Genomic DNA, 144,179 nt, shown 5'->3' with positions numbered 1-144,179 from the left:
GGTGCTTTCTCCTGCAATGGCAGCTCTGCGGGGATAGATCTCTGGCCCCGAAAATTTGCCCTCTGAGCTGAATTCAAGTTTGTTTGGAAATGGAGTTGAGTTTTCCTTCACTGGCCGCCCTGGGGCGCATTCACTTTCAGGCGGATTGGGCTGACGGAGTGAAGGCAAGTCCGCCCGAGGCGTGTGCCTGGGGCATCTGCCAAGAGCCCTGGGTAGGGAAAGCCCCGGCACCGACTTGGATACGGAACCCTGCAGGCAGAAAGCTGTTCCGCGGGTCTCAGAGGGTAGAGGCTGCTGTAGGGTGACCTCTGAGCGCTCACAGGCATTGGCTGGACAGTTTCAGGGACTATTTGCTCTTGGGGATGCTAGTGTTTTTCTTTTTTTTGATGAGCCCTTTGGATCATCTAGCTGTGCCCTGTTGTGTCCCTTGTGTTTCACGTGGAGTTCTTCCTTTGTGGGAGCCACTGCCTTCAAATTGCCATTTTTTTTTTCAGATTAGAAACCCCTTTTTTGGTACTTTGAGAAAGGTTGTTGAGAACTTCATGATAACATCTCCATGGAAAGAATAATTTGGCCCCGCGGGAGAGGGGTGACCCCGTGATATGGGCAAGGAGTGAGTATACGCATTACTTCTGAATTTGCCGCAACAGTAATTGAGAAGTTTTGTGATTCTAAGTTGATATTTTTTATCACCTAAAACTGTTTAGACAAGTTCATTTCTGTTACATAATTTCACCGTGGATATGTCTCAATCATGATGAGCTGCTCACAGCTAGGAGACCCAGGCAGTTGCGGCTTCAAATGCGAGATCCACGTATATGCTTTGCCTATGATATGAGATCTTGAATAAAGTATATGCAGACTGATATCCCCTTTAAACTTCCTGGAATTTCCATTTATATTATGTCTTCCCTTAGAAACGGCAATACATGATGTAATTAATCATTATTCTTCGTATTGCATCCTTGAAGATATATCCAAGGATTTGTCAAATACCTGTTTGTTTATGTCCATGATTCATATCTCTGTAGTCCACAGTGTAAGTACTTTGGACTTTTTAGATTAGAAATTGTAGAATAGTCCAAGTGAACAATGCATACAACAGAGATGTAGTCCTCACCCTTGATGACAACTATTTTCAAAATAAATAATAATGAAAAAATGAATTCTTAATCTCCTGAAACACCTGGCAGCTACTCAGGAGTCCTGTGATAAACGTCCCACTCTCCAGCTTACTTGGACACCAAGGTTTAAGGGCACCATATCTTGTAAGAATTTTCAGGGCAAAATGGGTATTTCTGTAGGTAGTTTTGAGAGTTTGGATCAATGAAAGGTTCTCCTTTTCCCTCAGTATTATTGAGGAACATTTGACAAATATAATTGGATATATCTCAGAGATACTGCATGATGATTTGATGCATTATATGCTGAAAAATAAATACTAAGATCCAGATAATTAACACATTCACTCACCCACACAGTTAATTCATATGTGTGTGTGTGTGTTGAAAATTCTTAAAATCTCTCACCAGATTTCAAGTATACACTACTATATTAACTATATTCACCATGCTGTATATCAGATCCTCACTACTTTCTAAAAAGTTTGTATCCTTTCACCTACATCTTCCTAACTACCCCTCCCTCCATCCCCTGGCATTTTATTCTCTCTTTATATAAAACTGGCTTTTTAAAAGAGTCAACATATAAGTGATACCATACAGTATTTATCTGTCTCTGTCTGGTTTATTACATGTCCAACAGGTTCATCCATGTTGTCACAAATAGAAAAGTTTTCTTTTTCCCTATGGCTGAGTCATGTTTTATTATTTTATATATGTATACATTTTCTTTATCAATTCATCTATCATATGGGCAATGCTCCCATATCTTATCTGTTATGAATAATACCACAAGGAACATAGAACTTCAGACATTTCTTCGAGATACTGATTTCATTTCCTTTGGATAGATACCCAAGGATACAATTGTTGGATTATATAGTAGTCTATTTAAATTTTTTCTGAGAAAACTCCATACTGTTTTTCACAGTAGCGATATCTCATTGTGGGTTTGATTTGCAATTCCATGATGATTAGGAATAATGATTAGTGATTTCATTTGTTTGTCTTCTTTGGAAAAATATCTATTTAAATATTTTGCCCATTTTTAATGGGGTGATAATGAAGATAATGATTATGATTATTGCTGTTGAGTGGTAGGAGTTTCTTATATATTTAGATATTAATCATTTATTAGATATGTGGTTTGCAAATATTTTCTTCCATTTTGTAGGTTGTCTGTTCAATCCACTGGTTGTTTCCTTGGCTATGCAGAAGCTTTTTAATTAAATGTAGTCCCACTGGTTAATGTTTATTTTTGTTGTCTGTGCTCTTAGTATCATATGAAAAAAAGTTATGGCTAAAACCAACATCAAGAACCTTTTCCCCATGTTTTCTGCTAGGAGTTTTATGGTGTCAGGCCTTATGTTTCATTCTTTAATCCATTTGGTGTTAACATTTGTGAGTGGTATAAGGTAGGGTCCAGTATCATGCTTTTGCATGTGGTGATCCAGTTTTCCCAGCACCACTGGTTGAAGAGACTATTTTTCTATTGTGTATTCTTAGCTCTCTGTTGAAGGTCCATCGAAAATGTACATGTGGATTTATTTCTGGGCTTACTATTCTGTTCAATCGATCTATATATTTGTCTTTATGCCGGTAATACACTTCTTTAATTACTGTAGATTTTAATATATGTTATTTTTTATTGAAATACAGTTGATGCACAATATTGTTAGTATCAGGTGTACTAACAGTCATTTGACATTTATCACATACATTATGAAATAATCACTACAGTAAGTCTAGTAGGCATCTGTTCTCATATAGTTGTTACAACGTGATCAACCATATTCCTTACACTGTATATTACGTTTCCATGGCGTATTTATTTTATGACTGGAGATTGGTACCTCTTAATTCCCCTCACCTATTTTGCACCCTGGCCCCACTCTCCACCCTTCTGCAGCCACCCAGTTGTTCTCTGTATCTGAGTCTGTTTTTATTTTGGTTTTTTGTTTGATTTGTGAATATCGAAACATCCTTGCATTCCTGGAGTAAACCCAACTTGATTATGGTCAAGTGTGATTCTTTTGATGCATTGTTGAATTCGGTTTGCTAATATTTTGTTGGGGATTTTTGCATGTATGTTCATCAGTAATATTGGCCTATAATTCTCTTTTATGGAAGTGTTTTTGTCTGGTTTTTGTATCAAGGTGATGCTGGCCTTGTAGAATGGATGTGGTAGTATGCCCTCCTCTTCAATTTCTTGAAATAGTTTGAGAAGGATTGGCACTGACTTTTCTTTAAGTGCTTGGTAGCATTTACCTGTGGAGCCATCTGGACATTGACTTTTGTTTATTAGGGGTTTTTGAATCACTGATACTGGTAATTGTTGTTTATATTTTTTATTTCTTCCTAATTCAGTCTTCATGACTGAATGTTTCTAGGAATGTATGTGTTTCTTCTAGGCTTTCCATTTTATTGGTGCATAATTGTTCATAGTGATCTCTTATGATCCTTTCTATTTCTGCAGTGTTGGTTGTAACTTTCATTTTTATTACTGATTTTATTTATTTGGGTCTGCTCTCTTTTTTCTTGGTGATTCTTTCTTGATGGTTTTACGGATTTTTTCCTATGGTTTTTAATCTCTATTTTATTTATTTCTGCTCTTATCTTTTTTATTTCTTTTCTTTTAGTGATGTTTGAATTTGTCTGCTCTTTTTCTTGTTGCTTTAGGTAAAAGGTTATATTGTTTGAGATTTTGTTGGTTTGTTTGTTTCCTGAAGCAGGCTTGTATCACTATAAACTTCCCTCTTAGAGCTTCTTTTGCTGCGAAGATTTTGGAAAGTTGTGTTTACATTTTTGTCTCCAGGTATATTTTTATTACCTCTTTGGCTATTTAGTAGCACATTATTTTAGACTCGATGTGGGATTTTTCCATGTTTTATTGTAATTTATTTCTGGTATCATGTAATTATGATTGGAAAATATATTTGATCTGATTTCATTTTTTTTAATTTATTGAGACTTGTTTTGTGGCCTAGCATGTGATATATCCTGGAGAATGTGCCATGTGTATTTGAAACGAATGTGTATTCTGTTGCTTTTGGATTGAATATATCTATTCTATTCTACATATATCTATTAATTCTGCCTGATCTAATGTTTCGTTGAAGGCCAGTGTTTCCTTATTGATTTTCTGTCTGGATGATCTGTCCATTGAGGTTAATGTGGTGTTAAAGTTCCCTACTATTATTGTGTTGCTGTCAATTTCTTTCTTTGCGTTTGTTAATATTTGCTTTATGTATTTAATTACTCCTATGTTGGGTGCATAGACATTTACAATTGTTATATCTTAGTGTTGGATTTATCAATTTATCATTATACAATGTCCTTCTTTGTCACTTGTTATAACATTTGTTTTAGGGTCTATTTTATCTGATATGAGTGTTGCTACTGTGGCTTTCTTTTGTTTCCATTTGCATGAAATACCTTTTTTCATTCTTCTTTTTCAGTCTGGGTGTCTCTCTAGATCTGAAATGAGTCTTGTACGCAGCATATATATGAGTCTTGTTTTTCTATCTATTCAGTGCCATTCTATGTCTTAGGATTGCAACATTCAGCTCATTAAAATTAAAGTAATTACTGATAGTTATATACTTATTGCCATTTTGTTCATTGTTTCCTGGTTGTTTTGGAGGGTTTTTTATTTATGGTTTCAATATGAACATACACCTCTGTGGCTAGGGAGTGTGGATCAATTAGGTAGAAGGAGTATCACCTTTATACTATTGTTAGATAGATTCTAACATACTTTAATAATATTCTAAATGATATGACCCAAGTTCACAGTTAACTACTGGTTCTTTGTTTCTGTCATATTGCATTGAAAACTTCCCCACTGCAATATCACTTCTGAATCACTCTAGACAGAAGGATACTGGGAAGCTTCTGGTGTTGTCATTATAACCAGAGTTACTAAAACCAAGTCAAATGTCCAAATGTGCCATTTTCCACAATAAACTGAATGCAATTGGTAAATTTTCAAGAGCGTTAGTGTGGTGTAAGGACTGTTTATTTGTTGGTAGTGGTCCTATCTGGATAAAGGATGAGCGTTAAGTATTGGGGTTACTGAGATCCAGCTGAATGGCCTTCTAATAAATTGAGTAACACTTTCAGAACTGGCTTAATTAATATCCTTCTCAAAAAATCCCACAGTACCACTGCCATGTGACTTGATTTTTTACATCACAGGATAATGTTTACATCACAAGGTATTTATATAGTTTTTTATTGGATGGAATACAACTTTAGAATTTTCCATTTAAGAGACAGTTGCTGTGTCATTATTTGCATAGTTCAGCAGGGAGGATTATTGACTATTTGCAAAGTAAAGAACTCAGAGAGGAAACAAGTGGATAAATTAAATTGCAAGGGTGACAAGAGGATCAAGCGATGTGATGTTTGTAGCAAGGAATACCTATATGATTAATTAAAATGGAACCAATGTTATACCTTATTTTTAATTAAGTTAATGCATTGTATAATCTAATCTATTTGCTTTGTGATGTTTTGCTGCAGGTCAAAAACTAGAACAAGTTACTGTTTTTTCAAGTGAACACATTACATTCAGGGAAGAAAAGTGAGCAGCTATCACGGTACATTTGAAATTCTTTTGTGTTTTATGACTAGTAATGTCAGTAGTCAAAAATCTGTGAGTTCATTCTTTCAGAGACTCAAAAAGAATAAATATGATAAATATTTTTCCTGTGAATGTCCCTACATGGTTCAAGCAATCCTCATTATTTTTTCTTCTCTTTTAAAAACCTTTTTACAAGCAATAACCTGAATAATTTTGGAGAGTTATTGCCGCTGAGAAGACTTTGGAGAGTCTTTTCACCATTTTGTATTAGATGAAAATAATCTTGCAGCGAAATGCAAGTGTGCTAAAAATTGACATTTTTAATCTTTATCTGGAACATTCAGAACATAGATGTTTCTACTTACATTTGTAGTGTAATTATACTACATACTATTTTGGTAAATTATTTACTCTTCAAATTTTTAGTTGATTAAGTGTTTCATTTTCCCAATAGATTTCATCTTATTAGAACAATCCAAGGTCACATTTCCCCATTCTATATGTATGTATAACAATTCCATTATTCAGGTACTAAATAAAATGTCTGCTGTACCATGGACTGTTCTTTATTCATAATGCAGTAGATGAGCCTGAAGGCAATGAGCCTGGCTGTGGAGGTGCTTATTTGTTGGGAGGGTGCTTTTCTGGATCGATGATGAGCACAACTGTCTGAGGATGCTGAGGGACTCATTCCAGATGTCAATCTGAGGTCCAGATGAATAATCCTCTAATAGGACAAATAAGACTCTCAGAGCCTGGCTCTATTTAGTGACCCCTTAGTAATAATATGCCACTGTTTGCATGCTTTTTTTTTTCTTTTTCTAAGGAAAAAGCATTAGTGTACTATTTCGTAAGGCAGTATGCACCTTTATAATCAATGATCCATTTTGCTTCATTTTGCTCAACTTTGAAGAGAGTCATAAATTGATACCTGTATTTAGGAAATATGTTCTTGAGTGAAAAATGAGAAAATGGAAAAGATTGAATTAAGAAGGGGACAAGCAACTGAAAGTCTCATTAGTGTTGGACTAAAAGAAGGGAACATTGCATGCTTATATTAAGTAGTGGTAATGGAACCATATTTTAGTTCTTTACTTTTACTATTAAATATTTTCTGAGACTCTCTCTTTTTGTCTTTCTTTCTGTCATGTTTTGCTGATACAGAAGGACTGGAATCAGGTCTTCCACTTCAGAGGATGTGGGTGAGTAGCTCTTTGATATTCTTATATCATATGCTCTGTGCCAGGTCCTGAGGTCTCTGTGCTGGACTTTTTAGAGGCTTATTTGAGAATATTTTGATGTGTCCTTTTCCTCATTGAGATCCTCACCAACATCACTTACATTATTGAATCCTTATCATTCCTTCGATTATTTTTAACTCTTTTCTGCTTTGATGGAAAAAATGCACAATTTTAGAGAACTTTTTGGCAACTTAATATTGGATCAAAAAATTATTGTAGTAAAATCCAAATGTGTCCAAATATCAGATTTTGGTCATGTTAAAGTGTTGGGATTTCAGGATAGAGACTCCACGAGTCATAGGTCTTTGTGGTCACACTGCATGATATTTTTGTTCCTACTTTAATCTTTGTGGATTTGCATAAATTAGTTGTTTCTCATTTTTGCAGCATGGAACGCTGTATATAAAATTTTGTTAGATCTCTTCAAGACCATGAAGTTATTACACAATAGAATTTCAAAAGCAATATTGTTTTGAAACACAAAATAGTTCAATTTTTAATACTGTGTTGGGCTAAAGAAGGTATTATGTTAGAGGGATCAAATGGAGAATTATGGAATGTCATATATGTTATAATTATTTCTTACTAAAACTTGAAATGCATCACCAAAAAGAGTGGTTCACCAAGCTATGTCGAAGATTACCTTACCTGGGACTTTTGAGATTAATGCCCTAAGGATAGATAAACTTTTTTCTTGACAGAGTTCGGTCACAAATTCTATGAAGTAGTACTTATATTTGTGTTTATTATACATTATTTGTTTATTCATATTTATTCTCTAGAACCATAGAAGATAATTCTAAAGAGCTGAGTAATAAAAAATCAATCAGAAAGGAGATTGGCTTAGCCAGATATTTAAATAAACCACAGTCATTAACATATGAATAGCAGGAACAGTGGGGCATGTTTTTGCTTAAAAAGTGCATCCTCACAAACCCTTATTTGCATATTTGTTACTATTAGATTTACAAAGCCATGAAATCTGAGCATTGAAAGTCATGTGGGAAATAAGGCACCTGGGTTGTTTCTGTGCTTGTAATATTTGTATCTTTTCCCGTGCCTGGATTAGTTGCTGTGTTTGGGTGGCAAATTTATTAAGCTCTGCGATTATTGTGCATGCTTTTTTTTATTATGGAACCAGTTTTTATTTTTATTGCAATATAATTGACATATAACATTATATTAGTTTCAGGTACATAACGTAATGATTCAATATAATGCATATATTGTGAAATAATCACCACAGTAAGTCTAGTTAACATTCATCACCACACATAGTTATACATTTTTTTCTTGTGATGAGAACTTTTAAGATCTGCTCTGTTAGCAACTTTCAGATATACAGCATCCTCTTTTCTACACATATATTTCAATAGAAAGTTTAAAATTTCCCATCAAAATAGTCCAAATACCAGCTAGTACATTTTCTAGGAATATTGTCTAGCAAATAATGTATTACTTGAGGACTAATGATTGATGTCTTTAGGACAAGTCAAGAGGTTCTCTTTTAAACACAGACATTTCAGTAAATCAAACACTGCAGTAGCATTTAACACTGACAGCCATACCAAGATAGCTTTTGTTTTCAATCTCTTAAATACTATTATTATTTTCAAAGCAAAATTTGTAGACAAAGGTTCAGATGTTCAAAAAGACCCAGAGTTTAGATAAATTATACAAGGTTTTATTTATAATAATAGTTTATATTCTGATAATTAGTGTAAGAATGACAATGAGAGGGTAAAATTGATTACAATGATTTTAAAAGATTGTTAACATGAAATTAATCAAAGTAGCTTCCCTAGTAGGAATTTTTAAGATTCCGGTGCTGTGTTTCTTTCCAGATAATTTGAGCAAATCCATATTTGGTATATGGATTTTTTTTCTTTGCATTTCTTTGTCTTTAGTGCTGACAATGCATGCTTGAGAGTGAACAAATAAGAAAATAAAGCCATAAGTTATGGTGTCAGGTTTAAGTAGCAGATTAATGACAATTTTAATCTAGAGGCAGATCTTGAAAATTATTGTCATGTCATTGAAAGGTCAAATAACTACTGATACCCACACTTTTATTTTGCTCCAAACACCTTACGAACATTGTATGGCTTATTTAAATGAGAGTCTAGGCGTGTGTTTATGTAAGTGTAACTGTGTTTGTGAACTTGACACAGAGAAACCAGAACATCTGGTTGCCAGTGTTCTTCGCATATATATAAGGTTAGGGTCATGTTGACTCAGACTTACATATCAAACATGGCTCACCTAACTCTGGGATATGTCCCCAGGTCAAGCATTTCCAATAAACATAGCAAATTAAAGTCCCCTTGCAATTAATATTCACAATTAACTTATGTCAGTATTTTTTAAGTATACTGTCTGTGTGAAGATAAATCCAAAGTCATTTCTCCAGGCCAGACTTAGTATGCAGTAAACTCATTATTTACTTACATACTTAGAAAAAGTGATAAGCAGAGTGAGAGACTGTGGCCAAGTGGACATGATGGAGTAGAGGCCGGAGTATAAATTAATGATGCACTTGGTTTGGCTACGCATATCCAAGAGAAAATTGGGAAAACACATATAGCAGGAAAGCACTGATGTGACTCCTTTACCTAGAGAGTTTAGCTAACTTTTTGTGGAATAGAAATATGGGTTGTTGCCCCTGAATAGAAAATAATAATGGAGACAGAAAATTAAAGAAAAAATAAGTGCAGATTGAGTAAAACTGTAGATCTAGTGATGTACTCAGTAGATCGGCAATTGGCAGTGAATACTGTTACAATGTGGGAAATACTGCTGAGGAGAGTAAGGAAAGACAAAGTTGCTAAAAGCAGCTTTCTATAGGATGTTATTTTGGTGTTGAGTGCTTTTGCTCCAAAAAATCTAAGTGGTAAATCTTGAAAATTGATTTCTGCCACATTATTTGGTCCTAATTTTTACATGTGTTGACATTGCCATCGTCCAAACTGTGCCATCCCCATAGAGAGACGTGGTTGTGCAGAAGTTTATGCCGTTGCCATATTGCCGGCTTCAATAAATGAGCTGATGCATTTACTGTTTTGTCAATACAATAACACATCTGTAGGAATGTAACCCAGTTATAGAAATGCTAATTTGTCTAGAGTTGCCTTACCAAAATCAATGGTAAATATACTTATCTGAGGATTCCGGGAGATTATTTCCACATACTAATCATAGATTCAAGCTGAATGTCTTTTTTTAGGAGGCAAAGACTTTCAAAATTGGGTCAATGCAGTCACCTCCTCAGTAATTTCACAATGCCTCTATGCACATGGCTTTCCATTCTCTCATCAAATTGCACTTTCATAATAGCTTTGTTAGACAGACTTCACATTAAAGAGGGGTCTGGTGTTTCATTTCTTCTAAATTATTTGTTGTTAACCATGAACTAGTATTTAAGTAAAAACTTATATACAGAAACACATATAGAAATAACTTTAAAAAGTGGTCAAATAGCTATAAAGTGGATTATTAGTGTCAGTAACATTGGGAAATTATAAGGGAACATAGGACATTTAGATGTTACATAATGTCAATTGGACCAAATTGTGGTTTCATTATGATTACCATTTATGTGTTTTCTCAATTGATATTTACTTTTTTTGGACAGATTTTTTTTTTTTTTTTGCACATAAAATAGCTATCACTAGGAACAGCACAGCAAGAACAGAAATAAGAAGTTCCCTGTGTCTTCTGGAATTCTTAGTATGATGAGAGGGCCATACATTTGTCTTAATAAATTTAGAACAGTTAAATTAATATAAACCATGTTTATACAGTTTCCTGTGCTATACAGAAGAAATTTGTTTTTCGTCTATTTTTCTATATAATAGCTAATATTTGCAAATTTCTTACTCCCAGATCTATCCCTTCCCACCCCCACCCCCCAGTAACCATAAGATTGTTTACTATGTCTGCTAGTCTGTTTCTGTTTCATAGATGAGTTCTTTAGTCTTCTTTTTTCGTTTTTTAGATTCCACATATGAATGATATCATGTGGTATTTTTCTTTCTCTTTCTGGCTTACTTCACTTAGAGTGATGATCTCCATGTCCATCCATGTTGCTGCAAATGGCTGAGTAATATTCCATTGTATAAATACACCACAGCTTCTTTATCCAGTCATCTGTTGATGGACATTTAGGTTTGTTTCCATGTCTTGGCTATTGCATACAGTGCTGCTATGAACATTGGGGTGCTTGTATCTTTTCGAATTAGAGTTCCCTCTAGGTGTATGACCAGGAGTGGGATTGTTGGATCATATGATAAGTCTATTTTTAGTTTTGGAGGAATCTCCATACTGTTTTCCACAGTGACTGCACCAAACTACATTCCCATTGGCAGTGTAGGAGGATTCCCTTTTCTCCACAGCGTCTCCAGCATTTATCGTTTATGGACTTTTGAATGATGGTCATTCTGACCTCACTGAAGTTTTGATTTGCATTTCTCTGATAATTAGTGATATTGAGCACTTTTTCATGTGCCTATTGGCTATTTTGTATGCCTTCACTGCATAGTTGCTTATTTTAGGCCTTCTGCCCATTTTTAGATGGGGTTGTTCAATTTTTTGTTATTAGGCTGTATGAGCTGTTTATATATTCTGGAAATTAAACCTTTGTCAGTCGCATCACTTGAAAATGTTTTCACCCATTCTGTAAGCTGTCATTTTGTTTTGCTTATGGTTTCCTTTGCTGTACAAAAACTTGTAAGTTTAATTAGGTCCCATTTGTTAATTTTTGCTTTTATTTCTATTGCCTGGGAGACTGCCCTAGGAGAACATTGCTGAGATAAATACCTGCAGCTAGAAAGAGCTGTACAGGTACACTGAACAGAATGGATGTGGGTTTCCTAACTCAGGTCACGAGTGTGGAGCCCGCAGTGGACCTTGTAAGAGGAGAGCCTGGTCAGCAGTGACCTGTCGCTCTCGGCCTGCGCACAGCCATGGTTCCCACTTGGGGCCTCAGACACAGGGATTTCCTGTGTCTTTAAAATGGTTTAAAAATCATCTTTGACTTGGCTTTTGCTCTAAAAGTGGCTTGAGAGCAAGGAGGTTCCGTCCCACTTGTCCAGCAAGAGAGAGGATAGCAGGGGAAAAGGCCAGTCCTGTCCACAGTGGGAAGAGGAAGCGTCACCACTGTAATTACGGTGAGACAGGGCGACTGAGTGCTCTTCTGGAACTTGGTGTAGTTCCGTATTTTGCCGGTGTTGGCCGCCAGCAGAGGGCTTTCTGGACCTTTCCTCCCTTTTCCAACGTTAGCAAATCTATGCAAAGTGAATCTTCATATAACAGTGTTTTACACTGGTTGCTCTCTAAGATCCCTTATTGCTCTAAAGCTGTTCAATTGTGTGAGCACATTTATAGTTAAAGGCAGTCGTGTTCCAGGCGTGGGTGGGCTGTCAGCTGGCACCTGTTCCATTGGTTGGTGCCATGTTGTTAAATATTTGAAGATTATCCCTGGATGGGCTCTGCTGACTGTAAAACAGACTAGCACATCTGACCTGTGGGGGCATCGGCTAGGGGAGAAGGCGAAGGTAAAGATGGTCAACAAAGGAATAACTGGGTAAATTCAGCCCTTTCACCAGGTGCAATAAAACAGCCCAACCACCCAAACTGCTCTGCTCACTATTCTGCCATTTAAGGCCAGTGAGGTGAGAGAGGGACCTTCCTGCACAGTGTGCAATGGGTCAGCATCATTCCAACAAAGCCCCTTCCCCCTACTAAGGAATTCTGATACTTTGCTAAGAAGTAAACTTTTCTTATGTCAGTTAACATACTGTTAGTTGAAGACTTGTGGGATGATTTGATCAAATGGCTCAACCATGTGATTTAAAACCTGGGTTCTGTCCCCCCATACAACCATCCACGGGTCAGCAGCATCTCAAGGCTGGGTGCCCTTGGTAGCAGGAAGGCTGATGACAGCAACTGGAGTCAACATGATTTCTTGTTCAGGCAGCATGTTGAGTCCCCAAACCCATGTAAGAGGAAGCAAGCTCCTTTCCCCAAGCCACAGTAAACATCCTGTCATATCTTAAAGGCCCTTAGTGCTGGTGTCCAGCCCCAATCCAAGCCAATCACTGTGGCAAGGCTGGTGGCAGTATCCTGATTGGCTTAGATGGATCTGTCTACCCCTGTGGCCAAGCATAGTTCTGGAGTCAGCCCTCCAAGCTGCATGATAGCCACTGAGCGGGGAACGGTGGCCAGGACTACCACTCTTGGGGGACCGCCTGTATTCATGGACACTCCTTTAGATTTATATAATACTTTCTAATTTAGAAATAATTTTTATAGAAATTTAATTTCACTAATAAAAATACCACTCTTACCCTAAATGTAAGTAAAGGACAAGGATCTAGTTCGATGAAGGAGCTATCAAAACTTTGTGTTTTTACACTGCAGGGTCTGGCAAAGCAGTAACTGTTAATAAGGGGAACAAACACAGGGGAAGGCTAGGATTTTGAGGTTTGGTGGACTGATGGAAGGCTGAGCACTATTTCAGGAATACAGTATTTAGATAAAAGAGGTTGGGGTCTGCTGGTCTTGAAGAGCATTGAGGATGGACTGGGAAACAGGAGGAAGAGGGACAGAAGGAAGAGGAAAGGGACCGATAATTTACATACTGCATGGGCAACCCTAGAGAAGATTGTAGTTGTCAAAGTTCAGTCATTAAAAAAAAGAAACCCTAACGAGTAACATTCTGAGTTGCAAAGTGGCTAGATCACAAACACACTAAATTCCAGGCAAAACAAATGGCAGTGTATTTGAAGGTGTTTATGTAAATGGGGCTACGGTTTGAGGAATAACAGAGCCAGGATTAGGACTCTGGGTCTTCTGCAGGCTGGCACCAGCACCGTCCAGCAGGCTCTGTGACCCACCCTGCTGTCATCATGTCTGAGGCTGTTTAGAAAGGGTCTAATATCCAGTTAGGGCCACGTTTTTTGAGCTCAGGATCCAGGGACAGACTGTCAACAGCTGATGAACCCTCAGCAAAGCTATCATCAAGTTATTACCTTCTCTTCCTCCTCCTCTTCTACCTCTCCCCTGCCCACCCCCACTCCCTTTTTAACTTTTGGAAGGTCTCTTCTTTGAATAAAATTCTTATATAACACAATTAAAAGGAAGTCAACCAACTGACCAACTCCATCTTTGAGTTTCATACAATAAAACTCTAGAAAGTGTCTTCTTCAACCACCTACATATAAGTTCTCAGATTATACTTCTAAATCTCATGTCTTTGTTAATAACCTTACTAGAAACTTGTCCATTACCACTTGCCAGGGAGATAGAAGGGGCCACATTTAAGAAACTGCCAACATCCATAAATGACTGAAAAGCAAATGCAGGGAGCTTTGAGCCCCACCTCTGCCCATTCAGCTCTTATCATCCCTTTACATCGCCTTCCCCTTGGACTGGGGACAGTTCTCCGGTGGAAGCTGGGCCAGTGGTAAACAGGCCACTGAAGAAGGCTCCCAGGACCTCTGTCCTTGGGAGAAGCACTGGCCACCAGACTGCATGCCTTGATGATCCACAGTTCTTAACAACAAACACTGGGGCCTGGAATAGAACCCTGTGGTCATAGTGCCCACAGGTCACTAGGCAGCCTCACAGGTCTGCTGACAGAACGCTGGCCGCCAGCTCCTCAGGTGGGCAGAGGAATGTCAGATCCCCTGACCCAAGTGGGCATCTCATGGAAAAACCACCAGCAGAGCGACCGTCAGAGCTCGTTGGACAGCACCAAGAATCAGGGAAAGAGGCACTATTTGGTATCAAGAGAGAACATAAAGTTTATGGAAACAGAGAAGTCCTACTCAGTTCTGTCCTTCAACTGGAAAGAGGAGAATTTGCTGAAAAAGAAACTCAGTTTTCTGGACTCCATGAAGAAACATGAAGCTAACGCCCGGCTAATGGAGCAGAAAATCTTTTACAAACGATGCCACTCCAAGCTGCGCAGGGCAGAGCTGGCGCACGCTCGGTTGCTAGGCAACAAGGACCTGGTCCGCGGGCTCACCTCCAGGAACGCGCTGTCTAGCTACACCGCTACCTTGGCGGATGACAGCGAGGCAGCCGTGAAGGCGATCGTGCAGAACAGGAGAGAGTGGGAGAACAAGATGCTCTTCAGCCTCAGTCTGGACAAACACAGACCGCACCCGCCCACAGCTTCCAGGTCAACCTTAAAGGCAGACTCCAGGGATGAGGGCTGGAGAGCAACGGTGGGAAGAAGGGGGTCTCCCTCCAGAGGGGAGGGCAGATCAGTTCTGGTTTTATCTTTAGAGTCTCCAGATAATCCAGAGCAAGGAGGAAAGCAGAGACGGCTTCCTGTGGCCAGCAGGGTGCCACTGTGGGGAGAAGGGGTCCCCAGAGAGTCCCCCAGCCGGCCCCGAGGGCCTGCACAGAGTCAACTCCAAACTCCAGACATCGGCGGGAAATCGGAAGGCAAGCTTCTTAAATACATAGTCTATGGAGACAGAAGTGAGGAACATCCCAAGAAGAAAAGGCCAAGACCCAGGAAAAACTCGCGCGGCCCCGGGGGCGTGAAAACGGACCCGGCACTGCCAACCCAGGTCCCAGCCAGCCTAAAGCAAGAGTTCCTCGCCAGCGAAAGAGCTAAGTATCTGGACGACAGAAACCAAAGTCTGTCACAGCCCACACATTTTTCCTTTCAAGACTACTCCTTCCTACAGCCCCTGGCAGAAAGGCATGGAGGGGGTACTGCACGCTCCAGGAATCAGAACGCTTGGAGTAGGAAGAGGGCAGAAAGCCGTTCCTGAAGAGGTGGGAAAACAGATTGGAAGCAATTCCATCACTAAGAAGAGCAAACACCTTTTTTTTTTCCCCTAAGGCGCCCTTCCCCTTTCCACCCGTGTATCATTCAGCAACTCCTTCTTGATATTTACTGAGAGAAATCTTACCCCGACCCCAAGACTGCTCCTGATCTCAGGGAGAAAATGCTTTCCTCTTCTACTAGACCATGACAAGGCAGGATTTAACAGTAAGAAAGTGGACCTGGGTCATGACTCGCCCTGCTGCCCCTCAAATAGAGACACGGAGCCCAGCAGTGGGCATGCGCAGCAACGGGGGTGCGGGCTGGCTGGGGCCAGGGCGCCTGGGGCTTCCCACGTGGCCGTGGGTCCATCTCCACATCAAGGAGGAATATCTAAGAGGAACATGGTCCTGGGAGATGCTTTGCCTGTAATGCTCTTACTGTAAAAAGAGAGTGAAAGACAATAATGTGGGGAATGTTAGCAAATTGGTTTCTTCGGTGGCTTGGGGAGGGAACGGGAATAGGAACGTGGCTCTTATTTCTGACCTTTTACAATGAAGTCAAACAAATGAAAACCAGTTGACTTGAAAACTAGGAGAGCTCGCTCTCCCTCCCTCCCGTCCCCCTCCCATCCCACAGGCAAGCCCAATGGAGAGCCCCCTTACATTTCCTTAAGCAAAGAAATGCTGACGGAAGCAAGTTGAATTAAGTGGTCTGATGACGTGGTAAGAGCACCCCATGCGAGGCAGAGGCTCTGCTTTCCAGTTTTACATACATTTATATAAATGTAACAGCCAGCGTTGTCTTGGGCAAAGCGCTTCACAGCTGGAGACCAAAGTTTCCTTATCTATCAAATGAGGGTTGAGGAAGATGGCCTTTTAGGTCACCCCTCAAGCTCCCCAGTGCAATTACTTTAACTTGTCACAAAAGCAGATATTGGATGGCTGCCCTTGAGTAAAATAAAACATCTTCAGTCTTGTGTCCTTCCATTGGTCAGCCCAGTGGTCAGTTAGCATTTCTGACTCTTTTCTGAGATAGTATAAGGCAGTTAAAAATCCTTGTTATCAGTTAGATGGTCATAAGTACACAGAGAAGTGGCCCTTTTACCTTTAAATGAATAATGGCACGGCTCTCTTTAATTATTATTTCTGTATTTCCCAAATATGTAAGTCCCATGATGACAGCAAAATAACCTAAGAAAGTGGAATCCATGTTATAAAGCATATGGCTGCAGACGGAGGCCACTCCTGTCCACTGCCGTGGTCTGCACTGGTCTGTGTCCACTTCGTGTGGAGTCAGTGACAGTGTTGTTAATTTCCTCTCTGGGTTACTTGCAAAGACATATTGAAAGCACACAGGGGTTTGTGATGATCTACAAGAAGCTAGCCTGAAATAAACAACAGGATCACTGGTGTGATCTTAGAGTGGGGCGGGGAGGGGAGGGGCTGGGGTAGAGAGAAATAAAGAAGCACTACTAAGGCTAAAGTTACTTAGGACATGCGCGATTTACTCACCACCGTCTTAGGAATGTGCAGAAAACTGATTCCCCTTCTGCTGCTTTCCAAAAACCAGCTACATTCTTAAAGTGTAAGGCTGTGCTGTCCATGAGTAGTGGGAAGGGTGTGAGGGGCAGGAAAGCTCCATCGGATGCAGGAAAACGGATGTGGGCATGAGGAGCCCCTGGGACGTGCCCCACCAAGTGTGGGTCCTTGGCTTCACGCAGGAAAGAATTCAAGAGCGAGCCACAGTTGAGTAAAGGTAGATTTATTCAGATACATCAAAAGGCAAGAGAAAGGCCACGAGGTGTGGGGTTGGGTGCTCAGATTAGAGTAAAAGTAGGTACACACTCCATAGACAGAGGGCGGGCCGTCTCCGAAGAGGGAGAGAGACGGGGAGGCAGCTATGAGGCAGGCACTGTGCTGCCAGTTTTTATGGGTCCAGTAGCTTCATATGCTAATAAGTGAAAGGACCTGTCTAACTAGCTTGGGGAAGGGGGCTGGGATTCCCAGGGAGTTGGCCATTTCCCACTCTTTGACCTTTTGTGGCTAGTCTTGGGACTGTCATGGCACCTGTGGGCGTGTTATTCACCATGTTAATAGATTACAATGGGCGTATAATGAAGCTCAAGGTCCACTGGAAGTCAAATCTCCCACCATCTTGAGCCTCAAGGCCTACTGGGGGTTGAATCTTTTGCCATTATGGTGTTAATTGCTGTGTTATTCCCCAAATGGCTGTGCCCTGCCCCCTTCCTGTCTCACATCCAAGACCTTCCAGGAACAACTCTTACAGTGTTTTCACTGGTAGTTTCTGTGGGGATCTGGAAGTCCAGTTTGCAAATCAGACCTGTTTTGGTTTTAAAATCATAATTTTATTCATATGTTTATTCAACTAATATGTGCTGACCATTGGGGTGAAGAAAACAGACACACTCCTACTCTCATGGAGTATATAATTTAAGGAGAGAGGCAATCATGAAGTGAGAAAAAAATACATTGTGAAAGGTGCTTTGGAATAATGATAAGCATTTTGGAGACTACAATTTAAATTTGAAAAATATTTCAGTCCTATTAGCAAAACACATTGAAGGCAAATGGCATTTTCCCTGGGTTTGGGTGCAGGAAGCAAAAGCACATGGGGCAGTTCTGAAATGCATTTTTAGGAGCTGGGCTGACTCCCATGTGACAGGCCCAGTTGTGCGCTGCAGTCGTGGTGAGCTGCAATGCTCCTGCCCAGTCTCAGCTGGAAGCACTTGGAGGTCATTTTCCTGCCCTTGATTATGATCCCCAGAGCAAGGCTGCTTCCAGAAACAGATTTGATCTCACTACTGTGAGCTTTTTGACCAACTGATAAATGCGCCAAACCCAGCAGTGTAAGTAAGGCAGTGATGAGTCTTGAAAGGTGGACACGTCTGCTGTAACTGATGATTTTTTGAGTTAATATGCATAACATTTCAAGAGTTTTAAAATATTTTCACTCAGCTGACTTATCGTCATGCAATGAATATATATCTGTATCTATATCTCTGTCTATGCACGTCCCTCTTAAAAGCTGCAGTAGGAATGAGATGGGTGGGAGGAGGGTGTCAGCCAGTGGTGACAAAGGACAGCAGGGAAGAGGACAGGAAAGAGACACTGGTTGCTGTGCAGCCCCATAAAGCTTAAAAGTTTACATTCTGCCCTAAGTGCTGGAGGCACAGCCATGAGCAAGACAAGGTCTCTGCCCTCAAGAGGCTTGTTTGTAGAGGAGCACAGATAAAAAAGAGCAGATGTGTAAATTGCTTTTCATCTTCCTTTACCGCAAGCTCCTTGTGTTACCTCAAAGGCTAGCACTACCCAGGGACTCTGTGCACGTTCTCTTCTCCCTCCGTTATTACCTTCCCCTGGTGATTCCCTAGGGGTTCCTCTATGCTGCAGAACCATACATTTTAATCTGTGTAGGCTTTTCTTTAAACCTGTATTTTTTTTATGGGAATAGGAGTTTAGTAGGGTACGCTGCCATAGACAACAGTGGGCCATCCAGACAGGAGGTGCCTGTGTGAGCACCGAGGGCCAGTTGTTGGGGTCTCTATAAGGTCCGGTCACAAGGTGATCGGCTTGTGCACAAGGCTCTGATTTGTTGTAGGTGAGGTAAGAGGTTTAGGGTCCTTGAAGGGTGATGGGGCTTATGACTCTGATAAACAGGGCTGAAGCAAGCCAGGCTGAGCTATTGTGAGAGTAGGCATTACCTGGGACTATTAGTTTGTTCCCAGTAAAGAATGTACTTTATCTGTTGAGGGATCACGGGCAGACATCTGAGAGCCCAGGAATAGGGGTTGTTGGACTTTGAAGGACACCAGTTGGCCCAAGATCCCCCCCCGACCGATTGGCAGTGACAAATCTTTGGAACAGGGAGGGGCGAAGGTCTGAGAGAGGAAAGGACAGCAGAAGAGGGAAGACTGCCCTGATGACTCTAGCCTCCAGTTGGAGCTTCCTGTCAAGCCAGAGGGAGACTCCCGTAGGGAGGGGGAGAAAGAAGGAGGAGCCCAAGGGGCTCGCCGGGAGTCCTAGCCACGTACCGGCCACCAGATGTTGTGGGACACTACGGGGTGACCCGTACGGGGACATGGTGATGCGCAGGGGCTTGGTAAAAGAATTTACCACATACAGTATGAGAATAGAAAAGGAGTTTACTAGGAGTGCACTGCTGTAGGCAACATCGGGCCACACAGACGAGAGGCGCCTGTTGTGAGCGTAAACCCGTCCTTTTTTTAAAACTGCCTCTGAGTAGTTCCACTTGTCTATCTCTCAGACACTTCAACTAGAACATGACCCAACTGTATTTACATTCCCTCCAAAACCTGCTCCTCTTCCCTGTAGAGCACACACCACCACTTCCTACCCAGTGAGTCACCCAAACCAGAGACGTGGGAGTGGCCTTTGACGCCTCTCTCCCCCAAGAATACCTAATCAGTCACCCAGCCCCGGGCCCTAACGTGTCCTGGGTTATCCCCTCCCTTCTGTCCTCGGGCTCTAACATGCCTTTCTGGGATTATGGCAACAGTCTCCTAACTACAGAGACCACATGGTACGTATGCTCCTCCAGTTCACGCTATAAAACAAAAGATATAAAATGCAAAACTGACTTCTTCACATTTCAATATGCACAAAATAAAGTCCAAAGTCCTTGGTACAGTCTCCAGGGCCTCTCATGATCTGATCTGTCTTCCTTTTCAATCCTACCTTGAACCCTCGGAGCCCTGCTCCCTAGGAACACTGAACACCCTCCCCATATCTGCCTGGTACACACCTACCCATCTGTTAAGATTCAGCTAATCCTTCGCCTTCTATTTGAATTTTTTTTGGATCTGAATTCTCTGTCCAAATTGTCTCTTTACATACTTCTATTATTATCCTTCATGGTTTGCACCCATGTTCTGGACTGTTAAACCTGTGTCCCCATAAACGACTTCTTGATTGAACAAAGCCACTCAGAATCAGCAATTGGCATTCAGTTGGTAAACGGTAGATGTTAATGGACAGAAAAAACTTCATACTTCAGTTGGAATAGGGCTAGAGGCAGGCCGGAAACCTCCCTTAGACTTTCCTTATCACTATCCTAAGTGCACCTAAGTCCTTTCCACAGACTTGCTTTAGTGAACTTGTGTGTCAGGAAGGCAGAGGGTGGGGGGTGGTGCAGAACAAACGTTTTCTCTTCACAAGTCTGCTCTCTGGCTCTTGGCGTTGTTTTCCCAGGGGTGAAATCTCAGGTCAGGCAGTTTTTCTGGTCACTTTCAGACAGTAAACAAAGCATCTATTTTTCTGGGTATTAAGTCCATACATAGTGAAACATCAAAATGCCTCTCTCTCTCCTGATTGAAAACATGACACCTGCTCAGGCCTTCTCCTTCAGATAGAAGCCTGAAGACAGAGGTGGGGCACCCAGTTTTGTTTTGTTTTTTTCCCTCTTCCTCCCTTTCCCTTCTTTCTCACTCAAAAGCTGCTTCTGTCCTTTCTGGAGGGGAGGAAATTAGAGAAGAGGATCCTGTCTTATTTAGTCAGTGAGGTTGTGTATATAATGGGATACTTAGCCTTCAGGGAGAGATGGAGGTTAATGGCTTTCTTTCATGAAGTAGACTCTACTGGGAACTCCAACTGAGAATCTCTGGCTTGGCTGGTAGCTTCCAATTTCTCCTCCCTCACAGCTTCGACATTTGGTGGTACTCAGCTGTTGGGTGACTGGCTCCAGTGTAGGAAGCCCACTTGTACAGAGCCATTTTCAAGATGGCTTATGACCTGTCTCTTCCGACGACCACACGTGGCCTGTGGGAAACATGCACCTCAGCCTTATTGTTGCTAGATGTGCCCTTCACGCAGTTGTCACAGGCCCCTTCAGCCATATCTTACCCAAGGACACTTTCCAGAAGAGTCCCCGAGATCTAAGATCATGGGGTCAAAGTGTCTTAAGAAGATCACAGGATCAAGGTCACAGGTTCATTTGAAACTTGCCACATTAGGATGAAGGGAAGCCCCCACCCCTGCCCAAACTCATTCTATGAGGCCATAATTATCCTGCATCAAAAACAGACACAGATATAACAAGACGACTGCAGACTACTGTTTCTTATGAACACAGATACAATATTCTAAACAAAATACTAGCAAACCAAACCCAACAGCATATAAAAAGGCTTCTGTACCATGGGCATGCAGGGTTATGCCAGGAATGCAAGGCTGATACAATACAATACAAACAAAATCCCTCAATGTGTACACCTTGTTAAGAGGATAAAGGACAAAAGCCACATGACTATCTTAATAGATGTAGAAGAAGCACGTGAAAAATCCAATATCCTTTCTTGAGAAAAACACTCAACAAATTAGGAATAGAAGGAAATTTCCTCAGCCTGAAGCATCTATGAAAAACCCACTGCTAGTATCACACTTAGTGGTGAAAGACTGAATACTTTCCTCCAAAAATCAGGAGTAAGACAGAGATACCTTTTCTTGCCACTTCTGTTCAATACTGTACTAGAAGTACTGGCCAGAGTACTTAGAAAAGAAAAAGAATCCAGAGTGAAAAGGAAGAAGTAAAACTATTTCTATCTGTAGATGCATGATCTTGTATACAGAAAATCTGAAGGAATAAAAAAAATATTTTAAACTAATAAATTAATTCAGAAAACCTGCAAGATAAAAGATCAATACATAAAAATTGATTGTATTTTATGTACACCAGCAGTGAACAATCCAAAAATGAAACTGAGAAAACAATTGTTTATAATAGCATCAAAAAGAATAAAACACTTAGGAAAATATTTAACCAAAGAAATCAAGGCTTGTACACTGAAATCTATAAAACATCAATAAAAAAGAATTAAAGACCTACGTAAATGCAAAGACAGCATGTTGATTAATTGGAAACTTATATATAATCAAACTAGCAATATTCTCCAAATTGGTCTATAGATTCAACACAATCCCTATCAAAATCCTGAGCTGTCCGTTTTGTAGAAACTGATAAGCTGATCCTAAAATTCATATGGAACTGCAAGGGACCCAGAATAGCCAAAATGACCTTGAAAAAGAACAAAGTTGGAAGACGCACACATCCCAAATTCAAAACTTACTACGAAGCTATAGTAATCAAGACAATGCACTATTGGCATAAAGACTGACATAGAGATCAATGGAATGAAACTGAGAGTCCAGAAGAAAAGTCTTGTATTGCCAATTATTTCTGCCAACACCATTCATGGGGAAATAAGAGTCTTTGAACAACTGGTGCTTGGACAACTGAACACCCACATGTCAAAGAATGAAGTTGGACTCCTACAATGCACTATATGCAAAAATGATAATAAAGACCTAAACATAAGAGCCAAAATTACAAGACACTTAAAAAAAAAAACAGATATAAATCTTTGTGACTTGAATTAGGCAATGATTTTTTTTTTTTAAGATATGACACCAAAAGCACAAATAACCAAAAAAAAAAAAGGTATTTTGGACATCACCAAAATTAAAGTCTTTTGTACTTCAAAGAAGACCATTAATAAAGTGAAAATACTATTCAAAGAACGGGAGAGAAGATTTGCAAATAACTTATCTGGTAAGGGACTTACATCTAGAATAAAGAACTCAATAATAAAAAGACAATCCAATCCAAAAAATGGGGTAAGGTTCTGAATAGACATTTCTCTAAAGATGACCCAATGGGCAAAAGCACATGAAAAGATGCTCAACACCATTAGTTATTAGGAAAATGCAAATAAAAACCATGGGATACCACTTCACTCCCTCTAGGATGGCCAGAATCAAAGTCAGATAATAATGTGGGCCAGGATGTAGAGAAGTTAGAACTCATCCACTCTGCTGGCAGGGATATGAAATAGTGCAGCCCCTTTGGAAAACAGTTTGCCTGTTCCTCAGAAGGAGTAGGCATATGACCCAGCACAATTCCACCCCTATATATACAAGCAAGAGAAATAAAAACTCATGTCCACATACAAACTTGTACACAACATTCATCGCAGCAGTAGGCACAGTAGCCAGAAGTGAAAACATCACAAGTCACTGCCAAATGAATGAACAGAACTATGGTACACCAAACACAGTGAAGTACTACTCAGCCATAAAGGCAGCACTGACATAATGTAAATACACCTTGAAAACAGTGCTCTAAGTGAAAAAAGCCAGACACAAAAGGCCACATACTGTATGATTCTACTGATATGAAATCTCCCAATGTGCAAATCTATAGACAAAAAGTACCTAAATAGATTAGTGGTGAGGGCTTGGAGGGTGGGGAGAGAGAGTCACTTCTAATGGGTACAAGATTTTTTTTGTTTTGTTTCTTGGCAGTGATTTAAAAGCCTTGGAATTATACAATGGTGATGGCTGCACAATTTTGTGAATACTCTTAAAAGTCATTAACTGTATACTTTAAAGGGGTGAATTTTGTTATGATTATGCTAATTTAAAAAACAAAGATGAGAAAGCACCCCTCCCCCATTTTAAGGTGGACAAGGGTCAACTCCTGTAAAAGAAATCATTACAAACATCTCAAACCTCCCAATGGATTCCCTCTTCTGTCTTGCAATAGGCTGTCTAGCGTCTGTATCTCAACTTGACGGAGTCCTGGTGACTAGCAGTGAGGTAGGCCTGGATATGATAATGCATGCTGGGGAAGGGCAGGCCCAGGACAGAGACCCAGTCATCAGGGCACTGCGGACCAGACACATGCCCATCCCATTTTCTGTGGTTTCCTGGAGACTGGAAGATAGCTAGGATAATTATTCCAGGTCCTGTTCAGCTGAACCTAAGAATCCTGATTGAAGGGTCAATTTGTAGCAATGGTTATAAGGTTCTGGCAAAACAGACATTCCTCATGGCGAGTACTTCATTTAATATGAAAAGCACAGTATTTGGCAGAGCATTGCTCCTTGACACCAGGGGTTGGCAACAGCAGGATAGTGTGTGACACCTGCTTCCATCCCACTGGGAGAGGAGTGTAGCCACAGAGAGGCTAGCTGCAGACCCCTGGTTGCCAGAGCACATCCAAACAGCAGGACTGGGGAAGCCAAAAATCCTGCTTTCAAGGACTTTGTCCTTTCCATTCTTCCCTGGGAGTAATCTATCTTTTCACGGGCTGAAATGACAGAGCCAGTTATCCTGGGGAGCCACCTCCTCCAAAAGCAAGTCCTTTAGCCATGGAATATTCAAATATTTAAAAATAAAAATCTTTTAGGGGGAGGAGGGAGAAGAGACAGAAGACAGGGGCCATCTTTAGTGAAAAAAAGAAAAGCTTCATTTTACATTCTATTGCACGCTGAGTCATTTTCAATCATTCATCAGGTGGTGACTCTGACAAACTAGTGGAAAAAGAATCCTTTAACAAAAGTCATCATGCAACTATTATATGGGAGAGGCACAAAGATAAACAATCTTCACCACGAATCTTCTCACATGCCAGGCAGTGGTTATGGGGGGAAAAAACCCTAGTGCCTCCTCACTTTTCAAACAATGTGCCCCACCATGCTGTACCACCACAGAAGTGCAGGTTGTCATTTGGTTACAGAGACTGTGTGGGTCGATGAAGTCTTTATGGGTGAGGGGCATGGGGTCAGGACCTGAAAGGAAGTATGATGAAGGGGGAATGACTGGTGAGATCTGAAGGGGAAATAATTGATACAAGCTGTTGACAACTGAGGGATGGAGGATTCCCGTGACAGTTGAAAGTGATGCTTTTAAGGAAGAAACGATAAATAGTAGGTAGAGATACAAGAATTTCCTTTTAAGTGTACTGACTTGGAGGGATCAGAAAGATATCCTAGGGACAGAGACTGAGCAGAAGCATGGATTTGGGGAATAAGCTTTAGGAGTGGTTATGGCTGACCTGACAGAATTGGGCAAGTTCAGACCAGAACTTTTAAGTAGAATTATAGCAGTATCCATCCAGCTGAAAAAAAGGGCAATCAGGGTAGCAGCTGAATCAGGTTCACGGAGCTGCCAAGGTTAGAGCTCTTGCTGGCTGTGTCTTTGAGGAGTGTTTTCAGCGGTGCAGCAGTGGGTTAGCAGCATGTCACGGGGAGGCACCTGCACCAGTCTTCCTGCAGTGGTTTAACAAATGCCAACCTACTGGACTTGAACAGGGAAGGAGGAAGTCTCGGAACTCCACTTGTAACACTCTTCAGCCTCCCCAGGAAATTCTTCATAGACTAACACCGCAGGTAAAAGACAAGAGAGGTAGACGTTATGGTTTTGAGTTCTCAGGTGGCTCAGGGAAGGTAGAGATGGTCCTCAGAGGCTGGTAACAGGTCAAATAATGTATTTACGATAAACAGGTAAGGGAGGCATCACTACAGATAGAGGAGCCTTGGGAAGACACTCCTTCCCCTGACAGTTTGCATGAAATTCTAGAGGAAACCCTCTGAAGGGGTCTGAAATCCCAGCAGTCGTATTCTTGATGGGAACAGGGGGTGATGCTGCCAGTCGCAACCATCTGCCATTGCTAATAAGGTATCTGTGCCAATGGGGGAATCAACACCATCAGCAAGCTGTTTGAAGCCCGATTTCATTTATCTCCCTACACAGGTATGTTATCGCAAAATAAAGCTAGGGAAGCTAGTTGGATTTGTCAGCATAATTAAGCACAGCGCAGGCAAGTACGTAGGGCAGAAAATCCAACTCACTTGCTGAAGCTGCCAGGCCCAGAAAAGCTTGGCTCCGGGCCGTTTTTACATTGTTCAAGTTTGGAATTTGCTATAATAATGCTATGTAAGAGAAAGTTTGTATTTTATTTGGGAAACCAATTATTTTAGTTTATGGTCATTTTTCTTCCCCCAGGGCTTCCTGGAGATTGTGGGCTGAGTCACAGAAAACCAAAATATGTAAGAGAGTATCCAGGCAAAAAAAATACTTTATCCCGTGATGTTTGGGGTGGAGGGGAGTGAGTACTATACCCAAAATTCCTAGTTTTTCCCTCCTCCTGAAGACACTGTTCAGTGACAGTCTAGTAAGCAGCAGTGAAAAGGAGGCAATGAGAAGTGGTAACATATGCAGGATGATGGTTACTGAGCAAGTGAGGACAGTTAGTCTAGACAACCAATGAATTTTCGTCTTAAAATATTTTGAAGGGTAGGTTTATTTTCAACTGTTTATTTGATATGAATTCTATTATCTGATAACCTATACTCAATTCATTCAAAAACTTCACAGATGTTATTACAATTGCAGGACTTCAATACTGTAGTGATAATAAAACTTGAGAACCAAAGGACACAAATTTCTTCACGAATTTATTATATAAAACGCCCCCAGAGCATCTGATTTCTCTTCTTCTCACTTTCATTACACACAAGCAGCACAGGGATGAGAGGCCCTTTAAGATGACGCAGTAGCATGAGGGTCCCTTGCATCAAGGTAGTGTACGTATCTCAACAGTGTCCTAAAGGCTGGCCCAGAAAAACCCCATGTTACCTCACCACAATATGGAAAGCATTGTCTTCTTTTTCTACTAATTACGGTGAAAAATGTCACTGTTTTATTTAGCATTATGGTACATAACAGTTCTGTCTCAATTACTAAAAGAATTAAAATAATTGTGAAAGACATCCTCTTTCCTCCTCCAGTGATTTGAAAGCTGTATTTTGCCTGCCAATTTCAAACAAATCCGATTGATCTGTTGCAGTCAGTTAAAACAATCATCGAGGCACAAGCTCAGCACACTGGCTGCAGCTTGTAGTAAAAGGATATAGCAATATGTCTCTCCTTAGTTAAAAATACATAATCCTTTTATTTTATATTGCAATAAAAGAAATTAACATCACAGACACAGACGACTAGAAAGGGGAAACTACTTTCTTCTGAATGTCCACTAATTTAAACCTACTTGTACTTTTCCACAGTACATGAAAGTAATATTTAACACGTACTTTTTGAAATAAAATTTAATCTTTGGGGATAGACAATGTAATAAGACTTAAGAGTAATAGTTCCGTTCGTTTCCAGGTCTGCTTACTGTCTGATTAGGTAAAACAAGGCACAGAAGCCACCCTTTCCTTTATGTTCCAACACTGATCGAGTGCCTTGATAAAACGGCTGATTAGACGAGCTGATGGCAACGTGAAGGGAAGACTTTGGATTGTCTATTTAAAATGAGGGTAAGAAGCAATTATAGAAAATTTATTTTAAGTGCACTTTCACATGCTTTATGTTTATAATACACAAAAAACTTCCTAACTTTCTTGCAAAAGGCTTGACTATCATTTCTTTTGGCCAAATGCACTTTTCCCCAGTAAACTTAAAACAACAAGAACAAGAACAACAACAACAACAAATCCCTGTCCTTTCAGACACTAAGAAAGGGGATCGGCTACTCAGACAGCTCACTGCAAGACACATGAAGACGACACACTGCGGCATGAGTTGTTTCAACCTGTTGTGCTGTTACTAAAGGAAAGTTCTGAGGGCTGCAGTTAAACATTCCAAGTTCTCCCTTCCGTCTTTATTGATTTTAAGATTTTTGCACAGAAAACTCTTTGGGGACTAGAACAGCAGCAATTGCATCACACTGTTTTCAAGACTTCAAGTTTCAAAAGCAAATTGTTTAAAAAAAAATACAGCTCCTGATTTGAGTTAGATACAGGGACAAAAATAGCACATACTTGAAAGTTACATGGTCTACAAATGGTGGCAATATTTTCCTTGGGAGAGTAGTTTGTTGGTATATATTTTTTTAAATACGCAAAAAGGCTCAACCTCAAGCAGTAATAAACACAAGCAAAAGTGATTTAACCCTTAAAATAAATATTCAGAAAACCTCTCTGTACATACAAGTGAAAGAATAAGTAACACTTTCACGCAAAAAATAATAATAATAATAAAGGATTTGTTCATATAAGTAGCTGAAATCTGCTGTTCCAGCCCACATATCCCCAATAAAGAAGGGAGGCACAGACGTGGGTGACTACTGCGGTTCACTATGTTACAGCCTTTTTGTACTGGGACAACATCACCACCAATTTTATCCCTCTTGTTATATTTACTAAAATTTTGAGTTTCTTTTTTTCCTTTTTTCTTTTTTTCCCTTTTTTTTCTTTTTCTTCTTTTCTTTTCTTTCTTTCTTTCTTTCTTTTTTTTACAGCATGCCAAATCCTTTGGCATAAGTGATGGCCTTCAACAATCTCTCTTTAAGTTTTTCTTTGCTTGAGTATTCCGGAAGTAAAAGGACATTAAAGCAAGTATGAGATGTAGGTAACCTATACAGAGAGAAAGGGGGAAAACAGGAAAATAAGTCACGGGCATTAGGCTCAGTATTAGGTATTAAGTGACCCTGCTTTAGTCGGCGAGTGTCAAGATGGTTTGCGATGCAGACTACATTATGCAAGGCATGCAACCACCAAACACCAGTCTGTCTTTATCTGTAAGTCACTTAGTGCTAGTGATGAGGATGGTGACTGATGATGGCAACATCCTGCACCCACAGAGTTATTACTATACCCCAGGGAATGTTTTAGGTGCTCATTTAACTAAATTTTTTCACAATAAACCTACAGAGTGAGTATCAGCTTCCCCACTACAGAGTTGAAGTTACCGAGAAGTCAAGTAACTCACTCTAAAGTGGAGATAATGTTTAAACCTTGTTTTCAAAATTTCAAGGTCTGGTCTATATTTTTTAATGTTTATTAGAAATATTCCTGTATGACTATGTAAATGATCTGACAACAATTAAATTCACATTAATACCAAGTAATATCAAATAATGTGTATAGAAAACTAGCAGAAATGCTGCTATACATGCAAACCATCAGATACACTGCTGCTCACGGACGGTCCCCACGCACCCCATGTGCTAACCATACAATGGAGAGAAAACGCAGATACAAGGGTCATGAAACTGGAGATTCTAGCATAGTCTAGGGGTGAACAACCTTCTGCGCCTCAATCTGACTTTCTAAGTAGATTACATACTATGGCTTTCATATAAAAAATTCTCAACCAAAAACTGAATGAATCATACCAATTTGCAAAATTCCAAATCAAGTGAACTCCATGGTAATTTTTAACTAGGCCAGTGTTTAAAAATTTTCCTCAAACATTAGCAGCAAAATATTCTCTGAACTAACATTTTGTGTGATTGGAAATTTCTATAAAAAACTGCAAAAGTGTTCAGAAGCTTCTGCACAGTGCACATGTGTGATATGGAATGCAGGGTTTTCAGTCACAATTTAACAATTACCTTTCTGTGTCTGGGCCATTTTTGGCTATAATCATCTTTAATTTTCCTAGTCCACCCACAGGTGCCCTGTCCGTGCCCGTTGTAAACTGCAAGAAGAGTCTTTTCTGCTCATCTGTAAATGAATGAACGATTTCCCAGAACTCCCTAATGGGGAAAAAAAGATGTAATACTGATTTTAGTTTGGCATTCATTAAATAACCAGCACTAATATAAGTTGATAATTTACATTAAAATCATAGCAGGAAAACAACTTGGAAGTTAAGACCAGGTACTCTGAAGATTCACTCCTGGTGATCTAGGACCTAGGAATTCACTAATGCAAATTTATCATAAGGAAACAGTTTTTAAAAGTATAAAGGCTTATGTTCATCATTACATTATCTACAACAGTAAAATGGGTAAATCTTAGTGTCCAACAAAAGGAAATAATTATGTAAACTATGGCATATTCACAATACATAATCATATACAAAAAACAAAATCCAAAACCTATGAATTGAAGATGACTGAAAGGAAATATGTACTCTGAAAAATTAACTCTAAATGTCTTCAGGTATGCATATTTTATTTACCCCTCCTCTTTTATTGTCTCTGTCTATTCATACCTTACTCATCTTTGGGGGAAAAGGTGATACAGATTAAGGACAAAAGAAATGGGGGGAAAAAGAAAAAAAGCAAAGACAACCCACACACCTAGAGATAGTAATACAGAAGTATACAACTTTTGTATAAACTAGAACATTTTTATCCAGTTGTGTGCTGGGGGGGGGAGGGGGTGCTGTTAAGGATTATTGTATTTTTGCCATATGCAGTTATTTTAAGAGAATAATTTAATCCCTAGCATTCCTAAAATCTGTGTGATAAAAGTCTTGTTATAATGATGCTGGTTACATTTACTCTAAAAACAAAATACAAACACATTAAAAGCAATCTTGGCATGCTTATTTGAATAATAAAATACTAAATTTCATATATACACTAATTCTCACCTAAAATTTTCCAAGATTTTAGAAAACAATTAAAGACACTTTTAATTGATGAAAGAATAAATTTTAGGCTTATTATTTGAAAAATTCTTTCCAGAATCCTGGCAGAGAATGTCACTTCCTACAGAGAATGTCCACTTCCTACATCCCTAATTACAATTCTAATTTTTGATATTCTAGTATTCCAGTATATAATTTCTATTATCAAAATGCTGGTATTTTTGTCAGGGCAATGCCATTATTTCTGACATAGGTTTATTAGCTTTATTAGAATTCTTGGCTCTCTGCAATGTCTTGCTACTTCCCTTCCCTGACACTCTAATACCCTCCCCATCCTTCAGTTCTGCAAATCCCCCATACTCAGAGAAAATAATAAAAAAAACAAAAACAAACAAAAAAGGAAATGGGACATGGAACGTACAGGCACATCTCTCAGTAAGGAGAGAAATCGTACCACAGTTTATGTCATTGCTTTTGGGTATCTGGCAAGAAAAAGCAAGTCTGCTGTAGCCCAGAGCCCTTTGTCAGGGCAGAAAACCTCCTCACCCTGCAGGAGTGTTCTGAAGCCTAATGAATCAGCCACACCTGAAGGGGTGGACCAGCGGGTGCCACGGCAGACAGACCCTGAAGCAAGCAGCAGACCGTCAGTGCTCACTGTGACCAGTCCAGCTGTGACCAGACCAGTATACCATGTTATTAAAGTACTGTTTTCTTGGTTCTTTCTAAAAAATTAGAACTTAAAATACTGGGATTACTATCAGTTTATACAATGAAAACACTAAACAAAATTCTTCTCTTCCTGTAAGTGTTATGTTCTACATTAAAATTCTGAATTAAGGATGCAACTGGAAAACTGAAAATGAAAAAAAGAAGCTTCTGCATTTTTCCACTAAAGTGATAGCTGCATAGATCACATTGCATTCACATCTCTTAAAACCTACCCAGTACAAAAAGGAGAGAAAAATCCAGTAAATACACCCATAATCTATGCCTAAGTTAAAACCAGAAACACAGAGCAGCAAACTCCAACTGACAGGTGAAGTGGAGTTTTTATATACAGCTGAGCCCACACGGGCAGAGTCCAGCAGGAGCCGTGTGGAAGAGCAGGGTGTGCAGAGTAACACGGGCCAGGGGTCACTCCAAACGGGCACAGCCCCACTCCTGGGGCAGGTAGGAAGAGCACTGGCGGCTGGAAAGTACCCTGGACCAAAACTGGCAGTCTCACAAAGACACCATGCCCCAAGAGGGGACAGGGGACACCCTGGGAAGCAGAGGTGTCCCTTGAAAGTAGCTTCTGGTTGTAAAGGGATGAAAGCAGCTGATGAAACTGGCCCTATTTAGACAGGAGGTGCTGGGCCACACAAACATACATGAGACTCAGTGAGAGATGGACAAATCTGAAATACAAACGAGAATACCCAAAATATTCAAGAAATATGCAAAATAAACTTGGAAGCAAGGCTAATTTATATGGTGACCAAAGGAGAGGCAATATGACTTAAATTTCTACTATGGAGATAGAGGTCAGGAAAAAAAAAGTATGAAAAATATTGAAGAAATACACACCAGCATAGAATAACTTCTAATTGTAGACTCTATTTAATGAATTAATATTTTCCTATAACTTGACAAAACTAAGAAGTTGAATTTTATTTTAAAAGATTTTTTAGAATGTCATTAACTGTGAGAGTAAGTTAGAAGCCACTATATGCCTGTCATTTCACTAGTCTACCCTTCAAACCACATTCACATATGCTCTTAAGATGATTATGTGTCAAGTAGGATTATGATTATAAAAGAAGTAAAATTAAGACCTTAATTCAAAAAAATAATTTCTCCATAAAAAACAGTACAAGGTATCTTCAACTATTCTCACAGAAATACTAAGATGCAGCAAGGTCATAAGTGTCTGCAGTCAACCGTATCACTGACAGAGACGCTGATGTGGTAACACTGTGATTCACATCATCTCAACGCTGTTATGGATCACCTTTGAAACTTCAAGTAAGTAGCAGAACAGTGGTTGCTAAATATAAATAATTTCACAACTGCTACTAGAAATGACCAACGGTGTGCTAAAAAGAAGAAATACCCAGTAACCTCCTACAAACCAGAATAAAGAACAAAATAAAAGAAAAGAATTTAACAAAATAAAACAACAACGTATTATTTACTTCTAGGTACAACTGATACTCATTCTGGTTTTCACATGCTTGAGTCTTAGAGCAACTTCAGGGACAACCTCCAGAAACGCCTTCTCACCTCACTCCACCAGTGACTGCCAAAGGGCATCTTTCTGTACCATCTTAGCAGGGGAGGAAGAAGCCTATGTCTTTCAGGACCGAACAGTGCAGTACAGACAGTACAGGAGCAAGAACATTTGCTTGGAAGCAGGTAAGACTGGAACCTCTGCTTCTTTCTGTAAGAACATTTGGGGCTGTCTCCTCAGATGTAAGATATAAATTCTAGATGTACCCTGCCATGTTATAACGATTAAGTCAAAGAACGTACCATTTCACAAAAGGTGCTTCAAACAGGGTAGGTAAGTAACATTTCACAGAGTTCCAAAGAAAGGAAAAACATTCAGAAGTGGTAGTTCTATTTTCATCATCTTCTAGCCAGCAGTACACACATTCTAATCAGAATCACTAGAAATACTAGATAATGTATACTCCCAATGCAGAAAACATGCAACTTAGATAAAACACATCATTCAGGAAATAAATCACAAGATTAATACAAAACGGGTGATTATATTACAAATACGCTTCTAGTTTTACAAACTGAGAATTTGTGAGTTTACTTATTTGGGAATTAAAACCTAAAGACAAAGGTCTAAAACATACAGCACACAACCCTTCAGTGAATTAAATCTTCCTTTCAGGAATTTAAGCACCTCACCTAATCAGAACAGAGTCCCTGGTATAGCCACCGTCATATTCTGTAGTTTCTTCTAGTGCTTGAAAATCTAGATTCTGCAAATTCAAGAAAATATGTCTTAACATCTTCTACACCACACCATTACAAACAGTAAGTCAGCACATGACAGTTTTGCAGACTCATGCTTGCTTACCCGGCTTCCACATATGAGCAATTCAATTTCCTCTGGTCTGAATAAGTACTTCAAGGGAGATTCATTGGTCACCATGTGAAAACCTCTCCGAAAAGCCTTGAACTGTTTTTCTACTGATTTGTTGAGAATGTAGTCAGAATAAAGATTGACAAATTCCTGCAGAAAACAGTAACCAGAAGAACATCTTACAGTACGCCGCTCAAACAAACCACCACGCGTCCCGGGCTTGCGCTGCCCTGCCTTCTATTTCCCGAAGAGAAAACATTCAAGAATATGTTTAAAAATTCAAACTTTACACACACAAAGGAAAACACCTATTACAATTTCACAGCTCTCAATGAAAGACAACACTAAACTGTAAAAAGGCCATGTACGTAACTAATAATATACCCTAAGTTTCCATTTTGATACTGTATTAATGAACAAGACTGAATATAGAAGCTGGGCCTTGATAAAATCTTGAAGTTCCCTCAATTAGGTATGCAGGTATTACACCATCACTTTATAAAAGCTAACATTTTTAATAGAGTGCAATATACTGGACTTGAGCAAACCAGGAAGCCTCCTGTTTTCTAGAGTATCTGGGAAGCTGCCTACTGCAACCGGCTCAGCAGAAATGTTGGTGTTTCACTTGACGCATAGCTGCTACGCCAAACTGTAAATGGAAAATACCCCTGTATCCTAACTTAGTGAATACAATATTTTATCAACAATCGTATTAATATAAACACACACTTCCAAAAAGTTTACTATAGATATTTATCCTAGTTTTCCTTATGTTCTGTGTTAGTCCGGTTTCCGAATGCACACTTCTCCAGTCAATAGAAAACACAAAACTGATTTAAAGCGTACTTTTCACAAGGGTATTTAAGGCACACATATTAGTGTATACATTAAATGCAATTAACATTTGGTGATAAGAACCTTAGTTATGAGGTCCCTGTTCCCTTCCCCTCCACAGCCTAACATGAGAAACTCACTGCTTCTTGCTTTACGTACACCACCCTGGGCCGTGCACTATGGCCTCTTCCCCTAGAAGGTGTTTAGTGCCCAACCATGTGTTCTCATACCAGCTAATATCCAGGATTTTGAAAACTGTGGCTATTTCATTTATAAGAACTTGGTTACTTGATTTCTTGGGGTCTTTGTATGGATTATATTAGATACTTCTTTAAAAATTAATTAATAAAGAGACAGAGACAAGGATGACATGAAAACATTTATTACCTTCCTGTTTTCATTTGTAATTGGAATTTTATCACCATTTTCCTTTAGATCATACATCATTGGATTACCAAAAAGATCTGTCTGAGATATCTGGAAAGTGATCATCATATCGTCTTCCACATTCCCTTCATACTCCAATAAATCCTTTAAACTCTGATATAGAACCTAACAACCAGAAAAGAAAAAAATTAAAGCTACCACAGAACCACAAAATATGTTTGTATCACTCTTCTTGGGAAAAGATTAAAAAACAAACAAACCAACCTTTTGACAAAAAGAATTAAAGCACAGACAGTATCCCCCCTGTCCCCCAATAGTTCACAACACAGAAACCAAAGACAGACAGACTGTCCGTCAGCGGCGATGCCCTGTTCTCTGCTGAGAAGCCCCACACCACCTACTCAGCAGCACATTTCACACTGTGCTCTATGAGAACCTCAGAGGTGTCTCAAGGTTAGCGGGGACTGAGTAGAGACACACACACAGTACCTGTAGCCACCAAACCCTTTACTCAGTGCAGCTCTGATTTAACCTGGCAATCTCATGTGGTTTCATTAAAAAGCAAACAAAACATATTTTTAAGTATTCTTTCCAGTACAATCAATCTTTCAAAACCAGCTTGCTGACAGTAATATAAAAAATTTTGAGTTTTGAAGTGTTCATGGTATTTCAGACAGATTAAACAACTTTATCTTACCAGGTAAATATTAACAAAGATTCCAAATAAAAGCTTTAATTTTTTTATACAAATTAAACTCTGTCATTTGCTTTTAAATAAAATCTAAAAGAAAGAATAAAAAATGACAAAAGACTTACAGGGTGAGAGTCTCCCAAGTCACGAAAAGTTCCTTTTTTCCCCATTAGCTTCCTGTAGACAACCATGGGAAAATGTACATCCAGTATACAGTTATTGTAAATAGCCAGGCCCAGCACTATGCCAATCAGAGTGAACTGACCCTCAGTTTCAAAAGAGGATGGATTAAACCAAAACAATTTTGTAGATTCATCATATGTGAACATACCTATAAGAAATGATTTTTTAAAATACATTAATTTTATATTTTATTAGACCGATGAACAATAAAATATACACATAAAATATAAAAATAAATATAAAGTAATTACACACATAAACCTATAAGGACTAGATATACAAACTTTTTTTCTCTATTACATTAGCACCTGAATATACATGATTGTTACAAATTGTGGCAAATGTTAGCATATATTTTTAAGGAGCCAAAGAAATAAAGTAATGAGACATTTTGGTGGCATTTCCCAAGAAATTAGGGAAAATATTCATTAAAATCAAGTTTTCTAATCTTCTACTAACACAAATGAAAAGTTAATTTGGATTCATGTTTTATTCAATGAATGGTTGAAAACTAAATGCAAAACAAAAAGAAAAAAGCTATCATACTATGAAAATGTTTCACTTATAAAAACATATTTAATCCACATGGGTTGTTTTTAAAAAAACAATTTCATTAAGAAAAAGTTTGTGTTTTTCCAAAAGTGCACAATGGTGCCATGAAGTCTTTCTAGCACCTTCCTAACAAAATAAGATGACACCAAGTACTTAAACTCAGATAAACTTCATAAACTTAGATTATGTCCAAAACCCAAAGCTATTTAATACACACATTAACTGTGAGCCAGTAAGTAAAACAAGTAGCTTTGTACTGTAGTTTCTTTAAGTTTCACATGGTCTTCACTATGTAAAACCCAAGCTTGGAAACCTTTTTTATATCACAAATATGAATCTGAATAACCGTTACTAAGGCAGATTTATCTTCTTCCCTTTAAGGGAGTATCTAAGATAAAGGTTAAATGATATTTTAATTGAATTTACAACTTTTTAATGTTTTTTACTAAAATGTTTTCCAGTTGCTACTGTGAAACTGAATAGAAATATTTTAAGAGTTAGGTCTGGAAAAGAGGGGGGATTACCAATAGAACAAACTTTAGAAATCAATACAGCACATAAATCAACTTACAAGATTTTTAAAAGCTTTAAAAATGTTTCTTCATTTTCACATTTAGTTTAAGTTTAAGGAACTTTAAAATGTCCCTTTGAGCATAAGAACATGAACCGAGCTAGGAATTTTTCCTATTCAATTTAATGTTCATGAAATAACATTTTATAAATTATCCAACATATACTTCAATTTCTCAGTTTATATCCAACTGTTTTTACAGACCTAAGTTACAACATCCACTGAAGTGCTAAAAACTTCATTTAATTATAAGTATGGTATTAACAGCATCAAGAACAATTAAAAATAATTAATACATTTGAAGAAATATAATAAATGTATGTCCTTGGTCTCAAGAGCAATAAACTAAATTAATCAGAATGTAAATTAACAGGTCACTGCTTTCATCTCTGTGTATGAAAATGGTAATAATCTTCAAGTTCAAGGAGATTCCATTTTGAGCATTTTTTTTTTAGGTCCCTGGAAGAAAAGCACCACAAAAGATGGTTCTTCCAATGTAATTCTTTTTGATATTTCTACTGCCATCATTTCAACTGCCTTACTATCAAGTGAACTGTTTAATGTATATTTTTTCTTAAAACTATTTCTGCATATAATGTAATTATAATTTATATCTAATGTTCTGCATTTTTAGATACATCAGAACCTAGAGCTAAAGTTTAGCAAACTTACAAAGCTTCTAAATTAGTTTTCTTTTCTATCTCAAAAAGGACTTTTATGTATCTAGGTTTACTTTGAACAAACTACATACAAATTACATAGCCTTCTGATTATTAATACACATTAGCTAGAATATATAGTCTTAACTATATGTCATGAACTCAAAATTTCTACTTCCATTGTCTTTTTCCTTTTTTCTACTTTGCTGATATTGTCTATCAGTGAAATGCAAATTCTCCACTTTAGACTGACATTGTAGAATCAGTTTTTCCCAAACTGTGTTCAATGAAAACTCTTCTGGGAAGCAAATACGGTTAGATGTGGGATAGAAAAGGGGTTCTGGAGTTCAAAAAGCTTGGGAAAACATTAACAATATTCAGCCCAAGAAATCCTGCAGCAAATAAACCAAATTAATTTATTAACAGCCAAACCTTGAGCATAATACAATTGTGAGACACTCTCAACATTCTTCAGATCATTATTCTATGAAACTCTTATTTCAGAAATGCTATGAGTTTGAATATTTTAGACAAAAAGAGCAAAAAAAAAATCTTCAATTGTTTTAATGTACTGCTCTAAAATGATTTCAAGTTCATTTACCTGATACAATTTCCTATATAAAAATATTTGGCTAAGTAATCTAAATAAGAACTTGAATAAATGAGTGATGAAGATCCCCAAAAGCCCACAAATTAGTCATTATCTCTGGTTCTAGGTAATCCTTACCATAACCTCCTTGTGTTGCTCTTTATAACTGAAAATATTTATGAACCTAGGTAAACAAATTCTTAATTCAAAAAGATAATGACACCATGACCACATCACTAAAATATTTACCAATATCTGGATTGAAGATTTCCTCCACAACCAGCTGAAAAAATTCTTTGGAAACACCTCCCTCATCAACTCCTTGTTCTCCTTCAAATTCCACATACAATTGTTTCTTCAAGTCTGCAGGATTTTCCATAGCGATCATCTCTAGCTAGTGAGTGAAAAGATAAAGTGAAAAGATGAATGCCAGTATTAGGATGAAAGCAAAATAAAAATAAGGAGAAGCAAAACAAAAACGAGGAGGACGAGTAGGGAGCAAGTAAGAGATTTTGCTTTTGATTTGTTTTAAATGGAAACAGGAAGCAAACTGCTAAAAAATCAGTGAGGGCAAAGATTCAGCCTCACAGATAATGGAAAAACAGGACAGAAAAGAAAGTGACATAGAATTCTAAAAGGATTACTTTCTAACTACTGATTTGTTTGTGAAATTAACATATAGCAGAAAATGAGACTTAGAGTTTCTGTTACTTACATATATAACGAACCTGAGCGATAAGATTAGGACATGAGCGATAAGATTAGGACATGCAGAGAAGTCAAGAGGGCAAAAGTGCCTAAGTGACTACTCAAATTATTTCAGGAAAAACAATGGCATATAGTAGTAAAGTCTGACTTCAAAACGGTTCACTAGTTCTTTATGTTTATTAGATTAGAAACTCAAGAATACATTCCTAAATCTATTAATCAATAAAATAATCTCAATTAAGAAAAATATACTGGATAAACAGGGAAACAGTTTATGTTCTCATAACAATGCTTAGTATAAATTACCACTTTTTAACGGACTAGAATACATTTTATATTCATTTTTTTTGAAAGGAGATGAGACATAAACTTGCTCATATCCTTACTCTTAACTTCTTACTAAAAGTTATGAAACCCTAGTATCAACATTTCTTCAACTATAAATCTTTACCAAATACTTCTTTGTATCTGTAGAAAAGGCATAGTGATTGATCTCAGTTACTGTGAGATTAATCATAAAATTAACACTATATTCTAAAGTAAAATATTTATACCACAATTTGTTATCTTACATACCTGAAATTTACTAACAGCATGCCTAAATGATCACCCATGTTATTTGCTAAATTGATTCTAAATTTGCCAAAACAGAATATTTAAGGGTACTGAGGTTACTGCAACTGTTCCAACTAGAATTTTTTAAATGGTTTTGAAGCGATGCAAATATCATCAGAGTAAGAGTACTGCAGTCAGACTTAATTACTTAGGTAACAGGACTAGTTTGGAATTCTAGTGTGTCTTTAAGAAGCAAAATAAAATCTCATAAATTCATGATTCAGGCCAGCTGCCCTGGAGCAATGTTTTTCAAGCTGCCAACTGCAATTTATTAGCAGGTAGTGCAATCCACTTAGTGCAAACCATTGTTGCAGGGAAAAAATCAGAATGTATTCCATATAGTAATGGCATCAACTGTGAAATTTCTTCTTCAGTTATATGTGCAGGCGGATATGCACGTGAATACTGGAACACTACGTAAAATCTCTTACTAGGGGTTGCAATCAAAAAAAGTCTGAATAAAGGCCAAAATGATCTCCTGGCTATCTTCAACTTTTGGATTCTATGAACTTAGAATAGTTAGCTTTAAAGAATGTCTATCCTATACAACAGTGGTCTCTAACATTTACAAAATCATCTTTATGCCAAGTTGTATTAAGATCATTTATTTTTGAGACAGTGCTGTGGTAGGACTGAGTCAAATACTTTGTACTAGTCCCCAGCTGTCACTTAACATAATTTTTAACCTTTAAACTTCAGCAAGCAACTCACTTAAGCCTTAGTTTCCTTATCTGCAAAGACAAAAAAAAAAAAAAAAAGATGATAAAGGATAGTACTCTTCCTACTGCAAAGTTGTGAAGGCTTAATAAGAATTTATGAGAAAGAGTCCTAGGGTGGGTGACAGGTATTAAGGTAACACATCATGTTGTTACCTTTTAAAACAACTTTGCTCTGTGAACAAAGGATTCTCAATAGCCTAATCCCAAATTTTGAAAATAACCTTGAAAAAAAAAGTAGTTCCAGTTAGAAACCTGTTTCAAGCCTCAGGATGTAAAGAATTCTGAAAACTAAATTAGAATTACCATTTTTGCTCAAATGTGGTTTACCCATCAAGCCAACATCCCATATTGCCATGAAACCTGCTAGTTTCCTTTTCTCAGTTCTCCCCCTGCCTAGGTGCTACAGACGGTACGTCAATGTCTACATATGTCCTTACCACACCCTGCTTGTATCAAGTACAAGGTATTGCAAGGTGGGAAAAAGACGATTATCCATTACTTAATTATGTGTCCTAAAGCTCTTCTTCATTAACATTCATAACTGAGCATTGACTCCGTATCAATGTGACTGATAACATTTTAAAGGATCTGGTACAATTTCTGCAGGATTCAGAGGCCTTGTATTTGAGTCTTAGCTCCACCTAAGACACTTCATATGACAAGTGAAGTAAATTTACCTTTATTCTTAATAAATAAATTATTACATGTCTGCCCATTCCCACCAATCTTCACTCTCCATTCCCCATTTTGAATACCAAAAGAATTTAATCCAATATGCTCTATTATGATGATAATTGTAAACAAGTAACTTTATTTCTCTTTGCTTTAGTTTCATCTGTAAAATGAGTATAAAAACATATTAATAAGTTTATGTATATGAAGGACTTATATGAATTCCCTGCACAACAATTCTTTATTAAGTACTAGTTCTTCTTATTGTTACTTTTATTTTATTGGTTCTAAAATTTTTATCGGGCTTGGCTGATAACAACCCAGACATAGAACAAAAATATTCTGGTATTAACAAAACAATAGCACTTAATATGCCAGGGCACTTTGCATATATCAACTCATTAATTCTCACAACTTTATGAGGTTGGTAATATTATTAACCGCCTTTTACAGATGCAATACCTAGCGTAATGAGAGTAATGAAGTAATGAGAGATTCATAAACATGCTCAAGTCAGCCAGTGAGCAGCAGAACAGATTCTAATTCAAGCAGCAAGCTCTTAACTACTAAGCATTACGACCTCTCCTCAATGACTAGCAATAACCTTTTTAAAACCATTGAGTGATTTCCATTTTCTTCTTTATGCTATTTTGTATTTTTCAATCTTTTTTTATAATATATATTATTTTTAGAATCAGGATGTATTTCAATATAAGTATTTGTAAAAAGAATGATTAGCAAAATTACTGGCAACTGAATACTGTGGATGATAATTTCCCAATATTATTTATTTTAGATTATCATTCTCAGATACACTAAGTGGTTCTGTAAAATACTGTTATGTATGACATCGGTAGCCTATCTTTAAAAAAAAGTACTTTTGATTGTGGTGACAAACACTGTTTCATAAAATTTAACAATAATTATTCTGACTAAGGCCATTATTAAGGGGCTATATTTATTTTTGTTTTTCTTAAAAACAACCACTTCCATCCACTGTTCAATTACAGAATGAGTTAGGAACTAACAGTAAAGGTGCATCACTTTATGTAATAGACACCACATAAAACTGAATTTTTAAAATCAAAAGCTATCTTGAATACAGGAGGATATTTTGGAAATTGGAAGGCTATGTCAATGAACATTCTAAAAACGAGAATTTGTACGCTTCCTTGAATTGAATTCATTTAGTAAACAGACCTAGATTTTTCTACATAGGGTTTATAGACAGGTTATTAATTTAATATGGAGATTGGCAAAAGACAGATTATTGGGGTAAAAAAAAAAAACAAAAACAGGCTGGATGTACTGTCATCTACCTCTTCTTTACATGACTTCCTCTTCTTACTAAGACTCTTGATTTCATCGGTTGTTGGATAAAACGACTTTCAATTTCTGAACTTTTAATTGGCCATGATGAGTAAATACTACAAAGATCATTTTTTGAACTGATATCAAAGCATTCCCAGAATATCTAGATAGGATGACATTGCAATATGAAAGTATCACAATGCCATATTTACAAGAGTCAAAAGGAAAACCCCATCCTTAAAAAAATCTTACAGTATGCTGGGTATTATTTATGTCAAACCTACCTTATTCATAGCTGAAAAAAATTATTCAATGGTATGGGTATTTAAGTAGAAGCAGTATTCAGACAAAACAGATACTTAAGAATGCCTAGGATCCCTAAGAATGACTGGCTTAAACTACTCAGTCAACTTAGACTCTATGGTTAAACACTTTGCCATCAAGTACATTAAAACCACTGACTGGAACAGGACTTTTAGATTATCCAGATGTATTTAATCTTTTTATTTCTCTGCGCATCTATGTAGATCTACTTAATTCACTTGTTCCACTCTGAAGGACATAAATCAGGCATGATTTCATTTAAATTAGGATAAATCTTAAGAAACTATAATGATCATTGCATTAAGCACTACAGTGAATGTATAAATTACAATTAAATACACCTAAAGCAGCACAGAATAATCTTATTCATAAAGCACTAAATTGTTAAACAAAAGAATCAAGTTTTGTTTCAATAATAACTAAGATGTCCTCCAAGGAAAATGCTGGAGGTTGGGTCAGACAGTACTAGTAGAGCCCAGAAAAAATGGGTGACTTTTAGAAGAGACTGAGCACAACCTCTTGGTACAGTAGGGCTTGTCATTTGTACCTATCACCTTTAATCTTTCTAGTTCGTATTTTTGGACTTTCCTATCCAATTCTACGTCTCAGTCCTTTCTTTTGGTCTTTAGATCTCTACTCAAAATTCTAGGACTCCCTGATCAATCTGAATCAAGTCTCACACTACCATCAACCCCTACCCTAAGCCTGCTATCCTCATCATCCTTTTAAAGCCTGCCAGTTCCTGAGCATGTACTTGTATATAAAAATGGCCTCAATAAATATGTATACATAAGCTGTACCAACAGCCATCTCCCAAATGGTGATGTGCAGTCTATCTGGGGGTGTGGGGAGGGGTGGTACTACCAGAAATACAGATTCCTAGGCTACACACCAGACCTCTAGAAGTAGAACCTTGGATTTTTTTTTTTTTTTTTAAATAAACCTCCCATTCAGATGTGAAGGCAGTTTGGGGGACCTCACAGATGGCAACACTGTCTTCTAGGATACTTATACCCTCACTCAATCCCCTAACATAAAAAGTAATTTTAAAACAAATTTTATATCCTCTTCCCTCGGAGATGACTTGTCTAAGAAAAAATGAAAAATTATCTACTTTTAGAAGAACACACACATAGATAAATGTTATTAGCAAAATACTGTTAAAAAAAAAAAACTCATCACATTAGGGCTGTTTTCACTCAAATGGAAGCTGAGTTCTGAGCTCATTTAATCACTGCACTATTTCCCAAGGAACAACAAAAAATAGTGAAAAGAAGTCCTAGGGAGAAACAGTTCAGTTATTTAAAGGTGTGTGGGTAGTTCTGGGATATCTGTGGAAAGATAACTTACATTTTATTATATTTCACTGATTCTTAAAATTTACTTGTCTGTTTTTTTTAACATCTCTGAAGTCAGAATATGCCATAAAATTGATAGCACCTTAAAATGAAACGCAATATTCTTCCTTTTTAGTGGAAATAAAACAACTGTGTTCCTACAACCAGAGACTGGTATCTCAGGTTTGATAAAATCCTGGAAACACTGATTCTTCTATTGTCATCAAAGGCAGGTCCTCTAAAAACTCCAGGCAGGAAACAATTTGCTACTCTAGTTTGATTCACATGGTACATGAAAGGAATGAATATATTTTTACTTTATTTATTTATTTATTTATTTATTTATTTTATATTTTATTTTTCTTTAAAAATAAATCCATAATTATTAATTGAAGTTACCACCTCTTTCCCTCTCCCTCCAAGCTAGTCAGTCTTACATGAATAACTGAAAACCAAGACCCAATGGAAAACATACTCAGAGTGACCTGTACGTAGTCAGCATTTTCTGGGCCTCATTTATAAACCAACGAGTAGATGAGCACCAAGGCAACTTTCAGCTCTTGAAGTCTAAGACCCTAAAACCTTAATTATTTAATTATTAATATTGAGCTTGGTGCAAAGTTTCTCATTTCCTCTTCTCTTCCTGCCCCTACTCTGTAGCTGAAAATTAGCAGGTCGTAAGAAGTGGTCAACAGGTTTATTTTGTTTGTCAAACTGTGATATAAAAGGAAGAATGAAGCTTTAAAACAGCAAAGTAGATCCTTGGGGAATAAGATGTTGAAAATCCATCAGTACTTTAAAGAGTACACCTTACAGGATGACCTTAAACTACTTTTTGTTACTCAAATACTATGACCTTTTCATAATCATCATCTGCTATGAATACTTCCCCCGAAATAGGCAGATTATCACTATGACTTCTAAGACCTATTCTGATGTTTTTTTTTTTTTAACCACCTCACATTGCTATTATGAAAGAAGAAAGGAGGGAGGAGGAAAGGGAGGGAGGAGGAAGAAAGTTAAAAGTGAAGTCTGTTTAGTGTGTGCCCCTAAGAAGCTCCACAGTGGTCATGATTCATCTTTACAGCCCTAGTGCTTGGCAAAATGCCTCACACAAAGGATTTCTGAAGTGGTAATATTCAAGTACAGACAGTATATAGTGAATCCTCATTTATGATAGGTCAAATGATAATATTTAGCTTAGAGTTCCTAAGCTGAACTCCCTAAAAAATAATTTGTTAGCACAATTTAAAAGCTCGCTTATTAATTTTACTCTAACACTTGCTTAAAGGAAGTCCTCATAAAACAAAATGGTTGTTTCCTCAAAATTTTAGATGATAATTTTTAAAACAGAGTAAAGTAGGCATATAATAGGCATCTAAACTTTTGTTGCTTCTTGGCCTTACTTTCATTAGGGGGGAAAAATAGGATGGGATGGGTGGCAGGGGAAGGAACAAGGCTCAGTAGATTTCCGATAAAACAGGTAAGTAGGTAGACAATTTTTAAAAACTCTGTACTGAATCTTACAGAGTAATTTCACTGCTTTTAAAGGTCAGGTATAGCTTTTGCTGGAAACAGATGAAAGGATCCCAACCTAAGAAGCCAAATATAAAATGTGTAGTTTTGAGATTTGCAGTTCTGCTCTAACAATGGAATTCATAGACAGACCTCAACATGCTTTCCATAAAGCATCACCACGTCCACATAATTCCTCATCATTCTGCTGAACTATGGAAAGTAAGTTGCTGGCTGCCTGATGATCAGTTATATTAAGTACATTAATTATTCAGGAAGCTCAAAACTACAAAAGTAAAATAAAAAGGGCACCAGAAAGAAAGCAATAATTACCTCCTTCCGTCTCTGGTGAAAACTGCCTGTGTTGCTTAAATAATGTAGAATCTTTTTTTAACACTATAAACATATTTGGTATCTCAAAAACAAACAAACACCCCCCTCCACCCAAAAAAACAGTAACAAAAAAATTAAGCACAGAACCTCGGCAGCTTTTACATTTCTGAGATGTCAAGCTAGTTTACAGTTTTATAAATTCTCAGATTTAGACAAATTCACTCTAAAAACTAAAATATTTTGAAACAAGTATCACTACTTCCTAGTTATCTGTGTTGCTTTATTAGTACAGAAGACTGACTATATCTTAATTGTAGATGGCATTAAATTTTACTTGAGTTGATGAAAAAAGAACTAGCAATGCTGGGTATATCTAATATTATAAAGACAATAAAACCCTGTGATAAAGAATACTATGCAAATGTAACTGTTGGCATGATGTGATTGGTAACTGGTTTCTGTCTTCTGGTCAAGCTTACATTCTTAAGTAGGGGACACTAAAATTCTTATTTTCTGTGGAGGGAAGAAATGAACAAAAGGCAACCCATCTGGAGGAAGAGGGAGTTAGAAGGTGAGTCCTTGTGGTCCCAGTATTCTCCTAGCTTGATCTCCCTGGACTAGGTTGATGATACAAGCACCATTAATTACAAGATTCGTGTAAAAGTTTCTGTTTTCCCAGATGTTACAACCAACTCCAAGACCTGGAGTAATCCATATATTTAAATGAAAAGAAACTGTCCCAATCAGGCAGTGCCATTCAGGGACGTTCTGAGTGACATGGCAGGAACTCTTACTAGCAGCATGCACCAACCTGCCTGGTCACGTCATCAACCTCACAACTCTCAATGTCACACGATGGAATTTTTGGACACCACTTATTATTTTATGGCGTGGTTTTATTCTACCACTCCCCATTAAGACTTGACATTCATACTCATAACTGGGTGTCTCCACAGTCCCCTTGTTCCTGTGCTCTGGAACATCCATGCCTCTTCTGAAATAAGACATTTTGGGGGTTGGTTAGTTGTCAAGATTTAGAAAATCTATTCTTTTTCAAAGAGAGTGATCATTACACAAGACAACCAATATTTTTGTGGAACACATTTATAAACCTGTGCAGGAGCAACAAAAGTATAATACATTCACAATAAAAAAAAAGTCCATGTGTCTCTATGCTATATAATACCATATATATATTCCCCACCCTCCAAAGAGTCACTTAAAAAATGAATTCCCTGAAATGTATCGCTATCTCCCATCACTCAGATATCTGTTTAAACAGCAGCCCAACTTACCCGGACGAGCGCATCATCTATGATATGGTCACGTCTGACTTTGAGTCTCAAATATGGATTCAACTGCTGTCCTTGAACTAAGCTGTAGAGGACAGTGATTCTTCGTTCACTGTACATGCGAATTCTATTGTCATAATATAATCCCAAATTCTTTGTGACAGCATTCAATATAAAGGGACATGTCATAAAGGAGAATTTGTTCTCTGTTTCTACTTTGAAAAAAGTATAATCTTTATCCATTTCTAGAACATCATTCAGTGGTTCATTAATAAACTCTTCAAAAGGGATAAGTGGTTTTCGACAATCCAGAGTTTTAACACCAAGTTCAGTTTCCAGTGGGTCCACTCGAGGACCTTTCTTGTTCCTTCTTTCTTCTCCCAAAAGCTCCTGAAGTGTCAATTCACTGGACTCAGGAATGGGCTCTTCGTCATCTTCTTCGTTGTGATTTGTGTCCACTTCCCCTCCCACTACATTTGCATAGTAAACCATTTTCAAGCACTTGGAAGCAGCAACAATTGCATCATCATCATTCACGAGATTTCGATTGTTAAAGTCAGTGCTTATGACTTTGTATGTGATAAGCTGCTGAAACGTCTCCATCATTCTCCGAATCTGGTCTGCATTGTACTTAGACCACAGTCTAACCAGTTTTCCTTGGGCTGCAAGGGGCAGCTTACTCATTGCTTTGCAAAACAATGGCAAAGCCATTTCCAGATACTCAGGACTGTGGAGATTTCTATTCTCCATTACAATGATGAATAAATTCAGATAATTAGGATCTCGGGAGTATACATTGTGATATGTCAAGTCACATTCCACATTAGGTGACAAATATACAAGTGCATTGAGAAAGGCAGTTTCTATTTTTTCATTAGAGAGCAATCTGGTGTAGACCCTCCTAATGGCCTCAATATCCACAGACACATCTTCAGGGCCTAATTTTTGTAAGTTGTTGTCTCCTTGCGAGCTGTCACTTATCCTCGAGGAAGATGCTTCTGAATCTTCTTCCATAGCCGCAGCGGAACATGCAGCCTTTTCCTTCTCATCTTCATCTTTGTCTTCATCCTTTGCTTGAAGAGATTTCAGTTCTTCCTTGGTGTGTTGTTTGACTTTCCGAAAGCTCTGTACCAATGCTTCAGCACTAGAAAACACTCTTCCAATAACACGAATTAAAGGGGAATAATCCTCTCTCTCTCTACATAATTCAAGAATTTCATATACCGTCTCTTCTGTTAGGTAAGTCACATCTAGAAAATGGGGGAAAAAGAGAACATTTATTTTCATAATATATGTATGTTTGCTTTCTTTTAGTAAGTTCTAGTGAAAAATAAGATAGTCAAACATTTTGCACTCAATACCGTTTATGATTTACAACCCTGTAAAACTATCTAATCTTAGGTTCAGCCAACAAAATATGCTTACCCATTTTTTTATGAACTACTCCATAGTAACAGCTTTACTCATCCTTTTATATCCTTTCATTAATACACAGCTTTTAATGAGCTCAAACATGCAGCTTTAATTGTAAATATGAAACCAAGCTATCATGTCCTGACTTATCACAATAAATACCTCTTATAATCTCGCTTTAAGCAAAAACATTACTATTCCTCTGAGAGGTTTCTTCCTCATTTCACTACTCTGTTTTCAAATGACTAGGAAGGCAAAGTTTTAAGAAAGGTTTCTTGAGAGTCCTCTTTTGGAAACAGTTCTTGTCCTAAAATCAGACTAGTTCTTTTTGAGTTTTCCTTTTTAGCTTTTTCTAGGGTGGCCACTCTGGCTGAGAGGAATTAATGTACCATTTCCCATAAGCTCTGAAGTTGACAGACACTGCCATCTGCAGCCAAGTATCAGGTTGGAATAAACTTTACATAGTGACAGGAAATAGTTACAGAGCAATAAAAAATAAGAGTGGGAAGGAGGCAACTTACAAGCAGACAAGTGAAAAACACCACACTACGCAGGCACCAAAGCCCATCTCCTCTCCTTCCAGGGCACGGAATTAGATACATTCCCCCCATCTTTCCTAGCTTTTTGAGACATGTGGTACTTCCAGGCCAAGGCTTTTCTCCTTCTGGCTAATGGGATGATGTTCCCAGGATGATTCTGAAAACTGTACGTTGAAGATGACAGTACCTCTCTGAATGACTGCATGAACCGGAACTTTCTGCCAGTCCACAATATTATGCTGTTAGATGAGCTAGAAATAAATTCCCACTGTTTTTAATAAGCTAGTGTTCTTTCTGGTGCCTACTCAACACTGCAGTCTATCTGATCCTTACTAGTACAGAAGCCTTTCACTTTCCCATCTTGCCTCAGAGTCTCTTAAACACAAGTAATGACCATCTCCCCACAAGCTGAAATATTACCGTTTTTTTTCAGCTTGCAGTATTTAAATCCATGGGAGTTTTATTATGATTTTCTATCATATCCATTCTTCCCCATAAAGAAATAACACCATAAAAGGGAAAAATGACAGGAGGCAACGAAAGGCCAGACTGAATACCAATTTATTACATATTTTCAGAGTTATAATAATGTTGTTGAAATTCTAATGAAATCACAGAAGAAACAAAGAAAAAGAGAATACTTCAAGGATTTTTTGAGGTTAAAAATCTCTGGAACCGTGGATTATTGCAGGGGTGAAAGTCTGTTGCAGTTTGCTGGGATCCATCTTACTTCCCTCCCATGTGTCTTTAAATATCGCAGTTGAGCCCTCCCTTTGCCATTATTCTCTTTCAGACAAAACCAGGCAAACCCATGGCTCTCATTCTCTTTAACAACAAAATTTAAATCTATACATATACTACCTTGAGACGAATACACAGTAAGGTCAAGAGGTTATGGAATGACATGGAATGAAATACGTTAGAAAAAGAAAGAAAAACTGCATCTTTCTCTTACAACTTTCTTACCGAAATATAGAAAATATAAGAACACACACAAAAATGAATTTTAACATGCTGCTTTCTTAAACCCCAAGTTTTCATTTTACTCAAATTTTATTTTATTTCACGCAGGTTAATCTGAGCTTTCATGATCTTTGATTTCTTTCAAAGAAGGCAGTGAGTATAGCCACTGAAGTGGAAAACAATGTAAAATATTCAAAGAGTAGTAAATTTCAGTGCTTGGGGACATCATACAACAGACAATTCGTAGACTTAACAGCTCACACATAAAACTCTCTGGCACTTACCATGTGTTTCAATGAAAAAAAAAGAAAAAAAACCTAACAATTTTAAAATTAAAACTAGGTTAGCTACAATGCACTCCCTTCTCATGATCTATTATTAAAACAAAAACAAAAACAAAAATTCTCACCCCATTCTCTCACTTATTGTCTGAAATAAGCTTATATAATTTCACCTACCAAAGCTAAGAAATATATCTCAATGACACTATTTTTTCTGTTATGACCTCCACGAATATCAGATGACTGGGATAAAATAAAATGTTTCAACAGTTAACAATTTATTGCATACAATAAACAGCATACATGACTGTATTTTAAATGAAAATACAGAAATAAAAATATTTCAATCCTATAGTCAAATAACTTAAAAGGAGTAAGTAGAGATACCCTTTAAACAGTAGATATTCAAATTTCACTTTACAACTCAACCCTAATAGCTAAGGATAAATGCTCTGGGCAGAGAAAATTCAAAAATCTGAAAGCTCCATGTATTTGTGTATTGTGTATTTTTTGTGATCCCTAACAACTATCAAGCATGTCTGGCATTACTCAAAGCACTCAAATGTTTGACAGGTGAGACTAACCAATGACGCAAAGGGTATGAAACCTCTAATGACCAACAACAGGATCTCATTCTCAGCTAAAAGGGAGAAGGCTATGTTCAATGCTGGGTAATAGCCCAGAGAGTTCTGTGTCCTGCGATACTACATACCAGTTTAGTTTACATAGATATGGTAACTTAAATCTTCTAACTCCAAAAGAAGTGCTATAATCATTCTGTATCTAAAATGTGATCTTCTGAAATGGCTCTCTTCCCTCCAGCAGCCCTCTAATATATCTGGGCAGACACTTGAGGCTGGCTAACTCCACATCTATTCACCACCTTTACCCTGACATGTCACTATGATAGAAACTGCAAGAACTAAATACTAGGATTCCAATCCTCACTTGCACTTGGGGGATGGCATGTGACACAGGTCTGACAGTGACCTAAGAGGAAGCCTACTGGTGGAATTCTGAGGGTTTGTATTCCTCATAAATAAAGGCAAACATGACTAGCTCGTATTCTGAGTAGGAAAAAAAAAAACACTTAATTTTTATTAGTAGATATTCAAGAAGTTAACTAATTTCATCATTTTCAAATTACCCAAGCAAAGACCATATAGGTCTCTGCAAATCATAAAACTGTACTTCAATTAAAAAAAACATTTACTAATATTTCAAGCCCACTTTATTTTACAGGCCAGTAAAAACTATCAAACTATTAGAAGAAAAAAATGTGGCATCCCATATAAAAAGTTTCTGTCATTTTGAATAAACTATTCAGATATGTCATTTTACAGGAAAGAGAACAAATGATACATTTTGTCTAATAAAATTATATTGGTCAAACAATATTACTGACAGAAGTTTTAATCTATCTCTTTAATCAAAAGAGTAACAACCTTGTCATCAAATACTTAAGCAGAGGCTAATTTTAGAGTCATGTAGATAAATCCTATCTTCATTGTGACAAATGGACTCTTGTATTGTACAACATACAAAATTTCTTAACACAACTCCTACTTCTACTTTAATATATTTCCTTAAGAGTAAAACACATCATAAAATACAAGCGATCAATGAATGAACAGCTTCTAACAGTTGAACCACAAAAATAATAAATTTTACCATACCACAAATCTGATCTTTGGTCCTTGCTACCAGACTATCAACATCCTCTTTTACGGGCCATAACTCTTTTAAGAACACACCCTCAGGTTTTTTCTATTAAGGATATATAAGCATCTTCTGCTAAACATCAGTAATCTCTTCCTGAAAGTGTGAAACTGTTAATTGGAAGCATTTTCCCCATTATTTTAGATGGAAAAAAATTATACCTTTTTACATGACAATATTAAAAAAAAAAACAAAAAACAAGCCCTATCAAGCCCTATCTAATTTCTTAAAGTGTATCCAATACATAGTAAATATCTATTATAAATAATTATCCAGTTAGGACACAGAGCACCCTGCTTCCTAATCATCAAATCATGAAGTTGTTAACAAAGAATTATCATCTTAGTGGGTAAGATTCTAGACCTTCTGTTGACATGTCATCCTCTTCAGAACATCTTCAAGTGATTGTGACCTTCTACTAATTCTGTATAAAATGTACCAATACTTAATCCTCACAGTGTTTTGTTTAAAATGTTAAACTGAATTTTTCAGACATAAATACAACTTGTTAAAAAAATTTAGAAATATAAATATTCATAACATTTGAGTATCAATAAGAGGTGTTCTACTGAGAAAAACAAGAAATGAGACATTTTTGTATGATACACCTGTATATTCTGTGATATATGTGTACCTGAAAAATACTCAATCTATAAAAGTTTACACTTAAATAGAGCTTGGGGCAGACTATTCAATACCTACGAAACTTTGTACTAGAGCTAACAAATATATAACCCTCAAAATAAAAAAGTACTAGTGCACTTAATACATTCTTAATTCCCAACAGAAATATACTATAATAAATACATAATGTTGCAGGAAAAAGGGTGTGTTGTGGGTGGGAGGTAGCATATTGGAAGAAAGCATGAGGAACTGTTAAATTACACAGACTTGAGCTAGTACGCAGAGACTAAGGATACAACCATTCAGTAAGCATCTCTAAGATGAAGCACATAGCCAAAAGATGGGTACATCCATCCTGTGCTACAACCATCCCCAACAGCTTGCTGCATTCAACTGTGCCAGCACATCCTACGTTCACAGTAACTGGTGCTCTGTGGTGCACACTTGTTGGAGTCTATGCAACTTCCACATTATACATATGGACAATGTTCACCTTTTATCCACAGTACGGGAGCTAATTCGTGAAATAGAAATACCCGCATTGATGTAATAAGGTTGTATAAAGTTATGAAAACATCTTTATTGTGGAAACAGAGTAGAAGCTATTAACACAATTCCATTTCATTGATTAATTTAAACTTGATTCAAATGATATTACTGAAAATTTTAGAGGTATTCTCTAACATGTATGTCCTAAACAAAAAGCTTCCTCTTTTAAAATACAATTACCTCTCGTAGGGCTGGTCAGTCATTCAGAAATTCAATTACCTTTGTTTCTAATACTGACTTACCATCACTGAGAGAAAGCAAGCAAGCCTGGAGTTGATTTTTAAAAAGTTTTAACAATTTTAGAATACAGGATCATTTAGAAAACAAAATAAGGCTTGGGTGAAACTACCACGGTTAGGTGATGATTCTTGGCAATATGAGTGTGCCGAACGCCTGGGAGACTCAGGTAAGCGGGACACGCGAAGAATATATTAGAATGAAGAACTGAATTACTTCTCAGATAACTATTACAAAATGTTGCCTTGCCTTCAGAAATAGAAAAAGATCACCGATTCCTCTTTCAGGTTCTTTCACCGCTGAGTGCTTAGGTTCCAAAGTGCATGCCAGATATTTAGTTCAGCTCTTCAATAACTTAAATAGACTTTGTAGCCTAGTTTAGGTGATTAACTACCACTTAATACATTTTTTCTTAGTGGAAAATATTTAAGAGTTCCAATCCATCCATTAACAAAGGAACTTTTGGGAATATAACCTGCTTCTATATAAGTACTGCGTGCTAACCGATTGCGCCACTGGAGCGCCCATAACCTGCTTCTAATTAGGGACCATTCAAACAGTAAAATATAGTTAAATCATTAACTCAATTATTAGTTGTCTTTTACCATAATAAAAAATCATCTCCACTACACTATCTTGTCCTAAGGTCAAAAAGGCAAAACAAGCAAACAAACAAAAACAAACCTCACACATTTTTTTTTAAAGCTCCAATTTTTTTCAATCAGAAATTCTCAATTAAAAATAGAACATCTTACCTTTAAAATCATCTCTTGCTCCTTGTCCTTCTTTCTTGTTCATTTTTATGTCAGAGCAGTTGTTAGGGGCACCTTTAGAGTTTTCAAGGTAAGCTGAGCTTGCTCCTTTCTTGGAGGGATGAGGATCACAGAGTTTTGCATTAATCTTATAAAGCTCGAGGGCTTTAATAGCTGCTGCATTGTTATCCATACGAAGAAAAGTTGGACAGGAAGCACAAAACTCATTCGTGCAGGCCTCATTTCCACAGCCCTCAGTTAACTGGTGGTAGTAGCGTTCTATTAGATGCTTTGCAGCTGCTCGCTTCCTGTACCAAACATCATCAAACAGTAAGCACAGTGATTAGTGCAGCTCTCAGGTACAAAGCTCAACAGATCATCAGCAAAGCCAAAGTTAGCCAAGCACTGAAGTAATAAACTTGCATATTAATATGAGGTGTAGAAAACGGAGATACACCATTTACACAGAAGTTTTAACTAGGGAGATATTTGATTGTTATTTCCTAAGATGCCATGATAAAGAATACTGATGCCCGTCAAAATAGTTTGTTTTAATAGAACATGCTTTCCTTTAGTTTTAAAGGGGGGGAGGTTGTTGATGTGCTTAAACTGTTTAGCACAACAGCTACAAATCCCAAGTTTTATGGCTGAGTATTAGTATCTTACCACTTTAAAAATTAACATTAAGAAAATGAAAGTCTATTTAAATATCAATTCAGCTTTCCTTTACACAATTACCATTTTGTTTCAACAGTCTGTAAATACTTGATCTACAGTTAATACAGAACTTGTATGGGGAACAAAAAGTCTTCATCCCCCAACTGTCTACTATATGGGAGATCTAAAAAGAAACGTATTAATAAAATATCCAAAGTTTGTGTTATACCACAAGAAACTGGCTCCGAAAAGACAATCTTGAACCCAAAAGCGTCATTAAACTTCCTCATTAATATCAAGTCACAGGAACACAGAATACTCTAAACTCCCTTTAGAGCAAAATTTTATATTCTTACTTTGTGAATTTAAAGTATGTGGATTAATGCTCCATTATGGCTGGTCCAGCAGAGCTAGCCAGCAAGGACACTGAAGAAGGGATCATTTCACGAAGCAAGAAGCTGGACTACATGATCTATCTCTATGTTTATTCGGCTCTTAGTATCTGTACTTCTACTACTGAAGATATGAGATCACTGTAAGTAGTCTACTGGACCCAAAGAAACATAATTCATAGCTATTCCTTTTGGTTCCAAATACACATACAGGAATAAAAACTACAAATAATCAGAACTATTTAAAAAATAATTTACCTAATTTAATTCTCCATATATTCCTACAAGTATCTCACAAACATGTAGGACTAAATGGCAAATGGCATTAGTTTACATCTTGTCAACTGTGAGATACATCTTGTTAATCATGAGAAACTAAACAAGACAACAAATAAGGGACACACTAATCAGTCTAATTTTGTCTCAAAAGTAGGACTTTGTTTCTAAACTATCAAAGTAAGTGATAAAGAGTAATAACTCAAACACATTCAATTCACTGTGGTGCTGTTTTTCAAATGTTCCATGCAAATTTACCACTCACTGCATGCAGATAGAGAAAAAAGAAAACCCCACAAAACGCACTTAAAAATTGCATGAACATGACTTGATATATCTTATAAACAATTCAATGCCTGAAAATTAAAACGTATTATTTCAGATATGTCACTGTGCAAAGTACTAAAGTGACAACATGTAAAGAAAGAGAAATATAAAATCTAGAAGATTTATACCATATGTTGCTATTCCTCTTCCAAAATGCAGTAACTTTCCCTAGTAAGAATGTAAATAGGTATGAATTTCCTTTATGGAGGAAAATTATGAACACGTATCAAAAGTCTTAAAAATGAAACAGAGGATGAACCATACAAATCAAAGATGCCGTTTTGGGGAGATAATATGACAATTTTGTAAAAATGTTCTGTTTCTATAAAATCTGGAAAAAACTGACATGCCCAACAATAGGAGATTAAATGAACTGATAACCATTCACACAATGGAATAACTAAAAATTATCAAGCTCTGAATGTAGCAGACATCATTAATTGATCTTTTAATTGTAAGTCAGTTACAATGTAGTAAGTGTAGTTAGAAGCTGTTTTTATTTCAAAGTGTTAGTAGTCATTTTCTCTGAATAATGTGATTAAATAGGTTTTTAAAATTATTCTATCACTTTGCTTCTGATTTATTTTTCTATAATACATGACTTATATATTAAAATTAAGGAATATGAAAGAGGAAAATGTTAGTGGTTTTAAAACTTCATACACGTGATTTGAATAGCCTCAAGGTTACTAAACTGTCCTTATGATTTTTCAAAAATTAATTTTAAGAACCGAAATACTAAAACAGTCTAGCTGTTTTTCTTAATGTCAGGTTTTGTCCTAAAAACACCACCAAACAAACAAAACCAAAAAATTGCAGTCATATACATAATGCTTCTGGCATGTAATGCATAAAGAAGTGTGAACAGGAAAAACAGGACAAGACCAAGAAATCAAAGACCCGCTTTAAGCCTCAAAGCAGCTGTACAGTCTGAACCAGCAATTTCCCAGGGCTCAGCTTCCCATCTTGAAGCCTCCGTTCAGTTCTAAGTCTGCAACAAGGAGGTGAACAAGGAAGGAACTAGAATTTGCTGAATGTCTGGTAACACAGTGGACACATCTAGGCACTTTGACACAGGTCATCTCCTTTGAGTCCGATGACTTTGAGGATTATTCTTCACACAGCCCAAAAAGGAGACAGAACTGAGAGTCAAATCACATATCCAAGGTCACACAAAGGAAAGTAAGGAACTAGGGTAAGAGTAGGAGTCCAGAGAAGACCTCTGGACTCTGGTTTCAGAGTCTAAGTCGTTTCCATGACATTGTCTTACAGAAGGTGATACATTTCAAAATAATTCTTAACAAGGGTAGTACGAAAAAACTTCATGGAAAAAGTCCCATAAATAATGTGTATTGAGGAACAGGTAGCACTATACTCTGCAAAGTTAATACATCTATAATTTGTTGAGGACCTATGTGCTAGGCACTTTACAGACATTCTCCCTTTGGAAGGTGGTAAACCCTTCTAACGATTACAAGTTAAAAGCTCACACTCTGAGGCCAGACTGCCCAAGTTCACGTGCTGGTTCTGCCACGGAGTAACTATGTGACCTTGGATGAGTTTACTTAAATCTCCCTGTGTCTGTTTCCTCATCTTAAAAATGATGGTATATGTAAGAATGATTATGGCTGTGAGAGAGTTAAATGAGTTTTTATGTATATACACACACACACAGACACACAGACACACACACACACACAGTGCTTAGGACATAGGATGACACACAGTAAGCACGATGTGTTAGCCAGTATCATTACTGTTACAACTGTTATTACCATCCTCACAAGTCTATGAATTAGCTGCATTAATCCTCACTCTGCTGATGCTCAGAGCAGTCACATAACAAATCAGACATCTAGTTAGAGAGTTGAACCCAAGTTTGACTCCAAAACTTGGGCTTTTAATACCACTGAGGGTACATTTAATATAAGAGTAAGCCCTCTATTTGATCTGCTTCTCTGCACCAAGACTTAGATGTAGTAGCTAGACTGCTGAGACAGGACTGAAAGGAAGCCATTGCCAGAACCTCCATGTTACCAGTGCAATCACCCACGACCAGCAGTTTTCTTCTTTCCAATGACACCTTGGATTACCTGCGTACAATTCTGTATCCCCATCTAATTTAGAGCATATAAAAAAGCCTCTAAGTTGGGAATGTGTATACTAATAATGACATTCTAGTAAATGACTGGTACAAAATTAACCCCTATACACTAAAAGCTGCCAAATCATAGCTCATGGATCAAATCTAGCAAGGAAGCTGTTTTTTATAGCTTGCAAGCTAAGAATGATTTTTGCAATTTTAAATAGTTGAAAGAGTCTGTAAAAGAACAGTATTTGTGACACATAAAAATTTCACGAGACTTAAATTTCAGTGTCCACAAAGTCTTATTAGAACATAGCCAAGTCCATTCACTTACATACTGTCTACTGCTGTTTTCACACTACAACAGCAGAGTTGAGTAGTTTAACAGACGGTACAGCCTGCAGAGCCTAAAATAAATACCACCTGGCCTTTACAGAAAAAACTTCCCAACTCTTAATTTAGACTGTGCTTTCTGCCCTCCAGTGACACTTTCATCCAATCACATGGCCTTCTCACTCTTTCTTTTCCCTCAGCAAATCAGTGCAGTAAAATGTATAACTTTCCCCAAGTACGATTTTTTTTAAAAAGAAAGAGGAAAAAAGAAAGGTAAAGAAGGGATGAGGAGGAGAGAAGAAGAAAAGAAAATGAGATAGAAACATGGAAAGAAATGAAGGGAGGCCTTTTCCCTACTGGGTCCCTTTAGTGACACCTTACCTGCCATTCAAAACTATCAGAAGAGGGGCCGTGGCTTACTTTCTATAATTTCCTCACACCTCACTGACTTTTCTTCTATTCAAAAAACAAACCAAATACTTTATAATGTATTATTTTTTTAAAAGGAGGATCTTTCTCTTATCAAGGTCATGTCAAGCGAGACCTTCTAGTGAGAGAACTCTCAATGCCCTTCAGATTACTTACACATTTAAAATAGACAATAATACTTTCCACTGATTTCTTTTATTTCCATGACTGAATCGCTGAGACAGCCCTACAAATAAATGTTCTATGGGATAAATCAAATATGGAGGGCCAGGGTTACTCTAGAAAACCTGGCAGAAGTCTTTTAAAAAATGGCTTCACCTTAGGGGAAAGTGTACTGACGTCAGCAGTCAACTTGGAAACGTACAGGCAAAAAGACGGACTGATGAAGAGGAGGGCTATGTGATCAAGCAGTGTAAATACAAAAGGCAAAGTCTAGATGACAGGCCCACAGCATCAACTGTCGAAGTCTTCCAGCTTTCCTACATGTTTGGAAGTTTTCAAAATAAAACACTGTGGGGAAAACAGTTTCCACACTGTAACTTCCTAGAGAGTAGATCAGATGACAGAGGAAATGGTTTCAGCCACCAGTGACAGAAAAAGGAAAATCAATTCAGTATCATCAATGGCACTATTACCACATCTGTTGACTTTAAACCTGTTTTTGTAAGTCTAGTACTTAATTAAAATACAAACAAACAAAACCCTATAATGATAAAAACAAGAGTTATATGCTGACCATACTATAAACAGCAGCTTAATTTGTTCATCAAGGAAACAAATATTAGGAAAGTTTGTTTAATGTTCCTAAACCAATGGCAAACCACTGGAGTTAGAACCACTGAAATGGCTGCCAACAATGTAAGAGATGGAACTTGAAACAGATCTTAAACTGAACTTAACAGGCAGTTGGGAAATCAACAATGAACACAAGAACGAAGACGAAGAAATAAAAATAGCAACTGTCAGAAAGTGAAGATACATCAGTGAACAATGAGCAAATAAGACTGGAATGACTGGAATTAGAATTAAAAACAATAGAACACAGAAGAAAAAGTAACTGTGACATGCAACATAAAAACAGTAGATGAAGTACCAAATAATAAAAGGAGATAAAAAGGCAAAGATCAAAAGAACATGTGAATGTTAAGTAGAAGGACTTTAACTGAAAATGAAGATGTGAGGAATCAAGGAGCCACAATAAAACATAAAGGGCCCAAGACTTGTATGATCAGTCTGTGAAGCTTATAATCACTGCCTACCCGTCCTGCGGGTAAGCGGAAAGCCTTTGTTTCTTCTAGGATGTTGCCTTCGTAAACACTCCATTCCCCCTCCCCCAAAGTTTTATTTAATGTAAAAAAAATTGTAAGAATGATCAATGGTATATCCTAGATAGTATTAGGCCTTACAGAAATAGATCTCACAAAAAAAAAAAAAAAAAAAACCCTATGACACAGCTATGTTCAGATTTAAGGTTAGGTCTGTTACAATGGAACTGAGTGAATTATTAGATTATTTCAATTGCGAACTCATTACCATGATCCAATCAACAGACAATAACTATAAAACAGGAAAGTTTTTGTGAAAACTTTATTTAAATTGATATATTTTACTGTTAGAAATATGTTTACTGTAACAATAACCCAAGTATTCTTTTACTGACCTTTATAATCTCAATGCCCAGAGAGTTTGTTATATAGTGCACACAAAAATTGCAGATCTAAACATTTATATAAAATTATTCACCTTTAAAAAACTTTTTGTTTTTTAGAAATGTCACATTTTAGAGTGAAGTATAATAAACAAAAAACAAAACATAAACACCCACCTCCCTCCAATTAAGAACTGAAAGGGAAAGGAATACAAAGTACACATTAGCATTAATGTAGAGCAACTACCAATTCTCTGTGATGATCTTGAAATATGGTCTTTGATTTTTAATTCTGATTCAAAGATGGTCAAGACAGAACGTATTCCTTGACTAATTACACACTTGAGTGTCTACCATGAACCACGCAACAGACTGTAAATTCTGTGATAAAGAGGCAGCTGGCTGACCAGATTTTACATTCTAGATATTTGGATCACTCTTACAAAATCATCTTTTTTACAGGGTTTAGGAAGCTGAGAAAACTCTGGGGTTGCTAAAAAACTTAAGTTTTAATATATATTGTTGAGAAACACGTTGAGTTCTTTCTGTGTTTGGGTAAGAAAATCCTTAAAACTGATCTTTGAATTTATCTTAAAGATTATTTAATACACATCAGAATTAGCTTTTTATAGGTGATAAGTAAGCCTGTAGGTATATTTCTTCTAGCATATGGATTGTCGAATCACTAAATTTATCTGAACAAAGATTAAAAAGCTAACCCACTAACCAGAAGTAACTTCAGCAAGACGGAAGAACAAGAAGCACCAGAACTCAGTCCCCCACAGAAACACTGACGTACACGTGGTCCCAAAAGCCTTTATGAGGGTATCAAGACCAGTTAGAAAGCTGCAGTACCCCAGGTAAGCTGAAAGCCCAAACCAGCAAGGCACGCATAAGAAAGCTGTCTCCTGTCAATTGCTTCAGCCTCTCCCCAAATTGGCACAGTTCACAATAGTGATGAGAAGCCCAATTTGCAGCTTCACCCTTGGGAACAAGAGAGAAGAATAATGTCCAACATTTCAGTTTTTTGAGGGAGTTGCCCAAGGTACTAGTTTCTGTCTTGCCTAACTCAAGAGAACTGAAGGAACCAGCATACACTGGATGCCCAAGGGCTACAGAAAACAAAAAACAGTTCCCTGGTTTGCTGTAGCCCCAGAGAACTTTAAGTGCCACAGAAAGACAAAAGAGAGGGCAAAAGACTATAAGCTCTTGAAAAAGAAACCAATAAATCTCTTCAACTGGGAAATTAAAAGCCCAAGTGTCCAGACAAACCCTTAAAAGGTTTTAGAGGGACCAGAAATCTCTAGCTAGGTTGAATGATGGTGATCTTCCCCTCTATGAAGCTAGTCCCTAAAGACTGGGAGAGTAGCTGTTTTACAAATGGAAAATCCACAGCAACAAAACAAAGCACATGAAAAACAGGAATCACGACCCAGTCAAAGAACAAAATGAAGTTCTAGAAAATGACCTTAGGGAAACTGAGACCTATGAATTACCTGACAAAAGATTCAACTTAATTGCCTTAAGGAGACTTGACTTACTACAAGAAAACACAGAGAAAACTAGATGAAATCATGGTGCATGAACAGGATGAGAATACCCACAAAGAGAAATATTAAAAAAAGAAGCAAGAACTCTGGAGTTGAAGAATATAATAAGTGAATTGAAAAATTTACAAGAGGGGGTCAATAGGAGTCTTGATCAAGCAGAAAAAAAGAACGAATGAACTCAACAGGCGAGTCATTAGAAATTCCTGAGTCAGAGGAAAAAAAGAAAAAAAAAAAAAAAAAAGGAAAAGTGAAGAGAGCCTAAAAAGATTTATGGGACATCATCAAGCTGACCAGGGTATGCGTTAGGGGAATACGAGCAGAAGAAGAGAGAATGAGGCATATGCAGCTTATTTGAAAACCTAATGGCAACACTTACTTCCCAGATCTGAGGAAGAAACTGAACATCTAATTTTAAGAGGCTCAAAGGACTCCACCTAGGATGAACCCAAAGAGGCCCACACTAAGATGCATTATAATCAAACTGTCCAAAGTCAAAGACAGAAGAGATTCCTGAAAGCAACCAAAAGGGAAACAACTGGCCACGTCGAGGAAACTACCGTTAAACTAAGAGCAGATTTCTCACCAGAAACCTTATAGGCCAGAAAGGAGTGAGGTGACATATTCACAGTGCTGGAAAAAAAAATTACTGCCAACTGAAAACACTATTATCTGGCAAAACTGACTTTAAAAATGAAGGAGAAATAAAGACTTAGCATAAACAAAAGCTGAGATAGTTCACCATCACTGAAACTTCCTCAGAAGAAATGCAAAAAGGAGTCCTATAACTTCAGACGAAAGACGACAGACACCACCACAAAAGCATACAAACATGTACAGCTCCCTGGTAAAGATAAACTTACAGACAAGTACAGAATCCTGTAATACCGTAATGGTGGCAAGTAAGTCACTTTCAATTCACAGGGATTAAAAGATAAAAACATTTTTTAAAAACTCATCTACATGTTGATGGATACAAAATATAAAAAGGTGTGATTTGTCTCATCAATAACATAAAGAAGGGGAGAGATGTAAGGAAGTAAAATCTCTGTAACCGAAATTGTTATCAGTTAAAAATACATCATTACAACTATAAGATTTTATATAATTCCTATGGTAACCACAAAAAAAAAACCTATAGAAAGATGCACAAAAGAATCAACATACCACGACCAAAAAAAAAAAAAAAAAATCAACAAAACACAGTGGAAGACATCACGGGGGGCGGGGGGGGAACAAGGCATATTAAGCCCTTTCCTATCAGTCCTTACTTTAAATATAAATGGATTAAAAGCCCCCAATCAAAAGGCATAGAGTGGCTCAATGGATTAAAAAAAAAAAGGCTCAACTATACGCTGTCTATGAGAATTACTTTAGATATAAGGACATAAAACAAGCTGAAAGTGAAAGAATGGAAAAAGACATCCTGTGCAAATGATAACCAAACGAGAACAGGCATAGCCAAGTATGTATCAGAAAAAAATAGCCTTTAAGTCAAAAACTGTCGTAAGAAAAAAGCACACATTATATAATAACAAAAGCATCAATTCACCAGAAAGATATTACAATTATAAATATACATGCAGGTAACAGCACAGCACCAAAATATGTTAAGCAAACACTGACAGAACCAAAGGGAGAAATAGTAACATAATTACAGTAGGACATTTCAGTACCTCACTTTCAGTAATGTGTATCTCAATCAGACAGAAAAATCACTTAGGAAACAGAGGACTTGAACATCATACTAGGCCAAACGGACCTAAAAGACAAATAAACGACACCCCACACAACAGCAGAATACAGATTTTTCTCAAAATGTGTATTTTTTTCTTATTCTATTTAAATAGAATATAGGTTTATACGATGCTTTGTGATAGAAAAGTGGACAGGCTCATGTCACTTCTATGCCTGAACACCTTTCATTAGCTTCTATGTCTATCAGAAGAAAACCAAGGGCTTTTCAGCAGTGTCAAGGCCTTTCACTGTATGGTTCTGGCTTTTTGTTTCCAGATACATTTTTCAGCACATCTATTTCCCAATTCTGTATTCCAGTAATACTGAGCTTCCTACGGTTCAGAGGATTTGTTCTTCTGTCTTCCTTGGCTCTAGGTCTGAGAAGTTTCTCCTCCTGCCTAGAACGCTGTGATCTCTGTACTTTATACCCAATCATCCTCAAAGATTCAGCTTAGGTATCATTTCTAAGATCACGATGGCTGCTCCCACAGTATCCTGTACCTGCTCTCAGTACACCTTTTTATTACAGCCTATTAACTGCACAGTAAGCTCCCTGAGTCACATGATTTAATAACTTATTTAGTTATGTTCTCAGAACCCAGCAAATTTCAGAGCCTCAATGAAGATTCTTCAATTTCTCTCCCAATATTATTTAGATAAGAGTGTCAATTAATCTTACCTTTTTCTAGTACTTAACCATGAAAGGAAACAGATGTCAGGATACCTCTCAGTTTCTTAGCTATATCAGAAGCATACAAAAGAATATGCAAAGGCTCAATCTGGAGAACAAGAACATGGTATCAGAACCCGCAGGAGAGGATCTTGAAAAGAGAAGAGCTATCTTTATTTGACTGAAGATATTTGTACCTCTTACTTCAGAATGTATTTTGAGATGTTATTTAATCCTTAAATGCTTTTAAACACATGTAAATATATTTAAGTTGTAAGTCATATAGAAATATTTTCTCCCACTCCATACAGAAAATAGTATCCAAACTATATCTCAATTTCTAATTGCTGGTTCCACATGTAAGGAGCTGGGAAGTCACTACTCCAATCCAGTAAAACAAGTAAAAAGCTGAAGAGACTAAAAAATTAACAACTCTTCCTGGATCCCTAAGGGAGGAACATAAGCAAACTGTTGCCTCTAAGGTCGCTGCTTACTGAAGCAGTTTCACAAGCAGGAACCTGTGACAGGATGGAAAAACCCACACTGCACTGACAAATTCTTAGACGCTCAGCATAGGGAAGACTATAGAGTTAAAAACTCTAGGGGCACCCAGTCCTAGGGGAGCCCCCACAATTTTTATGAGACTTACCCCAAGAAAGTTGACCAGGTTCTCACAGCAAGTACTGGGAAAAATCCCCTCATGTTTCCACAGCAGCGAGGGGAAAAGGGAACCACGCTGAGACACACTAGAGTCCTTTGCTCCTCTTGACAAGGCCGTCCTCAGGTGAAACTAGTTTATCAGAGCCTAACCTACTGGGATATTATCAAATGCTTTCTTTCCCCCTTACATGTCACCATCACATCACTGAAGGCCTATTTACATCAATTCCAGCTATTACGTCCAGCTAATTAAGAAAAAATTATGAAGCATTCTAAAAGGCAAAAAGCACTATTATCAAAGACAGAGCAAGCCTAAGAACTAGACATGCCAGGGATATTGTAATTATCAAACCAGCAATTTAAACCACACTGATTAATATACTAAGAGTTTTAATGGATAAAGCAGATAGCATGTAAGAACAGATAAAAATGTGAGCAGAGAGATAGGTATCCTAAGAAAGAACCAAAAAAAAAAAAAAAAAAAAAAAAAGAGAGAGAGAAAGAGATCAAAAAGACTATAATAGAAAGAAAAAAATGTCTTTGATGGGCTTAACAACGAACTGGAAACAACTGAGGAAAGAATCCCTGAATCTGAAGCTGTTATCAACAGAAACATCAAAAACTGAAAAGCAAAGAGAACAAAGACTAACAACCATAGAACTGGCTATCCAAGGACTGAGGGACAACTATAAAAAGTGTAACACACATAATGGAAATACTAGAAAAAGAAAGGACCACCAGAAATATTTGAAACAAAACAGAAAGCACCACCACCAGACTGAGAAAATGTCCCCAAATTAATATCAGACTTAAACCACAGATCCAGGAAGCTCAGAAAACACCAAGCAGGATAAATACCCCCTCAAACCCTATACTTAGGCATATCATTTTCAAACTATGGATAATTAAAGATAAAAGAAAAAAATTCTAAAAAAAAATACCTCAGGAGGAAAACACCTTGTTTACAGAAGATCAAAAATAAGAAATGTATCTAACTTCTCAGAAACCACAAGGAGTAAAATGAAATACTTAAAGAGTACTGAGGAAAAAAAGAACAGAAAGAAAACCCAGCAACCTAGAATTCTGTATCCTGTGAAATTATTCAAGAGTGAAAGAGAAATACTCATTCAAACAAATAAAACTTGTCAGTAGGCCTGCCTTGTAAGAAGTGTTGAAGGTTTTTTAGAGAAGGGAAATGACAAAGATCAGAAACTCAAATTTACATAAAGAAAGGAAGAGCACTAAAAAGGAGTAAGTGAGAAGTAAAATAAAAATGTTTACTGTTCTTAATTGAAATAGCAGATAAGTTTGTTCAAAATAACAGCAACTATGTATTTGGTTACGAATACTTACATGTATGTGTACACATGCTTATATATAAGTAAAATGAATGACTGCAGCGGTAGGAGGGAGATACTAGGGTAATCTTGTTATAAACTACTCACACTCCCTGTGACTTGACATAGTCCCTCTGACGTGATACAGACTTATTTGAAAGTGGACTAGGATTAAATATAAATGCAAATTGCAAATTCTATATCCACTGAAAAAAGTTAAAATGTAGAATAACTGATATGCTAACAAAGGAGAAAAAAATGGCATCATATAATATACTCAAGTAAAACCACAAAAGGCAGAAAAAGAATAGAAGAACTAAATAGGAACAAAAAACAAAAGCAACACATAGAAAACAGTAGCAAACATGTTAAATACTAGCCCAACTATATCAATAATCAATTCAAACATCAATGGTCTCAATGCACCTATTAAAAGACAGAGATTGTCAGAGTGGATCAAAAATCTAGATCCAACTATACGTTGTCTACACTCTAAATATAAGTAGAAAAAAAACATAAATACAAAACAGAAACAGACTCATAGACACAAAATACAAACTTGTGGTTGCCAAGGGGGCGAGAGGTGGGAAAGGAAAGACTGGGATTTCAAAATGTAGATAAACAAGATTATACTGTATAGCACAGGGAAATATATACAAGATCTTATGGTAGCTCACAGAGAAAAAAATGTGACAATGAATATATGTATGTTCATGTATAACTGAAAAATTGCTCTACACTGGAAATTTGACACAACATTGTAAAATGATTATAACTCAATAAAAAATGTTAAAAATAAATAAATAAATATAGAAAAAATATGTACCATGCTAACAATAATCAAAAGAAAGCAAGAGTAGCTATATTAATTTCAGCCGGAGCAAACTTCAAAGCAAAGTCAGTTATCAGGGTTAAAAAAGGGCATTAGAAAATGATAAATGGGTCTACTCTCCAAGATACCACCATCCTTAATGTGCATGTCACTAACAACAGAGCATCAAATTACATGAGGCAAACAGTGACAGAACTGCAAGGAAAAATAGATGAATCCACTGTTACAGCTGGAGGCTTCAAAACCCCTCTATCAGGAATGGGCAGATCTAGCAGGCAGAAAATCATTAAGGACACAGAATCAATAGCACCATCACTCAACTGGATGTAACTGACATCTCTGGACTACTTCATCCAACAGCGGATTACACATTTTTCCCAAGCTCACATGGAACATTCACCAAGACAGACCCACACTTTGGGCCATAGAACACACCTTAACAAACTCAAAAGAATGTCTATACTCTCAGACTACAATGGAATTAAACAGTAACAGAAATATACCTGGAAATCTCAAAACATGTGGAGATTAAAAAACATTTCTAAATAATAAATCAAAGAAAAAAAATCGCAAAAGGAACTAAAAAATATTTTGAACTAATAAACACAACTTATCAAAATTTGTGGGATGCAGTGAGAAAGCAATGTTTAGAGGGAAACTTGTAACATTGAATGCATTCATTAGAAAAGATCTAAAATCAATCATCTAAGCCCCACCTAGAAAAAAAGCAAATTACATCCAGAGTAAGCAGAAGAAATAATAAAAGAGCAGAAATCAATAGAACTGAAGAAAAGGAAATCAACAGAGAAAAATCAACAAGTCAAAAGCTGGTTCTCCGAACAGATCAATAATAAAATCAGTAATCCTCTAGCCAGGCTGATTAAGGAAATGAGAAGGAACACAAATTACTAACATCAGAAATGAAAGAGGGCACATTGTTACAGATCACATGGGCATTAAAGGAATAATAAAGAAATTACTATAAACAAATCTATGCTCACAAATTTGATCACCTAAATGTATGGACCAATGCCTTGAAAGACAATTTGCCAAAATTCACAAGAAGAAATAGACAACCTGAATAGCCCTGTATCTATTAAAGATATTAAATCAATTTTAAAAATTCTAAAAAATAACCTTCCAAAACAGAAAGCACCACCACCAGATGCATTCACTGGTGAATTTCACCAAAAATGTAAGGATGAAATTACACCAATTCTCTACAATCTCTTTCAGAGGACATTAGCTATATTGCCAGTCTATGCTAATAAAAGGCTTACCTCTCCTATCAAATGATACAATGCATGTGCAGTACTAAACACAATGGCTTGTCATACAGTAGGTGCTCAAGATGTCAGGTATCATTACACAAGTTGTGTGTGTGTGTGTGTGTGTATATATATATATATAGAGAGAGAGAGCGAGAGAGAGAGATGTATATATATTTCATATATAAACAAACTGTTAAGTGTATCAGATCCAATATGATCCCAGAAAATTCTCCTACATTTCTGCAAGGGAACTGAAAGGTAAAAATAAACATTTTACATAAATGTAGTAATTTCATTCTTTCATACAATAGGTATTTACTGACTACCTTTTGTATGGCAGGCACTCTCATGAGGCTTCCATGCTAGTATTAAATAAGCCAGAAAACAAAGAAATAAATATGAAACCAGTAAAATGGTATTAAATCCCATGAAGTACAGTAAGGGGAATGGGGAAGACAGAATACACCCACCCTTTGATGAAAGTTGGTCAAGGAAGGCCTCCCTGATAAGGCATCATTTAAGAGCTCTGAAGCAACTGAGAAAAGAAGCCATGTGGATATCACAGAGGAGGGTCACCGAAAATAGGCACAAGTCTTAAGAACACCAAATGTAAGGGCAAGAGCATAAAGCCAACGTAGACAAAGATGGGCAAGACAAAATGGAAAGGTCACAGAAGTAAAAGGAAGCTCATAAAGGGCCTTGTAGACCTTTTGATTTTACTTTGAAAGAGATGGGAAGCCTTTGAAAGGTTTTGAGCATACATAACCCAGCTTAACTTCCATCTTAAAAAGATAACTCTGGCTGTTACATAGAAAACACATTGTAAGGGGTAAGGATGGAAGCAGCAAGACTACTGGGGAAAAATTTCTTTCTTTTGGCAAAAGATGATAGCTTTAATCAGCAATTGAGAAAGGAGTAGTAGAGGTGGAAATGGTGTCGTCTTTTTTTTTTTAAGTTGTTGAATTATCAGTATTTTAAAGGTAGAGTCAATAGGATTAGCTGCTAACATGACTGAGACAAAGAGAAATCAAGGATGCTTCCAAAGTTTTGGATAAACTACAAGATAAAAAAAGAGTTGCTACTGATTAAGATGGCAAAAAAAAAAGACTACAAGAGAAGTAGAGCTGAGAGGACGAAAAACAAGAGCTCCATTTTATTTTGGATTTACGTCTGAGACACAGACACACTGGATACCTGAGTGTACAATTCAGACTCATGCCGGAGTTGGAGATGAAACTGAACAAGTGGTCACAGTATATGTGGTAAAGCTCTCACCAAGAAAGAACAGGCAATGGTTGCCTGAAGACTGCATCCTGGGTCATTCCAACATTCAGAAAAAACAGGCTCGCTAAATACTGAATCATAAATCACTTGATACATTTACCCTTGATTCCTTTATTTTAGTTACACACCTGAAAATGTAGTCTAAATGTTAGAGATAAGGTTGAGGAGTAACCATCAAAGCTAAGAAATCTGAAGTTACTAAAAACGGCTTTGAAATCACTAAGAAAATTAAAGAGTCTAAATTAGTATGTGCAAAAAGACTACTAAATGCTAGATATAAATTTAAACAAAGTCCAATACAGGTAATACATGTAATTGAATACAAAGATCTGGGCTATTGCGTTAGTTCTATTTCTAGGCTAATCTGTAAATTACCACGCAGCTGTTAAAAACTTTGTGTTTTTCTGCACTCTACATAATAAGTAACACTAAAAACTTCAAAAATCAAACAGGTATATTCTTTAATTTTATATAAATTACTATTTAAAATGTACTCAAGGTGTTCCCTAGTTAAAGGATGTCAAATGTAAATGTATCTCAAAGTGCTGGAAAAAAATTATGTTTTAATAAAAGATGTTGCCATTAATCAAATACCCTAGCTAATTCTTAGGTTAAAAACAAGAATCCTTCATTACCTATTTTATAAATCAAGACCCACAAGATCAAGGTAGAACAAATCTTACTAAAAGCACAGCCTGGTCACGATTTCCATAAGTATAGGAATTTGCGAAATTGTGGCAGACACGAAGATTCAGAACTATATTCTCACTACTATGAATAACACTTCAGACACCTCTGCCAAGACAACATGGTGGATCTAATTTTCTGTTTCCTTCTACCTTAACATGGGCAAGTTAAACATATGACAGCTTGCCAAATTCAACCCACGACGTAACACCAGAGTCTCACCTGGAATCTTGTGACAAATATCCTGTTGTGCCTCACATTCTTGCCATCCCTGGTTTTTACTACAGAAGGTAAGCCTCATCTATCCTTTTCCATTCTTTACTCTGGATTCACCCATCTAATTCACCCACCTATTCCACCGAGATTTCTACAAACACATTTATGATACAGGCTGTCCCCTGTCTTCAACTGCTGTCTTCAACTGCTTTATATAATGGTTCCTCAACCTCTCAGCCTTCTCTAAAGCTGACCTACCCTCTAAAGCATTTCTTATTTTGCAACCCTTTTATGCGAAGGTTTCACAGACAACTCAAACCATTATCCTTCTAGTTCCTTATATTAAAAATAAACAATGCCCATCCTCCCAAACAAAACAAAACACAACACAACAGAAACACAACTTATACTTGTAAAACTCATATTATCTATCTTCTACCTTTCCTCTCTGTACTGGCAAGTTATACCCATATAATAAAGGCCCTGTTATGCCCCAGTTATATTGTTGGCATGGTGACTTTAATGGCCGTGTGCATGATCTATCCCAACACTCTAGCCTCAAAATACTCGACTTTCTTTGCTTAGGAGTCCCTTATCTCCTCTCTATTTCAGCCAATCACTACCTTAGGCATATCAGACACCCAATCCACCTCTGATCATTATCATCTATCCTTTTAAGAGTTTCACTGAACTATCTATTTGACCCATCAGGCTTTCTGTAACCAACACAACACCTTCATCTGGCATCACAACCTTTCCAACAGTGACCATCACCAATGACACATAAATTCAACTACACCCTTGTTGACACTCTATGGACACGCCACTTCCCATCTGCTCTAATATCCAGCCCTGAAACAACATGCATCTTCAACTATTAAAAAGTCATTAAACTGCAAGTATGATAAGGTCTCTAACTTGAGCTAGCTACTCAAGCAGCATAAAACTCTCAATAATATTTGGTCCACTTCTTCATCCATTGACTCCAATAACTTTCCAAGTTTTCAGTCTTTTCAAATCCCCTAACCAAATTCTGTGTTCCACAAAAACATTAAAAAATGTTTCTTAAAAAGTTACATGGTCACAAAACTACAATGAAATATCACCTCATTCCCATTAGGATGGCTACTACAAAAAAAAAGGTAATTCCAAGTGTTGATGAAAATGTGGAGAAATTGTAACCGTTGTGCACTGTTGGTTAGAATGTTAAATGGCATAGCCACTGTAGAAAATAATATGGAGGGTCCTCAAAAAATTAAACAGAATTAGCATATGATCCAGCAATCCTACTTCTGGGTATATACCCAAAGAAATGAAAGCAGAGTCTCAAAGGTATTTGTACACTGCAGCATTACTCACAATAGCTCAAACAGTGAAGCAACCCAAGAGTCCATCAACAGATGAATGGATAAAAAAAATAAATGTTACATACATACATACAGATTATTCAGCCCTAAAAAGGAAGAAAATTCTGACACATGCTACAATGTGGATGAACCCTGACATCATGCTACTGAATGAAATAAGTAGCAAAGTAAGTGAAATAAACCAATCACAGAGACAAATACTGCATGGTTCTATTTAAATGAGGTAAGAGTAGTCAAAATCATAGACAGAATGGTGGTTGCCAGGGGGCCGGAGAGAAAGGTGAACGCGGAGTTACTGTTTAATGAGTGTAGTTTTGGTTCTGAAAGATGAAGAGTTATGAGGATGATGGTGGTAATGACTGCACAAAATCCGGATGTACTTGATACCACTAAATAGTACACTTAAAAATGGTAAAGATGGTAAATTTTGTCACCTGTATTTTACCCCAAAAAATAACTGAAAAGGTTACAGGGACACATCAATTTAAGAAACAGATTTTACAGTCATTTCATGGAGATGTACAATGTACATCAGCATTTTAAAGGATTTACACCATTTTCAGGAAAGAAGCTTACATTTCCCAAACTTACTTAATAATCAAACCACATTTTCAAGAACCTAGTATCATCTCAAAGGACACAGAAACAGTGGTGCGGCAGAACTAAATGACTGAGAAAATTGATAATCCAGGCACTAACGACTTTGACTTCCCCACTCTTAGCTACCAACACATTGAACATCGCATATCCATCTTTATCGCCTTCTAGTTTCAGATGAGGGTCTTTGCTCTTATTCAAAAGCAACTCCCTACACGTATATTCTTCATTCCAACCTTACTACCTCAAACAGCTTGCTTCAATAATTACCATCTCTCATATTATCTTAAACTTCTTAATATCTCACCACTAAGCACTGAAGTCTTCTCTATTTCACTTAATGAATATTTTTCTTTAATCCAGAAAACTTTACCTTGAATTCCTAATATACCACTGCCCTTGTTGTTAAGGCTCTCACTGACTGAAATACTGAAGCCCTGGTCACCACATGGTTTCTCTTCAATCATATCTCCCTCCTGCCAAAGTCATTAAAAATATACGTCTAACAAGGTTACTATCTTCTACTTAACAAATTCTTTACTGATTCCCAAATGCCTATGAGAGACAGGCCAAGGCCCTTCATATAGCATGCATGCACTGTGCTGCTTTATAATTTTGCTCATGCTTCTGCCTAGAAGTGCTACCTAACTCCCAGTCACACTTCAAGACTTGACTTAGCCTTCCTTGATCAGCCCTATTTCCCTGCCATCTAGACTGGTTCCTGTTGCATTGGGCACCTGAGTGCCCTGGTCCTCCATTACATTCACGTCCCATCCGAGTGTCCTTTTACCGTAACGACTGAAATGATTTGCTTCTGGGTCTTTCACACTGAGTAGACTGTAAATTTCTGTAGTTCAGAAACTAATCTTACGCATCTTTGTATCCACAATACAGCACCTTGTACACAGCAGGCACTTAATAAATGACTGTTACACTGAACTCTTTCCTCCTCTCTCTATTTCCCCAAAACTGCTAGGTGAGCAAAAATACTAAGAATCCAGGGGTATGCAGTTATCTTTCCAGACAGAAATCTAGTAATTTATTACCAAGATTTAGAGGTATTTATTTGGTATGGAAAATATTAGACATGTGTGTCCTTATCTCTCAGTTTACTTTTTAAAGTATTATTCTCTTTTAACTGGAAAGTATTTTCAAATCATGTGATACCACTTAAAGCATCTAGAGCAACTTACAAGACACCACAGCCTCAATCAAGTCACACTTACATTCGGCTAGCTTCAATGTCGTCAGACTGAGATTCTCCTGATGATCTGTAAAATGCAATTGAGAAAAGTTAAGCAACATATTCCACAGTCCCCAAAGGGGCAGACATGTTATTTCTGGAAGACAAATTTGAAAACGAGATTTAATCTTTAACAGTTTTAAAAGTAATCAAAGACTGACGTGAGAAAAAAGTGGTCAGATCAGATTGCTATACAATACATTTATTTTAAGGGCTAGACTAATAAAAACTCAGTTCATTTTTTTAAGGAAAGGAAACTATAAACACTCTATTTATATACCAACATACAAACCAGTATAATAAATCATAATTGTTCACAAAGTCAAATATTCATAATAAAAACTTACAACTACTGAAACTTTCTACAGCCAAGTATTGGTCATCCACAATATCAAAGGTATTCACTAGTATTCAGTCCCAAATTTTAGATGAGGCATCAGTAAACTACTGCCTGGAATGACAAACTAAGGCCTGGGTCTGCACCTGTTTTGGTAAAGTTGTACTGGCACAGAGCCATGCTCACTCATTTACATACCGTCTACTGAGAGCAGGGCTGAGAAACTCCAACAGAGGGTTGCAGCCCACATCTAAAGTATTTACTATCTGGCCCTTTAAGAAAAGCTTGCCAACCTCTGCTCTAGAATAATTCAAATTTAAATCTAATACCCTTAGTGAATTTTGAGACACGTAAATTAGATTTACCATTCTGACCACGATTATCTTGGTTCAATAATGAAATTAGCTTTCCCTGTAAACACACTGGTAGGAGGTACTACATATGTGTCAAAAACTGTACCATCCTGGGGTGTTAAACTTTTACTGTGGATAACCGTGAATTAACTTTAGTTATAAAATGTTGTCAGTTATTTTCTACTATTTTTTAAATATACTGAAGCTATATTAAAAATTCTAAATATGCCTTTTATTTTCATTTTGGAACATGAACTGATTTTGCCTACCCTACCACGCTGTTAAAAAATAAATTCCTGTTACTCTATTCACTTTTATAACCAGCATCAGTCAATATACATTAAGATGAATCAATATAATACTGATTTCTCACACTTTCAATTCACAAAATATTTTTAGAGGTCAAATGGTTAATTTTCAAAATGAAATTACAAGCACTTGATTTCTAAATTTATCACTGACTTGAGACTTCAAATTTTGAACAACTTTAACAAAAGAATCAAAATCAGAGCCACCAGGGGAAAAAAAATCTGTGTTCCATATTTCTAAGCTTTTAAAAAAACTCACTTCTTTATCAGACTTTCAAAATTACCCCTCATTGCAGTGGTCCAAGGACAAGAATGTAAAAAAAAAAAAAAAAAATTAAAAAGAGTCCAGCAGCTCAAATATTTATTTTGGATCTTCTCTGCAGTATATTTACATTTTCAATTTTGCACAAAATTATATTAGAACTAAAAATTGGGGCATGCTGGAGGTGGCAGTGACTTGGCAGTGACACAAATGCAAAAATTTCACTCCACCCTCTCCCCCAGGGAGCAAGCAAATCACCTTTGTGACACACCTGGTCTCCACCAGCCTTGTGGGTAAGTACCCCAAGATTGCTTCCAAACTTGTATCTCTCAGACAGAAGAGCTAAAAAGTGATGATAACCCCATGTACCAGCTGACTCATTTTTGAAAGTGCGACCCTCCAGCATCAGATGTCATACTGTAAAGGAGGCAGAGCAGGCTGGCAAAACAAAAAATAAACCTGCTGGCACTAAGGGAAGAGAGGCAGATTAGAAGCTTTCAAACACGTAGGCAGCAACTTTCAAAATTAACAGGGAAAGAGAGAGGGGGGAAAAAATGAGGACACAATGACAGGGAAATTAAAACACTACTGCAAAAAGGGAAGACACAAGCAAGAAGGGAAACCAGTCTGAGTCTCAGAAGCACAACATGTAACTACTGTAAAGTTTTGAGATTCTGAAATGGGACAGGTTAAACACATTAAATGGTGACTACATTCTATTTCCCAGTGTCTGTTCCCTAAACAAGAGGCTATGTAAACATTAGCATCAAAATGTCTTCAAATTACTGTAAATATACTATACTATCATTTAATAGTAACAATATTAAAATGAGCTACCAAAAACCACTTATGGTCAGACCAAGTAATTTAAACCAATTCAGTCAACAAGAACAGAAGAGTAAAAAAAGGATTAAAGAGGTATTCCCTTAAAACAATCTATCCTAAACCATGTCTCTAGAACATGGTTAGCTTAAGTTGTTTTCTACTCAAAACGGAAATTGTTTTTCAATCAAGAGAGAAGTGAGTATACACAGAACTAGTGGGAGCACTTACCCTGCAGTGAGTAATAAGTAATAGTACCTGCCAGAATAAATCTCTAGTCACTATGCTTATTGTATTTTGTCCAGAATACTCTAAATAATTTACCAAAGGTTGGTCAGGATTCAAATTCTCAAAATTTTAAAACATCTAACATCTAACAATAGTTTCTAAGCTTTATTTAGCCCCTGAAGAGTCTATTCTTTACTATCAAGCTCTTGAAAGAAAGGATTCAACATACTTGGTAATTTTACCAACTTCAGGACACACAATCAAAGGGGAAAAAACTGAAGAACTGTTAACATAGGGTAACCTAAAGTTTGTCAGAATAACAAACTGGAAAAGAAATTTTACAAATGAAATAATAGGCAAGTAACATTAGAAAATAAAGAATAAACTGTAGGCCTTGATTTAGATCACAGAAAATGTGATCACAAAATACCCACTAATCTGATTACTGCAGCAAGAGCTAGAAAATGAAAATGGAGGCTCACTTCCAGTAATACTAGGTGCAGCTTCTCTAGCCTGCAAGCCACTCCTTTCATCTCCACTCTAACTCTCCTGGACAGAAAAGTGTACTGGTTTTATTACCAAAGTTGTAAAAACTTCTAAAGGAGTGTTTAGTCAAAACTCTAACCACATAAGAGGCACACTTTTAAAGCATACTGACTTTTTTCATAGTTTTTATAAAATGTTCGCAATAAAATGTTTATTTTAAAACTTGAAAATTTTTAGAAATCCTTTCATGTTTATTCATACAGATAGGTCTGGGGGAAAGGCACGAAATACTTTAGGAAAAAGATTAAATGGAGAAACAGGTCAACTCTTAGGTCCACTATTCTTAGCAGTCAGTATTCCTGCCAACTATACATTTTCTTCAATTTTTTTTTTTTTACAGCACATATTTTACAATGACAGCCTTTTAAAGGCTGTAAAATAACATTCAAAATTACCTTTTACAAGCTGTGGCCATTCGGTGACATCAGGGTGATCACAGCTTTGAGTCACTGATTAAAAACAGGTTGTCACACCAGTCTAGCTGCTAACTTGATCTGAGCGTAGGTTTAATAACTCTAATAAATTAAACAAATCTTTAGTTAGAACACTTTAATATATTAACCCAATTCATTGTTCAAAAAATAATCTTCAAAGGTTCCAATTAAGTGTCAATGCAACGTTCATCAGGAGAGTTAATTACAGATACGCTTTTAAGGACTGTTTCCCAGCATTTTTTTTTCCTAAATGATTTCTTCACTTGAGAAAACATGGTAACGATCTCTTGTACTTTTAAGAAGTGTTAAAGTTTACAAAGCCCTTTGGTCAACAGTATCTTAAGTCTTATGACAACTTTGGCTCTACCTAATCAGGGCAGATACTACAAAAATAAATTTTTAAACAAGAAAAAGAAGTGAAAAAAACAAAACCAAACAAAAACTAAAAAACAAAAAACTAAGCAGCCTTAGAGTGATTAATTGACTTGCCCAAGATTTTAGTATTAGTGTTGAAGCCGGGACTAGGACTAAAACCCAGATCCACCAACTTCTAATCCAGAATGAGTATTTTGTAATTTTATTTAATTTTGCTACACAGTTTCATGATTTAAATACATGTAAATGAGCAAAGATTTAAAACATGGATTGAGACCCCACAATTATAGCAATAGTTCAAATGGGACAAACAGGGTTTTCCAAGTAGTCAAATGCTTGCTGGAATAGTTAAACACACACATCCCCCCAACACACACATACCCATATAAACACCAAGTCTAGTCCTATCTATTCCACATTTAAGTAGGGTGATCTAACATGAGTCAAAACCCCTTGGGTATGATGAAAACATGTTCTACTCTTTCTTAGTCATAAAATCACTAATGTCCAATTTCATAGAGAATGGTAAAATATGAAAACATTTCCTCCTCCCTCAACCTAGTATCTTTTGATCCCCTTACTTGGCCTTAGCTGAACTTTCCTGACTGCCATGGTGCACATTTATCAGGCATCCTAATCACACTGTAGTTCTGGCAAAGATACACATCTAAAATATCCCAGTATCAAGAGCTCATTTCCTGCAACTATTTTTTTCCCTTGATGATTTCCCTACCAAACTATATATAGGTCAAATCTGAAAAGCTAACTAAAGAAAGGTAAGAAAGTTAGGAGGCAGAAAAAAAGGACCCTTGATAGTTAACACCTTCCAGGTGGCAACAGACAACCACAGAAGGCGGTTAACAGCATGGATCCAGAACCCAATATAAAATAGCAACATATCCGAGAACCCCAAGTGAAAAGATGAAACATCAATGCTTGAGGCCATACCTCTGCAGCCTATGAACTTGGGCTTCAAATTCAAGTTAAGGGTGAGAGTTGGCCTAAGTATAACTTTAGGGGACTCCAATACAGGCACATTTCATTTTATTGTGCTTTGCAGATACTATGTTTTTTAGAAACTGAAGTTTTGTGGCAACCCTGCATCAAGTAAGGCTACTGACTGCATCTTTCCAGAAGCATCTGCTCACTTCATGTCTGTGTCACATTTTGGTAATTCTTGTAATATTTCAAACTTTTTCATCATTATCATATTTGTTACGGTGATCTGTGATCAGTGATTTTTGATGTTACTACTATAGTAACTTGTGAAGGCTCAGATGATGGTTACCATTTTTTAGCAATGAAGTATTTAAAGTATGTACACTGTTTTTGGACACACTTAATGGACTACAGGACAGTGGAAACATAACTTTTACATGCACTGAGAAACCAAGAAATTCATGTGACTAGCTTTATTGCATTATCTGCTTTATTGCAGGGGCCCAGAACCAAATCTGAAATACCTCCGAGGTACACCTGTAAGTGGGATTTATAATCCCTGGAAGAAATAACTCAATTTCCCAGATTTTCCTATCATAGGCACACGCTTCCTAATAAAAAGCTACAACATTCCTGAGGTCATATGGGGAAAAGGTAAGGCGCCCCTGAGATGAACAATGCTCCCTCTGGGGTTCTCATAAGACTAACAGTGTACATAGATTTTAAAAATCCAAACAAGTCTAACTTTCTAACCTAGAAACATAAAGTTAATGAGAAAGTTAAAATACCTTTTAATTAATTAATTGAGAGGAATTAATTCATTAAAGAGTTACATGTATTCTGAAAAGTACTGAGGCAAGTCCTCTCTTTAAGACCTCCTTCAAGACAAGACCTCCAGAGCAAACGGATTCCACAGCCGGTCTGGATTCAAGCCCCTGTTTGGTCACTTACTAGATGGAAAATCTTGGGCAAGTTACTTAACCTCTCTGAGCCTCAGTTTCCTCACAGGTAGAACTGAGGTAACAGTAGTATCTACTTCAGAGGGCTGTCATGAGGATGAACAAACATAAATTACTCACAACAGTGTCTGGCACACAGTAAGAGCCCAACAAGTGAAAGCTATAATTAACTCATAGCCTAACAGCCAAACGTGCCCCTCAATCCTCTTACACAATTATTTTCACTTCTTACGGCACACTATCCTCTTCCAAATTCTTTCAGAATCCCACTTAGATCCCTTGGTCTACTTGGTAGCACAGTGATTTAGCACCTAGCACAATGCTTTAAAAATGGCAGACACCCAAATCTGCTGACTACATTTGTCATTATTCTAACCAGGACATTAAGATACACATGCAATTTTGAATTCCAAAAAATAAAACAGAAACATACCATATTTCGCCAAACTTCTGAGGAGCTGGTGAATTCTAAAATCAGGCTCTTACAGATTTTTAACCTAAAATACAAAACACCTCACTCAATTTTTTTTCACAGACAACTGGATAAATGACTTTCAAAGATAAAATTTTTTTCTAAAATTTATTATAAAAGCAAATTCATTTGTAATATTTATAAATATCCAAAAACAAGCAACAAACACCCCTCCTGCTGTTGCCAGGATGCATGGGAAGATGGTTAGGCAGGCCCTGCGGCCTAAGCACTGTCAGCTGGCAGAACCACGTTTCCCACTCATCCACAGAGCTTACTGCTCGCTATTTCTTACTCTTCCCTCCCTCCAAAAGGGCTGAAAATATCTGAAAACTGTCTGACTACATGCTTCTAATTCCTTCAGATACCTACCATAATTGAGCTTTTAATTAAATTCCCTTTGCTGAGCATCTGCCATGTTAGGTACATACATGGGCAACTGCCCACTACTTCCTGAGCAGCAGCCTTGGACTCCTTTTGACCTGTGAATCTTAGGTGTCAGGTTGCTGTATTAAAGAAGATGTCTTCAAAGTATGTAGGACAATGCTGCCTGGAGTACCACAGGGCCTCAGTACATGGTGGGATTATTATTTCTTAAATCAAACATTTAATGTATCAAAACTTAACTGATCAAAAACCAAATTCTGAAGATTAAAGCATGCAAATAATCACTGTAAATTCTAACTTATTTGTACACTATGAGAGCATTTCTCAGTTGAACAGGAACTAAAGTCTTAATACATTTCTTTTTACTACATAGGAAGAAACCAAGTCCCCCAAATCAAAAAACCCTCCCAGCATCCTACAGGTTGATGGTAGAAAATGAATACACTGCACATCAGTATTTGTTTAAAAAGTTAACAAAGTTTTAAGACCCTAAAGGACTGACTCTCAAGCTCTGTCCTAACACAGGACTACCTGAGGAGGCTGTAAAACCAGGTACTTACCTGATATGAACCTCCAGAGACTGTGATCGGTACATAAAATGGGAGTTCATGAATCTGTAGTTTTTAACATACATTTCAGGTGATGTGCAAACCCCAAACTGAGAAACTCTGCCTCAGACTAGGAACACATCATCACAGAAGAAATATACCAAATCCATGAGGATACAGGGTAAGTAACAGAAACTGTAAGCATCAGAAACGTTAGCTGCACTCTGCAAATTTAGCCATCAGCACTCTTATACCAGACCTAGGGCCTTTGTTTTATTCATATCGATGTCCCTCTTCAACAGAAGGCTCAATCTAATAATCTAAGAAGTGTTAAACTAATCACAAGAAATGCCTATACCATCTACATCCACTTGTCCCTCTAACATTTTTCATTTATTCTTGAAGTAGTCCATCTGCCTACTCTCACTTTCTCTTCCCTCTCGACACACAAACATGCATGTATTTATTATTGCATCTGTTATGTCCTTTATCTCCTCTCCAATAGCCTACTTCCTTCACCTCCTTCTAACCATAAGTCAAACAATTTCACAGACTACCTTTTCTATCACTTTTTTATTGCGTCCACTCAGCAATCCTGTTCTCCTTTATGCCATGTTTACAGTGTCAAATTTATCTGAAAGCTACTCGCTAAAACTTGTCTTGTATATCTGTAAATTTCACAACTAACGACTATTTCAGTAACTTTCTTGCTTAAATTTTCCTGTCTTTAGGCTCTCCTCATTTTAGTCCATTTTGCAGTCAGACTAAAATTTTTAAATATTGCTTTCATACAGTATTCTCAGCATAATTCTCTCAACACCATTAACTCTTTACTGTGCCATTTCCTCATTCTCCTCCAACTACCAGAAAGACCTGAAAACCATTAGCTCAGATACTAACATACAAAACCTTTCATATACTGATATTTTCTTGCATAAGTCATCATTCCTGTACATTCCAAATCCTATGGCTCCTTAATCTACTTTATTTCTGCAGCATTTTACACCACCAACCTCTTCTCACCTCTCCTTGCTTCCATAATGCTGTACGTCCTTGTGTTCTACCTTTGACAGCAAGTAGGTCTTCTGCTAGTTCATCCTCCTACCCCTCATTCATGGCCACTCTCCAAGTTTCTATTACTAGCCCTTTTCCTAACCTAGAAATTTTCTGAGCAATGTCATCATTCATTCCTACAGCACCTCTCTATACTTAGGATCCCCAACTCCACATCATTAAGCTTCTATCTCTTAAGTTATAAGCCTGCTACTTTCAATTACCAATGGTACACCTGCACTTGGATGTTTCATTAACATCTAAGAATCAAACACAATTATTTCCCAAAATACTCCACCCTGAATGTGCCTAAATCTTGTTGTCCTAGTTACAGACTGAAAAAAAATGGTGCCATTCTTTATTTTCTCCCTCTTTATTTTTATTTAGCCTAACCACTGTTATGGGTTGATACCTGTTAACCTTCAAATTCTTAATAGTCATTCATTCAAAGAATGTCTACTAACTAAGACAAATACAGTGTTATATGTCAATTATCTCTCAAGTTTTTAAAAATGTCTACTAGATTTTGAATGCCTACTAAGTGGATGAAAACAGTGATAAAGAAACCAGACACTAATTACTTCCCTCCTCTAAAAAAGAGTAAAAAAAAAAAAAAAAAAAAAAAAGGTACCAACAACAACGAAAAGAAATTAGACAATCACTTATCTCCATATGATGGGAGAAATAGGCACAAATACTCAAAACCACAATAAATTAGATAACTGCAATTCACAGTTAAGTGCTGTGAAGAAGAATCAAGATAAGGTAAGTGCATACAGTATTCTGACTTAGCCTAGGAAAAAGGAAAAACATTCTTCATGAGATAACATAAACTGAGCGTTAAGGCATGAGCAAGGTTTAGCAGGCACACTGAGAAAACCCTTGTGAGGTAACGGTATCACTATTGGTCCAGTCACCCAAACTGAAAATTCTGAGTCATATTCTAAAGAGAACGCCCCCTCTCTTTCCAGTACAACAAACTGTTCACTCAGTGCTATTAATTCTACCTCAGAAATTCCCCCACACTCCAACACTTCCCCCAATAATTCCTTTGCTGGCTTTTAATTGCTTTCAGAGTAACATTTCAGATGAAACTGCACAATCTGGCCAAAACCTGCCAGTCCAGCCTCCTCTCAGATTAGACCACGCTTTTAGAGAACATATTTATCATTCATTTTCACACTTTCATTGCTTAAAAATGTTCACAGAATAAATTCACAGGATAAACATCCTACAAAAGAGGAACATTTTCTCTTAGGTGACTTGCTTTAGGTCAATTTAACTAGTAAATACAAGCTTAGGATTCAAACCCATCTTGTTAGATCGTAAAGGCCATCCTCCTTCCCAAACACTTCTTATACCCAAATCCTGTGAATTCTATCTCTGAAATATCTCTTGCATCCTTCCTCCCCCATGCAAACCAACAGTCATATTATAGATGTAATCTCATTTTCACCTAATTTCCCTTTAACTCTGCTGCCTTCCTAAAATCCCAAATTTGGCCATATCACTCTCATACTCAAAATCTTCTATGCTTTCCCAGTGCCCAAAGGATAAATTTCAAAGTCCTCATAGCACATGAAGCCCTTGCAACAGACCCCACCCATTCATACAAGCCCTACTGCCCACTATATGACATTATTACCAGGTACCTGATGATTTAGTCCCATCACTGGATTATAGGCTAACATATACTGGCCATCTGTATTTCTGACTTCAGTGCTTTTGTTTCTCAAGACACTTCACTCAGAAATACTTCTCTATCCTTTGCTAACCTTCATCTTGTGTTAAAAAATTTCACGCCCTGTTAAAAAACTCTACTCATTCTAGAGGCTGTATCTCACAGAGCTCTCTAACCTCCTCTATAAATAACCAGTCTTCTCTGTGTCGTACTGTATGTTCCTAATACTGTAAAATAATTCATTAGTTTCCACCCTTTATTATTTTATACCTTACATTGTAACTATCTGTATGCATTCCTCAGTGCTTTTAATTGTCAGCTGGTTCAGAGTAGAGCTCATTTTATCCATATTTTTATTTTCATAGTAACAGGGACTATGTTTTCTTGAAAAACTTTCTCTTTAAAAGAAGAAAAAAAAAAAAGGAATCAGTATCCATGGCCTGACAAAGGATTTTGAACTACCTCCAAATCATGGATGAACAAACAAAAGAATCCTTTACTTCCAAATTAACACAGATTTAACCCAATGTTAATTTAACAAAAGTTAATTTTGTTAAACATGTAAGATTAAACAAGAATATTTCATTTTCTAAAAGAACTATGTCTCTCTTCCAAGAAACTTCTTCTACCAGGCACTAAAGAATAGATCATTAAACAGTATAATTAAAATCAGTACAATCCCTTCAAAAAACTTCGACATTATCTACTAAAACTAATGTATGCATACCCTATGGCTGAAAAACTCCACTAAGGACACAAACAGAAACGAGTACATATATTCACTAGAAGACATTTAGTGGAATATCTGGAGTAGCAATATTCTTAGTAGCCCCAAACCAAAAATGACTAAAATGTCCATCAACAGCAGAATGAAAAACGAAATACAACTGACCCTTGAACAAAAGGTTTGAACTGTACAAGTTCACTTATATGTAGATTCTTTTTCAGTAAATACATTAATACAGTACCACACTATCTGCAGTTGGTTGAATTCACAGACGTAGATGTATAAAGTTCGAAGGGCCACCTATAAGATTACGTGCAAATTTTCAACTATGCAGGGGGTGGGCACCCCTGACCCCCCACACTGTTCAACGGTCAACTGTACTACACAGAAATTATAAGCAACCAAGTATAACAATGTGGATGAATCTCACAAATACATTATGTGAGAGAAGCCAGATACAACAAAATGTGATTGATTCTAATTATATAAAAATATAAAAATAGGAAAATCTAACCTATACTATTAGAAGTCAGGGCAGTGGTTACTCCTGGGGTAAGAGAGGCAGTGACAGAGAACACAGGGGCTTCAGAGGAGCTGGTCTTGTTTCCTGATCTGAATGCTCGCTAAACACATGTGCTCTGTCTGTGACAGTTCAACAAGCTATGTGCACACTTGTAAGTATTTAAGTGTGCCACTTGGGGGTCCTTTCAAGTTTGCTACAATATATATTGAACTGCACGTGAGTAAAGTGAAAAACTACCTGAAGCTGAGGAAAGATGCACTGTGAGCTGAAATATCCCCAGTGCTTATATAGGACTGGGAGATTCCTAAGCTCCTCCCAGCCAGAGTGAAGAGAATACGCTGACACTGGGGACACGTACTTGGTAGAGAACTAAGAAGGTTCATATCTTTGTACTAGCTACTAGCCTTAAAGTAAAGCCTTCTCCTGATACATCTAATACAGCCTTGAAGGGATCAAACTGACCAGCAAGTTACTTAAGTTGCTGCCAAAACAAAGTTCAACATTCTACAAGGCCACAAAATCCAGTCACCCAACAACAGACTATTACAATGTTCAGTATCCCAGAAGAAATTACTAAATACACAAACAGGAAAATACAACCCATGACCAATAGGAAAACCAATCAATAGACCCTGAAGTTAATGAATTGACGGAATCAGTAGACAAGAACTTTCAAATAGCTACTATAAATATGCTCAAGGATTCAAAGGAATACATGAACACAAATCAAATGAAACTTGTAGAAATACAAACTGAAATATCTCAAAGTATTTGACACTGCAGGGGAAAAAAAGAACAATGAAATACAAGACAGAGTAAACTGAAGCAAAGAGACAAAAAAAAAAAACCCTAAAAATTTGTTAACGACATGAAGATAATATCAAATAATCTAACATTATACATGTAATGGGAATCCCAGGAAAAGAGGGTAGGCATATAGGAGGAAGAGAAATGACTTAAAAAATACGCGTGAAGAAAGAATGGCTGATACTTTTCCAAATCTGATGAAAACAAACACACAGCTAAAAACACAAAACCAAAAACTCGATAAATCCTAAGCAGGATAATCACAAAGAAAACCTGTGACAAAGGGAAAAATCTTAAAAAGAAGCCAGAGGGGAAAAAAAGACTAAGTACAGAGAAAGAAAGGTAAGTATAATCAGACTTCTTCTCATCAGAAAAAAATGCTTAAAGAAAAATATGTCAACCTAGAATTATATACCAAGTGAAAATATCCTTCAAAATATGAAGATAAACCACTATACACCTACCATAATGACTATGTCAAAAAGACTGACGGCCCCAAATGCTGACAAGGATGTAGAGCAACTGGGAACTCTCCAAATTGTTGGTATGAGTATAAAACAAACCCACCAATTTGAGGAAGAGATCTGGCAACTATCCTATAACCTAAGTTGCATTCCTAGGTATTTACCCAACAGAAAAGAAACCACATATAGCCACACACAGATGTTCACACAATTGTTCACTGCAGCTTTTTTACAATGGCTAGGAACTGAAAATAGCTCAGGTGTAGAAGAATGAAGTTACAAACTACTGACATATGCAGTACCATGGGTGAACCTCAAAAAAGCACTATGCTGAGTAAAAGAAACTTCAAATAATTACTATAATACTATTTATATGAAATTCTACAGCAAACTATTCTAGGGTGGACGTGATCAGAGAACAATGATTGATTTGGGAGTGTAAGTAACGCTGGGGAAGTAAAAGACTTAAGAAGGGGTATAGGTTCCTATAACTTGATAGTACTCTGTGCTGCAAAGGTGTATGCATTTGTCAAAATTCATGGAATGGCATATGTGGCAAATCGTATTTTCTAAAGATGGCCAACCACAATATATCCCTTCCCACATGCTCTTCTTACAAAGTAACACTGGCATTCTCCCATCAGCTGGTGGGGTCTATGCCTTCCCCTTGAACCTGAGTAGCTTCTGTGACTTTCAATCAGGAGTATGGTGGTAAGACGTGCTCTGTGACTTCTGACGCAAGGTTACAAAAATGCCATGATGCACTTCTGCCTTGCTCTGAGATATCCATTCTTGGAATCTAGCCGCTATACAGTGAGGAAGCCAGCCATGTGGCAATGAAGTCAAGCAAACATATATAAAAGCAACACGTTAAGTGTTCTAGACCAGAGCTCCAGCTGAAGTCCTGACACCCAGCATCAACATCCAGACATGTGAACAAGCCTTCAGCTGATTCCAGCCTCTACTCATCCAATCAAGTCACTCCAGTCATCAAGCCTTCCAGCTGACAGGCTTGAAGCCAAGACAATCTATCCTTGTCAATCTCCACCCAAAGTACAGATTCATAAGCACAATAAATTAACCGCTATTGTTTTGGGGTGCACTAAGTTTGGGGAGATTTGTTATGCAGCAACAGATAATCACTACAATATACTAAATTGTGTTAAATGCAATATACTAAATTCAGTTGAAAATACGAAATTTCTTTTTTGTTTGTTTTATTGAAGCACAGTCAGTTATAATGTGTCAGTTTCTGGTGTACAGCACACTGTCCCAGTCAAGCATATATATACATATATTCACTTTCATATTCTTTTCCATTATAGGTTATTACAAGATATTGAATATAGTTCCCTGTACCATACAGAAGAAATTTGGTTTTTTAAAATCTATTTTTATATGTAGTGGCTAACATTTGCAACCCTCAAAACTCCCAAATTTATCTCTTCCCACCTCCTTTCCCCCTGGTAACCATAAGACTGTTTACTGTCTGTGAGTCTGTCTCTGTTTTGTAGATGAGTTCATTAGTGTCCTCTTTTCTTCTTCTTTTTTTTTTGATTGCACATATGAGTGATATATGGTAAATTTTTTTTTCTCTTTCTGGCTTACTTCACTTAGAATGACGATCTCTAGGTCCATTCATATTGCTGTAAGTGGCATTATTTTATTCTTTTTTATGGTGGAGTAGTAGAAAAATATTAAATTTCTAAGTTTTAGCTGACAATATGAAGTTAAGGATGAGATAAAAACATCTGCAACTTACTTTGAAAAGCATAAAAAATAAGACAAATTAATAGACATGAGACAAAGTAAATACAGCAAAATGTTAACTGTAGAATCACACTCTACATCATTTCACATCTGTAAGTTTGAAAATTTTCCTAATAAAATGTTGAAGAATGAAATAACGGCATGTTTACAAATAGAAGCTGAAAGTGTTTTCTGGCCAATAGACCTGGTGCTTTAGAAATTTTTTAATTCTTCAAGTAGAAGGAAAATAACACCAGACAGAATGCTGGGTCCACATAAAGAAAATCTACAAAGGAAAAGAAATGAAAATGGCAAATATGAGCATAAACATCAAAGAGTGTTGCTTCTGGTTTTTAAATTCCTTTATAAAACAATTGACTGTCTAAAGAAATCATTACAAGTTCTGTTGTGGAATGTATAACTTACATAGAAGTAAAATGTAAGACTACAATAGCAAAAAGGATGAGGGAAGGTAAATGAATTTACAATGCTCTAGAATTCTTACATTATATGCGAAGAAGAGGTCTAGTATTTTTGAAGGTAGTCTAAGGTAAACTAAGGTGCATATTATACATATGAATGCAACAACTGGAAAAAATAAAAATATAAGCTAAGAGCATAAATAAAACAGACTTCTAAAAAAAATGTTGAATCCAAATGGAAAAGAAAAAAAAGAAGTATAGATGTAACAACTAGAAGACAAATAGTAACTCCGTAGTCTTAAACCCAATCATATTGACAACTACAATAAATATAAATGGACTGAACACTCAAAAAGCAAAGACTGCAAAAAGATGCAACTACACACCATCTAAAAGACATATTAAACATATTGAGAAGTTGAAAGTAAACAGACAGCAAAAGATATAATATGCAAACTCAAATAATAAGAAAGGAGGAGTGACTATACTAATACCAGACAAACACAACTTTAGGATAAGGAACATTACCAGAGAACAAAGATATTTCTGTTGATAAAGAATCAGTTCACCAAGGAGATCTAACAGTTCTAAATGTGAATGTACCAATTAACAGAACTTGAAAATACATAAAGCAAAAATGAACAGAACTGAAAGAAAAGATAACAAGTTCACAATTATAGTTGAAAATTTCAACACTCTTCTCTCGTTAATAAGTACCAAAATAAAAAAAAAAGTCCGTAATGATACAGAAGAAACACGTATCTGTCTAAAAAAGGACTTGTATCCTGAAAAGAAAAATACATGAAAACCTCAACATCATTATTCATCAGGGAAGTGTAAATTAAAATCACAATGACAATTCACATTCATTATATGGCAATTAATTTTTAAAAATAATAAGATATTAGCAAGGTATTAGTAAGGATGTGAAGAAACTGGAACCTTTATGGGAAGGTAAAATGGTACAGCTGCTGTGGAAAATGGTATGTTGGTTCTTCAAAAAAAACTAAACATGGAATTCCTATATGACCTGGCAATTCCATCTTCAGGCATATACCCCAAAGAATTGAAAGCAGGGCTTGATGAGATCTATTTGTACACCCATGTTTATAGCAGCACTATTCACAACAGCCAAGGAAGGAAGCAACCCAAGTGTCCATCAATGAATGAATGGTTAAAATGTGCTGTATACACATAATGGAATATTATTCAGACTTAAAAAGGAAGGAAATTGTGATATATGCTGTAATATGGGTGAATCTTGAGGACATTATGCTAAGTGAATTAAGTCAGAAGCAAAAGGACATATCATATGATTCCACTTACATGAGTACCGAGAGTAGTCCAATTCATAGAGTCAGAAAGTAAAGTAGTGGTTAAAAGGGGCCAGAGAAAGGGGGATGAAATTGGGAGGTTACTGTTTATGGGTAATAGTTTCAGTTTAGGACAATGAACAAGTTTCAAAAATGGATGAGTAATGGCTGCACAATGTGAATGTACTTTATGCCACTGAACTGTATAATTAAAAATCATTAAAATAATAAATTTTATGTTATGTGTATTTCACTACAGTTAAAGAAAAAGAAATTGCAATGGGAAACTACTACACACTCATCAGAATGTCTGCAATTTATCTGAAAGTATCAAATGCTGAAAAGAATTTGGAAGAAATGGAACTCTCATACAGTGCTGGTGAGAAAGCAAAATGGTATAACCATTTGGAGAAGTTTGTCAGTTCCTTATAAATTTAAACATAAAATGACCACATCCAGTAATTCCAATTTAAGGCCTTTATCCCAGTGAAATGAAAATACATTCACACAAAGACACACATGCAAAGAGTACCTTTATTCACAACAACCGAAAACTGGAAAAAATCTAAATGTTTAACCAAAAAATAAATTAGTGATAAACACAAAAAGGAGGAATCTCAACTACATACTAAGTGAACAAAGCCAAACAAAGAAGAATATAGACTATATGATTCCATTTAAATGCAATGCTAGATAAATAAGTTGCTTCTGTATAGCAGAGAGAACTATGTTCAGTATCTTGTAGTAACCTATAGTGAAAAAGAACATGAAAACAAACATATGTATGTATATGTATGACTGAAACATTATACTGTACACCACAAATTGACACACTGTAAACTGACTATGCTTCAACAACAACAAAAATGCAATGCTAGAAGAGGCAAAACTAATAAACAAATCAGTGGTTGCCTGGAGCCAAGAGGGAGGAATGGGACATGAGGGGATTTTGCAGGGTAATTCAAATATTCTGTATTTTGATTATGGTGGTAGTTACAGTGTACACATGTGTCAAAATACATCAAACTGTACACTTAAAAAATGGGTGCGCTTTACTGGATATAAATTATCCTTCAATAAAAATGATTTTTTTCTTAGTTTATGAAAACTTAGTATATAAAAAGATGGCATTTTACATCAGTGGGGAAAGGATCCCTTAGGCGGTCTAGAGAATTGGCTGCCCAAGTAGAAAAAAATAAAAAGTAGGTATTTTTCACCATATCCAAAAATATGCCAAATGCAATCCAGATCAAAACCTAAATCATACAATATTCAAAAAAATGCCTAATGTACTGATCTAAATCTATAAATCTAAACCTATAAAGTAATCTCATAAAAGTGCTAGAAAATACGAGATTATTTTGGTATCTTTATAAGCATGCTAAAACTCAGAAGCCATAAGACAGATTCAACTATACCAAAAATTTTTAAATTCATGACTAGATACTATAAAATTAAAAGATGAGACCAATTTGCAAATTATAATAAATGATTAATGATATACAGGGTGCCTATAAATAAGAGTAAAAAAACAAAGAACATAACAGAAAATGAGCCCAAAAATCCTGGCAGTTTTATAAAGCTGTATTTAAACATTCAAATATTGGAAAAGACTATTTATACATAAAATAAATAAGCAATGAGGTAAATCGGCAGTCTCGTACACTGTGTTGGGAATGAAACTTGCTCAGAAAGATTTTTTAAAGAGTAATTAGCAATAGCTATCAAATTTTTAAGCTGATACAGCCTCATGATCTAACAATCATATTTACAGAAATCTACCTTACAGAAATAATATATACCATTATTTGTAATAGCAAAAATTGAAAACCACCTAAATTCCACAGTAAAGAATTTCATAATACATTATGAACTCTGAGTTAGTTCCTAGTTCAGCTCTAAAGACTGGCAGAACTCATAAGATTGATAGTCTTCCATCTCAAGTTTCTGTCAGGACATATGTTACATATTCAACATTCTTTTCCTTTCTTGAGGTTTTTTTTTCCCTCTTCCCCAGCCCCAGGCTGATATGGTAAAATTATCTGTAGTTATGTGGGCTGTGGTGTCATGCACACATTTAATGCAGTAATTAAAAAGTATTGTTTTGTATTGTTCAACTCCATTCTCTTAGTTTCTCTAGCCAAAATCTCAAAGTCATCTTTTACTCATCCCTTTACTTTACACTTATATCTGACCATTACCAAATCCTACGGACTATAACTTGAACACATACCAATAGTTCAACTACTTCTCATCAACCTCCTTGGCTCACCCTGTCCAACTCACCAGCATCACCTCCTATCTGTATTACTGTAGTAGCCTATCAACTGGTCTCCTGATTCTGCCCTTCACCTCTTTCAGCCTATGCTCAACATGGCAGCCAGAGTGATCTTGCTAAAATGAAACGTGACCTTCACTCCTCTGCTCAAAACCCTTAACAGCTTGCCATCTCACTAAGAGGTAAAAGGCAAACTTTTTATTATGACCAAATGATCTGTACCCTACATTTGCTCTCTGACTCGACTTCCATCATCTACTTTCCTAAGGCCACTCAGGCCACCTCACTTTTCCTCAAACACATCAGGCACTCTCCCACTTCAGGGATTCCATATTCACTACACCCTTTGCCTGAAATGCCCCCACCCCTCTTCATCCACATGGCTAACTCTCTTATCTCCTTCAGTTCTTTACTCAAGTTACCATCTCAGTGAGATTTTTGTTGGCCACTCAAATTTACACTCAGCTCCTCCACCTCCAAATACTTTATATCCCACTTCCTTTATTTTCTCTCCTGAAAAGCACTAAGTAACACAGTATCTTTTACATTATCTTGTTTACAGTCTTTTCCCTTACTAAATATAAGTTCCAAGAAAACAGGAGTTTTGGTGGATTTTCTACACTGCTGTCCCCACTAGCACCTAGAAAAATACCTATGGCACAGCAGGTGCTCAATAAACATTTGCTAAGTGAGTGAGGTAGACGCACATATAGCCATTCATATAGTGGAAAAGATTTCTGTAACTTATTGTTAAGAGGAAAAAAACAAGTTGTACAGAATACAAGTTCAGAACAAAAATCCATACACATGCAATGAATACTCTGAAAATAAAATTAAGAAAGAATGCCATTAGTAATAACATTAAAAAAATTAAATTCTTAAGAATATATAACAAAGTATATTTCTTTTGAACAAAAGAACCTCAAGACCTGTACAATGAAAACTACAAAACACACACACAAAATTAAAGATCTAAATAAAGGGAAAGACTTTCCATGTTCATGGATTGAAAGATATAATATTAAGGTAGCAATACTCCTTAAACAGATCTACAGATTCAACAGAAATCTTATCAAAATCCCAGCTGTCCTTTTTCAGAAATTGACAAGCTAACCCTAAAATTCACGCAGAAATTCAAGGAGTCCAGATAGCCCAAAAAGGAACAAGGTTTGAGTATTCACATTTCCCAATTTCAAAACTTACTGCAAATCTACAGTCATCAAGAATTTGTGTTACTGGCTGAAGAACAGACATACAGATCAATGGAAGAAAACTCAGAGTCCAGAAATAAATTCTTAAATTTATGGTCAACTGATTTTCAACAAGGGTGCCAAGACAATTCATAAGAAAGAACAGTCTTTTCAACAAATGGTGCCGGGACAACTAGATATCTACAGGTAGAAGAATAAAGTCAGACCCTTACCTCACATAACACCATACGTAAAAATCAACTCAAAACAGATGACAGACCTATAGGTAAGAGTTAAAACTACAAAACTCTTAAAGAAAACAGTTATAAATCTTTATGCCCTTGGTAAGGCAATGGTTTCTTAAATAATATCAAAAGCAACAAAAGAAAAACAGATAAACTGGACTTACCAAAATTTATACCTTGTGTGCTTCAGAGGAAACAATCATGAAATGGAAAAAAAAAAAAAAAAAACTTACAGAATGGGAGGAAATATTTAGAAATCATATTATCTGAAAAGGGATTTGTATCCAGAACATATAAAAACACTTAAAAGTCAACAATAAAAAGAAAAATGACAATTTAAAAGTCTCAAGGATTTGACTAGATCTCCAAAGACAGACAATCATCATTAGTCATTTAGCAAATGCAAACCAAAAAATCACAGAGATACCTTCACACTTACAAGACAGCTAAAATAAAGGACAGACAGTAAGTCTGGCAAGAAAGTAAAGAAAACAGAAGCTATCCTCATACACTGTGGATGCAATTTTAAAATGGTGCTGCCACTTTGGAAGACTTTGGCAGTTCCTCAAAATGTTAAACAGTTAGCTATGACCCCACAGTTTCACTCCTAGGTATGCCTCCAAGATAATGAATATGTATGTCCACACAGAAGCCTGTATATGACTGTTTACAACATAATTCACAATAACCAAAATAATGAAAACAATCCAAAGTTGTCAACTGATGACTGAATAAACAGTATGTGTATATTCATACAGTGTAATACGAATGAGTCTTGAAAATACTAGTTAAGTAAAAGAAGTCATACACAAAAGGGACACATTTTATGATGCCATTTATATGAAACATACAGAACAGGCAACCCACAGAGAAAGCAAGCAGATTAGTAGTTGCTAAGGGATAAAAAAAAAAAAGGAAAGAATGGTGAATGACTACTAACAGGTACAGGGTTTCTATTGGGGGATGATGAAAATGTCCTAAAATCAGATAATGGTGATGGCTACACAACTGAATATGCTAAAACCCACTTTTTAAAAGGGTGGATTTTTATGGTATGTGAATTGTATCTCAATAAAATTGGAACTTTTAAAAAAATATATGGCGTGATTTTTTTAAAACCCCAGACAGGAAAAAAGCTACAAGTATCTGTACTTATACAGATGTATTTGTTTGGTATCTGCCAGGCGTTTTTATGTCCTTCTACACACAAGTTTAGCAACTGTTAAGTTTTGGAATTGGCTAAAAAAGGAAAGAGGAAACTTTCAGTTCTTTTTATACTTCAAAAATACATCTTTTTTTTCTGTATTTCTTTATTCTCAAAAATAATTCTACATACCAACATTGAGGGAGCAACCAACCAACCACTAAATATAAGAGACTCTCTGAAATATAAAAGTGCTAGAATTTCTGGTTTTATGATTTATAGGAATAACCTAATATTTTAAATTGAGGCACATTTATACATAGGAGTAGAACTTTGGGATCACAGAGACTGTGTATTGGAAAAGAATCAAACTCGCTTTCTAACATGACCCTTGGCCTTCAGCTCCCTCAGGGTTCTGTGAACATTTCCAAAAGTAAATAAAAACTATGCTGACTCAGTACAGATCTCAAGCATAATCTATGGAGATCCTTTAGAAATTCCAAATTATGAGAATTATTTCAATTTCCAGGCTTTAATGATATATTACTTATTCTAGTCAACAATTCTATGATCTGAAAACAAGCAATTGTGCCTCATACATAGTCCCCACTGACTAATTTTCTGAAATTTTCCTGAGTTCTTTTTGCACAATAGCTAACTTGAGTTCAATCTTATACAAAGCTTAACCTAAAATTAAACCTAGAATTGTATTAGCATTCAGCACATACACACACAAAATACTTATAATGCAATATACTAAAAGAACTAAAGGTAGCTGGGTTTTCCTTGAAATAATCATGAACACATATTTTCAGTTTAATTTTATTGCACCTGTCTATCAAATGCAGAATCTAAACCCATAAAATAAAATCTGAGTTACTGGCTTCTAATTTAACTTCAAAACGCTTTTAAAAATTTTACAACATGTAATTTTAAGTGAACTAGACTGCACTGTTCAAATAGAGAACTGTTTTTCTAAAGACCAACCACAGTTGATCTTTAATGTCTAGTAAAATACTTCAAAGTAGCCTAATTATAAATTCTTTTGAGCAGTTATCAACTGGAATAATATTTCTCTAACTGGAAAATAAAATGCAATTCTGATCAATCAGTGTATGAACATTCTCCTCCAATACTCACAAATGTCTGAAACTACACATTAAAAAAATGAGACAGACAACAAACATTAACTTTTCTCACTGAGTAATTTTCAATTCAAAAGCAAAGAAATTATTTAATTTCAATTGAGGTTAAGTGCTAACTCAGGAAAAGCAGAATTCAGTAACCACATAATAAAAAGAAAGCCCTAATACTAGTGAGTACAAGGAGATTCTCAAGGAAGGCTTCCCTGAGTAACATACAGGCTGAACCCTAAAGGGTGGGTAAAATTTGTTGCCTAACTGTGTTCCAAGCAAATTGAAATGCACTGGGCAAAAGGCTTGGAACAAGGAGGTTGGGTATCTCAAAAAACTGAAAAAAGGCCAATACTGTTAGATGATTCTAAATGAAGGGGAGTGTGAAGGAAAATAAAGCTGAGGAAGTACAGAATCCAGATCATGTGGGACCTTGTAGACCAATTAAGCATTGTATTTTATCCTAAAAGCAACAGAAAGATAGAGAAAAAATTTAAACAGAAAGTACCAAGGTTAGACTTGCACTTTTAAAAGATCACTGGAAAAGAATAATTTGTTCACAATAATCTAAAACAATTATAAACTATTAGAAATGATAGGGAGTTCACCCAAGTTAATGAATACAAAATCAATATTAGCAATGATCAAATATAATAAAAAAGATCCTATTTACAAAGCAAATATACATATATATCAATCAAATATCTAGGAATAAATTTAATAAAGTATGTGTAAAAAGCATCTGAAAAGAAAACTGTAAAATATAAGAGAATTAAATAAATGGCAAGATAAACTATGTCAATTCTCAAGTTAATTTATATATTCAATGCAATTCCAATTAATACTCCTGGAACTTGATAAACTGGTTTTAAATTATTATGGAAGAATGAAAGTCTATGAAGAATCAAGACAATTCTGAAAATGAATAAAGGGGTAGGCTTTGACTCAGATTTCAAAGCTTATTTTAAAGCTATTTGAAATAAAACAATATAGTACTGGTGCTTAAAAAAAGGGAAAGAAAAAGAATAAAGAACCTAGAATCAAACCCAAGCATTTGGCAGATGATACAGGTGACTTTTTTTTTTTTTTTTAAGAAAAAAACTAACGTGGAAAGGATTCAATACTTAATGTTGGGACAACTAGTTTTTCATATGGAAAAAAAAATTAATTCCTAATTCCCTATCGGATGGACCTAAATGGGGGGGGGGACTATTAGCAGACAATATAAAAAGGGGATTTCTTCAATAAACAACACAAATCATAAAAGATTCATAATTTTGACATAAAAATTAAGATTCTATATCCCAAAAGGAATACCACAATGGGCAGTAAGTAGGATTTTCTTATATTTTATTCTTATTCAGATAATTTTCTTGGCTGCATTATAAAGAAGATTGATAAGAAGAACTCCAAGGTCCTTTATAACATAAATGCTGCATTTTTTAAATTTATGAAACATTTAAAACATACAGAAAATAGTAAAATTCATATCCATATATCCACCACCCAGAATAAATAACCAAGGAAATGCAAATTAAAATGAGATATTTCACACCGATCAAATTAGCAAAAGTTTTTAAATATGACTATCTCAAGTATAGGCTAGGAGGCTGGAAGAAGGTAAAGTATATACTGACACAACCATTTCAGAGAATTTAGTACTATCTAGCAAAGTTAAAGATATCTACAATCTGTTTCTCAGCAACTTCACTTCCATCAATCTTCCCAAAGAAATACATGCATTAACAAATGTGTAAAAATGACCACTGCAGCATTATAATACCAAAAAAGAAAAAAACTCAAAATCTATCTATAATGGGACACATACAGCTCACATAGGATACAATGGAGCACCAATACAGCAGTTAAACTACATAAACTAGAGCTACATGCAACAACATGCATATCTCAAAAAATACTGAGTGAAAAAGAAAGCAAGTTGATTAACGGTATGTGCAATACAATACCATTTTGTAAAAATTTTAGAACATAAAATCCAATACCATATATATCATTTATAGATACAAATACACACATACAGTAAAAGTATAAACAAGGATATGAAACCCAAGAACCTCAGGATAGTTATTACCTTGAGTAAAGAGAGACAGTAACAGGACTTAGAGGTGAGGTGGCTACAAGTGAACATTTAAGACAGAATCTGTTTCTCAAAGGATCAAATTGGCGTAATTTATAGTTCTGGGTGGTGGGCAAATGAGCATTTGCTATATCATTTACTGCATGTTTTAAATGTTTTGTGATTAAAATATATACATACATTTTAAAAAGGAAAAAAAACTGAGCAAATAGTATCCAAGCAGAAAATTACCTTGGAGATGATCTAATCCAAGCCACTCCCTTTATAAAAGAACTAAGGAAAGATATCAGAATTAGAATATGAAATAAATACTACTGCAGTCACGGCTATTTTAAACACATACTAGGTAGCTAAAATAGCACTTAAGGGAATTAGATTTTGATTGCTTTAAAGAAAATCCTGGTAGGCTAAATAGCGGTGAGCCCCAATTTCTCAAAATCTGGTGTTAGCTAGAAATATGGAAAATGAACACACACAAGCACACAAACACACGCAAGCACGCACACACACACTCTCCTTCCCTCCCCTCCTAGGAATTCCTTTTCAAAGGCAGCACAAACATAGGCAGTAAAGTAGGGCCACAGCAGGACTCTGGCTCACTGTCCCGGCTGACCCTAATCTATCTTTTCGTAAAATTACCTAAAGTTCTGAAGCCTAGAGGGTTGCTCCTGATCATACTTAAGAGTTCATTAGCCCACAGCAGATATCTAAAAGAATTCCTGACCTAACCAGAAAGTAGTTCATTCATCCAGCACTTACAAAACACCTAAAATGGCACATGAAAAAAAAAAATGAGACAGACAGCAAATACTTACTTACAGAATCTTCAATCCAGGAATAAACTGTTTTATTTCAGTTCAGATAAATGACTTACCTATTTTCCAACTGAGATCCATTTATTTCTAAGTTCACCCTCTACCTTTCCTCTACCCAAAAGATGGAAGACAAATTTCGGGCAGGAGGAAGTAAGGTGACTCTTTACTGAGTTAAATGAAACCCTAAGATTTTTACTTTTTCATTTTGAAGATAATTTGAAGTATATTTACACTGGGCAATAATTAAATTTAAAAAATACATAATTTTAAATGCGTAAATCTAGTTTTATGTATATAAAAGACTAAAGTTAGCTCAGTTTTTCTAATATACTATATTTGTGTTCTCATTTCAACATTATAATCAATTTTTAAGAAGCACTTCCATTCTGTCAAGCACAGTGCACCCCTACATTACATTAGCTACCAACCTTTATCCATTTAATTTTCTATTTTCCCTCTCTGTTCTTTAAACATGTTTAATATGTGTCCTAGTCCATTTAGGCTGCTAAAAACAAAATACCATAGACTGGGTGGTGTGTAACAAACAAATTTATTTCTCACAGTTCTGGAGCCTAGGAAGTCCAAGATCAAGGCACTGGCAGATTCGATGTCTGGCAGGAACAAGCTTCGTGGTTCCTAGATGGCTGTCTTCTGGCTGGATCCTCAAATGGCAGAAGAAGGGAGGGAGACCTCTGGAGTCTTTTAAAGGGCATTAATCCCACCACAAGGGCTCCATTCTCATGATCTAATCACCTTCCAAAGGCCCCATCATTACACGGCAGGGGAGGGGGGATGTTAGGATTTCAACATATAAACTTTGAGGTGGGGAGTGGGGATGACGTAAACATTCAGTCTACAGCAATGTTATAGACATCGCAAAACGTGTAAGAAATAGAATATGAATGAAGCAGCTTAAGTTATTAGGGAAGCTTTCCATTTCTTAGGACCTCTAGATTTGGATTATCTTAAACAGCATAGTTTTCTATCACTAACACAGAATACGACACATTATCAGCTCACTTCAAAAAACTAGAAAAATGTTACCTAGTTAATCTTCCTGTGAAATAGGATCCATCAATTAGTACACATCACAAACAATAAGTGCTCAGAAGATGTATTTTTTAATTCCCAAAATGAAACCTTTAACTATTTAATAAAGGCAAATAATTAATATTCTTATTCATGGTACATTGTAAGGTTATCAACATTGACACATACATGCACAGAGGTACAATAAACAGAATTCCTAGGAAAAAGTACCAAGATAATAAGCTGGAAACAACCCATATTTCATATTTCTCCCCATGACCCATTAGTTTTATATAGAAAACACTGCTGGGTATTTCATCCTTTCCCTTCCAAAGAACAGGATTATGCTTTACATATCGTGAGAGATAGGAAATCACTTGTCACCAGTATGAAGAAAGTCCTGTAGTGGTTACCTGCAGTGCTAGAGGTTATCATCTCAGAAGAAAATAAAGACCCATCAATTTTAGAGAGGGTGTTAAAGGGTGCAAGGAAGTGACAAAATGTGACATTTGTCCATACTGAGTGGTACATACATGGTCGTTATATTATTCTCTGTCCTGTCTGTATACTTAGTTTGGAAGGAAAATTCAAAATTTATTCTGCATCATAAAGAATATAAAAATAGGTGAGTTAGGATATTGGCTAGAATTCACAAGGGCAATTCTAAGACGACTTTCTCAACACTCAAGAGGAAGGCTGCTGAGGTAGAAGTCTATTAGAAACTTGAAATGGGTAAGTCATCCTTTTTGATACGAGGAGACAAGAGTTATCAAATGACAGATTATGTACTGGTAGCATCTTCATGTAGCCCCCAGCTATGAAATTTGTGTACTTGTCTCAAATGTAAAAGGAACATCCTGAATCACTTAAGTACAACGGGCACCTATTAAGAACTAAAAAAGAGCTAAAAGCCTGCATACCACAGAGACAGGTCAAAAAACGTTTCATGTTTTATTTCTGTAACATAAAGGGATCTGTGCTTGACTAATCTCAATTGATCCCAAAGGGTACAGAAGATCAACTTCTGGAACACACTGAGTGTTAAGTAAGAGTCACCACATTAGTCTCCACACTAGCCAGCCAAGAGTTTAATTTAAGGAAGACTTTACCCTACTCGTATGAGTGTTCAGGGCTCATATACCACCTCTTTGTTTTTATCCGCAGCACACATGCTGACTTCTAGTTAATGAAGTCTTCTATGATCCACATACGACATCTTATAGTAGATTCCTGCAGATTTCCTAGAATTGAACTTCTGGAATAATCTTGTCTATTAAGATTCTAAGCCTCCAAAACCCCTTTTCCTTTCAGGCCAACCTTCTGATTCACTCGCCATTTATCAAATTAACAGGAGAGATCAGAAGTAAATCAAATTACACAAGTGATTTGACTTTGGACTAATAATACTGAATAATGCATTACTAATTATTAAGATCTACTATTTATTTCAAATGTAGTTACCAAATGTAAAATAAACTCACACACTAAGTATTTCCCAAAATAATACTTCTATGGAAAGGTTAAGTGTCAATAGAGAAAACCATGAAAATATACCAAGGTTCCAATCACCTGTCTACCACTAACCAACTTGTTTTCCAGAGCAACTCACTAAATCGTTATAGTCACTTTATACAGTAGTATTAATCTCCTTTTTCGAGAATGATTCCATTTGAAAAACATAATCCTCTGAAACAAAGCAAGCAGCACCTTTATTTGACCGAAGGAAGGTACAGAGTCAAGGCTCAGAAAGCTAAATGACCTGCTCGTGCCCAGCTAGGAAGGTGTCAGAAGAAGGATGATCTTCTGACACCAAAGTTAGTGCTTCTTCCTCCACATCAATGGTTCTCAGTGGCTTTTGTTCACAGAACCTGTTGAGACTTTGAAGCACGTAAAATTTTAAATATAATTTTAGGGAGTTCACAAGTTACATAGCTTAGAATCAAACAGTAATAACTGTCAGCTAAATCTTATGAGCAACCAGCAGCATTCAAAAAGTACTAGCCTTATTTCATGTTCAGGTAAACCTTATACTTAATAATCTTCTTTTTGACTTACTATCCATAATGGTATTTACTCATTAAAGACAGCTGGATCAAAGCACTGTAAGTGGCATTTCTGGGATTAAATGAAAACAAAAAGTCAGCAAAGAAATTTACTATGTATTTAAATCATTTCATTAAAAAAAACTATATAGCATCTTTTAAGTATTTCAAACATCTCATGTTTTGGATATAGGATATAAGTTTGTAGATTAACACTATTTCTACTTAACTGTAATTTTACTTTATTTGCTTTATCAGAAGAAAAAGCCCCATTTCCTGCACTGCTATGATCAGAAAAGTCCCACTGATGGCATCTTGTGAAGGCTGCCTTCTACTAGTATCTTAGAAAACACGTAACTCCAAGAAGGTGAGTGGTTAATCCCAAAGTAAAGTAACCACTCCTCCCAACAGGTGGGATGGAACACATGCAGTTCTGAACCAGTCTAGAGGCTCAAATTGTGGCCCTGGCTCTGCCACCTGGTGACTTTTAGAAAATCATTTTAAAGCTCTGCACTTTAATTTCCTCATGTGTAAAATGAAAGGAGTAACTGACCTCAAGGATAGTCCTTCTCAGGCTTAAAACGTCTGAATTTTTAACAAGACAGAATGATAATTATCCCAGAAAAATATCCAAGTATTCACAGGCAATTGCCAAAATTAATTTATTTATTTTATACAATACATCCACACACACAAACACTAACATACTATGTGCCAGATACTGGGTGGTGGACTGGGATCAAGATATGAAGCGTCTAACATGTGCCAGACGGTATATAAAGCAAAGAGTTAAAGAGTATTCTTCAGAACAGGAGCTGGGAGTGGAGGGTGTTGAGTCCACAGAACTGCCCTAGGATTGGAAGGGCACTAGGAAAATGGGGCTCCATTATGCAACAGAGTTTCACAAAAAAAATGGTGTTATGTGGAGAAAGTCACTAAACTATACGCTTCCAAAAAACAGAGACATGAGTCTTCTCTTTGTAACCTAGAGTTCACAGTAGCCCCAGTAAGTACCTAATAAATGTTAGTCAGCCACTTACTAACAACCTAGTCATCCATACTCTGGTAACACACTCTGGTGAACGCCAGTCGTCCTTGCCCTTAAAGAGTGAACTAGTGAGCAAGAAAACAACGTGAAGAATAATATGCTAGAGTCCACTGTATGTATATAAGGTGTTTTTGAGCCCATTCAGGAAAACTGGGTAGGATAACTTTAAAGGTTAATACTTTTTAAGTGCCTATGTGTTAGGCATGTTATGTACGTGAATCTACAGTTCTGAGTTAGCCTCACCATCCCATTTTACAGATGACAAAATTTGCAGCTCAAGAATAAATAACTCGCCAAGGGTCAGACAACTCGGGAAAGATCAGAATTAAAAGCAGAATCTAGTTCCAAAGCTATTTCCACTATACGTAACACAATTTCTCTGACTTTTATACTTTACATTAGCAGTGGGGAGAGAGCAGGGACTGTCAAAATCACCCCAAAACTGGTGTCCTGAATCATCATGAAAAGAGCATCTAAGACTTTACCCAAGTATTTTACTTGAAAAAATCACTTTTGAAAATTTGTCTTCACTCTTAAAAACCAGAAACCTAATTTTTTACGTACTTAATGTTTCTACATCTTGACCTATACAAGTATAAATAAAAGGGTGCAACATGACTGAAGAACATAACCAGTAATCATTTAAGAAAATAGACACTTTATAAACACCATTTCAAGTGCTTGGGTTGAAAAACTTAGGTGTGATCCAGTTTTGGATTATTCCACCGACTTCATATTGAGACAAACAGCAAATGATTCCAAAAAAAATCTTTCAGGGGGATAAAGGACTGTTCTGGGAGGAGAGAGGAGGGTCATTTAGAAATGATCTATAGTTAAAGAAACAAAACTTGAGTAAATGTTTTATGTCAAAGACACTGCAGGTACCCAATAAATCTTGTTACATGGGCTGGGCAAGTGGGTTGAGAATGTGTCATCCTCTTGCTTCTGACCAGTATGTACTCTTATTTTTTAAGCCATGAAAAAAGTGTAAATTTCAGAAAGCTAAAATAAAAGCAGCTTACAAAACCTGTAAAAAGGGATCAAACTACTGTAATTTGTATCTCTGTGTAAAGTTAAACTCCTCAGTAACCCAGCAATGTCAGAGGACTGTGTACATACTACTCAGCATACTAAAACTAGTTAATAAATATTGACACAAGAAGACTTTCAGAGCTTACGTTCTAATTTTGTACAGAGACATTATTTGTTGAAGCTCCTTGTTTCTGTTTTCTTATGATTGCCTAGTTTCTTGAAAGGGCTTCTGGTCATTCCTTGGGCTTATCGGCACCATCATTCATACTGTATTCATTCCATTAAAAATGTGGTGAGTAACTCAGATTTACAAGCAGGATCCAATTTAAAAGTTATTTCCACTTCTTTTTAACTTCCTAAGTCAAAAGTGTGAGATAAACACTTCTCACCCCGCTTGTCCAATTCATTGCCCAAGATTTACTGGGTATTCAAAGGGTCTTTTCACAAGTAACTTTTTACAGTTGTACTTCTAAACTTCAGGTCATTTCAAACCCTCTTCCCTCCCTCGCAAAAAATATGGAATAATTTGCTGCTTCTTTCAATATTGCAGGTTGTGGAAAGATCCGAAATTATGGGTCATATCTGTATTACTTCGTGACTGATGGAGGGTAACTTCGGAATTATCTTTCGCGGATTCCAAGATTAACCAAACACCGTGTATATTAAAATTTTTAACAATTTTATGAACTAAAGCTTTTGCAGCATTCAATTCTGACTTTACCAACAAAAACCTCTATACCGTGACGAGTAAAGAGTTCATTTTCTCAACTGGGAAAAAAAAAAAAAAAGCCAACTGTTGGCAGATCTGCATTAAACAGAGTCTCCGGCGAGCCCAGCAGCACACGTTAATTTCAGAATCGCGATGAGTAATATGCGAACACAACCCTTGGGCTTGATTTACCACTTCATTAGCCCCCCCCCCCACCAGCCCACCCCACCAAAGCACACGTCTGAATAGGTCTTCACCAAGACGGCCAAAACCTCGAAAACACCGAGAAAGAGTTCCCCTTGGAAGGAAAAGGCCAGCCTTTCCCAGCCTGGGGCCCAGGCCGGCTCGGCGAGCTCCGCTTCAAGGAGGGCCACCTTCGGCGCCCCGCACGCCCCGCCCCGGGCCCGCTCGCGTCCCCTCGGGCGACAAAACCCTCCCTCCGGCGCCGGGCCAGGACTGACAGTTACGGCGGCAGCAGCCGCTGCTACCAGCGGCCTACTTCTGGCACCGGCCCCTCCGGACCACTCACCCCTAAACACTCGCCCCAGCGGGGGAGGGGGCGTCTCGGCCCTCGCCGGAGCCGGCCCGGAAGGGGGGGGCTCCAGCGGCAGAAGGGGCAATGAGAGGTGCCGCCCGGCCTCCCCGGCCCAGGCCCCGGCCCCGTCCTCAGCCACACTGACCTGTCGTCGCCCCCGCGCCTGTGCTGCGGCCCTCGCAGCAGCGGCCGCCTCACTGGTCGTCGTCGCCCTTGCCCACCGCCTCCGCCCGCCACCGCCTCGTTCCCTGTCGCTGCCGCCACCGCCGGCGCTCATGCGGGACCCGCGCTTCCTTCTCCGGAGACCGAGGCCGGGAAAGGGGGCGCAGGGGCCGCAGGAAACCCCGCGCTCGTCGCCCGCCGCCGCTCCGCCGCTGCCTGTCCGCGCCGGGGGGCTAGAGGCCCTCCTGGCCGGGGCGAGGTGTGAGCTGCTCCGAGCGCGGCCCCGATGAGGAGCCGAGGCAGGCGCCGCCGCCCGCGGCCGTGAGCGCCGGGTCGGCAGAGGTGAAGCGCAATTCGGCGGCAGCGGCGGAGGATGGCGGGCGCCTGAGAAGGCGGAAGGCTACGCGGTGACGGCGTGCGCGAGCGAGAGAAGGGCGGTGCGTCGAGGTTCTGGAGAAGCGGATTCAGGCTCTGTCGTCTCCTGCAGTCACCCCGAGCCCAGCGCCACCATCTTGGGAAAAACGCGGATCTCGCGGCCGCGGCGCAAGCTGGGAGGACTGGCTGGGCGGGCCGAGTATCCCGGCAGGCAGCGCGAGCCGCCGGGACGGGAGAGCGCTCCAGGCCTGGACGCAGAGACGCGGGGCGGGGCCGGCTTGCGCGCGGAAGGGCGCAGCGCTGTGCCCGCCCCCCCATCGCCGACTCCGGCCCCCTCCTGCTTGCCGTCGTCGCCAGAGCAGGGGCTGTTGGGAAGGGGAAGTGGCTCGCGGCTCCTCGCAGTCCCACCAGGGTAGGTCGCCATTTTGGGACTCTGAAGAGGGGCAATCCCTCTTTTGAGCCACCGCTGTCTGTGGCCGGACAGAAAGAAGGCAGTACCCTCCAGAAACCCCTTGGAGCTCTCTGGAGTGTTGGAGAGCCCCATAGTCTACCCAGCTGGGGAACGTGCCTGAACTTGGACGCTCTCGATTTTGTTGGGGGACGAATCGGCTCGGAAAGTCCGCCGAGGGGGCTTTGATAGCGGCCAGCCCGACTGTGAGGCGGAACCCTCCACGGACTGGGTCTCGGACCCCAACCCGTGTACGCCCCGAACTGCTTCTGTAAACATTGCAGAGGTGGCCCGAGCGTGCACACCAGCTCTTAGGGGGCCAAAGTCATCTGCTTAGGACTTCTGTCAACACGTGATGTGTCACTAGTTTACAGAAAGGTAAAAAGCCTACAGTTTTGACCGTTTGGTAGGTTGTCGATGAAGAGAAAGCGACCTTTTGGTTGACCCCAGCTGCATAAGGGCTAAATAGAAGCCATATGACGACTGAACCCATTTAAAGCCGCGCGTCTTCATATTTAGTACCAAGGTCACCATCTTATATTAAAGGGGTTTTTTTTTATGGCTCTGCAACGCTTACTAAGAAAGCTATAATGAGACCACTAACAATTCAGTCTTACTGTTTGCAACTTTGCTGATAAGCCCCTAGAATACTACATGAGGTCCCATTCATCTACTATTCAAACTTTTTATGTCAGCAATCATACATGGCAGTGAATTTAGATGTCATTCTTAGAACATCTTTTTTATGTAGTCAGATACATACTATGTTTCCCAACTATAAAAAATAAAGTAGTGGAATTTAAATTATTCTAGGACAAATGATGATAAGTGACTGTTAAGTCATGTCCAGTTTTAACTCAGTTTCTTTTTTCATTTCCCCCGATTACATATCTTCATTTGGAGACTATTTGCAGTTATGTTTTATGGAAAAGACTAGTTAATAAAATCAGTCTTTTAAGGATTTTTCTTTACATATTACCAAAATAGGTGGATAAAAATAAAGGTATTGTCAGAGTAATTAAAATGTTACTACAGTATCTAGCATATGAAGATACTTTTAGCTGCTCTACTTCCTCTTAAGTAAAAATTGAATAAATGAAATGTCATTTTACAATAACCTGGTGTGTCAGACGTGGGAAAAAAAAAAAGACTCTTGAGTTCCAAAAAAATTAAAGATTTAAGGGAAATAAACCTGCTGTTAGTTAAATGTCAGTTAGATGCCAGTTCCTTATTAAAATCAAGGAGGATCCTGATTCCTCCTTGGAATCTGGAGAAATTACCCAGACTTTTTAGTCCAATAATATTAAATAGGTATTCTTAACGTGTGACACTAGTGTCAAACTTGTTTCAAGAACTGTTTTTTGCCTAATTCATTTTCAAATTTCAAAATGTTTGCTGGTAAAAATTACCAGTATTAATATTGTCAGGAATCCTTACAATTCTAACAGTGTTCCATCTCTGTATTTACACCAGTTTTTATGAATAATTTTTTTTTCCAAGCCAGACCCATATTTCTCTTCAACCCAAAAAAATGGTTTAGTATCTATTAAGTAAGTAAAAATTTTAGACTATTCTAGTCAAAATGAGACCTGGTAGTTTCTAAGTTTCTCATTTCAAGTGTAAGTGAAAGGAACAGTTTAAATTTTTTCTTTTTTTTAGCATAGTGCATTAATTCCCTTGACAGACTTTGAACTTGTACTGTTTACCCAGAACTTGGCCAGGCTTTGGGAAAGGATAAAAGATCAACAATCCCTATCCTTGCCCTCAAGAACTCACAGTCCAAGAGGAAGTCACATCAGTAGAATGACATTTTTTTCAGACTAACCCAACACTTTAGTGATTATGGGAGTACTTACTAATACTATGTATCTTCTAATACTCCGAATCTTTTTTATTTAATGAACATTTTGCCCTAAATTGCTGATGAAGTTGGTTTTTCAACAGGACTCTTGATGCTCCAGATTTCCTTTTCATGTGAGTCACCACAGAGTAATCAAAATGCAAAAACACAATTTTTTGTTACCTAAACTGAAAGTATAGAACAAAAACCAGTCAGATTATGGTGGGATGAAACTTACTGTTGCTATTTTTAGGTTGCATCAAAATGATACAGAGTCAACTGTTGAAAGAGACTTTACGCTTTCAGTATATGAGTATCTCTCAGTATTTAAGAAATTCTGTTGAAGCAAAATTAATTCCAAGATGAACATTGCCTGACAGATGACTACTCAGTGAATGTTAGTGCTTAGTGTAGTAGTAGGAATATTAGCATTGTCTATATTGTTTAGTATTACACACTTTAAGCATTAACTCCTTCATACTTTCATCCATATTCCTACAGATTAGCCAGATTTGCACTCCCTCATCTCATGTCTTAAAGTATGAGCCATCCTTTCTTTCTACAGTTAACATATTTCTGAGGGAGGAGGGGGTCTCCTCAAGACTGCTGATCCCTGGCATTCCCTCTCCTGTTCATTAATTCTCTCGCTATTAACTTTGTTCTTTCTGTTCAGAATGGCTATCAGATTGCCATTTCCTTCCAAATTCCTCTTCAACTACTGAAATTTAGCATTTTCCCCCATTTTACTGTATACATTTCTTGTATTAATGTCAGTAATGGCATAACGGCCAAATTTAAAAGTTGCTTCTCAATTTTCATGGTATCTGCCCTGTTCAGCCTTCCACTGCTAACCACTATCTGCTGGAAACTGTTCCCTTGGTTCCTTCTGCCCGGAATTTTCCATCCTCCATCCTCTCCTCCTGTGTCTTGGGCCATTCTTCCTCAAGTCTTCTTTGCAGAATGCTCATTCTCTCCACTGTTGGTTCTCTACACCTGCCATATTACATAATCTCTGACAGAACTGTTCATACATACCCTTCCTCTATCACTTTTGTAAGTCAGGAATCAAGTCTGAATCTTGAACACATGATGAACACTGAACACTGAATCTTGACTTCAGACACATATCTTCAACCCCTTATTGGAAACTTGTGCTGGATGTCCTAAAGGCACCTAAAACTCAACACATCTGAAATGGAACTTGTGAATTTGCCCCATTTTCCATCATTAACTGAGCGGTAGATAATTGTGGGAGAAGCAGGTTTTGGAGGAACAAGCAGGAAATTAGGTTTTGTGAATGTTGAATGTTTTGAGATGGCTGAGTGTTTATAGTGGGTACCTGTAGCACAGACTGACTGGTAGTTGACCCCTGATATGCACTCTCCTCTTCATCCATGATAATGGAATATCCAGCCAGATACATGGTGACAAGTAATTAACTCTCTAAGTGTGGCCAGGTCTCTAAGTCCCAGCTCATGGGATGTGAGCAGGAATGACATGAGCAACTTCCAGATCATACACTAAAAGGAGTGAGATGCTCCTTTCTCTTTGTCCCTTCATGATGATTGGAATGTGTTGGCATTGTGAGCTATGGTGGAGGGATCCCAAAGCAATAAGATGGGTCCTTGAGGACTTCATGGATCAGAGCTCGTGTACCAGCTTGAACTTAGGTGTGAGACAGCTCCTACCTTCTGTAATCTGTCATGGTTACTTTAGATACCTTTTGTTGCAGCTGAGCTTGTATTCTAATGCCCAAAAGAAATCAAGGAGGCAGTTGGATGTAGGCGTCTGAGGTTAGGGGAGAATGAAACCAACTCATCCTACTTTCCTTGACTTGATTGATGTCTCTTCTGTCTGTGGCAGTCCCCAGTCATAATGTTAGTAATCCTAGATTTCTTCCTCTTCCTCACTCTCCTGGCAATTAGGAGGCAAGGTCATACATCCCTTAAAGAACTGGTTTTAGAATTAGGTAGCATAACAAAGTGGTTAAGAGTATAGGCTTCCAATTTATTAGCAAGTGCAAAAATGTGAGGCAAAATCATAAACTCCTCTTTGATTTGGTTTTCTCATCTATAAGATGGGGTTGTTGTGAGGATTAAATGTTAATATACATAAAGCACTTAAACTAATGCCAGGCACTTAGTACAAGTCCAGTAACGATGAGCTTTTTTATCCCATGTGAATCCCAGTTCTGCCACTTACCAGATATAGAAACATCAATTAAACTCTCAATTAATCTCTGTTTCCTCATCAGTGAAGTAGGAAAAATAATAGTGCTGATCTCACAGGTCTGCTGTGAAGAGTGAGCAGGGATAGCCCACAGGAAGTGTTTCATGCCTGGCGTATGGGAAGCCTTCAATAAATGGTAATAAGCACTGTTATTATTAGCAATTATTGTCATTATTATTAAAATACACATTTCCTTCTATGTAATCTCCCTGCTTCTACCTTAAGTTAGACCCTTAGTGTTTCTTACTTGAAGCAGAAGGACAGAGCCATATTGTCTTATTCATTATTGTATCCCCCACACCCAACACCATGCTGGTCCATCTTATAGTACTTTGCTACTGAAGCTCCTCATCATGGATTTTTTTTTTTTTTTAAAGAAACAAATACGATCTCACTGCTCACTTGCTTGAATCTATCAGTGGCTCTTTATAGCTTTCTAGAAAATGTTCAAACTCTAAGAACAATGCCCACTGAATGTGGGCCCTGCGCCCCAGCCCTTTCTTCCACTCCCCTCAGGGATCCATTGCTGGGGCCTTACTGACACACTTGAGAGTCCTTTGGAACCCCTTTGCCTGCAGTTTGTTCTGTCTTTTAGACAAGTTCAAGCACCTCCTCTGAGAAGCCCCTCTAATCTTTTAGCAGGGCTGTTGCTCATGCCTCTGTGTCACCCCTTCCTATCGCATGACTTCTCATATACTGTTGGTATATGTGCTATCCTTACAATTCCTTCTCCCCTTAAGTTCCTTGAGAGAGGAGAATGCTTTTGGCTTGCTTCGTGTTCCCCATATGTATCTCAGTGGTTAAACCCTGATAATTCCTTTAAAAGTGTTCAAATGAATGAGCTAATGTCTGGTAAACTAGTGAATCTTTGGATATTTCACTTTTCAGCTGTGTCAAGGAACCTGTACAATTCAGTGGGAATGGAAAAATCAGGCAAATTAATTTACTATAAGAAACTGCAACTTGTGAACTGCAGCAACTAAGTAAGCAACAATGTATAAGCCTTTTAATCTTTCAGGCCCTTCGTATTATGAAGTATAAAATTAAGACAGTGAACAAGATGACCTACAAAATCCTCTTAAATCTATGATTTATTCAACCACTAATTTTCACTAATTACACACTTATCCAAGACTATATAAGAAGCCATTCAAGCAAAACCCTGGAAGCCTTCAAATCCTGCTTTGACTGTGGTCATTTCAGTCTCTTTGTGCCTGCCTTACCCAATTGGAGAGTAGATGGAAAAGAGGAGTTTTACTGAACACCGGCTGCTGCTAATCTGAGCTGTTCTGAATAGAACCGTTACACTCAAATCAATGAAGCAACCCTTAGATATTTCATTTTCTGACAAGTGTATAATTTTGAGTTCTTTGAAATCATTCACACTGCCTTTGTATGTCTAATACCATTTTTAATACATGGTATTCTAACAGGAATTCTAACAATTTTTTAAATCTAAGTAAGTGCACTGGTTAAGTAAAATCTCAGTTATTAAAAGTGGTACAATGTAGGAGGGCTTCCTTTCCTCCACACCCTCTCCAGCACTTATCATTTGTGGACTGTTTTAATAATGGCCATTCTGACTGTAAATTGAATATACATCAATAAAAAATATACATATATAAAAAAATTTTAAAAAGCAAAAAAAAAATTTTTTTTAATGGTACAGACAATAGTACTGTTTTTCTTCAGGATATCTTAGCTAAAGAAAATACCTGGCAAGGGAAGAATCATGAATACACTCTGCAATTGATAAGCAGTATTTTTTACTCTTGCTTGACACTAACAACAATATAAAATTATCAAAATGATAAAATTTACTATTGTACTTTTTGAAATTGCTTCAGACAAAGCTTGCCTTCTTTTTGCTGCTGTTTTTATTTTTGCTTTTGTGACAGTTAACTATCATTATAGTATAAAAAGACAAAGGTATTTTTTAAAATAGTAATGTAGATATTATTCATGACATAAAATACTTTATATTGCTTCTTTTTTTAGTTCATACTAAGCATGATACTGATTGCAACTATATTTCAATACTTAATGCAAATTTCCACAAGTTGCATTTGTGCACGCATTAAGTGCTGGTTGCTTAAATAAATCTGATTAATTCTGACAACAATCTTTGGTATTATACGTTTTATGAATTAGGAAATTGATCTTAGAATAAGTAACTTGCTCATGTCCCACACTTACAGCCTAATAGAGCTAGGATTTAAATCCGGGGAGGGTGGTGTCACTGCTTTCCCAGAAAACAATGATAAATTTTTTAAATTTCAAAATTATGTTTCATTGAATTTTTGTCTTAATCATTCAGTCATACATTTTATTCATTGCTTCCTGAAAGTATTATAAGAACAATATTCTCAGATTGTTACCTGAAAATAAAGCTTTTTTTTCCATATTGTTCAGTTCAAAACTGGGCTTCTGAGAGCCTCGGCCAGCCTGATCTGCCACCACTCCCTCGCAGCACTCAGTCCTAATTATGTGAGTTGGGGCCAGCTGCTTATCTTCTTTGAGCCTCAATTTCTTCATCTATAAAGGGTGATGTGATGATCAAAGAGACAGTTTGTTGCTAGGGCCTTGGCTCAGTGTCTGGCACAATATAAATGCTCAATAAATGTTTATGAATGAATGGGTAAGTGGATGAAATTGTCTTAATTTAGGATTCCCCCAGAAACAGATCTTGAGAAAATGATTTGCATACAAGTAGTTTGTTTGGGAACTAATCCCCCAAAACATTGGTAGGCAAGTAAGTTAGAGAAAGGAGACAACCAGTCAAGGGCGGGTTATCAATCAAGCATCCACCTTGGCTAACTAGTGCTCAATTCTCCTGCGGAACTCTGGAAGCCAGGGAGGAACGCCCACTTCACAATTATCCCATCAGAAGGGACAGGAGGCTTTTAGATGCACTGTCCCAGTGACTGTCCTCACACTGTTGGTTCCCTGTGGTGGGGCCACAGAAGCTCCAGCTAGTCAGAGAAAGCCCAAAGGAAAGAAAGGCAGGTGCTGGCACTGGGGGCTGGGACTGACATGCACTCCACTGGTCAGGGCCAGGTCACCAACAGCTTCTACAACAGGAATGAAGGCTCAAACAAGCCAAACTTGATGAATTTACCGCAGTTGAGGTCTGGCCTTCACGGTTGCAGGCTGGGAAACCTATTCGCAGCCCGCCAATCAAACTCACATTAACCCAGCTTTGGAGATGGGATTATAAAATCAGAATGCCTGTTTATTGATTTAAATTGAGAGAGAACTATTACAAGGACTGGGAAATCGGAAGTGCCTAAGACCAGTGTTTTTCCCCATAAAAAGACACACACGGCCCCCACTAACAGAAGCTGTTTAGGAAGCTTGAAATCTAGACAATGGAAGTTGGAAGAAATGAATTTTGATGGCAATAAACTAAACATACTATATGATACATCCAACTTCCGTTAAGAATCATCTTGACCACGGAAAGGGTCTACTTGAAGCTCGCTGGCCAACGTCTCCCAGGAAGGTTGTACCCAGCATTTCCTAGTCTGACTCCAGCCAGTGTTACCACGGGGGACTGGTCTCCTTCTTCAGAAATGTCAGGTTTCGGTTATACCTTGCAGTTATGGAAGCTAATTCTCTTTTTTCAAAAGTGAGTTACACCAGCCTCTGCTCTCATCCATGTGGCTAATCCGAAAATGTAACCTCAAAAGGACCATCTGATTTTCCTTCATTTCTGTGTTTTTGTGGCACATCTCACTGTAGGCATCAAGTGCGAACAATCACATATGTTATTACCTGAGTGATTGTAATCTCTCATCTCAAAGTTTTTTCCTACTATGTGAGGGAAAACTTCTGAAATATACTAACTAGCTCTCGGTAGCTTTCCTCTTATTGCTCTTTCATGTCAAATATTTCTCATATGAAACATGATGTAGTTGTTTTACTCCCCATTTCCTAATCATTATTTAGCCCGAAAGAGAAGTTTAAAGACTAGTGCAATGAACACACGTGTTTTCTTCACCTAGATTTCACAATAGTTCATATTTTGCTCTATTTTCCCAATCATTTATCATCTCTAACTATGAAATCATTTGACACAAATCACAGACTTCCTAACACTACTGTTGTATGTTATTCCGAAAGACAAGGGCATTCTTGTATATTACCTCAATACCATACGATATTTAGCACTCATTTGATAATATCATCTAAAATACAGTCTATATTCAAGTTTCCTTAATTGTTCCGAGAATATTCTTAATAGATTTTTAAAATCCAAGATCCAATTAAATAGTGCACACCTTTAGTTGTCATGTTTCTTTAGTCCCCATTTATCTAGAAATGTCTCCAGAACTTTATTTTATGACTTTTTTTAACATTTTTTATTGATTTATAATCATTTTACAATGTTGTGTCAAATTCCAGTGTTCAGCACAATTTTTCAGTTATTCATGGACATATACACAATCATTGTCACATTTTTTTCTCTGTGAGTTATCATAACATTTTGTGTATATTTCCCTGTGCTATACAGTGTAGTCTATTCTACAATTTTGAAATCCCAGTCTATCCCTTCCCACCCTCCACCCCACTGGTAACCACAAGTCTGTATTCTCTGTCTGTGAGTCTATTTCTGTCCTTTATTTACGCTTTGTTTTTGTTTGTTTGTTTTTGTTTTTGTTTTTTAGATTCCACATATGAGCGATCTTATATGGTATTTTTCTTTCTCTTTCTGGCTTACTTCACTTAGAATGACATTCTCCAGGAGCATCCATGTTGCTGCAAATGGCATTATGTTGTCGGTTTTTATGGCTGAGTAGTATTCCATTGTATAAATATACCACATCTTCTTTATCCAGTCACCTGTTGATGGACATTTAGGCTGTTTCCATGTTTTGGCTATTGTAAATAGTGCTGCTATGAACATTGGGGTGCAGGTGTCATCCTGAAGTAGGGTTCCTTCTGGATACAAGCCCAGGAGTGGGATTCCTGGGTCATATGGTAAGTCTATTCCTAGTCTTTTGAGGAATCTCCACACTGTTTTCCATAGTGGCTGCACCAAACTGCATTCCCACCAGCAGTGTAGGAGGGTTCCCCTTTCTCCACAGCCTCTCCAGCATTTGTCATTTGTGGATTTTTGAATGACGGCCATTCTGACTGGTGTGAGGTGATACCTCATTGTAGTTTTGATTTGCATTTCTCTGATAATTAGTGATATTGAGCATTTTTTCATGTGCTTTTTGATCATTTGTATGTTTTCCTTGGAGAATTGCTTGTTTAGGTCTTCTGCCCATTTTTGGATTGGGTTGTTTATTTTTTTCTTATTGAGTCGTATGAGCTGCTTATATATTCTGGAGATCAAGCCTTTGTCGGTTTCACTTGCAAAAATTTTCTCCCATTCCGTAGGTTTTCTTCTTGTTTTATTTCTGGTTTCCTTTGCTGTGCAGAAGCTTGTAAGTTTCATTAGGTCCCATTTGTTTATTCTTGCTTTTATTTCTTCTAGGAGAAAATTTTTGAAAGGTATGTCAGATAATGTTTTGCCTATGTTTTCCTCTAGGAGGTTTATTGTATCTTGTCTTATGTTTAAGTCTTTAATCCATTTTGAGTTGATTTTTGTATATGGTGTAAGGGAGTGTTCTAGCTTCATTGTTTTACATGCTGCTGTCCAGTTTTCCCAACACCATTTGCTGAAGAGACTGTCTTTATTCCAATGTATATTCTTGCCTCCTTTGTCAAAGATGAGTTGACCAAAAGTTTGTGGGTTCATTTCTGGGCTCTCTATTCTGTTCCATTGGTTTATATGTCTGTTTTGGTACCAATACCACGCTGTCTTGATGACTGTAGCTCTATAGTATTGTCTGAAGTCTGGGAGAGTTATTCCTCCAGCCTCTTTCTTTCTCTTCAGTAATGCTTTGGCAATTCTAGGTCTTTAATGGTTCCATATGAATTTTATTATGATTTTTTCTAGTTCTGTGAAATATGTCCTTTATTTTATGACTTTTTTTTTTTTTAAAGATTCCAGGGCAGTAAGTAGTTTTATAGAAGTCCCCACAATCTGCTTCATCTGATTGCTTTCTCCTGATGAGGTTCACATTATATATTTTTGGAAATAACATATAGGTGATGTTGTGTACTCATTGCATTATGTAAGGAGGCACAGAGGGTAGATTGTTGTATTATTGGTGATGGTCAGTTTTATTACCCAGTTAGTGTAGTGTCTGCTAGATTTCTCATTATATAAGAAATATATGTGATTTCTCACCATATATATGTTGTACTTAATAAACTGAGTGGTGATACTTTAAGAACGTATTTAAGAGTAAATATGTCAATATTTTACCCATTAGTTGTAGCATCCATGGGTGACCATTGTCTGAATCCACTTTACATTGGTGGCTGCAGAATGATAATCTTTCTTTCATCCTTCCTACATTGATTAGTTGTGTTCTTCACTAAAAAAGAAGTGTTCCTCCTACCCACCACTTTCCATCCCTATGAATGTGGATTCATGGCTTCCCTTTTTATTCAAGATGGCATAATGCATCATGTTTATTTGCGGTGCTCAAATCGTCCCAAATTTGGCCAGTTGGGGCCCCTAAAACCAACTGTATATCCTTTTGACATGTCCCTGTCAGTCTGAGCATTTCCTTGCTCTTTGGCACAATGTGATGTTCAGGCTTATTGTGCCCCAGGCTCAGACTCAGGCATTTCTCAGAAACCTTATTCCTTTTAGTAACTCTGGGCACGAGTCATTGCATCAAACTTGTCATTGCTTTGATGGCCATACTTGTGGAATATATATGTATATTCATAGTGATATTTCATGTCCAACCCTGCTGGGTTCTTGCGCATCTCCTCTCATTCCATATTTATTTCTCTCTTCTCTCACAATGAGAACCCAATATATTGACCATAACTCTACCTTACAATACACATAAATTACCAATACAACTGTCAACAACACATCTACTATGTTCAAGATTTCTTTGCAGTTCTTTTAGTTCTTAGACTAAATTCCATGACAGATGTTCAGAATATTAGGTCCAAAAGTTTCTCGAATTAATTCTTATTAGTTTGATACATAGTTAGGTATGTTGCTTCTGTTGGTAGGATATTTAGGGCTTGATTCTTTCATCTACATGAGTTTAATTTTAGTTTTGAATATGTAAGACATTATGTTTCAAATATCAAAACTACATAAAAGATATATTCAGAGATGGTACACTCCAATTTCCATCCCTTCAACCCCTTTTCCACCCACTACCAACAAGTAGCCACTTTTATTTTTTTAATCTTTCTTAAGTTTCTTTTTACAGAAATAAACCTACAAACACACACACAAACACGTGCGCACACACATATATTTATGTGTATGTGTAATATACATGTATATATATTTATGATTATTGTTGTCCCCTTTTCCTTTATACTCTTTTCTATATCCTTTATAAGTTTATTTCTTTTGTTATTAAAGAAATGGAAATTACCATAGAGAAAGCTTTACACTAATACCTTATATATTCTTCTTGGTATCCTTTATTGAGATTTCTACTAGTTGGTTCAACAGTTATGCAACGTCCTTTTAACTCTCCCTGTTGTCTGTGCCACAATCAATAGGCATATTCTACTTTCCCTGTTCTCTCTCCCTTCTCTCCTTATTTTAAAAATGGGGGGAGGGTATAGCTCAGTGGTAGAGCACATGCTTAGCATGCATGAGGTCCTGAGTTCAATCCCCACTACCTCCATTAAAAATTTCAGTATCTTGTAATAACCTTTAATGAAAAAGAATCTGAAAACGAATATATGTATATGTATGTATGACTGCGACATTATGTTGTACATCAGGAATTGATTGACACACTGTAACTAACTATACTTCAATATAAAAAACAACAAATTTTTTTAAATAAAAGAGAAACAGTTTTAAATGGTGTTAGTTCTACTTTGCAATAACATATTTTTATGTGCTATTCTTACACCTAGTCAGCAGCTTGTTTTAGGGTTAGATCTATAATTAAATACATCTAAAGCTTATAATCAGTCATTTACTGATGTTTCCTCAGTTATATCTTGGTTTAATAAAGACTCTTAGTAACTTCCTCAGGAAGAGGTCAGGCATATAGTATTCCCTGCGTTTGTTCATGTTTAAAACTGTTTTCCTAAAGCCTTGATATTCTAAAGACAGCTTGGTTGGCTTAAAAAAAAAATTCCTTGGTTTACATTTTTATCTTTGATTTCACGTATATGTTGCTCCACTCTGTTTTTACTTTTGTTGCCTTTAAGAAATCTGATGGCAACTGGACTTTCCATCCTTTGTAAGAAATTTTGCCTTTTAGCATGGAGCCCAGATTTTTCTTAATTTTTAATGTCTAACAGTTTTACTAAGATATTATTTGGGGAGGGCCAGTTTTCCAAGTTCACAGTGAGGCCCTTTTTAGCAAAGAGATTCAGATCTTCCTTGATTTTCATAATGTTGACCTGAAACATAGCCCTAAGAGTAGGTAGAACTACATCAAATCACACAACAGTGGAAGTGGTACACCCAGGACCAAGCGTAAGCAGATCCAGACACCACAAATAAGCTGACAGAACACCTGTCTCTCACCCCTGTGTTTTTCTCCAGTGCTGCCCTGTGGCTTCTCCCTCAGCTCACACACCTGTGACCCGATGGAATGCTCCCTATGTCCAGCACAAAGGGGAAAACGACCTGAGCTTGATTTGCAATGGGTGGACTTGTGCTGTTGGTATGTGATCAGAAAACAGAAGGCAGTGATGTAGGGTAGGGGAATGTCTCTCCGTGGGTAGATCCTTGGGTGTTACGGCATCCACTTTAAGTGGAGAGAGAAAATATCCACACACAATGGGCACATGGGCAGTGGTGAATGACTTAGCTGACTGGTCATAGGCTATAGACGAAACTGTTCTAGGCGGCATGAGACCAGGAGCATTCCTTCAAGAGTATGATTAAGACAAAGAATTTCACTCTCATTATTTCCATTCAATGTTTTCCTGAAGGTCCTAGCCAGTGAAATAAGGCAAGACAAAGAAATAGAAAGTACAAACATGAGAAAGGAAGAAATAAAACTATTATTATCACAGGTGAGAAAATTATATACCCTGCTATATAAAGAGAATCCAAATGAACCTGTAAGTCAACTTTTAGAATTAGTGAGTAATTTAGCAAGACTGTTGGAAACAAAGCTAATGTATAAAAATCAATGTTCTTTGAATATGTTAGCAAGAAGAAGCTAGAAAATGAAAAAATTTTAAATGTTATTTTTCATAGCATTAAAAAAGCAACAGATACTTGGTGATAAGTGTGATAAGAAATTACAAAACATTTCTGGGAGAAATTAAAGACCTAAATAGAGATTTATTCCATCTTTATAGATTAGTTGACTCATTTTTAAGACATCAATTATCTTTAAATCCATGTACAGATGCAATGCAACTATAATTAAAATTATCTTGGCATTATTTTGTGGAAATTAGGAAGCTGATTTTAAAATTCACACAGAATAAAATATTTAGGATAAATTTAATAAAAAGCGTACAAGACTTGCATGCTGAAAACTACAAAGCATTGCTAAAAGAAATTAAACAAGAACTAAATAAATGGAGACATAGATCATGTTCATGGATTAGAAGATTCAATCTTCTTAAGATGTCCATTCTCTCCCAAGTTAATCTATGGAATTGATGAAGCTTTTTTTTTTTTGTAGAATTAACAAGATTATTCTAAAATTTATATGGAAATGCAAAGGATCTGTGATGGCCAAAACAATTTTTTCAAAAGTGGTTCTTCTGTTTGTTCTTTTGTGTACTACCTGATCTTAAATGTTATGATAAAGTTTAAAGTAATCAAGACAGTTTGGTACTAATATAAGGACAGATTTATGAATTGATGGATCAGAACAGACAGTCCAGAAATAAATTCACATTTTTATGGTCAACTGATTTTCAGCAAAAGTGCCAGAGCAATTCAATAGGGAAAGCATAGTCTTTTCAACTAATGATGCTGAGACAATTGGATATTCAAAGGCAAAATATGAGCTTACACTCTCACTTCATACCATATTCAAAAATTAACTCAAAATGAATCATAGACCTAAATGAAAGAATGAAAAGTATAAAACTTCTAGAAGAAAACATAGGAGAAAAAAATTCTGCCCCCAGTATGGGTAAAAATTTCTTTGATATGATTACACCAAAAGCACAATTCATAAAAGAACACAATAAATTAAACATCATCAAAATTTTATCAAAATTTACCATTAGTAAAATGAAATGTCAAGCTACAGACTGGAGACAATATTTGCAAATTATATATCTAATAAAGGACATATTCAGAACATACAAAAAACTCTTATGAGTCAATAAGAGGACAGACAATCCAACTTGAAATGGGCCAAATATTTGAATAGCCCTTTCAACAAATATTCAAATGGATCATTAACACAGGAGAGTCAACATCATTGGTTACTAGGGAAATTCAAATGAAAACCACAAAGAGGTACTATTTCACACCCACTAGAATGACTACAATCACAAAGGCTGATTCATATAAAGTGTTGTCCAGGATGTGGAAAATTTTCTGGTGAGTGTGTAAACTGGTGCAACCACTTTGGAAAGCAGTTTGGAACTTTCTTGAAAAGTTAAACATGTGCTTATCATATAACCCAGCAATTCTGCTCCTAGGTTTCCACCCACAAGAAAATAAAAGCATAGATCCCCACCAAGACTCATGTGTGAATGTTTATACAGCGTTATTCATGATAGCAAAAACTGGAAAGAACGCAAATCTCCGCCAACTGGTATATCTGTTCAGCAGAATGCTAAAAAATAAAAAGTATCAAAATGCTGGTACATGTGACATGGATGAATGTCAAAGCATTGTGCTCAAGTGGAAGGAGCCATACAGAAAGAAACTGTACATGGTAGAATTCCATTTATATAAAATTTCTAGAAAAGGTAAAGCTGAAGAAACAGAAAGATGATCAGAAGTTGCCTTGGGCTGGGAATGGGAGCAGGGATTGGTTGCAAATGGGCATGAGAGAGCCTTATGGAGTGATGGAATTGTTTTAACATTATATGGTGGTGATGTTTGCACAGTTGTATACATTTACTAAAAATTGCTTAAGTGTACACTTACAATGAGTGAATTTCATTGTATGTAAACTATACTTCATAGAAATGAAAACCAAAAGTATTGATGACAATCATTAGATTATATATCTTTTAACTAGGAGGCAAGGTCACTGTATGTTAAAAGTTGTTCCCCTCTCTGTGTGTACGTGTGTGTGTATGTGTGTCTCATTCCATGTGCCAGGGTGTATACATTCACTTGGGGATCCTCTGGGCTCCAGCCAGCTCTCTCTGCGTATATGCTTGCTTGTTTATAGCTTAACCAGGTGGCTGGCCTGAGGGCCATAGTCTGCAGGCAAATACAAAAAGGAATTATACTTAATTCAGTGATTATGAATAATACACACTCTTTAGAGATGGTGAAAATAAGCAGTTTTCTGACCAATCCAATGGACTAAGGTGAAAAAAAATGAACAAAATCACATCACAGCATATGCAAGGAAATGGTGGAAAAAGTCCATTTCTTGGTGGAAATCTTTTTTTACATTGCCTCCTCAGAGAGACCTTCCATGGCTTGTAAAAATCAACATAATATTTCCACCACATACTTTGACTTCTATCTGTTTTCCCTGGTACTTTTTTTCCTAGTACTAACTGTTACTTTGAATTATGTCAGTAATTTTTATCATTTGCCTTTTATCTTCCCATTTTACCTACTAAATTGCAAGTTCTGTGAAGGCTGGAACTTGTCTTTTCCACGTGCTGTATCTTTAGCACCCAGAAGTCTGCCTGGCATCAGGTAGGTGCTCATAACCATTAAATGCATCTGTGAATGAATGATGGGGAAGAGGAATTTAAGTCAGAAAGTCCCAAGTCCCAGAAGTGACATTAAGCTATGTGCAGGAATGACGAACAAGTCATAATTACTTTCAGTCATTTCCTCAGGAGGGGTGGGTATAGCTCAGTGGTAGAGTGTCTGCTTAGCATGCATGAGGTCTTGGGTTCATCCCCAGTATCTCCATTAAAAAGGAAAAAAAGAAAAAAAAAATCATTCCTTTGGAAACAGAAGTGGGGCGTGATAAGTAAATCAACCCTGGCAGATTTCTGAATGTTTACTTCAAACCTGTGCTTATACAAGGGAAGGAGGACTGGACTTCCCTTTCCAGTCAGTAGGACATTCACTGAGGAGGGTTGATTCAGCCCAAGCACCTCAGCTCCCTGGAGGGCATAAGCAGGCATGATCCCTGGCCAGGAAAGGCCAGTGGGGAGTGACAGACAAACCTGACGTTAACCCTTACTCTCTTCCCTAAAAACAGGAGACATTTATGGAGACAATTTCTTTGCAAGTCTTTCTCCTTTGGCCACTCATTATAATTCCCAAGCACTCGATGGAATCCTATCTGTCTTCTTGCGCTCAAAACTACGTCTGTGAGGTTCATGCATACCGTGGAATGAGTCTGTAGTAATTTTTCATTGTTATAGAAAATGCAAATATACTACATCTTGTTAATCCATCCTACTGTGGCATCTGAGTTCTTTCCTGTTTTTGGATATAATGAATAACTCTGTTAGGAAAATTCTTGAAGTGAACGTAGCCTGCCTCTGCTTGAATCATGAACAAAGGACTCTTCTACCGCAGAAACAGTGCCCCAGATTCACCCGGCTTTCTTATCACCATCCAGCTTTGTGATCTGCAATATATTTGATCAACTACGTTCTTCCACAAACAGCACGATTCATCAACACAACACAAGCTTTGTTTTCCTTACTGTTCTATTAATATGCTTGCCCACTAGAGAATATTATGAGACTTAATGAGATTTAAGATTCTGGAAGTCCTTGGAGCACCATGGGAGGAGTGCACTAGACTAACTCCCAGCTTGTTTATGCTAATGGGATCCAGACGTAAGGCAGATAACATGATATCAACACAGTAAATCCTCATTTCTGTCCTACAGTTTGGTCGTACTATAAGTTCTCCTCCAACTTTCTCAGTAAAGCTTCCGAGGGCAAAATTAATAGTCAGAACCAGCAATGACTTTGAATTGTCAACATCTGTAGTGTGCTACAGAGTCTGGATCGGTAAGTCTGAAGCAGAGACCAGGAGACACATTTTTAACAAACACCCAAAGGAGACGTCAGTACACGTGTTCTTTGGACTCTGCTGTGGCAAGGCTGTCAAGAAGCAGGGACAGGAGGAGAAGCAAGGGGTATGACTAGGGGAGTGAAGAGAAAGATTTAAAAAACGTAAGAAGATGACAAGAAAACCAACTGCACTCCTTGCTGGAGACAGTGGTAAAGATCTGACTGTGGCGAGTGCTTAGAACCCAGGACTTTCTCCTCTGGATTCATCTACCTCCCACACCAGCGCTGAGGCAAGTCGGGGTCTTGCCTTCCACATTGGCAGGCAGATTAGCGAAAACTTGAATGTTGCATGTACTCACACCAAAGTGAGAAGTCATTTGGGGAGCACAATGATTTCAAAATGAAAAATAGCATACTCAATTATAGATCGTGTCAGAAGTAGAAATATTAAAAGAGGACCAATAAATTAAATTATCCCCCACTGGGGATAACACGCTGGATGAGACAAAAGACAAAGTTAACAATGGGAAACAAGAACAATAAGAGTCTGACAACAACCAAGCAGAAAAATTAGGTGTCAAAAATAATACCTAAAATAAAGAATACAGTCATTGGGATGTGTCTGAGGAATGAGTTAATAAATTAGAGGACAGGATGAGGAAATCTCTTGGAAGAGAAAGCAAAAAAAAAAAAAATTTTTTTAATATATGGAGGAGAAAAATAGAAGTGCCAATATCCAGATAATAGGAGTCCCAGAAAGAGAAAATATAAATGGATATAAGGAAATATTTGAAGAAATAATGGAGATTAAATTTTCTCAAATTAAATAAAGATGAAAGACCTCTGTTTCAAAGGCCTCACAAGTGCCCTTGAAGACATAAAGGAAAGCTTACGTGCAGATGTGCTATAGTGAAACATAAGATATCGAAGACAAAGAGAAATTAGAAGGCTTTAGAGACAAAACAAATCACAAACGAGACCAAGAATCAGATTGACATCAGATTTAGTTTTCACAATCAACTAGAAACAAGAAGACACTGCAATAGGATAGTCAACATACTGAAGGCACACAACTTATAATCTGGAGTTTCATATCCAAATAAACTGTCATTCAAACTTGGAGACGGGATAAGATATTCTCTGGCACAGAAGTCCTTAGACGGTCTGTCAAACAAAGATCTGCACTGGAAACAAGGGTGAACTAGTTAAACAAGCGGAGACAAAATCTAGGAGATGCTGCAGGAGGTCTACAAAGGAACAAGAGAGCTCACATCTTGGTAGAGTTTATTGTTGAATTAAAAAATGAGATCAAAGAGAGATAAAAAATATACTCATAATAACTATGAATTTTTAATCTAGATATTACCAACATAAGGGGTGAGGAGTCTGAAATATTTGAAAATGTGATAAAAATTCTTTCACTTTGGGGGTAGAAGAAATTAAAACATCAATACCAGAAAAAAAAAGTTAAGACAGCAATTAAAATAATGGAAAAGTGCAAGAAAACTGAAATAATACACTGAGATTGTGAAAATAGATTTTGTTAGATCAGATGCCCCCCAAGCACACTCTGACATGAGAATGGCTCCATGCAGAGCACAGCACTGTCTGCCAGGCAGGTCCAAGTCCATCAGTAACGTCAATAAAGGTAAGTGAAATAAGCGTACAGGGAAAACCATGGACGTGTCAAAGTTGAAAACCTAGGAATGGAAAAAGACATATTATGCAGTGACCTTCTCCAACCCCACTAATATTTATGGTCTTAAATCCTATTCTTATATTATTAGACAAGAAAGGTCACTACATAGTGGTAAAAATTTCAACACACCAACCAAGTTGCTTTCTCGGTGTTAAACATGCATGCAGATAAAACAGCTTCAGACTATTTTAAGTTGATGATTCAACAATGTAGAATAACAAGTTAAACAGATCATTTGAACGTCAAATTTCAATAGGATGCATACAAATATGGAGGAACAGATACATATTTAGAGCAGAGATTTACCAGATACTTGAGATATTTAAGACAGTAAAACTATTGTAGAGAGGGTAGGATGCCTCTGGGAAAAAACTCTATGTCCAAAATGATTGAATATTAAATTTTTCCCTTCATGATATGAAACTATTATGTAAGTTTAAGCAGTGGAAATTAAGAAGAACATGTTTTTTGTTTGTTTGTTTGCTTTAATGGAGGTACTGGGGATTGAACATAGGACCTTGGGCAGGATAAGCAGGTGCTCTACCACTGAGCTATGCCCTTCCCTCCAGAAGCCCAGAGTTTTGAGTGGAGAAGGGGTGTGGGGAAAGCAGTAATAATGACCAGAGGTTAAAAGGAGAGCATTTTAATGGTTGACTAGGGGATGTTTGGAGAACGAGGAGGGAGAGAGTTGCAGGTCACATCAAAGCTTTGCATTGACTGACCAAGAGCATCAGCATGTCATTGGCAGGGGCCCTGGCTGGCGAGCACAGAGGGCCCATGTTATAACACTGTTCACACAGCCTCATGGAGACAGTACAGAGAACCTGTGTCAATTATGAACTATAAATTACTGTTACCCAATGCACATTCATGTGCCCAACACACTGTGAGGCAGAACAAACTGAAATATCAGGGTTTGAAACAGAAAAAGGTTTATTGCAGGACCGAGCAAGGACAGGTGGCTCGGGCCCAAGAAAACCCCGAATTCCCTGAAGGGTTTTAGCAAAACATATTTAAAAGCCAGGCGAGGGAGGGGGTTGCAGGGTACCTGATCAGCGCATGCACAGTCTTCTGATTGGCTGATGTGGAGGGAAGAAAGCATCCACACCATCCACTCCCAGGTGCCAGGTCTGGGAGCCAGGTGCTCTCGATCATCAAGTAGTTAATTTCTTCCAATTGGTGGTGGTTTTTAGCATCTGAAAAACCCAGGACTTACGCATGAGATACTATGATCTGGGTACTTCAGAGAGGAGCTACAGCAGAGGATACTGGGGGGGGGGGGAGGCGGGGTCTGTCCCAGGAAGGCCCCACAGCATCCTGCTTTCTTACACTAATGCCTGGAGGAGGCCTCTCCACAGGGCATGGCCCACAGTGGGGCAGCTGCCAGCATCTGTGAGAGGTTCACGAGTGGTACAAGACAGGAACTCTCGCTGTCAGCAGGGGACAGGACAGTTGCTTTGCATGAACAGGTGGAGAATGGGGAAGAAGAGAACGCCTGGGGCATGGGTTCCAGAAGACTGGTTAAAAAAGGCCCCAACATTTTTTCCAGTCTTATCCCAATAGGGGAACAAAAAAAGAAAAGTAAGCATAAAGTTTATATAATGTAAAATGTAAGGGTAATGCCAGTGGAAAAGGTCTTGAGGGAGTCAGTGAAGCTCAAAGTGTTGTCCAGATTAGTTTTGGGGGCCAAAATCCTGTGATATTGAATATTAATGTATGTATTCTTTAAGATTGTCAGCTAGGCCTTAGGAGTGTTTTATATTAGGTGGAATGTCCCTTTAACTGGACTTGACCCTGGTCCAGAATTGGATCTGGGTCCCATGCGTGTATTTTAGGAAGTAGCAGGTGAGGCCATTGAATTTGGCACGTTGCTGAAAACAGTGCCCAGGGAATGAACCCTGACATCACCCAGCCCTCTTAGCTTGCTAAGAATGCATCACACTTTCTTGATCTTCTGCCAAAGAACACAGCCAACCTCTGGCACAGAAACCAGGAGAGAAGCCTGGGTGTCTAATGTTCTCTCTACCCTCAGAAATAATTCCCAAACCACTCACTGGACCCGGCATGGAGCAGCTCACAGAGCAGACATGACCAGCCTGTAGGAAGGCACTTTCTCTGAGCTGTTACTACTGGCCTGGCCCTGCTGGCTTGTGCTGATGGTTACACTTTTTCCCAGATAAGGAGCAGGTGACAGCAGACTGGCCACTGGAGGATTTTGCAATAGAGGTCACGAGGTTAGTGATGTATAACGACTCTCGTGCTAAAATCTGTTTAGTAGGATTGTCAGAAACAGAATCCACTCTTCAGTGCCCAGCAACTTGTGGAGGTCAGACCAGCATAGAGCACACAGTGTGTCTAAACCAGTGACAGTGTCAAACAGTATTGGGAGCAATAGATCTCAGAGAAGGGAACTGAATCGAGGCAGTAAGGCTGCCATCCAAAGTGTCATTGCCCCGAGGCACATCATGGGGACGGCTTGGCAGGACCACCCTTGCCTGAGGACCTCACTGTGAAGGGCTGTGTCCACTAGTGGTAGCTTCTGCAGAACAGAACCACTGCAGTTCTTTCTCATCAGAATCCACTTGAAAGTCATCCTGTTCTTGAGTCAGCAGTGGAGTCGATCAGAGTGTGTTAGAAGACGATGTTGATGTCATTAAAGAAACTTATTTTAGAAATTCTAAGAAAGCGGTTAGCTGAGTTTAATAAACTGGAGTACAAAAAATTCCCCAGCAACATGCACCTTCTCAGAGCCCTTATTGAAAATGACTGCCCAGGATATGACTTGAACGTGTCATAATAAATGGAACAATAAAGAGAAGAGATGTGCTCAAAGAAAAAAGAATAGCTTTTGGAACAAAGGCCTTCATCCTCAGTGAAGACTATCAGGAAGTTTTTAGGTTAGAGAAGGTGGTTTTTATGAGTATGAGTTTAGACTGTGTCATGTAGCAACATTTAGTTATCATAATATTTTTATATTCTTGTTTTTAGAAAAATACACTTAGAAACATGAGTGTTACCACCACCACAAACCTTGAAATAATTGTCCAGTTTTTAGGACGCATTTTGTAAATGTTGAAACAATTATAGTGATTGGTTAATCTTTTAAAAATTTTATTTTAAAAATAATTTCTCTGATTAGAAAAGTGATACATACTTAACATTATTATGCTTTTCTGATTATAAAAGTAACGCAGTGAGAAATTCCAAAGAAGGAAGAAAAGGTCTTCAAAAAGACCTACTTCCCCAAGATAGAGAAAATCACATATCTGAGCATTCAGACATTCCACAAGTATTCATCGATCCTTGCCTGTAGGCTAGACGCACGTTTAGATGCTGGGGATACAAAATTTGAATGATGCCGTTGTCATGTCCCCGGAGGGTGCAGCTTACAAAGGAACATGGCTGGGACTGGGATGCTGTGGGAGCAGAGAGGAAGGTCAGATCAGAAGAGGGAGAGGTGAGGGGTGGCTTCTTGAGGCAGAGAGAATTTGAGTTACAAAGAAGAGGTGTGGTGGGAGGAGACCCCAGACAGAGGGTTAGGGTTAGCGGTCATTGTCCCCCGCTGGAGGAGGGACACTAGCATCTGATTAGGCTGGAGAAGCCAGTCAGGAGAGTCAGCTTGTGAAAGGCATGAATCTGACTTCAAACGTGAAGGGAGAGGCGCTCAGTGGTGGAGTGCATGCCTAGCATGCGCGAGGCCCTGGGTCCAGTCCCCAGTACCTCCCTCAAATAAACAAATAAAATAAAATAAAATAAAATAAAATAAAATAAAATAAAATAAACCCAAACAAATCTAATTACCTGCCCCCACTAAAGACATAAATAGAACGTGAAGGGAACTTCCTAATGTGTGGCTTTGACAACCTAGCCGTCCACCAAGATAGAGAACGTAGGTCTGCCCGAAATTTTGTTCCTAATCCCGTTGACTAAACTTGGTTTTGCGATGTGTGAGCTGCGGTGGCATCTGTGTCTGTCCCAACCCAAGGCAGTGTCATTGCCCCTGAAAGTGAGCATCCTTCCACCAAAAGAAACTTCAGCACAGAAAACAAGCCAGACAAACACGGAGCCTCAATGTTCGGCCTCAGGCTGGACATCCAAGGAACCGTGCCTGTCCCTCCTGGAGATGATGGGACAGGCACCGTGAAAAGGAAAGGTGGCTGCTCAGAGAGTTAAAAAATAAGATAACTAACTCTTACTGGGACAGAACTTCCTGGATTCTCTTCAACTCTTAATCACTCTTAAAATTTTGTGGCTAAATAAAAACAGCCAATGTTTACTGAGTATTTTCTGCATGCCAGATGGTCACCAAGTTTTCATGAGAGACTCATAATGCCTGAGCAACTGCCTGTCCCATGTAACTCTACAAAAGACAATAAAAGGGGCTCAGTGTGAGAGGAAGAACATTTTACCTTATTCATGGGAGGAGGTTTAGGAAAAGTGAGGCAGACAGGTGTGCAAATGCTCCAGTGAAATGACACCTTCACGAGGTGGTGTGAGTCTAATTTTTTCCTAGTGAATTTTATGAAATTTCATGAATTCTAGTGAATTTTGTTTAGTGAGTCTAATTTTGTCGTTCTAATGAAAGGCACATTAAAGCACAAATTTGTTTATCTCTGGGAGTTGGGAAATTCAAGTAAAGTTTATTCCTTCTTTAGACCTTTTCTCTAGGATGTACACAAACAATTTTTATAGCGAAATTGTTATTTTTATAAAAGGACAATTTTATCTAGCTGAATTGGAGCTCAGAAGCAATGAATGAAAAAAGTCTTTCTCTAAACGCCCCTTCAACTGTTGAACCCTAAGTATTTATTTGTAGCCATCGCTATGCAGGAAGAGTTTTTCTTCTCTCATTAGACGGGAGTTCTGGCTGAGTCAGTGGGCAGAGGCTGGATCTGAGGTTTTACAGCTAGAGGAAAGGCACGAGAAGTGGACAGAGCGACTTTCCGTGGAAGACTTGGTGGAGATGAGAGGCTAGAAATTGACAGAACTACAGAAGGAATACTCTGCGTGGTTCAGGCAAAATGAGAGCTGTTTATCTGCCCAAAGGACTGAGGTGACGCAGAGCGGGAGGGACCCCTTCTCCTCCCCTTGGCAAGAGCCAAGCAACTGCCTGGCATCAAGAGAGCCTGAGACCATGGGATTAGGTGGCCACTGTCGGGTGATAGGCAGGGCTGGGGTGAGAAAGTCAGAGCCAGGCCCCTTTGGGCACAAGTGGGAGCTTCAGCTGAAGACCAGGGCAGGTGCAGCTCACATAGGAGTGAGTGTGAGGCCCCTTTCAGGACTCAGATGCATGGGGGAAACCTCAAGGACAATAGATGGTGAGCTGTGGAGGGAGGCCTTGTTTTGTGATCAGAGGCTGATGGAGGCTCAGCGTGAGGTTCTGTTACCAGGACCAGAAAGACAATGATGCACTTACAAGTAAGCAAGACATTCGACATCCGGTGGAATCCAGCCCAAAGCAGCACACAGTTTCTGACTTGCTTTGTGGTCCCAGGGAGCACCACTGGAGGCAAAACAGCTGGTGGCTGCCGGGGTCCCCACGAGGGAAGGTGCCAGATATGCCCTGCCTGCCCCACCCACAGGAGGCTTAAGGAGACACAGGTTTCAGCTTTAGGAACACATCTCCCTGTTAAGGACAAGGTCATGACCATCTGCTAGAGCCCATTCAACCCAAGTGCAGGCACCTTAAAGGGAAACACAAACTGACTGACTGAAGCATTTGGTTGTGTGACCATGAACTTCCCAACGTGACTGAGGAAGCTCCACTGTGCTTGAGCGCAGACCAGACCAAAGTCAATGTGATGCCTGGGGGTTTCCTGAGAACTCTGAGTAGTCTCTCTCAGCCTGATGTGGCCACAGGCCATGGGCATCTGCTAAAGCCAATGACAAAAGCAACCTAATGACGGCTCTGCTGAGAGTGAGTTCATTTACTGATAGGGTTCTATTTTCAGGGCCCTCCTCCCCCAGGACAGAGTTAATACAATTTCAGAAAGAATGTGTTCAACCAATGTTTTAACAAAGAAATGGATTCAGTAGCCATTACATGATTTCTGGGCTCAGGAGGAGAATGAGGACCATACTTAAAACCACCTTTGGGGGCGTGCTTTTGGGTTCAATCCCCCATACCTCCATTAAAAATAATAATGATAATAAAAATTAAAAAACAATCTTTGTGTCCTGTTTCAGGGTTTATTGGTGGGATATGTAGATAAAATATAGCTGTTTTAAAAAGCCTGTTCAATCAAGGCAGGTAGACCAGATTGGTCGGACACCACGAGGCCCCTCCCCCAGAGGAGGTGACTCAGAGCCCAGGTGTAAGCAGGCCCCCTGCACCCTCAAACGTGCGCCCCTGTGGAGAACCTGGGGTGGACTCTGGTGCCCTCCCGATCGTGTACTCCGCACCAGCAGCTCCTGGATCTTTAAATCGATTTAACTAGAAGAGCTCAAAGTTATTTGACCAGAATATTTGTTTTTGTTTTTTTTCCCTCTTGAAACACCTCACCTCACCGAGGAACACTCTGCTTTCCGGCGGGGACTTTAAGAAGCCCTTTCCCATTGTTCTCTGGGGACACGCTTTCATTTCCCTCTGGAACTTAACACAGAGTATATTTCTCTTTCTGCCTTTTTGATGTGACTGTTCGTCCTCCAGGACACAGACCAGGGCTAATGGAATGTCACGTCATCCCAGCATCTCGTCCAGGGCTTGGCTAACAGCTGCCACAGCGGGAAGCCACCTCAGGGAGGTCTGCTGTGCACCTGCAGGACCAGCTGGCTGGGGGATGGGCTTGGCCAGGGAGCGGGGCTGGCCTTGGACCTTCTGAGAGTGGGGACAGGCCTTTCTCTTTCCAGCTGCTAAACTGTAGCAAACAGCAGCTACCACACAATTCCTGGAAGATACGCTGTTTGAGGGGTTCCCATGGTAGGGGAGCCCTTTCCACTGGGACAGTTATGCATCAAGCGTGGAGAATTGGGGTTCCTCTGGGCCCTGTGTTTCAGAGTTCAGTCTCCCGTTGTTGGCGGTGGACAGGTATTGGGCTGGAAGGCAGCTCCTGGGGAAGGAGGCAGACTACATTGCTCTGTCTTTAATCAGCCACACAAGTTGAAACAAAACTTGAAGAAAAAGAAGAAAGTTAGTTCACCTTTTTCTAAAGTTTGTTAATCTTCAGTTGCCATTAATTTTATTTTTAAATACTTTGGAATTTCATTAAAAAATTTTTAATTACTCAATTTAAAAAAAAATTTTGAAATAACTGCAGAATCACAGAAAGTGGCAAAAAAGAAAAAAAAAAAAAAAACCACAGAGAGGACTTCTCACTAAATTTTCCCCAGTGGTAAGGTCTTTTATGAACAGGCGCAACATCACAATCGGAACAACGATGCTCCCTGCTCCGTCAGGCGGGTAATTTGTATCTGCTCCCACTCTGTCTCTGTCAGTCTTGCCAGAAGTGTGTCAGTTCCACTGACATGTTCAAAAGAACTAGCTTTTTGTTTTATTGATTTTTCTCTGTTGCTTTTCTGATTCCTATTTCATTGATTTCTGCTGTTTTTTATTTCTTTTTTTCCTGCTTGTTTTAGTTTGTTTTTCATTTTCTAATTTCTTGAGGCAGGAGCTTATTATTACTGATTTGAGAACTTTTTTCGTCAATTCACTTAGTGCTGTAAATTTCCTTCAGCAGTACCTGAGCTGCATTCAGCAGATTTTGACACGCTGTATTTTTTCTTTCCTTTTTTTTTTTTTTTTTTTTTTAGGGGAGGTACTAGAGATTGAACCCAGGATCTCGTGCATGTGCTCTACCATTGAGCTCTACCCCTACCCTCCTGGAATGTTGTATTTTTATTTTCACTCAGTCCTATGTATTTTTAAAATTTCCTCTGAGTCTTCCACTTCCATCCATGGATTATTTAGAAGTGTGGTGTTTAATTTCCAAGTCTGGGGAGACTTTCCTCATATCTTTCTGTTACTGACCTTTAGTTTGATTTCTTTATGGCAAGAAAATATACTCTGCATGATTTTGATTCTTTTAAATTTGTTGAGGTTTGTTTTACGACCCAGGATATACATCCAACCCTCCGTGTCTACAGGTTCTGCATCTGCAAATTCAACCAGCTATGGGTCGAAAATACTTGAGGAAAAGAAAAAAAAAAATCTGGAAATTTCCAAAAAGCAAAACTTGAATTTGCCATGTGTGCTGACAACTGTTTACTTAGCATTTACATTGTATTGGGTATTATAAGCAACTTAAAGATGATTTAAATTATACAGGAGACTGTGTTAGGTTATAGGCAAATACTTCACAATTTTATATAAGGGTCTTGAGCATCCTTGGACTTTGCTACCTGCCATATGGAGGTGGGGGATCCAGGAGCCAATCCCCTAGGGATACCAAGGGATGACTATAGTCTATCTTGGCAGATGTTCCACCATGTTATGTCCTGATAAACCCATCATAAGTTGAAAATATCGTAAGTTGAAAATGCATTTTTAATACATCCAATTTGCTGAACATCATAGCTTGGCCAAGCCTACCTTAAATGAGCTCAGAACACTTACATTATCCTACAGTTGGGCCAAATCATCTAACACAAAATCCTATTGCATAGAAAAGTGTTGAAAATCTCATGTAATTTATTGAATACTGTACCGAAAAAAAAAAAAAAAATCGAACGACGGTTAAGTATAGGCTGCTTACCCTCATGACTGCGTGGCTGACTAGGAGATGGGGCCCAGCACCACACCAGAGTGTCGTACTGCATATCGCTAGTGCAGGAAAAGATCAAAATGCAAAAATGCTAAATGCAACGTTTCTACTGCATATGTATAGCTTCTGCACCACGGTGAAGTAAAAAAAAAAGTAAGTCATTACCATTGTAAGTCAGCAACCATCTGTATCGTGTCCATATTGATTGTTAAGTTGTTATTAATTGTGGTTTTTTTTTTTAACATTTTTCATTGATTTATAATCATTTTACAATGTTGTGTCAAATTCCAGTGTGGAGCACAATTTTTCAGTTATACATGAACATATATATATTCGTTGTCACATTTTTTTCTCTGTGAGCTACCATAAGATCTTGTATATATTTCCCTGTGCTATACAGTATAATCTTGTTTATCTATTCTACAATTTTGAAATCCCGGTTTATCACTTCCCACCCCCTGCCCCCTTTTTTATTGAGTTATAATCATTTTACAATGTTGTGTCAAATTCCATTGTAGTGCACAATTTTTCAGTTATACATGAACATACATACATTTCATTGTCACATTCTCTTTCGCTGTGATCCACCACAAGATCCTGTATATATTTCCCTGTGCAACACAGTACAATCTTGTTAATCTAGTCTACATTTTGAAATCCCAGTCCCTTCCCACCCCCCTCATTGCAACTGCTCTTGATATTTCATTTAACTTGATTTCACCATGCACACATTTTGTGGAGGGCTAGCGCAGCATATTAGAATTATCTGGGAGCTTCAGAAGATGTGGATGCCTGGGCCACATTTGGGACTGATTGAATCAGAATCTCTAAGGGTGAGTCCTGGGCATCGGTCCTTTTAAAAAGCTCCCCAGGTGACTCTAGGATGCAGCTAAGGTTGAGGACCGCTGAGTAGAGGCTCCACAAAGTGACACAACTCAAGCCTCCTGGGTAACCCACCTGGGTGGAGCCACAAGGTCTACCTAGTGTCTGTACATTACTGTATATAAAACAGATAAGCCACAAGGACCCACTGTACACCACAGGGGACTATAGTCAATTTCTTATAATAATATATAATGGAAAAGAATCTGAAAAGGAAGAAAAATGTATGTACATGTATAACTGAATCACTTTGCTGTACACCTGAAACTAACATTGTAAATCAACTATTTACAATGAATTCTTTTTTTTTAAAGCCTAATGTCTGGAGCAGCCCTTCCATTGGAGCTGTCTGAGACGGCGGATACGGTCCATCTTTGCAGTGTCTAATGTAGTGGCACTGGCCACTCGTGGCAGCTGAGCGCTTGAAATGAAGTGAGTGGGACTGAAGAACTGAATGTTTAATTTTTATTTTATTTTATCTTAGTTAACTTAAATTTAAGCAGCCACATGTGGCTAGTGGCTACGGTATCGGACAGGCAGTTTTAGGTTCATAAGACATTTTCTGTCTTATTTTACCAGCAAAAGAAATGTGTTTTCACCCAAAATTTCCAATGATAAATGATTCTAAGTGGAAATCTCAGTTAAAAGCTATTTTTTTTCTTTCCTATTGAATAGTACATTTATCAGCAAAACACATGAACTGATGTGATTTGCCTCTGCAAAGTAAGACCTTAGGAAACAGTTCAAAGCACCTCTTTGTTTACAAAATTGCACTGATGGGAAATATTTGTAAATGATGTTGCTAAGGAATAATACTTGTGCCTGAAAATAAACTGACATTTTCTTTCAAATACTGATGTGTTATCCAGGGCTTTAAAAGCTGACTCCCAATACCCCAGTGACTCTGCTACTCTCTCTCCATTTAGCGAGGCTTTTAGTTACCGGGAGCACAGTTGTAGCAGTAAAAATATTCAAATCCAAATGTGTTGGATCCAAAGAATGCTTGCAATTATGCTGTAAGCTGTAATCAAGGTGCTGTAGCAAAATGCACGCATATTGGCTTTTCGGTGTTTGCAGCATGACTGATGTGTTTATAAAGTGAATTAGCCCATGAATTCTTCATTAGGGACTAATTCCTTAGACAGTGACTGACATACATTGCCCAGCGAGGCTGGGCAAAAAACGGCTCCATGATAAATCCAAAATGCAGATTTTTTTTACATACTGAATATGAGGCAACAGGCAAACAACCTATTCTTTATTGCAAAGCATTTATTCATTCTCTGGTCATTTTTAAATGCTAATTTTTAGTAACAGAATAAAACCAGAAAGAGAAGGAGTGCTAACATAAGTTCACCAAGAAAAAGCACTGCAGAATTTCAGTTATGCAAGATAAATAAGTTCTGGAGATCCTCTACACAGCACAGTGCCTGTAGCTCACAATACAATGTTAATATACTTTGTAACCACAAAAACGTATAATAATATTAAAGGCCTGGGAGCAAACATTGGGAAGTGACAGATACGTTTATGGCTTCAAGGATGGTGATGGTTTCACAGGTGTATCTTTATCCCCAAATTTATTGAGTTACATACAGTAAATATGTGTAACTTTTAATATGTTGATTATACTTCAATAAAGTAGTTCAAAAATAAAATAAAATAAAATTACAAAGAAACGAAAAAAGGCTATAATTAAAATTACTGTTTTCATTCTTCTTTCTTAAAAACATATCTGAAAAACTGAAATAATAAAAGATAGTCTACTCTGTCAATTTGAGGATTGGATATAATTTTTACAGATTTTATCACTGAATAGAAAACCACTGACAGTACATGTAAACTTGGCAGAAGATGTTGAAAACAATCTTAATGGAAAAATTATGAATTCTTTCTTTCCACAGCTGCTTTCAGCTCTAGGAACTGAGAGCTTTAATTTTCACTCAGGTCCATCTGCGGCCCAGGGAAACCCTCACCTATCGTAAGTGCGTATAAACAGGCTCTTCACTGGTTAGTTAAACATGAAATCAGTATGCAGCCAAAAAAGTCTGCCCAGACAGGGGAGAGGACTAACCAAATTCTAGCCTTCCTCCATCCAGCATTCCTCAGGCTTTTTAAGTAAAAGAACCTTTTCAAATTATAAAATTATGGACATTCTCCCCAGAAAAATACACATATCTCTCCAATTTTGCTTACCTTTCTAGGACCTTTAAAGACTTCCAAAGTCCATCCGCGGGCTCCAAGTTAGGGACTTTGTTCTAACACCAGGGCAGCCTCAGAAATAGACTTCTGCCCTTGTCCTGGTTAGCATGCTATTTCGCTGGGGCTTTGGCTGCCGGCCTGGGGCCACATAACTTACCTGGTCCTTGCCAGCTCCCACCCCTCCTCCCACAAGTGCAGCTCCATTTTTCCTTGCTCCTAAAGGTACAGATATCCAGCTCCAAACTCTGAGCTGATCACAGAGTCCAAGTGCTGTCCACATGGCATGGAAAAGCTGGACAGAACCATGGATGAGTTCACGTGGTTTTATGTTAGTGAGCTGAATACCAGGGCAAAAGATATTTCTAGGTGCAGAGTCAAATGGTATTTTTGTTAGAACAGGAAGGTAGCTACACATGAGCAGAGAAAAGGAGACATAGGCCAAATGGCAGGAATTGGGCAGGAAGGAGGGGCACAGGCCAAATGCAGGAAACCACATATCATGTAAGCACCAGGGGTCCCTGGGCAGAGAAAGAAAAGCAGGACCTCTGGGCTGATAAATGGTCACACATTTTGGGGTGACAAGTGGCCTGGAGATCTACAAACAAAGGTAGGAAAAGTAGGACTCTCCAGCGTCCAAATGTAACCTTTTGCTCATTATGCCCTCATTTCAATGAAATGAGACTTGCAGATTAGAAGTACCCGTCGTGCACCAACACTGTGACACTTCTGATCCAGACTAAATAAGGACAAAACCCCTCCTCCCATCGGAAAAGTGGAGCTGGGATGAAAATTCGGGAATAAGACCCCAAACCCTTTCCTCCCCAGTGAATATTCCGCCCATGCACTTTTACACCCTATGTAACCAACTGATCAAAGAAACTCAGGGCAGCCGCTCCCCTGAGCCTGCCCGCCCTCCCTGTGAGAATGTAATATCCATCCCTTAATAAATCCTCATTTTACTGTCTTAACCTCCCTGTCTTGTCTCTGAATTCTTTCTGCGATGAGACAAGAACCTAATCACTGGCAGCATCTTCATCCCATTGTTTTAAAGCTTTTGAAACATACTCTCTTCTGTCTTCAACTGTACTAAATCTGCAGCTCCAGCCCACATCTCTCTCTTAAGAGCCTGAGATACATTTACGGCTTCAAAGCCTGTTCAACACATCCAAACCCCAAATCACTACATTTCCCACTCAAACTTACTTCCTGTCCCTTACTCCCAATGTTAATTACTGACTCCATCACCAATCCTGCCATCAAGTGAGGGATCCCAGAATCATTTATGACTTGTGTTTCTTCACCACTGTCATCAAATTCATCAGATGTGGGGCTTAGCTCAGGGATGCTTATTTTTAACTAGCCCCCCAGGGGCTCCTCACACAGGGTTTGGTGGGCCTTCTTTGAGAAACGCTCCCTGCACTCTGGAGAGGGAACACGCATTCAGCGTTCACTTTATTGTTACTGGCTCATCCCCTGGTCTGTAAATATGTTCAGATTTCCCCCACTAAAAAGAGAACCCTTGCCCAACCTCTTTGCACTGTATTCTTTTATAGCCAAGATCTCTTGAAAAAATAAACCCATGTTGGTGGTCTATTTCCTCACCCTCGTTCACTTTTCAGTTCTCTGCAATCCAGTATTTGTCCCCACCACTCCACATATACTCTTATTACCCTCAAAACAAACAAAATCCACCAACCGACCCAAACGCAAACCCTCTAATGAAGCCCCCAGCGCCCTGCATGACTCAGCCTGCCCCTCTCCGCAGGCAGCTCTGTCCTGTTTCCCGTCACTTGGTGCCCTACAGTCCTGGGCTTTCTTATAGTTTCCTGCTGTGCAGAGCTCTTTTCTGCCTCAGGGCCTTTGCACTGCCATTGCCGGGACCATGATGCCCTCTCCATGCTTCCTCCTCCCAGCTTGTCACTTGGATATCGGAGGCCTTGCCTCTTCACCTGATTTAAAGGAAGACCCCCTGTTACTCTCCTTCCTACAGCTCCTGTGTTTTTCCTTAGAGTACATTTCCTAATTTATATGTACACATATATTTTTTACTTGTTCATATTTTTTACTGCTTGTGTCTAGACTATGAACTTCAAAAGAGTAGGGGCTGCATTAGTGTTGGTTACCACTGTGCCAAGCCCAGTTCCTAGAACACCTTGGCTGCCTTACTTGTTGAAACAGCAAATGAATTAAGCTGTTTTGTCAGAGGCCACCAAGGACCCCATCGTTTCCAAGCTCTGTGCCCGGGGGCGTACGTGAGCTAGCAGAAAATCCATGACTCACCAGCCCCTCCCCACCACTCCGCCCACCCTGTGTTTTCGTTTTCCTCAGGAACAAAGCCATGTACCTGGCAGGTTTTGCTGCTGATCCCCACACTGAAAAGGGCTTAGGGAGTTTTGTTTTTAATGATTTCACTCTAAAAAAAGAAAAATCCCACAGTCTGGTTTCTTCCTCTGTACAGAAAGATGGTACAGCTGATGTTACTCTGCGATTACAGGATAATCTCAGTTCATTTTTTGGCTGGCTTGTTTTTGTAGAATGAATGAATTCAGTCAAGGGAGCCCTGCATCATCCACCAGGTGCCATTCCCCTCTGCCAAGCTGTGGTTCCCAGGGTCCCCTGAGAAACAAAGGGCTGGGGTCCCAGGGTCCTGACTCTCAGCCTCCCTGTGTGTGCTGCCCTGCCTCCTGAGGGCAGAGCCTAGAAGGTTCTCATTTTTGCTGCATTTACCTTTCCTTCTTTGGGGCTGTAAATCTGCTAGCAATGAAAATATCCAACTGGGTAATGATGTATGCAGTGCACACTGTCAGTTTTTCCTAAACCATGTTAAATGGTGATAGGTCTTAACTGCTGTTTGGAAGGGAGCCCTTAAAAAGCCGTTTTTGAAAAAGCTGGTGCCTGCGTAGATACCCTGAAGTGTGTGCACACACACGTCCCACGACAGAAACTTTAACAAATCATTAACTCTGCCCTTTGAGATGCTTCCCCAGCAGATGAGACACTCTGGGTGAAAGGCTGGCCACTCTGTTGTTTCTTTTCTTATTCAAGAATGTTCTGAAATGTAATACAAATGGAACAGCAATAAGAAATACACTAATTCAAATGAGAAAAGAAAATGACCACTCTTGCCAAATAACAGGGCTGGAGAGCCCATGGAAATCACTTGCCTAGAACTAGTTTAGTAGAGTGGCTGGGTAAGACATAAAATAATTAATAAAAATCTTTGCAATATGCTTCCAGAGCTCATCCTGTAACGCTGAACAGACGCAGGAGCTCAAGGCTTACACAAGTCAATTCTTAGTACGCCTTTGACATGTCTTGCAACTCCCGGTATCCCTGCCAACTCAGTGCAGGCCCTTAGCACATTTTATCTGAATTATTGGAAGTGAATTGTTCCCACTGCCAAGACTGATTAGATGAGGACAAAGTGTCATTCATAAATGTGCTGAACATTTACTACCCTGTATCAGGCCTTGTGCTAGATGCCTGAACGAGGGTGATAAAGACCCAATGCTTCCCCAAGGACGCACCGGGGAGGGTGTACCAAAACCCCCAGATTTAGTGATGGGAAGAGAAATAGGACTCAAGGAGTAAGAAAGAGTTTGGGGGAAAGGTGACGAGTTCTGACTCGGACACCAAGGACTTGCATTTCCCAAGAGCAATCCAGGTGGTGATGCCCAAGAAACAATGGGGAACGAGGGACGGGGTCAGAGACAGAGGCCAGGGTCTGAGGCAGAATCCATGGACAGACCCAGAGCTGCCACTGACGTTCTGCAAGTTGATGCTAGATTGCTAAGGAAATTCCTGAGAACAGGACTTGAATAGAGCTTATGAACTGGGATCTGCCGGAAAAAATAAAACAGTAGAGAAGAAGCCAAAGTCAGCAGGAAAGTGTGAGAGCCAGGAAACAGGGCCAAGGAGAGTTCCACGAAGGCACAGATGCAGGGACACATGCAGTAGCAGGTAAGGCAGTGAGACGGGAGGGAAGGGGGCAGGGCACAACCGTTCGAGGAATGACACAACAATGACACCAAGATGGCAGGAGATCTGACTCCCAGTGGATCTTAAGCTTCCTTACACACTCATTGTAATATAGGAGCAAGGTAAACGGCTCCCACAGGCACCATGACAGCTCCAAAGCTGGCCGTAAAAGGTCAAAAAGTGGGCGGTGGCCGAATTCCTGGGACTCCCCACCCTTCCCCAAAGTAGCAGGAATAACCCTCCCACTTGGTAGCACATGAAATCACCGAGCCCATAAAATTAACCACCTCCACAGCTCATGGCTGCCCTCCCCACTGAGTGAGATGCCCACACTCTGTCTATTGACTGTGTATCTACTCTTACTTTAAACTAAGCACCCAAACCCATACCTTGTGGCCTTTCTCTTACCTTCTGAGATGGCCTGCCCTCTGTCTATGGAGTACATATCTCCCTGAATAAATCTACTTTTACTCAACTGTGGCTCACTCTTGAATTCCTTCCTGAATTCCAAAGACCCACACTTGGCAGGGTGTATCCCTGGGACTCACATGAGACCTGAGACATGGCCTTCCTTTCGCCCCACCTTTTCCTGAATCAGTAGCAAGGCCAGAAAATTGCTTTGATACCGTGATAAGAGATGCCAGGGAGCCGGAGGCAGCTGGTCATCAGAGCGAGGTGGGGAAAACTGTCTGCCAAGGGCTAGGGTGCCAGAGTTCAAGGGGCAGAGGCTGCAAGGGACGCTGGTCTAGGGGATGTGGGTGGTCGATGGAAGAGGAGGATGTGGAGAAAAGGAGAGACTGATGACACTGGGAGATGATGGCTGATTGTCCATGTGGAGGCTAGACCACCAAGGAAAGCAATGAGAAAGAACAGGAAAGATAAGAAGGCATGAGATGAGACGGAGAGAAGACAGAGTGGAGAAGGCTTTCCTTCGGTGTCCTCCACCATTTTACCAAACTGGGAGGACAGGTAATATCATGAAAATGGAAAGGGCTCAGGTGTCACTGGGGGCTTGAAGGTGGTGCCACATGCTCAGAGCAGTCACTTGAGACAATACACAAGAAAGTCAAGAAAAGATAAACAAGGCCGTGCAGTTCCTCTGAGAGCCAGATTATGGTCAGCTCACAGTTTTGTTAGAGCAGGCAGATAGCTACATATGACAGAGAAAGGGGGACGCAGGCCAAATGGCAGGAATTGGGCAAAAAGGAGGGGCACAGGCCAAATGCAGGAAACCCTGCATCATGTAAGCACCAGGAGTCCCTGGGCATACAGAGAAAAGCAGGAACCTCTGGGCTGATAAGCAGTCACATATTTTGGGGTGACAAACAGCCTGGAGGCTGACAAAGAAAGGTAGGAAAAGGCAGGAATCTCCAGTGTCTGAAGATAACCTTTTGCTCATTATGCCCTCATTTCAATAAAATTAGCCTTGCAGATTAGAAGTACCCATCATGCACCGATGCCATGACACTTCCGATCCAGACTAAATAAGGACAAAAATCGCTCCTCCCTTCAGGGTGGTGGAGCTGGAATGAAAATCAGGGAATCTGACCCCAAAACCCTCCCCCCCCAGTGAATATTTTGCCCATTCATTTTTTATACTCTATGGAACCAACTTATCAAAGAAACTCAGGGCAGCTGCTCACCTGAGCCTGCCCGCGCTCCCCGTGAGAGTGTACTGTCTATTCCTTAATAAAACCCCACTTTGCTTTCTTAACTTCCACATCTCTTCTCTGAATTCTTTCTGGGATGGGACAAAAACCTGGACACTGGCTACACCTACCAGCATCATCTTGAGAATCAAAACAGCAGAGCCCTGTGACTTCCTCCCAAAATTCTTGGACAGGAAAGGGTTGGAAAAGCAGCAATTGTAGGACCCAAAGAGTCTAGTGATTTAAAATGACTGACCATGGGGTCCAGCCTGGGTAGATACAAAAGTGAGGGCAGAAAGGGCAGGAAAAGCCAGGAGAATAGGAAAGGTTTGCAGGACAGGAGACTAGGAGACAAATACCTCCATTTCCTTGGAAGGAGACAGGCCATTTCAAGGGCCAGCAGTGTACTCCCCTTGCCCCCTCGTCTGCTTGTCTCTTCCTCCTCACAGGTGCTAGTGGGCCAGCAGGTTGTAGCCAGAATCGGCCTAGAGAAGGGCATATTCCTGGTGGCGGTTCCCCTGGGATCCTGGGTCTCCCTTGCCTTATACCCACTGCAGGAGAAGCTACTGCCCTAATTAAGGCAAGGGGATTGAATAAACCATAGCCACAGTGACTGTCAATGTCACTAAACTACCAAATGCATAAAGGCGATTAACAACAATCCCATCCTGCTAGTGATACAGTCTTGCACCACAGGTACTTATACAGCAAGTCACGGATCCAACCCGTCAGGATCCTGGAGAATTTAAGTGGCCTGAGGGGAAACCTATGCTTCCTGCCAGTCCTGAGAGGCAGAGATGCCCCTGCTGCCCACAGTTGAACACAGCAGGTTATAATTAATCACAAAGATGTGGCTGAACAAACAGTGCCGGTCCTTCTGTCGTTTCCTGCTGCCTGGAGAGGAGCCAGCAGCCCTGGGAGACCTGCTAAGCGGCTCTTCGCCTCGTGCATCCTCGGCTTTCAGGCGCTCCTTCTCAAGCCTGCCTCCCCGCCGTCTTGGCTTCCCTCTCCCCATCTCTCTCTCTGCCCCCTTGCCAAATCTGGGCTTAGTCAGTGCTGCGGTGTTAACACTGCAGCTCTTAACGAGCCAACTCACGCTGACTCAGAAACCAAGGGCCGGATGAGCCCGGTACCTAGAGCTGAGGACAAAAAAAAAGGGGGGGGGGCGAACTCCTGGGCCAGGCCCCCTTCCTGGAGCGCCTCTCTTTGTTCAGACTCCTTCAGATGCCTGAGGGCCGAGGGCAGGGACAATGCGAGAAGGTGTGAACTTCCAAGAGGAAAACACTGCTTCAATAAGGAGAAGATTGCAGGCTTTACTCCGCATGTTGGGGGCTGATTGAGGGGGAGGTGGGGGAGGAGAGGGGCCTACCTGCGCATGCGCACTTGTGTTGGAAGGTCTCTGGCCTTACACATTACTTTTGATGGAAAATTTAATTGATACAATTATAGATTCACATGCAATTAAAAGAAATAATACAGAGAGATCCTGTATACACTTTGCCGGTTTTCCCCAGTGATAATATTTTGTAAAGTTACAGTGTAACATCACAACCAGTATATTGACATTGATGAAAACCACCGTCTATTTCAGATTCCAGGTTTTACTTCTCTGTCACTAGGATCCCCCAGGTTGCCCTTTGATAACCACATTCACCCCCCAACTCCTTTTCCCACACCCAGGCCAACCCCTAACCCCTGGCAACCACTGTTCTCCATTTCTAAAATTTGTCATTTCTAAACTGTTACGTAAATGGAATCATACAGTGTGTAACATATAAGATTTTTATGGTCAATTGATTTTCAGCAAAAGTGTCAGAGCAATTCAATAGGGAAAGCATAGTCTTTTCAACTAATGATGCTGAGACAATTGGATATTCATAGGCAAAATAT

General features: G+C 38.1%; 1 protein-coding gene and 1 non-coding gene across 6 annotated transcripts; one reads left to right on the top strand and one right to left on the bottom strand.

Annotated features, from left to right (window-relative positions):
- The first annotated feature begins 6,352 nt into the window (after nucleotides 1-6,352).
- On the top strand, nucleotides 6,353-6,419 carry LOC116149458 (small nucleolar RNA SNORD109A). The gene has a single exon (XR_004133070.1). It is a non-coding gene; the product is annotated as a small nucleolar RNA SNORD109A (small nucleolar RNA).
- A 21,761-nt stretch (nucleotides 6,420-28,180) lies between these two features.
- On the bottom strand, nucleotides 28,181-105,715 carry UBE3A (ubiquitin protein ligase E3A). Of its 5 annotated transcripts, XM_031440443.2 has the most exons (14): nucleotides 105,123-105,715; nucleotides 79,970-80,033; nucleotides 77,225-77,344; nucleotides 75,505-75,575; nucleotides 73,957-74,001; nucleotides 54,381-54,685; nucleotides 47,304-48,550; nucleotides 38,724-38,868; nucleotides 36,046-36,251; nucleotides 35,230-35,394; nucleotides 34,003-34,158; nucleotides 33,831-33,904; nucleotides 29,944-30,087; nucleotides 28,181-28,963 (listed from the first exon to the last, which is right to left on the bottom strand). In XM_031440443.2, coding segments are annotated over exons 5-14 (2,565 nt in total). In that variant the 5' UTR covers nucleotides 73,959-74,001; nucleotides 75,505-75,575; nucleotides 77,225-77,344; nucleotides 79,970-80,033; nucleotides 105,123-105,715; the 3' UTR covers nucleotides 28,181-28,842. The 5 variants fall into 5 exon arrangements, with proteins under 5 accessions (XP_031296303.1, XP_031296301.1, XP_064336565.1 ...); XM_031440441.2 differs by lacking the exon at nucleotides 75,505-75,575; XM_064480495.1 differs by lacking the exons at nucleotides 75,505-75,575; nucleotides 105,123-105,715 and adding an exon at nucleotides 97,999-98,017.
- Between the last annotated feature and the right edge of the window lie 38,464 nt (nucleotides 105,716-144,179).

Source organism: Camelus dromedarius, chromosome 29 (assembly GCF_036321535.1).
Source record: "Camelus dromedarius isolate mCamDro1 chromosome 29, mCamDro1.pat, whole genome shotgun sequence".
In the NCBI taxonomy this organism is placed as follows: Eukaryota; Metazoa; Chordata; class Mammalia; order Artiodactyla; family Camelidae; genus Camelus; species Camelus dromedarius.
The sequence above is the reverse complement of the archived record's forward strand: the minus strand, read 5'-3'. Positions and strand labels throughout refer to the sequence as shown.

Coding starts and splice junctions, on each gene's coding strand:
- UBE3A (XM_031440441.2), bottom strand. CDS start 77,244: ATGGCCACAGCTTGTAAAAG. Junction 35,395..36,045: donor ACTTGGGAGACTCTCACCCT/GTAAGTCTTTTG, acceptor TCTGGTTGTTAG/GTTCTATATCAGAGTTTAAA. Junction 34,159..35,229: donor TTACAAATGAAAACAGGAAG/GTAATAAATGTT, acceptor TGTTTTCTGCAG/GAATTTGTCAATCTTTATTC.